This window comes from Aristolochia californica, unplaced genomic scaffold, assembly GCF_029961685.1.
Source record: "Aristolochia californica isolate CCGP_79_NKW_82.1479 unplaced genomic scaffold, dmAriCali1.0.hap1 SCAF_6, whole genome shotgun sequence".
Classification (NCBI taxonomy): domain Eukaryota; kingdom Viridiplantae; phylum Streptophyta; class Magnoliopsida; order Piperales; family Aristolochiaceae; genus Aristolochia; species Aristolochia californica.
This window is the reverse complement of record NW_027182257.1, coordinates 38,665,819-38,805,369: the sequence shown is the minus strand read 5'-3', so window position 1 is coordinate 38,805,369 and position 139,551 is coordinate 38,665,819. Positions and strand designations below refer to the sequence as shown.

The 139,551-nt window shown below is 37.1% G+C and overlaps 13 protein-coding genes across 25 annotated transcripts; 7 read left to right on the top strand and 6 right to left on the bottom strand.

Moving 5' to 3' along the window:
* Nucleotides 1-9,246: 9,246 nt before the first annotated feature.
* On the bottom strand, nt 9,247-12,387 carry LOC137934406 (uncharacterized). Of its 3 annotated transcripts, none has more exons than XM_068778709.1 (6): nt 11,626-12,387; nt 11,403-11,535; nt 11,223-11,316; nt 11,080-11,116; nt 10,760-10,988; nt 9,247-10,667 (listed from the first exon to the last, which is right to left on the bottom strand). In XM_068778709.1, exons 1-6 carry the CDS (start codon nt 11,830-11,832, stop codon nt 10,642-10,644), a joined length of 726 nt encoding a protein of 241 aa, XP_068634810.1. In that variant the 5' UTR covers nt 11,833-12,387; the 3' UTR covers nt 9,247-10,641. The 3 variants fall into 3 exon arrangements, with proteins under 3 accessions (XP_068634810.1, XP_068634809.1, XP_068634807.1); XM_068778708.1 differs by having other exon boundaries at nt 9,248-10,647; nt 11,253-11,316; XM_068778706.1 differs by having other exon boundaries at nt 9,250-10,647.
* Nucleotides 12,388-17,556: 5,169 nt separating this feature from the next.
* Nucleotides 17,557-19,262, bottom strand: LOC137934704 (pentatricopeptide repeat-containing protein At1g05600). Its single transcript, XM_068779205.1, has one exon. It carries the CDS (start codon nt 19,173-19,175, stop codon nt 17,604-17,606), a length of 1,572 nt encoding a protein of 523 aa, XP_068635306.1. The 5' UTR covers nt 19,176-19,262; the 3' UTR covers nt 17,557-17,603.
* Nucleotides 19,263-19,331: 69 nt separating this feature from the next.
* On the top strand, nt 19,332-21,022 carry LOC137934703 (pentatricopeptide repeat-containing protein At3g24000, mitochondrial-like). 2 transcript variants are annotated; one of them, XM_068779204.1, is made up of 2 exons: nt 19,425-19,497; nt 19,592-21,022. In XM_068779204.1, the coding sequence occupies exon 2, from the start codon at nt 19,623-19,625 to the stop codon at nt 20,913-20,915; it is 1,293 nt and encodes a 430-aa protein (XP_068635305.1). In that variant the 5' UTR covers nt 19,425-19,497; nt 19,592-19,622; the 3' UTR covers nt 20,916-21,022. The 2 variants fall into 2 exon arrangements, with proteins under 2 accessions (XP_068635304.1, XP_068635305.1); XM_068779203.1 differs by having other exon boundaries at nt 19,332-21,022.
* A 3,208-nt stretch (nt 21,023-24,230) lies between these two features.
* LOC137935158 (uncharacterized) lies at nt 24,231-31,659 on the top strand. 3 transcript variants are annotated; one of them, XM_068779841.1, is made up of 9 exons: nt 24,231-24,351; nt 24,457-25,441; nt 26,045-26,400; nt 28,003-29,076; nt 29,164-29,322; nt 29,519-29,876; nt 29,999-30,069; nt 30,176-30,298; nt 30,971-31,659. In XM_068779841.1, exons 2-9 carry the CDS (start codon nt 24,637-24,639, stop codon nt 31,331-31,333), a joined length of 3,309 nt encoding a protein of 1,102 aa, XP_068635942.1. In that variant the 5' UTR covers nt 24,231-24,351; nt 24,457-24,636; the 3' UTR covers nt 31,334-31,659. The 3 variants fall into 3 exon arrangements, with proteins under 3 accessions (XP_068635942.1, XP_068635940.1, XP_068635941.1); XM_068779839.1 differs by having other exon boundaries at nt 27,961-29,076; XM_068779840.1 differs by having other exon boundaries at nt 24,351-24,399; nt 24,556-25,441; nt 27,961-29,076.
* A 4,667-nt stretch (nt 31,660-36,326) lies between these two features.
* On the top strand, nt 36,327-45,046 carry LOC137935159 (ubiquitin carboxyl-terminal hydrolase 9-like). Of its 2 annotated transcripts, XR_011109235.1 has the most exons (14): nt 36,327-36,914; nt 39,112-39,366; nt 39,582-39,726; nt 40,010-40,069; nt 40,161-40,256; nt 40,998-41,402; nt 41,497-41,637; nt 41,720-41,890; nt 42,025-42,282; nt 42,380-42,528; nt 42,931-43,521; nt 43,614-43,890; nt 44,001-44,299; nt 44,583-45,046. XR_011109235.1 is itself a non-coding variant. In XM_068779842.1 (13 exons), exons 1-13 carry the CDS (start codon nt 36,763-36,765, stop codon nt 44,166-44,168), a joined length of 2,868 nt encoding a protein of 955 aa, XP_068635943.1. In that variant the 5' UTR covers nt 36,327-36,762; the 3' UTR covers nt 44,169-44,569. The 2 variants fall into 2 exon arrangements, 1 of the variants encoding a protein (XP_068635943.1); XM_068779842.1 differs by lacking the exon at nt 44,583-45,046 and having other exon boundaries at nt 44,001-44,569.
* A 9,690-nt stretch (nt 45,047-54,736) lies between these two features.
* LOC137934868 (glucan endo-1,3-beta-glucosidase 11-like) lies at nt 54,737-56,975 on the bottom strand. The gene is made up of 4 exons (XM_068779424.1): nt 56,636-56,975; nt 55,919-56,541; nt 55,224-55,694; nt 54,737-54,932 (listed from the first exon to the last, which is right to left on the bottom strand). Exons 1-4 carry the CDS (start codon nt 56,679-56,681, stop codon nt 54,858-54,860), a joined length of 1,215 nt encoding a protein of 404 aa, XP_068635525.1. The 5' UTR covers nt 56,682-56,975; the 3' UTR covers nt 54,737-54,857.
* A 6,829-nt stretch (nt 56,976-63,804) lies between these two features.
* On the top strand, nt 63,805-84,478 carry LOC137933947 (calcineurin B-like protein 3). Of its 2 annotated transcripts, none has more exons than XM_068778087.1 (9): nt 63,805-64,051; nt 65,624-65,673; nt 74,930-75,012; nt 75,146-75,205; nt 76,516-76,624; nt 76,953-77,005; nt 77,852-77,932; nt 78,235-78,347; nt 83,433-84,478. In XM_068778087.1, exons 1-9 carry the CDS (start codon nt 64,047-64,049, stop codon nt 83,488-83,490), a joined length of 612 nt encoding a protein of 203 aa, XP_068634188.1. In that variant the 5' UTR covers nt 63,805-64,046; the 3' UTR covers nt 83,491-84,478. The 2 variants fall into 2 exon arrangements, with proteins under 2 accessions (XP_068634188.1, XP_068634187.1); XM_068778086.1 differs by having other exon boundaries at nt 65,519-65,673.
* A 739-nt stretch (nt 84,479-85,217) lies between these two features.
* On the bottom strand, nt 85,218-86,210 carry LOC137935097 (embryo-specific protein ATS3A-like). The gene is made up of 3 exons (XM_068779756.1): nt 85,999-86,210; nt 85,763-85,870; nt 85,218-85,654 (listed from the first exon to the last, which is right to left on the bottom strand). Exons 1-3 carry the CDS (start codon nt 86,119-86,121, stop codon nt 85,376-85,378), a joined length of 510 nt encoding a protein of 169 aa, XP_068635857.1. The 5' UTR covers nt 86,122-86,210; the 3' UTR covers nt 85,218-85,375.
* Nucleotides 86,211-95,450: 9,240 nt separating this feature from the next.
* Nucleotides 95,451-106,780, top strand: LOC137933910 (serine/arginine-rich splicing factor SR34A). Of its 3 annotated transcripts, XM_068778015.1 has the most exons (14): nt 95,451-95,547; nt 96,358-96,626; nt 96,777-96,901; nt 97,768-97,833; nt 97,926-98,000; nt 98,094-98,217; nt 98,322-98,368; nt 98,467-98,524; nt 100,378-100,427; nt 100,506-100,562; nt 102,346-102,419; nt 102,508-102,597; nt 102,719-102,749; nt 106,445-106,780. In XM_068778015.1, the coding sequence occupies exons 2-14, from the start codon at nt 96,554-96,556 to the stop codon at nt 106,463-106,465; spliced, it is 891 nt and encodes a 296-aa protein (XP_068634116.1). In that variant the 5' UTR covers nt 95,451-95,547; nt 96,358-96,553; the 3' UTR covers nt 106,466-106,780. The 3 variants fall into 3 exon arrangements, with proteins under 3 accessions (XP_068634116.1, XP_068634118.1, XP_068634117.1); XM_068778017.1 differs by lacking the exon at nt 96,358-96,626 and having other exon boundaries at nt 95,451-95,514; XM_068778016.1 differs by lacking the exon at nt 96,358-96,626.
* A 3,708-nt stretch (nt 106,781-110,488) lies between these two features.
* Nucleotides 110,489-111,318, top strand: LOC137933911 (large ribosomal subunit protein P1-like). 2 transcript variants are annotated; one of them, XM_068778019.1, is made up of 4 exons: nt 110,489-110,599; nt 110,713-110,836; nt 110,931-111,016; nt 111,112-111,318. In XM_068778019.1, exons 1-4 carry the CDS (start codon nt 110,531-110,533, stop codon nt 111,163-111,165), a joined length of 333 nt encoding a protein of 110 aa, XP_068634120.1. In that variant the 5' UTR covers nt 110,489-110,530; the 3' UTR covers nt 111,166-111,318. The 2 variants fall into 2 exon arrangements, with proteins under 2 accessions (XP_068634120.1, XP_068634119.1); XM_068778018.1 differs by having other exon boundaries at nt 111,106-111,318.
* Nucleotides 111,319-112,281: 963 nt separating this feature from the next.
* LOC137967107 (amine oxidase [copper-containing] gamma 2-like) lies at nt 112,282-120,576 on the bottom strand. 2 transcript variants are annotated; one of them, XM_068813544.1, is made up of 7 exons: nt 120,360-120,576; nt 116,340-116,584; nt 113,904-116,186; nt 113,697-113,810; nt 113,171-113,620; nt 112,953-113,050; nt 112,282-112,860 (listed from the first exon to the last, which is right to left on the bottom strand). In XM_068813544.1, exons 3-7 carry the CDS (start codon nt 115,242-115,244, stop codon nt 112,650-112,652), a joined length of 2,214 nt encoding a protein of 737 aa, XP_068669645.1. In that variant the 5' UTR covers nt 115,245-116,186; nt 116,340-116,584; nt 120,360-120,576; the 3' UTR covers nt 112,282-112,649. The 2 variants fall into 2 exon arrangements, with proteins under 2 accessions (XP_068669645.1, XP_068669644.1); XM_068813543.1 differs by lacking the exon at nt 120,360-120,576 and having other exon boundaries at nt 116,340-117,189.
* Nucleotides 120,577-120,663: 87 nt separating this feature from the next.
* Nucleotides 120,664-125,341, bottom strand: LOC137967108 (uncharacterized). 2 transcript variants are annotated; one of them, XM_068813545.1, is made up of 2 exons: nt 123,413-125,341; nt 120,664-120,892 (listed from the first exon to the last, which is right to left on the bottom strand). In XM_068813545.1, exons 1-2 carry the CDS (start codon nt 125,203-125,205, stop codon nt 120,886-120,888), a joined length of 1,800 nt encoding a protein of 599 aa, XP_068669646.1. In that variant the 5' UTR covers nt 125,206-125,341; the 3' UTR covers nt 120,664-120,885. The 2 variants fall into 2 exon arrangements, with proteins under 2 accessions (XP_068669646.1, XP_068669647.1); XM_068813546.1 differs by lacking the exon at nt 120,664-120,892 and having other exon boundaries at nt 123,409-125,341.
* Nucleotides 125,342-128,381: 3,040 nt separating this feature from the next.
* LOC137934663 (probable thiol methyltransferase 2) lies at nt 128,382-130,010 on the top strand. Its single transcript, XM_068779120.1, has 8 exons — nt 128,382-128,508; nt 128,611-128,741; nt 128,836-128,922; nt 129,003-129,103; nt 129,200-129,299; nt 129,402-129,448; nt 129,561-129,639; nt 129,724-130,010. Exons 1-8 carry the CDS (start codon nt 128,421-128,423, stop codon nt 129,775-129,777), a joined length of 687 nt encoding a protein of 228 aa, XP_068635221.1. The 5' UTR covers nt 128,382-128,420; the 3' UTR covers nt 129,778-130,010.
* The last annotated feature ends 9,541 nt before the right edge of the window (nt 130,011-139,551 follow it).

Genomic DNA, 139,551 nt, shown 5'->3' with positions numbered 1-139,551 from the left:
ACTACCAAACATTATTTGGTATGATTGATCATTGTACAATGGATGATTGATAATGCTTTATGAATTCGTCCTTGCATCATACTATATGATCATCGATCATGCCTATAGTAGATGGCCGATCATGCTTTATAGATTCTGCCAGACTATATTCTAGATAATTGATCATGCATAGACAGTTTGATCGACACACCTACTACCAATGTGCTAATTTGAAATCCAAGAATGATATAGGCTATTTTTAAGGGATTTAACATTTTTAAATAATCTATATGCATCAATATATGGTTTTGAAGAAATTTCATGCCCTAAAGCTTCAATGTTCATATATACCTTAGGATTGGAATTCGGTTGATTGTCCTCTTACAAAGCTAGAGTTCTTAAGATTTTTCTATGTGAATTAACTCTAGGTCTTCAAGTCTTCAAGCTACTATGTATAAGTTCTTCTTCACCACAAGAATCTTGAATGAGTTTTTTCTTTAGGTCTTAACTTGGCAACTTGATTGATCATTCTTTTGTCTTGAGTTTTTGCCATAGACCTCATAATATTTGTGTTGGAAGACATGCGTCTAAAATACATTGATAACACCGTTAGTATCACATTTTTAAACTACCTATTTTTTTGTTATCAAAATAATTAAGACCAACATGATTTTACCATTGGTCTAACAATCTCCTCTACCTTGAAGTTTATACACATTAAAGGCACATGTTGATAATTTTTGGAAATGGTATGATATTACCATAAGATCACGTCTCTATGCAAGTTCTAAAATTCATTACCCATATGAAATGAAGTCCTAAATGTTCTAACATTACAACACAATGACTTAACTTCCCAAATATAAGCTCCCCCTTGATTTATCTCCCCTTTGATTTATGCATGCAGGAATCTTTGTTCTAATGTCTTCATATTTGGTGTATACTAACTCTCCCTTAATGTATGTTACACTTTGCTCCCACTTTTTGTCATCCGTAAGAAAATAATACTCAAGTAAGGCACAAGTAGAGACAAAAGTAGAGAAATTGTTTCATTAATTTGCCATTAGCTTTACAAAAGGAATGTGTATTCGATTCACAATAGAAGCACCATCTATATTATCAATTCATCGAAATCTAATAGGATGTAAAAGCTATCCGAGTAATGTCTATCATAGGCTTTTCTCCTATATTTTTAATTTTTAAATATTTTTAATTATTTTCAAGTTTAAATTTTATTTTTAATGGGGATACCCTTAAACTTCACTAATCATGAGCTATCTAAGGGAGGTTGCTCATGGCTAATTCTCAACCTATCTTAGAGAATCAATCAACTCTTACGGGCTTAATGAAAATGCTTGCTCAATTTTTTTTGGTAGGAATAATTTTAAATTTAATTGGCTTTATTTGAACTAATTCTCAAGTAGTGTTCAATTTCAATGCGTTTGTACCAAGAATGGAGACCTAGGTTCTTACTTCAACCAATGGTATTTGAATTGTCACAATAGATAAGAATTTTGTTTTAGATTCAATCATAGTCTTAGAATTGTTGTTTCGTCCATAAGAGTTGTTCACAATAACTTCCACCATTTATGAACTCAGCCATGGCGATAGAAAGAGTCATAGAATGTTGTTTGTTAGACAGCAAAGAGATTGACATATTTTTTATTATTTGACAACTACCACTAATACTCTTCTATTAAATTTACAAGTAGCAAAATCAACATTAGAGTACCAAATTAAATCTATAATTGAATTTTGAGCACTAAGTACCTAAGTATTAGAAAACAAAATTTTACAACCATTAGGTATGATTCTCTAGGATTGGACTAGAATCTAGCACATAGGCAAAAATTGTAAGCATAATGCACTAGCATGATACCAAGAAAGGTAGAGACCCTAATGCTGGAAGAGCCCACATATCTAAGAGTATTGTAAGAAGGGTCACATAACCAAGGAAGACTCACATATCTAAGAGTATTGTAAAATGGGCCCAAGCACATAAGAAGTAAGACCCACCATGATTACCACGAGCTGGCATCCTTATCACATAAGTTGGAAGATCAAGGAGAACCCACAAAGATAGCTACAAGCTGACATCTTTATCTTATGGTCACGTCCTCAAAAAAGAGTTCTAGTTTGAGTTATGTTTGTTTTCTATTTATATTGAGTTATTTAATTATGTTAGGACTTATCTTTTAAGTGTTAGTATTTGAGTGTAATTGGGCAAAGGTAGTTTTATTGTAATTGGACTCTATTACCTTCTATTATAAATAGAGGTTCATGTACTCTGATTATAATAAGTCAATGAAGTATTTCTCTTTTCTTGAAAATCAACACCTAATATATCTTTTGTATACATTTTGATCATATATGTAAGGCCACTGAGCCACCTTTTGCTTATAAAGTCTCACTTGTAATATCTTTTTGAGTATGACAAAAAGAGGAAGAAATACACAAGGTATTAAAGTACTATTTAAATTTTGATGTGCAAAGATTAAGGGTGAGGTATTTCTATAAATTAACAAATCTACTAAGCTCCTACTAATAAGAATGATTTACTTTTAATTTTTCTAAATTAGGTTTAGTCATCATAAAAAAGGGGGAGATTATTGACGGAGTGTTGACTCCCTTCTTGATTTTGATGATAACAAATATAATTGATCAAACCATGGTAATTCAAGCATTTTAGATGTATTTCCTTCAAGAGACACAAAAGTCAAAGGTCTATGCAATCAACTGAAAAAAGTTTCTTGAAGACCTCAGCTACACAACCGTGTCAAAATGTTCTTGAAGCACCCTTAGAAAGAAGAAGCAATGAATTGAAGACTAGAGTTTAGGATGTTATGAAAATCACAAAACTCAATCTATGTAAGAGAATAACCTCAAACCTTCCAAACTTGAGGTACAATGAAATTTTTTGGAGCTTTAGGACAAATTTGTATTTGTTCATGTTTTTCGATGCACAAACATACTTTAAACATGTTAGACTCACTTAAGATTGTTTTTATTCATGTTTTGAAAATCTACTTAGCGACTTGACATTGGATTAATCGATCAATATCTGCCAATGATTGATCAATCAGGGTCAATTGATTGATCAACCAAAACATGGCCAATTGTGCTATAAAGCATGATCAATCATTCACAATGGACTAATCGATCAATGGTGTCCAGGCAACGTAAAATTATGTTGATTGATCGATCAACCTCATGACATTGATTGATCATATAGAAGATTGTTAGCCATGGACATAAAGCATAATCGATCATACTTGTTATGCACTGCCAATAGGAATTATGGTTGATCGATTATTCCCTGAACATTGATCGATCAACTTAAGTTGTCAAACCCAACGAAAGTATATTGATCATTCATACCATCGATCAATATGTTTTTTTTTCTGAAAACAAATATAGCCATTACACACGATTGATCTATCAATACTTTTCACTAATCGATCAATGTAAAGTCACCTATTTGAAAATGGGCAAAAAATGTTTAGTTTTGCTTGGGGAGCTTATAAATACCCTCACCAAACCTTATATTGATAAGTTAATGAGGTTTTATTGGCATGCCTATTGCACTCAATTCTCAAATACTTAAAATTCCTTTATAAGTCCATTTTTTATAAAGAAAGAGCATACTTTGCAAAACCAAATAATCCTTTCTAAATCCTACTTGTTGAATTTCAGGACTCCTTGGAGAAAAAGAGAAAGATACCCATTGGAAGAAAACCAGGGAAAGAAGAGGTTATGGTCTTGATGTCTTAATCCTCCTGCTGAAGCTCTATTTATAGATTAATGAAACTACTGTATTATAATAATAGCCCTGAACTTAGGGTTTAGGGTTTTAACCCTGAAACTTTAACCTAATTACATCAATGTCATCTCTATGAGATGATCTTTTATTTACCATCCTGTCATCATTGTATGGGCCTGTGTGCCTTCTCCTTGATCTATGTGCCTTGAGCCCATCTTCCACATCTCTTGGATGTGTGAGCCCATCCTCCAACACACTTGAATATGTGGGTCTTCCTGGTTGTGTGGGCTTGGGCCCTATTTTCCAACACACTTGAATATATGGGCCTTCATTGGTCGTGTGGGCTTGGGGCCTATCTTCCGACATTCTCCCTCAAGCTGGGGGTGAGAGAACAATATGAACTCCCAGCTTGCTACAAATAATGTATACAATCTTTTTTGTATAATGTGACACATCTTCCAATACTCTTCCTCACGCTGGTGCTCTCGTTCATGAGGCCCAACTGGCATAAGAAAAGTGAGAGTAAAATCACTTCAAGCCATATGACATTGCTCTTTAACCCAGTCCAATAACTCATGTTGGATGTTCGACTCACTCCTATTTTCTGTAGGTAGTGTCACACCTATTAATGTAGGTAGTGGGTCTATACAATGTTCAGAAGTGTAATAAAAAACTCCACCATCACCGTGTCCCTCCACAGGACAATGACTCTCAAGTGGTAGGAGTAATAAATTTCAATTTATGGGGGTAGTGGGTCCATAGATACTGATGCCACCTCTTCTTCAATAATAATGTATCATCCAAAGAGACATAATAGTAACAGCTGAAATGGGATAACACGAACTAAAATAATCTTTGTAAAAATGACCAATGATAAAAATCCAATGCAAGTATCTCTTCCAAATAATGTGCTGATCAAAGAATAATTTGTTACTACTTTCAAAATAATAATCTAGCCAGAGAAAAAGTATAGAATCGCACCGAGTCAAATAGTAAACCATTATATCCGAGTCGTGGAAGAAATACGTATACCTTGGGTCCTGGACAAGTATAATAACTGGCCCGAGTCAGGTTGACCCGGACCAAGTTGGCCTGGGTTGACTCGGCAAAACATAAGCATCCTTGGTTCGGCAGGTTCGCTGGGTTAACTCACCTAATCCGGGTTGAGGCAGAACAGCCCGGCCCGACGCTGATTAATTCTGGTTTCTTAACTTAGAAAACATATAATTCTTTGCTACTTCTTCCCCGATGCCGATGCCGAAGTACTCAACGGAAATAGTCCAAAAAAAGCAACTCGTGATTGCCGAGCACAAAAGATAATCTTTCGAGCAAATCAATCCAGTCTCTAAATTACGGGAAATCAACAACTTCTTTTTCAAGGATCACGGATAAGCAGCAACAAACGAGTTTTCGCAAAAAATAGATCTCTGTAAATGGCAATGGAGTACCTGTTTCGCCGGAGAAAATCAACGAGAGATCAGAGTAATAACTTGTGGGGATTAATATGGACTGATAAAACACTTATCAGCCAAAGACTTCCGCTTGGTGCCAAAAATATATTTCCAAAGGTCATATTTCGGACGTCAATAGCAACGGGATCGATAGAGATTTTTTTTCCAGAAGATAGTTGCATAGGGAAACGTCTCCTTCTTTCTCACGACACTGAACAACTCAGGAACAACAAGGTAGCCAAGAAATCAGCAGCTTCTGAAACAAATCACTGGCAAGCACGATGACAACAAGACCGATAGAAGAGTCGTCCTCTCGAAGCGGAAACCAAGCAAGATCAATTTTCTAGCTTGACGATAGATTACGGGATGAACGGAAAAAACAACTTTGTGACTTATCGAAAAACAGCAGCAACGATGTTCTGGGATGGATAGCAGCAATAGGATTTTCTCGGAGTTCTGGGATGGAACAGAGGCTGGTGAAGCAGCAGGGGCCGCAAAACTGGTTGGTGACTTACCATTGCACCAAAAGACCGGTCTGTTAGCGAAGGCGCAACATGCATATTAAAGACAAGTCATTCCAATACTCCCCCGCACGGGGAACACCTGTGTACAAATGCAAATGCACAATCCCACCTATGCGGGGACAAAACAAAGACAAAGTCCCACCTATGCGGGGACGAAACAAACGGGGGGAGCAGGACTCGAACTCGAGAACACCTGCTCTGATACCATGTTACTTACCATTGCACCAAAAGACCGGTCTGTTAGCGAAGGCGCAACATGCATATTAAAGACAAGTCATTCCAACAACGGTAACGCACAATACCTCCTTGAGCTTCAGCACTAGCAGATACACCAAAATTTTTTGCAGTGATGTCACCAGGTTTTGATGACTGAGTCAGGCGGACCTAGACTGAGTTGGGTCCATCAACCCCGTAGAACAACAAACAAAATGGTCTATTTCAATGCTTGTAAAAACTATTAAAGACGGTCAATAAGCGTCACATGCAGAGCCCTACATATCACTAAATTTTGCAAGAGAGATTGGATTGGGGCTTGATGCAGTATTGAGGTGAAAACGTAGAGCAACTAAGGGGTGTAGGGACTAAAAAACAAACACGAGCAACAGAATAAAAAAACTATGGGAAAAAAAGAAGGAGAATGAATCCTGAAAATCAATGCTATGATACCATATTGAATTTCAGGACTCCATGAATTTAGCTCACGGAGAAAAAGAGAAAGATACCCATTGGGGAAGAAGAGGTTATGGACTTGATGTCCTAACCCTCCCCCTGAAGTTCTATTTATATATTAATAAAATTATTGTATTACAATAACACCCTGAACTTGGGTTTAGGGTTTTAACCCTAGAACTTTAATCTAATTATATAAATGTCATCTCTATGAGATGACCCTTTAGTTACCATCATGTCATCATTGTATGGGCCTGTGTGTCTTCTTATTGATCTATGGGGTTTGAGCCCATCTTCCACATCTCTTAGATGTGTGGGTCTTCCTTGGTCTTACGGGCTTGGGCCCATCTTCCAATATACTTGAAAATGTGGGTATTCTTTGGTCGTGTGGTAAGTGAGAGTCAAATAAGGACAGTAGGAAAAGGGTTGCCAAATAATAATAGGGTAATGGGAAGAAAAGGAAGATAAGATGTTGGGGCCACCTTGTGCTTTATTTTCCTAAGTAATGCAAATCTCCATCATATGAACCAACGTTGATAACAATCAGCAAATAATGAACACTAAGCTGGCAACCGAGGATTTCTTCTTCAGTAATAATGTCTCATTCAAAGAGACACAATAGCAGCAGTAGAAATGGATCAATGCCCAAATTACATGTACCAAATGTTCAATTATATAGCAATGAAAAACTGGTAAATAATGAAAGTCCTTTAAGAGTAATAAGGACACATAAAATAATCTTGAGCAAGTCCATCCTTGAATAAGAAAGTTGTGCACCAAGTAATAGGTTGTTAATAATCCAAGATAATAAATAAAGCCAAAGTCAAGGATCCAAGTCAGGTTGACTTGAATCCGAGTTGACCTGGTAAGGCACCGAGTCAGCCAGATTAGTACTCGCTGGATAATGAGTCAGAGTTAGGCTGAGTAGAGTCAATAGCACAAGACCATTACCAGACCAGTATGTGTGGCTCGGGATCACGTAATAAATTCTCGGTCAAGACCGTGTCGAATCTGATTTGACTCAGTCCGAGTTGACTCGAGTTAACCCGAGTGGAACCGAAACAGAATGCTCCTCTTCCCTTTAGTCAAGCTCTTGATTCGCTCTTCACCCGCTGAATGAGAGTATCACAAACCAGTTAAAGTTGTAAGCAGATAACTCGGCAATGTCCAAAAAAACAGTGTCTTCGCTGTTGTTAATAGATTCGCCAGCCAAGGAGCTGAGCGAAGGAAAGGCCAGCGAGGAGACGACCAAAAACTTTTGAAAAATAGTAGCGAGATTTGGGTAGAGATGGGACAATGAGCGCCAACTAGCAGTATAGTAATACCCTATATACTGAGGATAAGCAATGTTCAAAATAGATTATATGGGAGCAGAAAGATTTTCCAAACAAAACCACCGAGATAGATACGATGATGATCTTCCAGTCGTAGAAATAATCTTCCACCCGAGTCAGCATGTGCAGGTACCAGGAATAGATACCAGCGAAGAAGATTTTTCGGCAACGCAACGAAGAACAGATGTTGTAGCCGCAACACTGTTGTTCAATTACGATGATAATTGCAGCAAATCTAATGAACAAGATGACAACAACCGAGACAAAAATGCAGCAACGAAGAAGACGAGAGCCAGCTCAGTGAAGGAGACGAAACCAGCAACTTCCCAAACAATCCAGCCAAGTTACGGAAGTTACGAAATTCAAAGCAAATTTACAGAAGAAAATAATAATCAGTAGATTTCATATTTTCTCTGCTGAGATTGACGGGATATCAGGCGAGCTCGCTGGATAATTGACAAGCAGTAATACTCAACGGATAATCAGTAGAAGATTACGTAGGAGATAATCAGTAGTAATGCTCGGAATGCAGCATCAACAACAGAGAAGATTGGTAATGGCAGCAAGCGGAGTAATGTCGGGAAGCAGGAGAACACAAGCAATTCTGGAAGGAAGACGAGCCATCGAAGAAGCAACCCGTCTACCAGGCTGTATACAGAGTAAAAAACAATGTTACGGAAGCAATGAAGAAAAAGAAATCGACCGACGATGCTGTTGTGAAGTTAGAGAGCAATGGCATCAAGCTCTGATTAGAGGCAACAACGGAAGACGAAGCAGAAACTAGTTTCCTGCGAGCGGAGAGCAGTTGCTTATTTGTGCGTTCATTTATATGGTCCGGTAACCATAACCTCCCTGAACAACAACTGCACCCGAAACTTCAATTGGTAAAGCAATCACAATAGACTAGAAGGAAATCAAGCAACGATTGCGAAGCAATAGGCTTCTCATATGATTGATCTAATAAATAAGTCTTCCCAAATAGCAAGACTGGAATTCTACTAGGTGCATGGGTCAGGTTAAGTTCCTGCACTAGACAATAAAGATCACTCACAAGCTGCTAAAAACTTCTGGATGATTAACAGAAACCCGAAGACCATGTTTCTATTATCGAAATCAGAGGTAAAAGACTAGTTAATTGAGAGGCAGAAAGACCGATTAGCCAAAGTAATTTTTCTATTGTAATACTAGTATAAATTAAATATAAATCAGTATCATCAATTGGTGGTGATTAGGATGATTTAATTAAATCTTTCTCATGGTATCACTGACTTCAAAATCATCCTCCTGACCTAGTTTCACTTTCAGTTAAAGGTAACCTTAATTTGGTGCGAGGAGGCACGTCATGACCAGGTTATTCGAGATACGAATGCTACAAAGCGGAGACTCGACGATGCTCGCATGGCGTCGACAGCTGCAGACCCCATGTGAGCTTGCAAAGCATCTTTTCACAGAGAAGATGGAAAGTGATGAGTGATGAGTAGCGGTTGTTGCCCTTGATCAAGCAAGACTCGAGTCTCCCTGCTTTGCCATTTTCTGAAACGTCAACAAACGCATTGAAGAAAGAGAGATCGTGGTTCTGAACCGACAGTGACTGTATATAATATATATTTGGCATCTCTGTGCTCAGTTTTCAACACAGAACTGGGGGATCCAGAGTGCCCATTCAATTCAATCCCGGCAGTCTGCAGCGAAATAATGCGGCACTCAGCCAATAACTGTGTCTTATTTTCGGTTCGATTCTTGAAGTTGAATCTTCATCGCGTTCTTGAATCGAACTCTTCGATTCTCTCCAGTTCAGCTTTTGTTATAGCTTTGCCGAGCACATAAAGTTTAGATTTGATTGTTTGACCGGTATTCAAAAGGCCTGCCTGGTTTTCTCTGCTCGTGGGTTGTCGTGCATCGTGCCCCGCCTTCTGGTTAGGCCTCGGTCTCTCACAGCGAAATAGCCAATAGTAAAAGAGGGGCATCCTCTTCTCGGATTCGATTCTCTTCTTATCAAATCACATCAAACCATCTTCTCGGATACTACTTCCATACTGCGATGCTTAGAATTGCCAGCCAGGAAAAAAGAGCAAAGCCCACGACGAAGAGCTGTCCCTTTGGATTCCAGACATTCTCACCTCATCAAAAAGCAAATTGGAAAAGAAGGGCAAATGAAAGTGATTGTCATGCGGAGAGAGAGAGAGAGAGAGAGAGAGAGAGAGAGAGAGAGATGATAGATGACAAAGTGAAAGGAGACACCATCTTTCCTAACTAATCATATTTAAATTTTAATCATGAATAACACAGTAAACAAACAAAAAAATTTCGGTTGATCAGCAAGGCTATCCGAGCCTTGTAATGAACCTGGGCAAATTGTTTCAGAGGTATTAAAAGCTCTCCAAAACAACAAAATGGGTGTCACCAAAACACCCTTTGGGAAACAATCCAACTGTTCCTAAGGACTAAGACCTTAATTTGATACAAAGAACAAAGGAACGAAAGAAGATTGTGATGCTACAACTAAGAATCATCCTATTTGACTACTCTAAACAATAGAGATTAGTAATATGCAAAAAGGAAAAAACAAAAAAAAAGAGAAGAAGAAGAAGAAGAAGCCAACGTATAATGAGGGCCATGATGATGACTGATGAACACAATTAGCAGCGTTAAAGCACCATATCTTCAACGGACCAAGACGCACATTCCTCCGCGCGGGAGAGAAGAGGAGGAAATCCCAATGTTTCTTTCTTCCCGTCTTCTTCTAATTCAGCCTCTAAATCTCTCTATTCCTTTTTTTTGTTCCTTCTGTCGTGTTAGTCTTTGAACGAAAACGAACTCTGCAATTTTCTTCCCATGTTTGAGCTACGGCGCTGAATTCTTCTGTTCCGTGGTGGTGGGTCCCGCCCCAGTTTGGGAAGAAGAACCAGACCCTGTCACTGCTGTCACACCTGTTGCATTTTGCCGCCAACTGATACGGATTTTAGTGTTCAGAGTGGAACCTGAAAATAAATTTATCTGAATTGTTTCGCAAATTGATATGTTTCCCATTAGAGATCTGACCTGTGGCATTCGACGGGGCCGGCGACGGAAGTGAAAGGATACCGGCGGTGCCGTACTGTTGAGGCACGTAAGGGTATTGTACCAAATATTGCATCCCGAAGCCACTCCCTTGTGCCTGGCTAGTCTGTGGATACTGGGCGTAGTAAGGGTAGAAATTATGAAAAATGCCTGGGCCTGAGGTTGTGTAGAAAGGCGAAAACTGACTCCCGCCGTAAACATTGTAGTAGTTCTGTCCAATTTAGTTCCCAGCTTCAGTAATTCATGGCATTGAAACTTACCGGAATATTCCCAGAAATCAAATCTGAATTTCTAATACTAACCATAGGATACGCGGTTTCCTGTGAATATGCAGAGTACCTGGATGGATCGAAGGAAAGAACTCAAGGGAGTTTAGGTTCTGTAAATTGATATTCCAGAATCAAAACAAATGAAACTGATCTATTTCTATTTCTGTAATCCCTACCACGGGTATTGACCGGGTTGAGGAAAGTACGTGGAGGAGGCAGCCGGGAAAGAAGCAGGAACTGATCCATGTACTGGTCTGAATCGTCCGTTTCCTTTAATAATGTGAATAGGAAGTAAGTTTTGCGGAAGTTGCAGAGATGGCACATAATAAATCAACAGAAATATGGTCAGTAAATACCGTGGTGGGGAGTAGCAGGGCGTGTCCTATTTGCACCGAGAGAAGCAAGATTACAGTTGGCCCTTCTACCATCTATCACAGGCGAGGGATCCTGACAAGCTCTCGTGGCCGCGTCTGTGTCTTTGAACGTCACCTGAGAAAGAAAGAAATTTGTTAGGGGAGAAGTGATTAAAACAATATCTGTAAAGATGATTGATTAGGATGGAGGAATGAAAGGGCATACGAAGCCGTATCCTTTGGATCGTCCGGTGTTCTTATCGGTGATGACCACGGCCTCTTGGATCTCCCCGAACTGCTCGAAGTAACGTTTCATCGTCTCTCGGTGCGTTTCCCAGGCGAGACCTCCGACGAAGATTTTGGTGTAGGTGGTGTCACCAAACTGATGGCCGGCATTGTTTACGCCCATCTGGAATTGTCGTGGCTGAGACATGAAGGACCGGGGAAAAGAAAGGAAATGCAAGAGGAGAGGTAGATGGAAAAGAAACGAAAAAGCTCTAATCGAGAAAAAAAAAAAAAAAAGAACGGTCCTTTTGATTTTATATTTATCCCAATCTCCCTCGATCAAAGTTCAAAGTTTAAACACAAAGCAGCAAAACACAAACAACAGCGATGGCACCTCAATCAGCCCCAAGATCTCATCAGCATATTGACCTCTTCCTCTTCTTCTTTAACTTTTTCGCGGACACTCCTCAGATTCCTCAACAACGATACCCGTAACGAGAAAATCATTACTGGTTCGGGTGGCGAGGGAAGCAAGCACAAAGAGAAAGAAGCGAAAGGACAGAAGACAGAGAAAGGGAAGCAGAATAATAAATAAAAAAAAGTGCAGAAAAGAGAAGGGGAGATTTTTAGAGCGACAGAAGCCACAACAGGTGTGGCTCCCACGACACAGAAACAGTCTCAGAGACGTCCAATGAATCGCAGGGGATTATTTCTTCTTTTTAGCTCAGCACCTTTCCATACTTAAAAACATTTGAGCTGGATGTGTCTGCTTCGCTGTCTTCAACCTTCTGCTCTTCCAGAGCATCATTAATTTATATTTTCACATACATGAGATGTGCATTCAGTTTGTGGGTCCCCGAGCTTGAGGAGGAAGAAGATACGTTGACAGTATCTCTCCGATCTGCTGCAACTGCAGCTCCGAACGGAAAAACTGCAGGCGAGAGAGGCCTGGTCATGTCTCTCTCCGGTTCTCCTCGTCCTTCTCCTTTCTCCCTTTTGTTTGCTTCTTCCTTTCAAGTAGCAGAAAACTGTTCCATGTATGTCCCAGACAAATTCTCTGCTCGATTCTCGATTATACTATTGATTTTCTCAATTGAAGAAGATTTGACTATCTACTTTAGCTCAGAAAGAAACACTTTTCTTTTTTTTTTCTCTCATCTACCTTCCACACACACACTCTGAACGACATCACCGAGGCAACCCGAGATACAATACAAATTTACAAGGACAGTTTTGTTTTGGTTTTGGTTTCGGTTGGTTGTCTTGTTCTCTCTCTAATAATGCCGTGGTAAGCGGCGTCTCTTGTGCTTAATTAAGGATTTTGTGGGAACAAACGAGCTCTACCTCTCGATTATTAAAACCCAGAAACTGAATCATGACTGTCGCTACCACCCAACGGCCTAGACTGTTCAGATCGGTCAAACTCTCTCTCCTCTCTCCTTTCCTCCTTTTTTTATTCTTTTTCCCTCTGTCAGATCTTTACCATGGCCGTCCCTGGGCATCGCATCTATCTGGTTTTCCATGTCCGTGATCTGTTGCCCCCAGATTTGCTCTGCTCCTCCACCCTTTTTTTTATTTTTTTATCCTCGGAGACTGCACAATAATCCTCTGCTTTGGCCTATAAAAAAAAAAAACAGATTTCAACACTGGTTTTGTATGATTCGTCAGAAGACGAAGACGAAGACGACGTCATGCTTCAAAATTACTTGACCGTTAATAACATAGTTTGGCAAATTGAGAAGAACAGATGTTGGTGAATGAGGATTTTAAGCGTTAAACGAATGTTGATTGGCCATGTATGCGACTAGCACATGGAGAGTTGTGCGGTTGGCACATGCAAGAAGAAGGGTGAAGACAAATTTCTGCAAGATAATAATTCGACGCCCCATGTTCTTTAGAAGAAGACGCAGTTGCTACATATGACAAGAGTGTCAGATTTCAAAATACTGAGATAGGATGTTTTTATTGAAACCATGGAAGACATTGAATTCACAATTAGTAGCAGAAATTTCTGTTTGTTCCAAACAATTACTAGTTCCCATCTTCTTCCATTCGTTTAGTGATAGAGTTTTGTTCAAAGTGGATGATGTTTAGACATTTAGCGCAGTTGCTACATATGACAAGAGTGTCAGATTTCAAAATACTGAGATAGGATGTTTTTATTGAACCATGGAAGACATTGAATTCACAATTAGTAGCAGAAATTTCTGTTTGTTCCAAACAATTACTAGTTCCCATCTTCTTCCATTCGTTTAGTGATAGAGTTTTGTTCAAAGTGGATGATGTTTAGTCATTTAGGTTGTGCTTGGAACATAGAATGTCGAGAGAAAAGAAAATAAAAAATAATAATAAATTTTTTTCTCTTGTTTGGATGCCCACAAAAAACAAGAAAGAAAATAAAAAAGAAAAATGATTTCTCTTGTTCAGATACACAAGGAAAATAGAAAAATAAAGAAAAATAATAATTTTTAGAATTTTAAATAATTATCAATTTTTATCATCAACCACATTGCTCAATCTTCAAGATAAAAGCAACTGGTCTAGTGGAGCGCTTAACAAGAAAGTTGTATGCTTTCACCTTGGTATGTTTACCAAGTTCTATAATTTTTATCACTTCATTATATAACTCACGTGTTTGAGAGGTTTTGTTGCAGAAAATGACAACTACAAGTCCATCGAGACTCTCCTTGATTGATTTCAGATTTTCATCTAGGATATCAAAAGCTCGTCATTTTTTACGTTTTACCTTACTAGTTCTAGATGAAGTAGATGTTTTAGGGATGGTTGCATCTTGAGTAGGAGAGTTTGCAGTGTCTTCCACTTCATTAGTACCATCTTCAAGGGAAGAACTATCCGCCAAGTTTGATATGTTAGGCCCCTTATCCAAATTTATTCACTTCTCTTTAGCACTAATGCCAATAGACCCGATTGCATGATCTTTCCCAAAGATAAAATGTAAATTTTATAGTTCAAAACAGACTTATATTGATATTGTTTTGGCATATGGATGGGCCTACACATTTAAAAAATTGTTAAACAAAATTAATATACAAAAGTTAGTTAAAACATAAAAAAACTAAATGTGTATGAGGATACTTGTCCTTCACTTGTAAAACATAAAAAAGCCTTGATCGAAGCTCATCAAGTCACATTTTTAGAGCTATTTTTCCCTCAATCTTTTTGCTTGTCGACACTCTTTAGACAAATTTATAGTTGAGTACACTTGTTCGTCAATCTTTTGCTCTATAAGCTATTGATCAACCTCTTTAATAAACGTTAGGTTTATTGCATCTACTTCATATTTCTATTATCTTTACTATACTTTGTAAGTTGTAAGTGAAAAAAAAATTGTTTTGAAACTACATGCTTGTTTTGCATTCATCGTGCTTTTCATGGTGCAATAGTACATGAATGACCAAATACAATAAAAATATTTAGAACATGCATACCGCCAAGCCTTCTACCTCACCCATCATATTCCTAAGCTTTATTAGTATGATCTGGTTCAAGATGTCATGTAATATTTAAAAGGAAAATCTCTCCATTGTGAATTTCTAGAAAAGATAAATTTATTGCCCGGGTGGCTTCTCAAAAGGGGAAGGGATAAATTGAATTTTTACAAATTAAAAAAATTAACTGTGTAAAAACTCAAATAAATATAAATGCAAGTAAAGTAAGATAAATTCATACACTACAATAAACACCAATTTTTTTGTTATTTATGTTCTCCTATTTGTATTCATTGCCCAAGAACTTGTACTTGGAAATTTCCAATAATAATAGTTGTATTAGCATGAAATTACATAAAAGATATTTCAGTTATCTTTTAAACCACGAGTATGGTAAAATACACAATTACAAGCAATTTTCCTTGAGATTGAGCTAAATTCTATAACTCTAGCAAGCTCTTCAATCTAGATTAAAGGTTCTTGGTGAACCTTTCAAATAAAAACAAAAAAATTACAAGAAAGAAAAAAACTTACATCCTTGATCTTTGGAGAGACAACTTTCTCTTTTGGATTTGACTAAGCCTCCAATTTTGATGCACAATGAGAATGAATTTGGAGGTTGTTTGATTGAATGCAAGGAGTAGGATTAAAAAAAAAGACGAAAGGATTTGCAAATAAGACTTTTTTTCTACCAAATATTTGACTTAAGAAAGGAATTTCAAGATTGATAATGTTAAATGCAGTGGGTATGCCAATACTCATTAACTCTCAAAACAATGTTTGGTGGGGTAATAAGTTCATCAAGCCAACCATTTTTTGCCCATTTGAAAAAAGGTAACTTTACATTGATCGATTAGTGGTTGAACCGGCAAACATTTATTATAAATAAAGCATAATTCTCATACTTGTTTGCTGCCCATTTCTTCTTGAGCAAGCTTGTCGGAAAGTTTGGAGTCAGTGTTGGTCATTGGTTTCTATGGTAGCCCCCTCTTTCGTGGCTAAACCGTAAGTAAGTTGTATGGAACTGGAAGAGCACAAGCTTGCTTCTACGTATTTTGAGGTCAGTTGAGTAGAAACACTATTAGAATTTTTTGTCCAGAAGACATGGCTATTTGAGGGTGAATTGAGGTGACTGAGTTGTAATAGTGTTGAATGTGTTTTAGAGCCTAGAAGACACTAATAGGTTTAATGAGGAGCTTCAAAATTTTGTCTTCAACCTCTAGTTTGATTGTGGAATCTTGGAGAAATCATCTATATTTGTGGTTTACTCAATTTATTTGATATCCACTTGAGAATTTTGATCGTACTAAGGCAAACTAACAAATGATGTCGATTTATTAGGAGAGCAATGCTACTATCTGCTGAAATTAAACAACGCTATGCTCTTCTACTTTGATACCATGTTAAATCCTTTGCAAAATAATTAAATAGTGCACAAAAAGATCTAATTGGTTTCGAAATGTTTCCTTCTCCATCGATGAAGGTCTAGAAAGACAGACTAGGTTTTGGTTTTTATAATCAAGTTTATTAAGAACATAATTAAAAGATTAGCCTTAATCAAGTATGTTAAGAACATAATTAAAAAATTACCCTTAATCGGGTTCATTGAGAACATAATTAAAAGATCCACTTGGTTTGGGAAAGTTTCCTTCTACCTTAGGTATGATGGTGGAGTCTAGGAGAAAATCTTAGATTTCTAATCGTGCTAAAGCAAACTGACAAATTGAGTTGATTTCTTAGGGGATCTGCTACTATATGGTGAAATTGAATGAACATACATTCTTCTTCTTTGATACCATGATAAATCAAGTGCAAAAAAAATTACTTAGTTTAGGAATATTTTCTTTTTCATGATTAGACTAGTTTTAAACTTTTATAATCAGGTCTATTAAGAACATATTTAAAAGATTGCCTTCAATCAATACCTAGTCAGGCGTCAGTATACAACTTGACCAGTCCCACTAAATCATATAGAATTATATTGAAGGGACGAGGGTTGATCCAATACAAAAAACCATTTAGTGTGAAACACTATTCCAGTCGTCTGATCATGATCAACGGCTATCTCAATCATACGATCAACGGCTATTTCAGCCGTCTGATCAACAATTATCTCTACCGTCCTATCGATAGCCGTTTCACATGTTTTGCACTAACTTTTCATATTGGATCAGCCGTGTTGGAGGGAGAATCTTATATATATATATTCTAAAATAATATCTATATGTTAAACTAATGGAGTTTTAAACCAAGTTTGAAATTTGGAATTTGTTTTAGAAAGACAATGATAGAGAGTTGTGCCTGGCCTCTAAGAGAGAGAACTAGACGAGTGAACCTGGATACAAGTAGATTTAAGCAAACCTCTAACCGTAGGAGCCTTTCTCATTGGCTGTTTGGGAATTCTTAGAGGGCTAGGAGATCATCATGTTCATTTATTCAAAGGAGAGAAAATTTTGAGCAATTCTTGTCATGAACTAGAAGTCAATCTCTTCTTACTAACTTACTTAAAACAATGACAGGCAACAGTGAGCTATCTAGTGATGCCAACCGCAGAATTCTTAAACTGATCAGTAATGTGATGGAGAGTTAGCCGTTCTATGGTTTCACGAGAAAGCTCTACAGACTCTGCGTGGGACGACAACCCCGCCAACGAATTCCATACAGAAACATCTGGTGTTTTCCCGAGGCTGATCATCTCCTCTAGCCACAAAACAGCTTCATAAAGCCTACCCATCCCGCATAGACCTTTAATTATACTGCTGAATGTATCATCACACGGCCAATACTTCGAATCCAACATTCTACCGAGAACTCCACTAGCTTCAACAAATTTACCTTCGGTGCACAAGCCATCTACCAAAGCTCCATAAATCTCCTTGTCAGGTAAACAGCCTACCCTCTTTCCCATCTTCTCCAAGTATCCAACTGCCTTTCTTGATTTTCCGTTTTTGCAGAGATTGCCAATCACTATCTTATAAGTCTTAGTTGTTGGTACACAATTCCCTTCCACCATCTCTTTATCTAACACATCTGCTGCTTCATCTATTCTTCCTTGCCCACACAATGCTTTTATCTTCGTCTCATATAGTGTTGTGTTTGCCCTGTATCCTCTTTGACGCATTTCGTCGAGCAAGCTATTGCCTTCTTCGATCTTTCCCTCCGAGTAAAAATCGGTAATCATGGCGCTGTGGCTGGCCAAACTAGGAACTCCACATTTTACTAATGCGTCATTAACCATGCCTTTAATGTCTTCTGAGTTCCTTCCTGCTGCAAATTCGCCAGCTATGTCTAGTTTTGGGTAGTAATTTTTTGGAGCCTTCAGTCCTTTCTTTAAAACCTTATTGAGAATATTGTTTGCCTCTTCGAATTTCTGCTGGTCGCAGAGAGCTTCCAGAAGTATTCGGTAAACTACAATGTCTGCACCGCTGCCCTTACGTGAAATCCTCCAGAACATGGAGTAGAGCAAATGAGTGGCCACTTCTAGTTTTCCTTCCTCGCACAAACCTTTCATCAACATTCTGTATGTGTCTCTATCTGGGAAGCAGCATTGCCGATTCATTTCTTCAAATATTATAAGGGCAAGATCTGAGCGCTTGATCCTACAAAGAGCAGTAATCAGCATATTAAATGATCGTACCTGTGCATTCACTTCCCATCTGTTAGAATTTTCCACATACAGACGATACGCGGTCCCCAAATCCCCTTTTTGTATCACTATCTGCAGTAGCGTGTTGAAAGAATCAGTCCAGTTCACGCAATTAAATTGCGGGATTCGATCGAATAGTTCAACCGCTTCGTCAATCAAACCAGCTGCACAATAGAGCCTAATGATTTTATTGAAGGCAGAATCTTTAAACTGGCAGTAATCTTCCGTCATTTGTTGAATTACATGTTTCATTTCTAGGAAGCGGCGAGAGTTTCCGAGGATATTGATCATTGCAGCATAGGAAGGCCCATCGTGACTGTAGCCAGGGTATCGGGTTTTCGCCTCATTGAAGATTTCGAGCGCGCTCAGCGGGTTTTTCTGTTTTCTGATCATCTGGGATAGATGCGTTGGAGTGAGAAACCTTGGCCATTTAACCAAAGTCTTGGAGAAGCTCATTGATCTGAGTCCTGGACTCTTTCTATCCTAAAGTTGGATATGAATGAGACGGATATATAGTATTCATACAGTCACCCAAGGACCTGGGTAAAGCTTGAAAGATAAAATGTAAAATGTCACCCTTTAACGACATTTATAACAGAGATATAGGCTGTTTAGTCGATGCAGCGGCTACAATCTTCCATGTCTAGACTTGCAGACAATCTCCCCACGTCCATGATTGCCCACTGCAGATCTCAGCTACGAGCAGGCAATATACCTGATGAATTCGCACTGTCAGGTGTTCTAAAGGCATCTGGGCCAAGCAAATCTGTAGTCAATAGTAAGCAAATTCATGCTCTCATTGTTAAGTCGGGGTTTTGCTGCTTCGCTGTCTTGATGACGTCTTTAATGGACCTTAAGCTCAAATGTGGCAGTTTATCGGATGCTCACAAACTGTTCGACGAAATGCCTCATAGAGATGTTGTCTCCTGGACTTCATTGATTGTAGGTTACGCGAAAAATGAACTCTTCGTACAATCTCTAGGATTGCTTCAGAGTATGATGGTAAGTGGTACGGTTCCTAACAAGTTTACTTTTTCTGGGGCTCTTACCGCTTGTTCAGGTCTTCAGGGTTTGAGACAATGTAAACAGATTCACGCTAAGGTGATTGTTTATGCAGGCTTTAGCGAAGATAATGTCCTGCAGAACAGTTTACTCAATACATACTGCCAATGCAGGGTTTTGGACTGTGCTCGGAAGTTATTTAATTTGATGCCAAGGAAGAGCAATATTGCATGGAACGAGTTGATTTGCGGGTATTTACGTGAGGGGCAAGGAGAAGAAGCTCTGACACTTTTCGCTTCTATGGTTTCAGAAGGAGAAAAACCAGATGATTTCTCTTATGCTATCTGTGCAAATGCTTGCGCTGAGTTTGCCTCCATTCGTCAAGGGGTTCAGATCCACGCTTGCGTTGTTAAAAGTGGATTTGAGTCGGATATAGTTACTGCAAATTCCCTCATTGATATGTACGCAAAGGTTGGCTGTGTCGATTCTGCAAAGCTCATTTTTTATATGATTCCTTACAGAGACACAAAGCTTTGCACAGCCATGATTTCCGCTTTAGGCAAATGCGGACTAGCGGAAGATTGCTTTACGGTTTTTAATCAAATGCAGGAGTGGAATGTGAAGCCTGATGAGATTACCTACGTAGCTATTTTGTCTGCTTGTAGTCACAGAGGATTACAGGAGCAAGGTTGGAACTATTTCCGACGAATGATTGTAGAGGACCTGATCCCTGCTAAGCAAGAGCACTACGCATGCATTGTGGATCTTCTTAGCCGAAGTGGCTCCCTTACTCAAGCTCTGGAATTCATCAAAGAGATGCCATTAGAGCCAAATGCAGCTGTTTGGACTGCTTTTCTGAATGCCTGTCACCTATACGGACATATTGAATTCGCCCAAATTGCAGCCAGACATCTTCTTGAATTGACTCCTGAAAATCACGGCAACCATGTCGTCCTCTCAAATATGCATGCTGCAGGGAGCGACTGGGAATGGACAGAGACGATAAGAGAGAAAATGAGGAGCACAAACATAAAGAAACAACCTGGGTGTAGCTGGATTGAGGTCAATAATGGGGTGCGTGTGTTCCTGACAGCAGACAGATCACATCCTGAGATGAGTGAGCTTCTAAGGACACTGAATGGACTCGTAGTTTGTTTCACCCAAGACGAAGAGCCTTTTCATCACTGGTATTAAGACTTTCTGTTCAAGCAAAGACGGTAGAAGCCCTTTATAATAGATACTTGGAACAAAATTACGAATGCTATTGCTATTCTTGCAGTCCGCTGGTTCTCGTGGACAAGAATCACTACACCTCAATCACCTAATTTCAAGTGTGTTTTTTTTTCTTGATTGGTTTTGGTTCATAATAATGGTATCAAAGTTGGATATTTGTTTCAATTTAGGCGAAACGAGCCGGTTTGCAAATTGATTGAACTTGGCTATGGCTTGGTTTAGAAAGATTCATCACAATTGCGGATGGAATTCAAGATTAAGTCACGCTCGTTAAAGTAAACGAGCCAAACTCGAGTGATCAAATTGGCTTGTTTACTTCACCTTAAGCACTTCGACTTCTAGTCTTCGAGTATATCACCTCCTCTTGGGATTCTCTATCCCCTATTTACTATTTTTGGCTAACCATGGCATGATAAAGTAGAATGGAGGCAAAACCCGTCAATGCGTAGCGTAAGTGATGGGGGAAAATGAAATACAGATGAATTTCGCTTCTCCCCGTTTTAGGCATAAAGCGATGATAAGTGAATTCAGAGCTCGACCCCTCTGAATTCACTTACCATCACTCAATTACATCTCGGGCTCGGGCTGTTGGGAAGGAAGCTTTGTCGAACGAGGTTTCGGAGAAAAAAAAAATTCTCTCTCACTCGCTCGCGACCTTCGGCTTCTCTTCTCTCTCGGCCTCCCTCTCCTCTCCCTCTCGATCTCCGTCGCAAAGCACAGGAGGTCGAGCCTTTGCCGCAGAGCCTCTCGGCCTCCCTCTCTTCTCCCTCTCGGCGTATCGTCAAAGCGCCACCTCCGTCGCTATTTCCCGTTGGCCTGTCGTCGTTGCCCACTGGCCCGCTGCCTCCGTCACCGTTGCCCGTTGGCCCACCGCTGAGGAAGACGACGCGCGCCGGGAGGAAGATGATGGTTAAATTTTTCCTAACTTCGGAAAAATTAAACCATCGTCATAAAAATAATAATTTATATTTTTATTTATAAAATAATTATTTTTATTTATTTAATATATTTATTTTATAATTACTATATTAATTTAGTGATTTAATAGTCATAATTAAAATATTTTTAAAATAAATATTTGATAAATTATGTTTTAATGCCACTAAATATTTTTTATATTGTACTTTTGTATGAATAGATATAATTTTTTATATTAAAAAGGTGATTAAGTTATATTTGTATTATTTTTATTTTTATTATCACGATATTTGTGTAGTACGCTATGTAGTATGATATTTGTATAATTATTTCATATTTAGATATTAAAAAATTAAAATTTGATTACAATTTTAATAATATAAAAGTAAGCATTTGTTTAATTATTATATTTAATATATTTTATTTATTAACTAATATTAATTTAATTTTCTAATAGTCAGATATATCAAAATATTTTATTTAATAAAGAATTTATATCCACTTTACACCACACTTTGCATTGTGCACACTAACACAAACAAGTACTTTACACTGCACTTTCCATTACGCACACTAACACAAACAAGTACTTTATACTGCATTTTCGATTGTGCACAATAACACAAACAAGTACTTTACATTCCCTCTCACTTTCCCCAGGGAAAGTACTTTTCATTGTAATCCACTTTCCCTCCGCACTTATATTGTGCATTAACCCCCCTAATGCAACTCTTCATCCTTCTCTTCACTCTAGGCAAGCATCTTCGTATTTTTGGGTAAGTTATTTTTTCGTCCTTACTCCTTACTTTCATTTGGTTATAGAACATGATTTTTTATTTTTTTGTGATGATAGGATTTTCTATTCATTATAGTGTTCTAATTGCAAGTGAATGAGCTTCCTTAACGACCTCTATTAGTTGTTTTATAGTAATAAAATCATGAGTTTTCTTTTCCCCTATAATCCAACTTTTTTATCTAAATTTCTCTTCGAATCAGAGAGTTTTGGTTAGAATTAATCACTTCATGATGTATTCATTCAAGGTATGCAAGAAATTTCTTTTTCGGTGTTGTTTTCAAGTTTTGTGTTTTTGTTACTTGGTTGTGTATCTTACGCATCGTCAACTCCGAAAAATTGTGGTCACCCAAAAAAAAGTTATACTTGGTCAAATTTATTAAGTTCTATTATTATAGTCTATCCTAATTGTTAAAAAAAAAAGACCATATTTTGGATTCGTTTGGAAGTATGAATATTGCATAATTGCCTCCTTTCGATTAAAGTTGTTTTCCTCTAGTATTTCTTCGGTTTATCATCTTGTGTTTTTATCACTTCAGAACAATACCTAAACCCACTACCTAAAAAGTATAGGTATGTTCAACATCCAGCTTGAGTCAAGTCTTTTGTTCTTCACCCAAAAGGTGATTTGTATTTGAGTTACCCTTAAAAAGTAAGTAGTCTCTTTGTTAAGCCTTAAAGTTGGGACATTTTTTCTTCTTTAAAATTGAGTGGAATGTGTTTCAGACTATGACCATTTTGACTGGTGTATGAAGCTTTATCGCATAGCTAAGAGTGATTGTCTTCTCCCACATTGTCTTTTGTCCAAGTTGGGTCTCTATGTCCTTTTTATCTCTAGCTTGAGGTGGGGTAAACAGAAGAAGAAGTACAAGAAAAAAGTATTTTGTTCTAGATGTTGTTGTAATTTTTATGTGACAAACAATATTCAAGAAACGAGGAGAACAAAAAATGAATTTTTTGCATCTATGAAGTTTTTTTTAACAAAAGAAAATTGAAGACCAATTTTTTTTTTTTTCATTGCAACCTGAATTTATTAACTCCAGCTTAAGGGGGAGTGTTGAAGAGCAAACATGGAAGAGTCTTAAATGGCTCTTATAGTAAGAAGTCTCACAGAGCTAGAACTAATACGGTGGAGTCTTACAGGAAGAGTCTCAGTTAAAGATGTTTTACTTATGTCAGTCTGTTCAGTTGTTTACTTGTTTTATGACTTATCTTTTAGTATATAACTTTGGCTGTAACTTTATTCACAACCCCAAAGTTAACGGGTCGTGAGAATAAAATTCGAAGTCAAAATTATCTGACCGCTGCATCCAGTCCAGCCTGGTAATTGGACGATTATTTGTTGGACTCTACAATGGAACTGGGCAGGTCCGTGAAGGCCCACTATTTTGCGGTGACCTCAGCTGCTTCGCCCATGGCCCATGTCACCTGGGCTGCGCCATGTCTCTCATTGAATCGAGTCTAAGCCCTAAAGACGGCCAAACTAAAGCGTCAGACCTCGGACGCCAACCGATCCTTAACTAGAGTTCGCTCCTTCGTGTGCTTGAAGCCGTTTACGTGTGAAAGGGCATACCAGCGCCTATTTTCACTTTTCCCGTTCTTCTCCGACGGGACAGCACAACGGTTCAGAGCGGAGGAAGAGAGGTCACGCGGGGTAACTTCAAGAATTCGCGCCAAAATTCTCAAGTAATTCGTCTTCCAATTGCTATTTCCTCAGGAGAGTATTTTCGAAAGGTACAAGCCTCGGTTGAATTTAATCTTAACTGTGATCTATTTCTCTTCTGATTTTAGGTGAAAGCTTGTATATCCAGGAGGATTCCTCAGGTTCTTCGATGGTAACTTTTTAGGATTATTTAGGTCGTCTTTGTGATGCGATATGCTATGTATCAGGTTTGGGATTGCGTTTCGTGATACGAGAGTATCGTCAGGATTTTTAGGGTTTATTAGATATCTGCGCGTAAAAGGGTAGCCATGAAAGGGCGGTCTCATCGTATACCGACCTCTGAGCCGCCGGACGACTGGGGCGACGGCTCTTGGACGGTTGACTGTATATGCGGAGTAACGTTTGATGACGGAGAAGAGATGGTGAATTGCGACGAGTGCGGCGTCTGGGTCCACACCAGGTGCTCGCGTTTTGTTAAGGGACAGACCTCATTCGCCTGTGACAAGTGCAAGAGCAAGAAGTACCGGAACAATGATAGCGAGGAGAACGAGGTAGCGCAATTGCTAGTTGAACTTCCCACCAAAACCGTGCGAATAGAGCCTCAAAACCCTCCTGCTATCCCACATCGGACACCCTTCAGGCTTTGGACTGATATCCCCATGGAGGAGCGGGTACACGTCCAAGGTGTCCCTGGTGACCCTGCTATCTTTCAAGGCTTGTCTTCAGTGTTTACTTCAGAGCTTTGGAAGTGCACCGGTTATGTGCCTAAAAAGTTCAATTTTCAGTACAGGGAGTTCCCCTGCTGGGAAGAGAGTGAAAATCCGGTGGATAGAGGGGCAGGTGTACTCTTCTCTCTGTCAAAGGAAATTATTTCATACCCAGCTGCGATCTATGAAAGAAAGTTGCCGCCAAAAGAGGGGAAGAAGCAGGAAGGAGGAAACGGTGAAGTCTTTTCTGGTGACATGCAGAATTGCACAAAGAAGGACAGGAACAATCTTCGACTAGGTGGGGCTATTTCAGGAAAAAGAAAGAAGGAAGAAACTAGCAGCCGGAAAGATCGAAGTTCAAGGAAAAAGGTCGCCAACGCTGATACAGAGGCAGAGAAGAAGAGAGGTGACTTACCTGCCAAAGCACTTGTTTATTAGATGTTTCATAACATATTTAACATACATGATTTTTTCTTTCTAGTCAAATGCTGCTCTTATTTTCTACTTCTGGGCTTAGAGAAAACAGGTGTTGCTGTTATCCTTATTACTAGTGTTCTTGCCCTAATACTGTTGTGTGCTGCATTTTTTTTTGCAAAATGTGGTTTAGTCTAGGAAGAAAACAATCTGCATTTTGTCATCAAGCAGATGATACAAAATGGATGTGTAAATTTGATGTTTTGTGTTGGTATAGCTTTCTCCTTTTTGTTGGTTTTTTGTCTTAAAACTTCCTTGCAGTCAACTTTTGGGGTTTAAAATATTTGATATGTTTTTTTTATGAAATATATGATTTTTTTTTCTATGATTTCCTATATTGCTCACAAAAACTGAGTTAACGTTAGGAATTATACAATCTGCATATTGAACCAGTAAGTAGGGGATGATTAAAAAAAAAGGGATCTATGTCAATTTTATTGCGTTGCAAAATAGTTTTTATTTTTATTTTTTTGTGGTATTTGTTTTCCTGTCCTTTGAATATGAAGTGGTTTAGTTCCTTTTCCTTTTCTGCCAGGTGCAACCCTTGCTGTTGATTATGGCAAATCAGAGTTGAAACGGGACAGCATCTTCAAGGATGTAAACATGGATTCTCAGTATGCAAAAAATGAAGAAAAAAAGGAAAGCATACTTCCCAGGTCCTTTGAGCCTAGTGAGAGTGACAAACGCAAGAATAATATGTCTGTCCATCTGTCTGCAGAAGTTGGATCATCCGAGTTCTCTCCACATAACATTGTACCTGAGATTAAAGCAAAGATTCAAAATTCTGGTCTGGAATATTCTGCAAGGGCCAAGGTGTCTCCTGAAACTGATGCTTCTGTAGGTTATCAAGTAGAAATGAGTGATGGCTCCATAGTTGTCAAGAAAGAGGAGGTATTTATTTACTTGTGGGAATTATTTATTTATTTATTTTAAATTTGGCTTATTGCTTAAAAAAATAATGAATTCGTGCATGAGTAATTGGCAACCCTTATACAGCTAAGGAGAACGTGTCCCCCCACACTTTTGGGATTGATTTATCCAATCCACAGTTAGGTTCTTGTACTTGTATTTGCTCATGAACATTGTGTCAAATTCAGCTGTTTGACTTACTATTCAAACATCATGAATCGATGTTGGTGTCCAAAAAAGCATGTATGACTTTTGACCCCTTCAAATTCTTGATGTTGCTGTGAACCACTGATCCTATTATTCAAGTAAAAAAGAAAAGGAAAATTCTGCTCCCTTACAATACAATGATTGTGGCATTGCAGGTGCAAAGCAAAAAGCATAAAGTCTGTTAAGAAAGATAAATTTGTTATTACATTTTCTCAAATACAGCAAGTTTTTATGACTGGTGTGCAACTACATAGTTATGGAATGTAAAGGTGTAGCACGTTCAGTTTGATAAGAAGCATAATGACCATGTTTCATAAGCTTCATATATCTGCAGTGATGCTTTAATCTTTAACTCTTCTACTTTGTTGAAACTTTGTGGGAATGATGTTGCTTTTCAAAAATGGTTGCTCTATTTTTTACTACATGTTGGTTTACTTGTCATTTACTTTCTGCCTTGCAAGAAACTAAATGGAGGATAGTAATTGTCATATATGAGAGCTCTTGTGCCTGACTACATTTGCCAAAATTGAATTGGCAAATTTATTCATTCTGTTCAGTTGTTGCAACTTTGCAACATAGGCATCCCTTTGCTGCCCATTCCCATTACCTTTTTGTTTGGGAAAAAGGTTACCATATTAGTGCCCCTATCAGTGTAGAAAGGCATATTACTTTTACAGAATGGGGCCATAATAAGAGAGATTTGGATGAGAGTCATATCCTGATACTGTTGCATCTTCTATGTAAGATCACACATGCACATACTGTCTACTACTCCCTTCTGTCTCTTGTGTGTGGAGAGTGGTTTGCTGTGTATCTTTGAGTAAGTGATTCACTTTGCATCATGAGACCTAACTTGCTGTTAGATTTACTAACATCTCTTACTGAATATTTAGCTAATTTTGGGGAAGGGATCTCTTGTCGGAAGTATGTGGTGTCCTCCCATTACCAGTTGATGGGCTTGGACCTGAGCTCTAAAGCTACTAAGGCAATCACCTGGGGCATTGTGGGCTCCTTGCAAAGTCGTTCTTTTCTTCTTCTTCTTTTTTAATAAAAAAGAGCCTATTTGATCATTCATTGCCCCTTTTCCTTCCAAATCTGGGAAATCTTCTTGTGCAAACTTGGTGTTTTTTTTTGCTTTCTCTGTCTGTCTCCAAATCTCCTTGAGTAGTCTATGTTGCTCATGGGTGGCTTTGACTGCCAGGAAGCTTTGGCTTATCACTTTTGCGGTGACTGGTAGGATGTTCTGGTAGTTCTGAGATAGGATTATTCAGTTTTTTTATGAGTTCTTTGCTGATAGATTGAACTTTTAGTAACAATTTCTTCTTATTGTATTAGGATGTTAAACCAGTTGTTGATGCTTTGAATCATCTTGATCAGAGCCATAATATGAGGGACTTAAATGGAGGTTCTTCCAGTGTCACAGTGATATCAAGGCCTGCTTGTGGAGATGTAGGAATCAGTACCTTAGGCGTGAGAGACAACTGCATTCCTTCACATGAAAGTGATTCAATCCCCCCAGATTCTCACCAGACTGATATCAAAGTGGAGAAAGAACAGGAGGAGCTCCAGGGTACAGATGTTCCAGAAGCACTATCTTCTCCCAGAGAAAGAAAGTATTCTCCCAAATATTCAGAAAAAGCCTCTATAAGACACCTTTCTGAGAATGTAAGCAGTGGAGACCACAAATCTGCAGAACCTGCAGAAGTAATAGATACGAAGCCAACTGCATCTAGACATGTAGAACTGAATCAGTGTGAACAAGTGTCTGATGACTCAACGAGACAATTAGCTCTTCCAGAAGGTTCTCTCGAGTCTAGGCATGGTGTGAAACGAATTGATGATCCCTCAAAGCTGGGAGGCTCAAATGCAGGTCTTTTGCTTTCTAATTCCCGGAAACTGATTCCTGCTGTCGGTAAATCATCTTCAGCTCCTTGCAATTCTATCTTATCCAAAAGTAATTATAAGCCACATATTCCCCCTAGTTCTGCCGCAGCTATGAAGCTTCTCCAGTCATCTAAACAGCGAGTAAAGGCTGACATGTTGTTAGATCATAGGAAAGAGTATCCACGTGTTGATGGGTCCAGGGATGAGAACACAAAAAGCTCACCCAGTTTCGGATTAAAACAGTCTCGTGCAGGCAGGATACCCCACTCTACTGTTCCGTCTTCAAAGCTTGCATTGTCAGACACAAAGGAGCAGGGGCTTTGTCCATCATCTAGAACTCTTGCAAACCAAGGTGTAGTTCCATTGGGCTCTGTGGAGACCAACAATTTGTCACAAAATCAAAGTGTTTCTTCTGTGGAAAACAAGCCTACAGCTTCTAGCTCATCACAGAAGAGTCAAAAGGTTCATCAATCAAGTACTCACTCAACATCTAAACTGTTTCAAGACACGCAATCGGTTCATTCTACAGCTCCTGCTACTGTATCAGCGACATTAAGTGATGAAGAGGTTAGCTCAAGATTTTGATTTTGTCGGCACTTTATCTGTATGTCAGTTTTTATTCATTGAATTTTTTTTCATGCCATACTTTTGCAGCTGGCTTTATTGTTACATCAAGAACTCAACAGCTCTCCAAGAGTTCCTCGTGTCCCACGTATGCGCCAAGCTGGTGGCATAGCTCAGTTGGCTTCGCCAACAGCTGCCAGCTTGCTTGTGAGGCGTCCTTCTGGTTCTGGGGGGAAAGATCATATCATGGTGAGAAATGCTTGCTTTTGATCTTCAAATATTTACTCTTAGCTCAGAGACCATTATCAGTGTTAGCATATCATAGTATTTAGTAATTATACTAATTTTCTGCCTAAAATCTCTGAAAGAGATCTAGGGGGACTCCTTGTTAAAAAGATTTATGATGATTTTTTTTATTTTTACCATGGGTGCACTTTGTTTACAGTTTTCGAGGAGAAAAAACAAAGAAGACCCGTACAAAGAAGGCTCTCGCAGTTCTCGTGAACCCATTGATGAATCCAAAAAGATGGACAGAACGCTATCTTCCCCTGAACAAAAACAACAGGATCATGAAACAGATGGATCAGTGGACAAGAGGGATACAAGCATTGGATCTTCTGATGCCTTAGCTCCCAGCAGAAGATCCATGCTTGTATCCTCGAACATTTCTAATAGTTGCCCTTCTTCCTCGTTTGAGACTAATGAAAGGAACTTGTCATCCACTCATGTCTCCCCTAGGGAGGCTTCAGATGACGATGTAGCTGCTACTGGAGCTGCAGGTCCTTCCTCTCGCACTTTGCCAGGTATATAACTCACTGGATCTTTCCCATTATGTTCATGTAATGCTTATTCTATGTACATAAATTTGTTGTTGTGTTGATTTGACTTATCTTTCTTTTGGCTCTTCTGCGTTATGCTTTGATAGGATTGATTGATGAGATTATGAGTAAGGGCAAGAGAATGACGTATGAGGAGCTTTGTAATGCTGTCCTTCCTGTATGTGTTTTCTTTCTTTCTTTCAGGAGGCTGTGTGGAGAGCCTCTCTCTCTCTCTCCCTCTGCCTGATTTTCTTTCTTTCTTTAACTTTCTTTTTTTGTTTTAGCACTGGCATAATTTGCGGAAGCATAATGGAGAACGCTATGCATATGCAAGTCACTCACAAGCTGTTCTAGATTGCCTTAGGAATCGGAACGAATGGTCACATCTTATTGATCGTGGACCAAAGGTATGATGAAAGACTGTCAATTGCCTTGTACTAAGTCGTATAAAAAAATATACCTACTGAAAAAGACCAGGAAGCTAAGGTTGTGTTTGGAATACAGAAAGTCAAGAGACAAGAAAAGAAAGAGAAGAGAAAGAGAGAAAAGAAAAGAAAAAAGAAAAGAAAGTGTTTTTTTTTTCTCTTTATTTGGATGCTCATGGAAAATGAGAGAGAAAATGGGAAAGAAATGTAGTTTTTCTTGTTTGGATATTTGTGGAAAATAAAAAAGAAAATAAAATTAGTAATATTTTAAAATTTTCTCTCAAGTTTCTATTTCTTTTCTTTTCTCTCCAAATTCCATCATTTTGTGAGAGAAAATTTATTAACTAAGAGAGAAAGTGATTTCCTTTTTTATTTTCTTTTCTCTCAATGATTATTTGCTGCTAAACAACAAAAAATAGTTTTCTCTCCCCTTTTTCTTTTTTTTCCTATGGGTTCCAAACAAGCCCTTAAATCTCTGCCTGGGGTACTGCCAGAGAGCAGATATTCCTGAAGATGCTAAAATACTGCTCTATGAATGCACATTGTACTTTACGTGAATTTCATGTGTGTAATTGTCTTCTTGTATATCTATTATTCTGATTTTTTTGGTACTTGAGGGGCATGTGACTAGCGTTGAGGTAACTTTTGTTACAGACCAATTCAGGCAGGAAAAGACGTAAGCTTGATGCCGATTCACTCCTCGATTCAGAAGAAGATAACAAGGAGGAATCGTTTAAGGATATTGAAGAGAAGAGTGTGAAATCTCATCAAGAAGACTTCCCCAAGGGGAAGCGTAAGGCAAGGAAACGCAGGCGACTGGCACTGCAAGGGAGAGGAGTCAAGGATATCAGGAAGAGACAAAAGCTAGAAGCAACTGCAGAAGATGAGCTAGAAGAATTTTCCCCTTCGAGTGAGGGCACAGAAAGTTACCTCAGCGAGGATGAGAGCCAGGGAGGAGGTCGAACAGCAGGTGCTGTTGAAAGCGATGCATCTGCCACTAGTTCAGATGAGGCCTGACTGAAGCGCCAAGGTCTCTACTACTTACTGGTTTGTGGTGGAAAGCCATTTTTGTATTCAGCTAGAGTACAAATGGGCGTCCATATCTCATTTCAGGCATGGGATTCAGTTTGTTTTTGAAGGTCCGCCGTCGTATGGGACGTGTCCTTGGGCATGACAAATTTGCAGGACATGTCTATGGAGTCTCGGCTAGCCATCTTGGAGGGGGTTAGGGTTGTAATGTGTTGCACGGGGCGAATTGTACGCAGTGTTACATAACTCTGGGATGGCAAGTGTAATACTAGTGTAAATGAAAATTATATGTTCGATTCTCAATTTTTTGTTTGGAGCGCTATCTATGTTTAAAAAATTAAATAATTAAATAAAGTAGATGTATCTTCCTAGGGTTTTTTATTTTAAGATCAATCAACAATAATAACAAAGGTAAGGGAGATAGAAGAAGAGAGATAAGTTTAAAGATGAGAGTGGAAAGAAAAAGTTTTTTCAAAAGGGAAAAAGAATTTCAAGAAAGAGAGAGAGCAATTTAAAGGTCCTATTTTCATTAGTTTTTTTTACCAGAATTTCACTCACTCTGGAATTGAGGAACATCTGCTTCATGAAAGTGCTGGACCTCCTCTGCCCTTTGAGCATCTAGCTGACAATGTTCATTTCAATCTCTGAATATATCTTTCTATCTCATTTTCATTCGTATTCTATTCCACTATTATGTCATTTTACTTTCAGAATTATGGTAGAAAGATGCAAAAAGAAAGCAAAATAAAAAATAAAAAAATAAGGAAGACTTTTGACTTTTTTCTCATATTGTACACTCAACACATATGGAAGTGCTAAAAAACACCCGTTTCAGAAATTTCTACTGCTCCATGCAGCCTTATTTTATTCTAGCTATGTTGTTGTCTAAAAGGAAAGAGAGGATATTTTTCTTGTGTGGAACAAATCCATGCAAGTATCTATACAATGACAACGGAATGAAAAAAAAAAAAACTATTTGTTTGGTAAAAATAAACCCTCATAATATTTGAAAATGGAAAAGGAAAGTTTACCTTTGAACTGAGATTGATAAAATGTGCGTCAGTTCATTTGCTAATTCAGACCTGTTCAATGTAGACAACATAAAGGCAAGCCTTGCAGGAAGTACATGTTGCCTGAAAATGGTATAGATGGAAGTGTAGAAAAACTCCTTGAAGAAGAGTTGTAAGGATAGATGGATTTTTGTAGTCATTCTATAATGGTCGAAATAAGCAGAGTTCAATTGGGTGACTGACCATTTCATTTCTCAGTCACGAAATGATATATGTTAGGCCTTTGTTGGACAACAAATGACAACGAAATATTAGGTAAATGTTTCATCTATAAAATTATAAAATGTTAGAGAGCATATCTTAGTATTGTGTTTTACTTGGAAGTTATTGAAATCTACCTATAATTGGTTCGTGTTCCATATTTCTATCTTGTAACTTTTTTAGTATTTTTTTGTAAAACTAGTGTTACTTGTTTGCTATCTTTCAAATTATTTGAATTTGATATATCTTTTCAATGTAAGGTGTTTAATACTGTTCATAATTTTATACAAATATCATATCACAATGATGAAGGGAATGAAGGAAAAGAACTAGTTAAAATCATGGGGGATGATGTAAAATTTGAACAAGATCAAGAGGAAGATAAAGATGATTTGGAAGAACTAAATAACCAACCTATAGTCTCAATATCAGGGAGAAGATGGAGAAATGAACAAATTGAATTAGCTAACTATTTTTGTAATAATATAACAACTCAAATGTGGGATAATATGTAAAGCAGAATAGTTGATTTAACATGATTACTTTGTTTTTAGATAAAAAAAATTAATTTCATATTTGATATTTTATTTTATTAAAAAATTAGTGGATAAATATAGTAATGTATGAGATAGATTATTAATTTCTACTTATTTTCTTGGAAAATGCACTAATAGGTCAATTTAACTTTTTTTGGAAAATTTTAATATTTTCCATGTAATTTCCTAGTAAGGCACTAATAGATAAAATCCTATTAGTGCCTCACTAGGAAATTATATGAAAATTTTAAAAAATTTCAAGGAAAATTAAATGGACCAGTTAGTACCTTTTTTCATGGAAATAAATGGAAATTAATAATCAATTTGATACATTACCATACCTATCTGATAAATTTTTAGTAAAATAAAATGTCAAATACAAAATTACCATGAAAATTTGCGTTGAGTTGAAAGTATTACAACATCAATTATCAAATATTTATCTAAAAAAAATTCATATAGTTTTTCGGTCCATCTTCATTGGAAAATCTTACTTGGAATATTATATTGTTTTCCTGGTAGGAATTTCTAGCTAGAAAAATGTTACAAGAAAACATGAAGTACTAATGGTCCATGAAAATGTAAATACCTTTCTAGCGTTTCCTGGAAAAGGCACTAACAAGGCCTAAAGGTTTCTTGGAAATGAATATATCCTTGGAAAAGTGGAAATTAGAGATTTTAACATGGAGCAAAGAGTATAGTGGAGATTATTACTCATGTCATCAATCCTAATCCTAGAGTTGTTACTTTCGTTTAGGATGACCACTACAAACATCTTTTGGATGTGGCCATTTACTCATCAAAGTGAATTTAGGATATTTTATTATGTATATAACATGATTGATACATCAAGAGGAAGAATATTTTATTATGTCTTGAAGGAAACTTCAACGGAGAAGAGACAATGACAAGTAGGTCTTCGACCATTAGAGAAGACAAGTTATGTTGCTTAAGGTGATGAAGCAAGTAAATAGCAGATCCTACTTCATATGCGGTTGCAAGGAGAGGAAAGACCTTCTTCGCTACTTCCATAGGATCTATCAATTAATATGTTTGTTGGCTTAAATGATGTCATCAGAGGACTCAAGGAAGAATTATTGGTATTGAATATATTCTCTATAAGATTTTAGGTCATTTTCAGATTCCGCTTCTAGTAGGGTAAAGAGGATTTTGTTGGATGTTTATGGTTTTAGGTCGACGTTGTCATAACTTTAATTTATTGTCTATATTTTGTCTTATTTACTGTTGTGAAACATTTATCTCAAATTACCTTTTGTCTTTGTCAATGAGAATGACAAAGCTTATGCAAATCATACATTTTTTTCCATACATAACTTAAGGGAAGTAGAAATACATTAATGAGATTATTTACATGAAATACGCATACTTATGTCAAGAGGCAATTTATTTTTCTTCATAGTTAGGCTAAAGTTTTGTTGTCATAAAAAAAGGGAGATTGTTAACCTGAAGTTGACTTAAATTCATGGGTTAGATTCTCCAGAGTTTGAAGATAATAAACACTAGTTCTAAAATAGATTTTGAAGATAATAAAACATTAATCTTGAAGTGCATTTTAAAGAAATATAATTAAGGAAATACGTATTTCCTTCAAAGTAACAAGCTATTTGGCTATCTGGAAAAAGATTTGTCAACTCAAAAGAAACATAACTTAAGCATAGTAGTGAACAAGTCATGATAAAGAACTTATAAGATAAAGATTGAACAATAGATGAGGGTTAGAGTTAAAAGGGCTTGTTATTTTCTAGAACTCAAGAACTCTGGGCTATGAAAAGAAGCTTTTGAACTTTAGTTACAGGTTGTTTTTCATTTCTTTTGAAAAGTTAGAAAAGGTTTTCAACACATATGGTCTATTATATGTCGGTTATAGAATTATAATTGATATCTTCTATTTATAGAAAGTATATTCGATTATCTAAAACATTACATACTGCATGAAGTTGAGAAAATTATGGGTGAAATTACAATCAATTATTCTCAATGGGAATTAAAGATATTGACTGTTTTATAGACCTTTGGAGGACTATATTTGCTTATCCATAGAAGGTATAATGGATTATACCATACCTAGTTGTTTTAAATTAGTTTCAAACAACTCCAAACAATTACTCGAGTTTTTTTGTAAATGATAAATAGGGGTCTTGTGTTCGTCCCAAACTATCCAAACACGTCTCAATTGTGAGCTTCAAAGTTGACAAAGCAAAAAACTTTAGCTCATAGACTCTTTATCCATCATTTTTTTTCTTGTACTCATTATCAATTCATTCGATTTTATACTGCACTCAAGTGGAATTTTAAGTAAAAGGAGTATTGGCTATTCCTCAATCAAGTTTTTAAATTTGTTTTAAATTTATTTTTTACTTGATTTGAGTCTAGGAGTTCATCTAGAATCAAGATTAAAATAGATAGGGGATCCATTTGATATGAAAGTGAGCCCTTGTTGATATAACATCTCATATAATATGTGAGAAAACTCCATAGGTTTCTTACATCCCATATGGTATGTGGGAAACTCTGAAGATTCCATACATATTGCGAACTTATATTATTTATTTTAATGTGTCTGTCTTGTGACATATCGAATTACCTTTAGTTTGAGATCACTGTTGCAAAATCGAGTAGCCAATCAAGGTCAATGTCCATCATATAAAAAACGCACAACCCATATAGATAGGTCGATGAAAATGTAAGAGTTTAAGCTAGGTTTTGGGACATGATGAAGGTAGAAAAAAAACACCATAAATTATGTTTTTTTGAGTAAGATTAGTGAGGAATAGATAGAGTTTATGAACTCATCGCGGAAAGGGTCCCGATTAACCTTTAATTAATTCAACTATTTGGAAAGAGATCAAAGTTTTGCGATGCCACAAAACACGAAGGCATGGGAACTCTTTGTCAAGATTGTGCCAAACTAAAGGGATTCAAATGGAGAATGAGGAAGTATCAATGACTTGAGGATTTACACTTGGCCAAAAAAAAATGAAAATATTAGTTTCATTTCCACTTAAAATCTGAAAATATTATCTACTTTGTATTTATAAAATTACAATTACAATTTTTTTTATAATTAATATGTAGTTTTTTTAAGTTGTGGTTATGGTGCTGTTCTCCTCGAACACGTGACATGAGGCGAAGAGGGAGTTGGTCTGTTGAAAAGACGAAGAACGGAGAAATCGCTTTTGTCTCGGCCTCCTCTTTGTTCCTTCTCCAACTCTCCCGATTTTTCCAAATTTGAACAGTCGCCCTTCGCCCTTTATATTAGCTTCAATCTAGGGTTTCTAGATCTCTTTTTCTACAACCCGAGATCGTTTCTGTCGCTAACGAATGAATTGAGGGCAAAAATTTCCATTTCTGTGTCTTTCATTTTGCGGCCCCTTCGACGGCGCCTTTGTTCAACTAGAGGCATTCTCGCGATTGGATTCCGTTCTTCCTGTGGGAGTTCTTTTTTTTCTTCGAGGTTCCTGGAATCGTATTTTAATTTGATTATAGATTGATTAATTCGCACTCAATTCATTTCGAGTTGCCGTGTTCGGATTTCTTTCCTTCTTGTTTGAGGAAGGCTATCGAGTGATTACCTTTCCTTGGATCGGCAATGACGATTCCTGGTACTAGTTTTTTTATCGACAATGAGGATAGCTGCTTACCATGCATTCCGGAGGAAGAACGACGGATAATTTCAGAACTGAATAAAGCAACTGAATCGCATTTAAAAGAAGGAAACGTCTACTACGTTCTTTCAAACAGGTCTGATGGTATCGAAATTTCTTATTACATTGTATATGTTTTTTCTGCCATTGTTCCGGACACTGTTAAGCATATACTTCAATCAGACAGGATAGAAGCGGCAAATCTGAGTTTTTTGGTTTGATTCCTCTGCGGTAGTTAGATCAAGGGCTCAATTTGATCTTAGGCGAACTTTTGATTAAAAAGAAGGGTTTTCTACTTGAACATCTGTGCCTAGTGGCTTCCATCATGTGTCAGTTTCGATTTCAGATTAACCGACCAGAAGAAAACATAGTATTACTAGAATTGAATGCGATTTATAATTTTTTCAAAAATTAGACGGTTGGACTCAAGACGTGTCTGGAGAGGATTTGGCCCTTCGGCCATAGGTCTTGAACCCAATGCCATTAATTGCTTATTATATAGACTTTGCCTTTGCTTTGTTTGTAGATTTGGAAAGAACAGTGCTGATATTGGTGAATGCTAGTTTGTGCTTGCTTTCTTTCATTATGTTGGAAAGCTTGGGCCTTTTTTGGCTGTGACTTTCTTTTCTGAAAGGTACAGCTAGATTAATTAAGACTCTTTTTGATGTGGCAGAGGATTTTCTTTTTCTAGTTAAGTTCATGCATTTGTGTATTTTTACTCGAAAGCAAGTAATAACTGAGGGCCAGTCCATTCATAGGCATTTATTTAGTTGGTTTGCCCCGTGGCGCATTTGTGTATTTTTACTCTAAAGTAAGTTATAACTGAGGGCCAGTTCATTCATAGGCATTTATTTAGTTGGTTTGCCCCGTGGCGTATTTGAGTATTTTTACTCAAAAGTAAGTTATAACCGAGGGCCAGTCCATTCATAGGCATTTGTTTAGTCGGTTTGCCCCGTGGCGCATTGGTGTATTTTTACTCGAAAGTAAGTTATAACGGAGGGCCAGTCCATTTGTAGGCATTTATTTAGTTGGTTTGCCCCGTGGCGCATTGGTGTATTTTTACTCGAAAGTAAGTTATAACGGAGGGCCAGTCCATTCATAGACATTTATTTAGTTGGTTTGCCCCGTGGCGCATTTGTGTAATTTTACTCGAAAGTAAGTTATAACTGAGGGCCAGTCCATTCATAGGCATTTGTTTAGTTGGTTTGCCCTGTGGCGCATTTGTGTATTTTTACTCGAAAGTAAGTTATAACTGAGGGCCAGTCCATTCCTAGGCATTTATTTAGTTGGTTTGCCCCGTGGCGCATTTGAGTATTTTTACTCAAAAGTAAGTTATAACCGAGAGCCGGCCAGTCCATTCATAGGCATTTGTTTAGTTGGTTTGCCCCATGGCGCATTGGTGTATTTTTACTCGAAAGTAAGTTATAACGGAGGGTCCAGTCCAATTATAGCCATTTATTTAGTTGGTTTGCCCTGTGGCGCATTTGTGTAATTTTACTCGAAAGTAAGGTATAACTGAGGGCCAGTCCATTCATAGGCATTTGTTTAGTTGGTTTGCCCCGTGGCATATTTGTGTATTTTTACTCGAAAGTAAGTTATAACTGAGGGCCAGTCCATTCATAGACATTTATTTAGTTGGTTTGCCCTGTGGTGCATTTGTGTATTTTTACTCAAAAGCAAGTTATAACTGAGGGCTAGTCCATTCATAGGCATTTATTTAGTTGGTTTGCCCGTGGCGCTTATGGCAGTTCTTTACTGGAGCCAGAATAATATTCTTGTCTAGTTTGTTATTTTGTCTGGCTCAACCTCTCTTTCGACTGGCAACGTCTTGCTTTGGCATGTTAGTATGTGGTTGTTCAATGGTTGATATGGTTACATAGTTCACAAATAGCTGGAATGGCAAAAGTTGACTGTAGAGTGGCAGCTTTTCTTTGGGTGTATTGTCTTGCATATGTATAAAAGCTTAAACCTTTTAAAATAATATATTTAAATGATTAAAACCAAATAACGGTGTGGTATGAATTGACTGATAAAAATTTTCCCAAATTTGTTGTATCTTTCAGCTACTTCTGTTTATTTATGAGTAAATAAGATCAGTTACCTATCTGAGTTATTAAAAGACTTTGGACTCCTTGCAGCTTCTTGTATCTATTTTTTATGAATTGTCAAAATGATAGTTTTCAATAGAAGTTCCGTATTTGATTTTTTCCCTTGTACTAACAACCTGAAGCAAGCCTGAGAAGTGTCTCGTTTCAGTCACTGGTCCTAAGTGACTTCAATGGCTGCTTTTGCAGGTGGTGGATCAAGTGGCAAAGATATGTTGGCCAGGATGAGAAAGATTCTTCAATTATTGACCAATTTACTGCTTCTAGTTTCCCTAATGGTCCCCTCTCAAAGATCCCTTCTAGACCTGGACCTATTGATAATTCTGATATCGTACTTAATGGAGCAGATAGTGAAGGTGAGGAGCCAGAGCTTCGCAAACCTCTGCAGGAAGGAGAGGATTATGTTTTGGTTCCTCAAGAAGTGTGGAAGAAACTGTTTGAATGGTAATAGGATTAGAATCATTTCCTTTAATGGCAAAAGTCATTTGACAAGTGATTTTTTTATGATAGGTTTTTGACACTGTTCCTTAGTTATATACTTTGATGTTGCTGCCAGTCTCCTTCTTTTATTTATCCCATTCTTTTTTTTTTCTTTTTCTTCTGTTTTTTTAAGAAAAAAGTTGCTCATCTGCTTCTTGTTACTTGCTCCCCACCCATAGGTATAAAGGAGGTCCGGCATTACCAAGAAAAATGATCTCTCAGGGGTCTTCTCATAAGAACTTCAGTGTGGAGGTTTACCCTCTATGTCTTCATCTAATTGATTCCAGGAAAAATAACCAATCAGTTATCCGTATCAACAAATTGGTACTTTCTCTGTACTTTAAAGTAGCATCATATTGTTGGGATTTATTTGTTTATTCAAGAAAGAAAGTAGTGGTAGGAACTCATTTGTATGTATAGAATTTCAGATGACACTCTGAGGTTATTCTTTTATTATTGTCGAAACCAGTTTGATATGTGGGATTTGGTTCCTGTTGTGAGATGTGATAACTGCTTTTTCCTGGGCTGGGGGTGAGGAATTAAACATTGGTGGCATCTGGTTATATTCTTTCTACTGCTAATAATTTTTACTTGTGCCATTATCCAGGCTTCAGTGCATGAACTTTACAATCACATCTGCAAGCAATACAATCTCGACCAGGAAAAAGTGAGTCTGGTTGTGTGTTTTGCCTTTTTGTTGCTTTTTTTTTTTACATTGGCTTCCATATGACTAGTGTTATATTGCTATTGTTCCATAGGTTCATATCTGGGATTACTTTCAAAAGAAGAAAAATGCTATACTAAACAATTTTGATCAGACGCTCGATGAAGCCCAGTTACAGATGGACCAGGATGTGAGTAAATCAGCCTGATATTCTTTAAAATACTGGTTTTTCTGACTGTAACAACTTTTGGCTTCAAATATTCTGCTAAACAATTGATAATGTGATCCGAAATAGACAGAGTGTTATCATTCCTGCTTGATCCCATGGCTGAATTTCTCATATATTCAGTATTGGATGCAGTCTGGATACTATTGTCATTACTTCTGAGTGTGCACATATTTACTTAAAATGTTGGAAAACAAGTTAAATAGGGCATATGAGAAAGATTATCATCATTTGGTTTCATGCATCCAACTAACCCCATTCAGTTCCTCTTTCTTTCTGCTTCGCCAGTGGGACGTTGCTGTACTTCTTTGAAATCCATTAATCCTCAGATAAATGGCAATCTATCCTTGTCAGGGGTAAATTTGTGTATTCTGGGTTCAAGTCCCACTGGGGTATGGGGTATAGGGTATAGGGAGCATACATAATCAACATACAAAGGAACTTTTCTGTTCTTCTCTTTCTATATAAATACTTTCATCTCCTTACTTTCCTGGTAGGGCTTGCTAAGCATATCCACTTTTAAATTCTATCATTCTGAGATCACTAAATTGTCCTAAAAGGCTGTTGCATATTATTTTTGAAATTTTTTCTGGACTTCAATTGTTGGATGCATGCAAATTGGAATTTTCTTTTATTTATTTTACCAAACTATGAAGACTGGGCTGTCCTCTTTCTCAATGTTAAGGTTGAACTGTGTTTGTGCAGATTCTTCTGGAAGTAGAGAAGGATGGGTTTTGGCCTTCTGGTTTTGGCATGGATTCAACAGGAAACGAATTAGCATTGGTATCAATTGAACCTGTTAGGTCGCCTATTTCGATTGCTGGTGGTCCCAACCTGTCCAATGGTTATAGTTCAACTGGATATGGCCCTAGCTTGGTGCAGGGAAGCATTTTAAGTTCATCCTTAAGAGATTCTGAGGGTCAATATGATCTGCTCAGCAACAGCAGCACCAAAGGAGATGGAGGAGGATTGACTGGATTGGTGAACCTGGGCAACACTTGCTTTATGAACAATGCTCTTCAGTGTTTGGTGCATACACCCCCATTGGTCAAGTATTTCTTGAAGGATTACTCCAGAGAGATCAACCGGGAAAATCCTTTGGGATTGCAGGTACAAAACTTTTATGCTTTGGAAGTGTTTCTCTTTGGGATTTTCCTCTGTTCGTATGCTGAGCATCTTCAAATTACATGTTGTACTTATGCAGGGTGAACTTGCAATAGCATTTGGGGAGTTATTGAGGCAAATGTGGTCTTCAGAGAAGACATCGATAGCACCACGTACATTTAAGATGAAACTTGCTCGATTTGCTTCACAGTTCAGTGGGTATAATCAGCATGATTCTCAGGTTAGTACTTCCTGTCCATCCAAGTCTCACTATGGCATAAACAATTGTTATATATTTCATCTCCCATGTTTATTTTATATAGGAGCTTCTGGCCTTTTTGTTGGATGGGTTGCATGAAGATTTGAATCGTGTAAAAAAGAAGCCCTACATTGAGGCAAAGGATTCAAATGATCTCCCAGACGAGGAATTTGCTGAGGAGTGCTGGGCAAATCACATGGCTCGCAATGATTCTATTATTGTAGATGTCTGCCAAGTAAGTGGGTGATTTTTTCACAGTATGCTAATTTTCTTCATATTTCGGAAACGTAGCTTTTCCCTCTTTCTTTTCACTTCTCTCACCCCTTACCAATGGAAATTTAACTATAGGGAACTGCTTTGACATTTCAGGGTCAATATAAGTCAACATTAGTGTGCCCAGTCTGCAACAAAGTTTCAGTAACTTTTGACCCTTTCATGTATCTGTCTCTACCTTTACCTTCAACAGTAACAAGGACAATGACTATAACTGTGATCTTTAGTGATGGAAGTAGGCTTCCCATGCCCTATACTGTAACTGTTCAAAAACATGGTTTCTGGAAGGATCTGATTCAGGCCTTGAGTGCAGCTTGTTGCTTGGAGAGTGATGAATGCTTGCTGATTGCGGAGGTAAGCTAGATTATCTGTTTCTCTGTTGTTCTGCTCAAATCTGTGACAATTTTTTTGTTTTACAAATGCTAATTCAGCATATTTATGCTTTCATCAGGTTTGTGATCATAAGATATATCGATATGTAGACAATCCTTTTGAACTGCTGTCTGAGGTAAAGGATGACGAACAGTTTGTTGCTTACAGACACCCTCGAATATGGGCAAACTTGCGTAGACTAGAGGTCATGCATAGGAGCAAAGACAGGTGGGATATCCACAATCTCCTGAGCATTTTCTGTTAATGTTGTATAACTGTGTTGATGTGCTTTATAAATACGAGTGGTGATAATTCCTTTTTACCCCTAAGAGACAGCTGCATACATACGTAAATATTGAGATCTTTGCAGCAACTTCACTCTTGATTCTTCATAATATCGTTTACCTTGCATAGTATTTTGCACAGAAAACATACTCCTCGGCCGAGAGCCTTATTAGCCACCTAATCTTTGCATCAAATTGATCAAAATCAGTGGGTTAGAAGTTTTCACCTGTTTTCTATTGAATAAAATTTATTTTGATGGAGTACTTGTCTCTTAACTTTTTACTAATATCTCAGTTTCTACTTAGCTATATGATTATTATTTCACAAATGCTACTTTTTGTTCAGATTGACAACGGAGCTGCAGACTTGTGTAGTACAACCAAAATTTTTGGGAAATCCACTAGTAACTTTCTTACCGGAGGGTCCGCTTACTCCAGCTGTCATTCAAGCTCTAGTAAGAGCTGTTCTAAATCCATTATTTCGGCACAAAGGTTCAGATCATGCACATAATCAAGTCAAATTTGTCAGAGAAAATGGCTCTAGCAGTCAAAGAAGCATTGATGTGGACAAGATGATGAATAATGGAGATGCTTATTCCTGCCTTAACAGTGGTCAGTCTGCATCAAATTCCAACATGGAGTTAGATGCCTCAAGTGACGAGGATTCCTCTTTACAGCTCTCAGTAACTGATGAAAGGATTTTAGACGAAATTCCTCTTGCAGAATCTTCCTTCAATGAATCAGATCAGATTGTTAGGGTTTTGATGGATTGGTCTCAGAGAGAACACCATTTATATGATGTCCAGTTTCTAAAGGACTTCCCTGTCATTTTCAAGCCGGGACATCAAACAAAGAGAACAAGACCAGAAGCAATTTCCTTGTTTTCATGCTTGGAAGCATTCTTGAAGGAGGAACCTCTTGGACCTGATGATATGTGGTTAGTTAATTAATCCGTTCTTTGAAATTCTCGATAGTTTGTAGGTCCACTGTTCATTACCTTGACTTTTCATGCATACACTGCTAATGTAGGTACTGCCCCTCCTGTAAGGAACACAGGCAAGCTAGTAAGAAACTTGACTTGTGGAGGTTGCCTGATATTTTAGTTTTTCACTTGAAGCGGTTTTCTTATAGCCGATATATGAAAAATAAACTTGACACACTTGTCAACTTCCCTATACATAATCTTGACTTAAGCAAATATGTGAAGCACAAGGAAGCTGCTCCTGAGTCCCATGTGTACGAACTGTATGCTGTGAGCAACCACTATGGTGGCTTAGGTGGTGGCCATTACACCGCATATGCCAAGGTGAGGACTATACTCCGGACTAAATGTCATTTTATTAAGCCTTTTTTTTGGAATAACTGCTAGCTGTGTTGGTCATATCAAATTAACTGAAACTTTTGTTTCAATTGCAGCTATTAAAAGAAAACAAATGGTATCATTTTGATGATAGTTATGTTTCTGCTGTAAGTGAGGATTCAGTCAAGACTAGTGCGGCATATGTTTTGTTTTATCAACGGGTTAAAAGTGATAAAGTGGTGGAAATGGGTCAACAATGTTGTGTTGATTCTGCAAGTGGTTGAGATATTTGGAGCATCGGCTATGTGAATGACAGATACATGTTGCTGTGGCGTGTGGTGAACTGAAGTCTGGATAGGGGGCCATTCATATCTCCTCCATTACAAGATTGGATATTTATGGCCCAAGCAGAAAGGTAAGATGTTGGTGAGGAAGGTCGTGACTAGCTTTTTAAATGGAATTCGGAAGGCAAACAGGAGGCAAGGCTAATCGAGATTTTAGCTATTTCTTATCATTCAGTCAATTTTTTTGTGACAGCAGATGGCGGGTTTTGTTTCATAAAATTTGCATTTTGTAGTTAAATAACATTAGTTATCGTAGGCAATGTTCTTATTCTTTTTGACCGTCCCTAAATGAGACATTGTCTTACTCATTAATAGTCATTGACAGCTATGTTTTGGTTGTTTACATGTGAGCAGCTATTCGGCATCTGCACTGAAGCTTCCTTTTGTCTCCTCGTATACGGCATCCAATGCAAGTTGCTTCATAGCTCTACTTTTTAGATAGAATATAACGGACAATTTTTATTTTTTTTTTTCTTCTCCTTTGTTCGCTCTGAACAGTAAACATCTTCCTTTCTTATTATTTTTCAGTTTCTTTTATTTTATTCTATTCAAATTTGTTTTCACCTCTGTAAGAATGCCACAGGAAATTGATCTCAACATTCCTTGGTGGTAATTCCCTTCTATATTTGGCTGTTCGGTTTCTTTTCATGTCTTAAAAAGGTCTTCTTTCTTAGGTGTTTGTTGTTTGTTTTTTTCTAGCTCATAGAACGTGTTACCTTTCTCCTTGTCTGTTCTATTTTCAATAAAGAGGGTTGGGGTGTCAGAGAATTGTTTGTAAGTGGAGGTTCCTTCTTGTTGTGTCATGATGGAGTGGTTATTTTATGGGCATTCAACTGTTCATAGGAGGTGCGGTAACCGAGTATTTATTGGAGAAAAAATTATGAGCTCACTAGCAACGGAGTAGTCTTGGTCTTGTATATTTTAGGTCTGACATTTACCAACACAAAAGAGGTTCTATTTATGGTAGTTGGCTATTAATTTATTTTAATGAAGTCCAATTTTTAAAATAAATTAGTTGCCAATTACTATAAATAGAGCCTAATTTCGAGTGAAGAGAATGAAAGTTTATAGTCAAATTTGTTTAGAAAATTTCAAGAATTCTATCCATGTCAAAGAGTTACCCCAAATCTTCAAAATTGATGTACAACTAAAATCTTTGAAGTTATAGAATATTTTACATTTATAATATGTTTTTGCCAATGCATACCTGACTATCAAACATGTTAGAATCACTTATGACAAACTTTTATCATGTTTTGAAGCTTAGATAAGAAACTTGGCTTTGACATGATCGATTATCTAGAATGTGCATTGGCTGTAAATATTAAACATGAAAAATTAATCAAGATGATTGATCGATCAAGTAGAACTTGACCAAAATGTGCTATAAAACATGATAAATCAATCCCTTTAGACTAATCAATCAATCTTGTTCAAGTATTAAAAAGTTATCAAGTATGATCGATCATAACAATTGTATTGATTGATTATACAAAAGCATGCCTATGAGAGACACAATGCATGATTGATCAAACACAAGTCATTGATTGATCAGTGTAGGTAGACTAATCGATCAACTTAAAATGTTTAATCTACTAGATAGGCATTGATCGGTCATTGGATTGATTAATCGACTTAAAGTCTAACAAAAATATAGTTGTTGTTCACGATTGATCGATCATTATTTTTCATTGATTGATCATTTTGTCAGTTTTTTTAAAAAAATGTCAAAATAATAGCTAGTTAAGCCTCGGCTAGCTATGAATACCCCAGAGTATTTATTTACAAACCTACCTTATTCAAAGCATTCAACACTTGAATTTCATTTCAAAGTCCATTTTGAGAGGAAAAAAAGGCAACTACTTTGTAAAATTCCTATCTCTCAAATTTCTCCTTGCAATTCATTCAATCTAGCTCCAAATTCATTTCTATTCATGCTTTAAAAGTTAGAGATTTGGAGATCCCAAAGGGGAAGACAATCTTTCCATCGAATATAATGGGTTTAAGTTTCTCTTCTTTTGTAATTTTTATATTTATATTCATAGGTTGATCTAGGACCTTAATTCTAGGTAGAAGAGCTTAATAGAGATCAAATCTAGCTAAATCTCATGAAAAATTATTGTAATCGTGTATTTGAGCATACATGTGGCTTAAAAGAGAGTCCAAATATCTTTAGTGTAAATTTCAACTAATAGAGCTAATTAGAAGAAAGTTTTGTGTGCATATTTTATTTTACAATTGCTTTAAATTTCAAATTAGCACACTAGATTTAAAATTATAAAAAATCAATTCACTCCTCTTGAGAAGCCACCTGAGCCAACAATTGGCCTTAGAGTAGGCATTTGCATGTTTGAAATCAACATCTAACTTCATTTCTAAATTTTTGATTTCATGACATCTCAAGTCAAATTACTCTTTCTTGAAGGATAATCGGCCAACTATCCCCCATTGTTCAATGAAGTAAATTAAGAATATTGGAAGGTAAGAATGGAGTTTTTTGTCCAATCCATGAATTGGGATATTTTGCATGTGACCAAGACTAACTCATTTGAGCCACAAAAACTAGAAGATGGTTATCTTGTCACAAAAGAATTTAATGAACCAACTTGGGAAGATCAACAACAACTCAAAGCAAACTCTAAGGCAATTAACCTATTGTTATGTGCCTTAGGTCCAAATAAGTTCAATTGAGTCACAACACACAAAATAACCAAAAAAATTTGGGACAAGTTTGAAGTAACCCATGAAGGGACAACTAGAGTCAAGGACTCTAGAATCGGTTCGTTGATATCCCGTATGATGAATTTAACATGAAAATAGGTGAATCAATTGCTGAAATGAATTTTAGGTTCACTCATATTATGAATGAACTGAATATTTTAGGAGAAGATCTCATTATATTAGCAAAATGACAAGTTTCTCAAGACATTCTAACGTCATAAGATGTGAGGAAGATAGTGAATGGTTAAGAATGCAAATTTTAGAATAATGAGCTTAGAAGAGCCTCGTCTAATAGCAAAAGTATTGCATGCAACATGAATCGATTACAACAACAACATGTAGTGTTGCAAGCTGATAGCATATAAAATAACCCATTTACTTAGTAAGAGAAGAACATGTGATAAAGAAGGCAATCTTATAGGAGAGGGAATTCAATGTTGAAAAAAAAATAGGGAGTCACACAAAAAACCGTTATTAGGAAAAAAATTCTAAGAACTAATAATCAATCGAAGAAGAATAACTTTATTGTCTCAGTGAGTTGATCGAGTCAATTTATAGACCTTGCATAGATACCATGTTAAATTTTTTAAAAAAATAAATAATTCATTGACTTCATTATTAACTGAGTACCATGAGCATATATTTATAATAGAGGAAACAAGTAGAATCATATTAGAATCAAACTACCCATGTCCCTGTTACAGCCAAAGTCTAACTCTTAAAGACTAGTTCTTGTACAATTAAACAACTGAACATAAATAAGACACTAACATAACAAAAACACCTTTTAACTGAGATTTTTTCGTGACTTCCTTCTGTGAGACTCTTGTAAGACTCTATCCTATTAATTATGGCTCTACGAGACTTCTTCCTGTGAGAGTCATATAAGACTCTTCTATACTTTTTCTTCAATAATATCCAAAATTTATAAGGTTCATAGCTCTCAAAACATATCACGAAAGTTTCCTCATTACCTTCCATGCATGTTACTACTTTCATGCAAGTTTGTTCGATCTCTTTTTGCTTGCTATTGTTTGTGATGGTATTCTTTTTAATTTTCTTGCTTGTTGTTGTTGTCCATTCTTAGATTCCCATATTTGGTATTGTCATTTCTTTTGCATAGCATTGTTTGTTAAGTTCTATGTAGTAGGAATGGAGTGTTGATAGGAACCATCTATCATCCTTCAGTTTCCATTAGTTTGCTCCATTTGGAAGTGGTTTCTCTGCAATGCTGCACATTCTTTTGATGGAAGTCATGATCTGCTAGAATCCTTCTTCCCTTTGAATTTTGGTTTAACTTTGAGAGTTATTGTTTGTTGTTGTTGCATTTTTGTTACTGTAAGAAGTCCTAAGTTTGTTGGTTTCTTTGTTGTTGGACATCTCAAAGTGTTTCTTTAATTAGCCCAGTGTTTGTCTCTTCATGTCTATCCTAATTGGAGGAGATCTTACTGTTATGTGTTGGTTTTCAATCTATAGCACTCCTTATCATGTTGTTTCTTGGTTCCAACTTAATTTAGAAGTTTCCAAATGGTTTGGAAACTCTCCTGGTTTAAATTCTAGTTCTCATGAATTCCTTATTATAAGGAGGAAACGTTCTATATTACAACTCAAAAGTCTTGTTTCTTGTTGAAATTTTTGGAGAATAAAATAATTCATTGACTATTTTAAATTACCTACACTGGGTCTCTATTTATAATAGAGAAAATACATAGAATCTGAGTTAAATTTAACTATCCATATCCCAAATTATATCCAAATTATAACTCTTAAATGGTAAATCCTACAATAATTAAACAACTCGATTAAAGTAGGTCTAATAATATTAAAATTCTTCCTTGATTAAACTGAGAGTCATGTAAGACTCTTCCATATTTGTTTTCAACCACAAACTGGAATTTGTAGCTTCAACTTGCAAAGAAAATTAATCTTGGTCTTCAAACTTCTTTAACTAAAAAATTCTTCATCTTGTTAGATAAACTACCAAAATATGTGGAATAAAAGACCTTTTTTCTTGTACTTTCCCCCCTCGAGTTGGGGATAAAAAGAAAATAGACTTAGTTGGGACAAAACAAATATGAGAGAAGAAAAAATACCCCTAGCTGAATGATAAAACTCCATACACAAGTAAAAAAAAGGGATCAAATTTTGAAAAAAATATTATCAATTTCAAAGGCTGAAAAAAGGTCCAAGCTTCAAAGTTCCCAAAAAAAGACTACATAAAATTTAAGGATACCTCAGAAAAAATCACCACTTGGGTGAATAAAAAGACTTGATTCACGTTGGATGTTGCTCACACTCTTGTTCTTTGTAGGTAGTGAGTTTGTAAGTATTGTAAGAGATGAAACATGTTGATTTCTAGGGACAACATATAAACACAGAAGATCTCAAGGGAAAGAGAGAAGAGAGGAACTCTAGCTCTTGGGAGAGAGGAGAGACAAAAGAGCAAAAGAAAAAGAGGTTTATGGACGAATTAGAGCCATGAGGAAGAGGCTTGAATGTTCTCTCACATGCTTTGAGGTTGTATTTATTATTGTGTGAAAGTGTTTATAATGACTACAATGCACTAGGGCTACATGCTTCAAAAGAAAAGGACATAAAAGGACGTACACTAGCTTGTATAATTAAAATTCTATGCCATCTCTATAGAAGTTCTCTTTATTTACTAGCCATACCACCCCTACACACGTGATTGTCTTTTAACACTCCCCCTCAAGCTGGTGTTTGTAACTTCACCTTGTAAATAATTTTGGTTAAGAAACTTGTGTGCTTGAAAGAGAAATTTTGATTGCCTTGATTTGATTCATCTTCTTCTTGTCCCACATCTTGTTTATAGTCTTCATCTTGTTCTCATCTTGTCTCCCCCTTACATGGATATTCTAACCAGATAAAACTTGATTACCAGAACAAATGGAATTCTTTATTGTTGGTTACCTTTTTCTTGTACTTCTCCCCCTCAAGTTAGGGATCTCTTTGTTCTTTACCAAGAGACCCAACTTACACAACATAATGGTGAAAGAAGAAAAATCACTCCAAGTCGTACGACAAAGCTCCATACACCAGTCAAAACAGTCATAGTCTGAAACACACTCTGCTCATATTTTAAAGGTGAAAAAATAGCCCAACTTTAGGGCACAATAAAGTGACTATTCACTTTTTTAAGGGTAGCTCAAACAAATAAACACCTTTTGGGTGAAGAATAAAAAGACCTGACTCAAGCAAGATGTTAGGCACACTCCTATACTTCTTAGGTATTGGGTCTTTAGGCATTGTTTTGAAGTAATTTTAACAAAAACAAATTGAAGAAAGTACTTTGAGGAATTAAGAGTGAATTAAAAGATAGCAACTCTCATACTTCAAAAGGAAGGAGGCACACAATGCAACACTTCATACTTTCAAGTAAGCAGGAGGCGCTTTTAAACCAATAGATGGATGAAAAGTTACCAAATTAGACTCAAGAATGAGATTAAAAAAAATCCTCTATAAACATGATGATTAAGTAAACTTAAAAAAAACTACAATAAGAAAGTTTTGAGATGGAACATAATAATGAAAACTTTCTAAAAGTAAGACTTCTCATATAAGGTAATTATCTTTTAACACACAATGACAAATTTGGAAAGAAATATTCAAGAGATGAATAAGGGAGATTTAGAACACTAAAATATTTAAAATTTAGAATGAGCAACCAAGACTTTCCAATTCAAAATTTTCTAACTTTGTCAAAAAAAGAAAATTAAACTCATATGGGGAAATACTTCTCTTAAGGAAATTAATGTGATGTGAGATCAAAGAAAAAAAAAACTTTTTATGAAGGAAAAATACTCAAGTTGATCAAATTTGGACTAGAATTTGTAAACAAGTAGGAAACTTAACCAACATTAGCAACTCAAAAAGTGAAGCAAAAAATTATGCTTAAATTTAGATTTTCACATCCAATAGAATACCAGTATGACCTTTGATTCTTCCAATATGGTATCTTTCTCTAGAAAGATAAGATTAATAAACAGTTTATTGGGATAGAAAGTAAACTTACATAGCTTTATGTTGAGATATAATTCTCAATATAAATTCTCAGTCATCTTGGTACAAACCATTCATAATTTTGAGGTTTTCTACTGCTACTCGAGCCACCATTCAAAAATTTGAGGTTTTCTTTTGCTTTTGACCCTTTTCTACTACTTGACCTTCTTTGCTTAAGATGTCAATTTTTCTCTCTAGAAAAATCTGATTGCAACGATTCTTTTTGAGTTGGAAACTACACTCAAAGATATTTCCAAAGGTATATAATTTGCTATATGAAACATACTGTAAGAGAGTTAAAAATCCAATAAAAAAAATAGGGATTGGGAAATAAGACTAAAGGAAAAGTGAAAAACTATCTTTTTTCTTTTTCTTTTTCTTATTCTTCATCTTCCTTCCTTTCTTCTCCATATTCTTCTCCTTTTCCATCTCAAATCTTTGCCCGCTTTGATATCATCTCTATTTCCAGGGACAACACATAAACACAGAAGATCTCAAGGGAAAGAGAGAAGAGAAGAACTCTAACACTTAGGAGACAGGAGAAAAGAAAGTAAGGGAGAGAAGGAAGAGGAAAAGAAAGAGAGGTGTATGGACGAATTTGAACCAAGAAGAAGAGGCTTGAATGCTCTACCCTATGCCTTGAGGTTGTATTATAGTTGTGTAAAGGTGTTTACAATTACTACAATACCCTTAGGGCAACATGATTCAAAAGAACATGACATAAGAGGAATACACCAGCTTGTATAATTACAATTATATGTCATTTCTATAGAAGTTTTTTTTACATACTAGTCATGTCACCCCTACACACGTGAGTGTCTTTTAACAACCATATCTGAGACTGTAATTGCAACAATAGTAGTGGAGGAAGCCTTGGGTGTGGATACCATCAAAGTATTTAGCCTTTGAAGCAACTCAAAGTCATCATTAGATACGGTTTTCTTCCTTTTTGTGATTCGGTCTTCTCTTCACTTTTATCACCATTATCGGTTGAGGCTTGATTAGCCATTACACAATCCAGTTTGCCATGGAGTTTCCAACATAAGCCAACCAAACGATTTATACCTCCACAATAAGTGGACACTTGATTATTAGTTCTTGAAGTGCTTGAACCAGGGAAATATATGACGAAAAAACTTGCTTTCTTAAGCTTATGTAATACGCTCTCATATCTCAGGGACTCTCATTGGCTTCTAACCTGCACAGAAAATTGAATTCTACTAAATGAAAGGCACTACATAAAGAGAGAGAGAGAGAGAGAGAGAGAGAGAGGGAGAGGAAGAAAAATAGACTATTAGGAAAGGAAATCTCAATAATTGTCATTAATTATTTACACTGCGTTACGGTAGTCCTATGCCCTGAAGTCAAGTGCAAAGAAAGATTTCAGACTCAATCTCGATATAAAATCCTAGATAAACTAAAATTTAAAAAATGAGTTTAAAAAAGCTTTCAAAACAAAGAAGCTATTGCTATGTTGCTTAGAATTAGCAATTTGGAAAATAGCAATATTATTCTGATAAAGTCATGTTTTTGTTAGTCATTTAACTCACTTGTCAATAGAAATAAACCAACTCTATCAAAAGTAACTTTTACTCTTAATTAAAAGGTATCAACTAATAAAAATTTACAATGCATAAATAAAAAATACATAATAATTGGCACTGAACATTGAAAAATAGAGAAGATCTCACCAACTGCTCTAATCCAACCTATGGTGTCTCAATAGAATTGTCCCCAGTTTCACAACTACAAGACACATGAGGGCACTAGCATAAAAGCCTATTTTGAGGCTTTGTAAATATAGTTGGCCATGGATACCCATTACTTTGTATTTTTCAATGCTCATGCTTATTTTGGAATCTTCGTGTTATGTAACGGAGAACCCTGGGCGGGGGGGCTGTTAGTCAAAGATGAATCAGACATGAATTACTCCCGCATTACTCCATTCATTCAATTAGGTCGTTACTGTTGCATTTGAATCACATCAGGTAATGTTCTCAAGCAAAATGGGAGAATCATGTTTCATACCTATTTTGCAAATCATCCACATTTATTTATTTATTATATTAGCTTCCGTTATTTTTTACTTTTTTATATAATTTATTCTAGTCACACGTAATTATTATATTAATTTATAATAAACTATAATCATTAATTAATATAATATAGTCTTTCATTAATTAGTTTATTAATATATTTTAATACTACACATTAAATCACTTATAAGTGTAGTAACAATGTTTATTTTGTGTAATTATTTGTTTAGGTATATATTCTATTTAAGTATATTATAAAAAGTTACTCATTCTCTTGTTTATATTATATTTTTTATTTTGGGGCACTAACACTGGAATCTGTTTTTCAGTGCACTTAAACTCGTATACACTAACACCGAAGGATGAGTTGAAGTCGAATCAATTCATTTAAGATGAATTGAAATCTTAAACTTCATTTCAAGTTCATTGTGGACTAACCCCCCTCCTACCCCCCTCAAGCAACAATTATTCTAAGAAAACAAAGCAAAAAAAAAAAAAAAAGTTGAATAAGTAGATAAAGCAAAATCTAAATTTAAGCTAGTCAAATCATCTTCTTGTTCTCTAACAGAGCTTCGCAAAAAAAAAAGTGCAAGTTTGATTAAACCTCGTTCATACTTTGCGATGGAATGGCAACTAGATGGTGACGGCGTCATCAGAGATGGTGATGGAGATTTTGGGAGAAGCTTTGGTGGAAGAGCAAAATCAGAATGAAAGATGGAAGAAAGGATTAGGCACTAGGAATGAGTGGTGGCAGTGTGGAAGAGGAAGAAGATGATGGCGAGGCTAGGTGGAAGGGAATGAGTCGAGATGGGGCGAGGTTGCGGGGATATGGCGATGGTGATGGCAATGAAGATGGTGATGGCGAGGCTAGGTGGAAGGGAACGAGTCAAGATGAGGCAAGGTTGCGGGGAGATGGCGATGGTGATGGCAATGGATATGGCGACAACGACGACAATAGCATGAGAATGGGAACAGGGCGAGCGATTAGGCGAGATAAGAAGAGAGGGAAAGAATGAGGAACGGAAAGCGAGCTGGGAGCGTGACCTTTCACCTTCGTCAATGATCAAGATCAGACGACACGAAACCAGGTTTCGTACCCAATCACACCTCTCTCTCTCTATATCTATCTATCTATCTATCTATCTATCTATCTATCTATCTATCTATCTATCTATCTATCTATCTATATATATATATAATTCTAATTTATCAAAGAAAATATAACTTTATTTTATTAGAAGAAACCTTTTTTATTACCTCTATTGCTTTACAATTTTGATATAAATTCATGTCATTACATAGAATACGAGATGTTTGTAAAACCAATGGGTCAAAAAAACCTGACCCACCCTAACCTCATGATAGGTTTTTCTAGTTGAACTCTGTTCCTGCATCACATGATCAAATGATGAGCCTTTCTCCATAGAGACCGGATCGTTTGGGGCCAATTCTCCATTTCAACTTTGCCATTTCCATTGCAACAGGAAACTTCAGGCTTATCGTGCAGTAACGGAAGAGCTCGGCCCAATGCATTTATGGATAATATTTGTTCTTTTATTTGATAGTAATGAAACCATATCAATAACCGTGCTTTTTCTTTCCATTTAATCTGGTTAATGCTTCACACTCTGTGTCAATTAATTAATGATTGAGTCATCCCTAACCTGAATAAAAACAAAGGACTTGCATGTGATGGCCGGAGAATGAAAACAAAACCAGAATAAAGCAGACTTGCTCCAAGTAGCTCAAAGAATTCGTTAATGATCTGGGTGTCAGGTATCCGAAGCTCCAAGCTCTAAATGAATAAAATATGAAATGGAGACAGGAGAGTATGCTCACGGGAAGGATCGCATCAATGCGAGAATAAATTCAAAAATACATATAGGAGGCCCAAGAGAAAAATCCCCATGTCGCGCCGCAGAGAGCCCTGCAAACCGAACAAGGTAAATATGTTTATCAGCAGACTTCTGAGTGAAAATGAAAAAGATGATTGAGTTTTCTGTATGAGACTCTTTCGACGAATCTTTATGTGCTCTCACAGACCCAATTTCTTAACAAAAAAAGGACAGACCTAATCATCGGATCATACTTTATTGCAATAAATCAATTCCTAACTGTACATTAAATTTTCCATGAAAATGAATCGGTAGGAACTGAGAATCATTGCGTGGTCAACATGGAGTGATTACGCAGAAAGCCAGTAGATGTAGAGATTTACCTCGGCTGAGGAGATGTCGAAGAAACCGGAGGTCGAACTGTCTCCCGGCGAAGGTGTAATGGCTATTCCGTCTCCACTTCCGGCCGCGCTGCTACTATTGCCGTTGCTCGCTGCCAGCTGGTACACCGGCGTTCCATCGGGCTTGAACAGTCCGTAGTTCCTCTCCGAAGTTGGACCGGGCTTCAAATTCTCGTTGAACAGAGCAAACACATACACATCTAAATCTAAGTTGGGTCTCATAGGCGTCCCCTTCTTTTGGGAAAGGAGCTTCATCAGATTCCCATTGTATTTCCGGGCGTTGTCCGGCGTCGCGCCGACCTCGTCTGAGTCGCCCTTGGACGGCCACCCCGTCTCTGATATGTGAACCGGCAGCTTTCCGTATCCCAACCTGGCCAACGCTGCGTAGACTGCGTCGATTTGTGCGTGCAACATGTTGTCGTAATGGAGATTTGAGGCGCTGTCCACTATGCCCTGAAGTGAAAAGCAACCCAAGAGAAAAAAAAAAAAAAAAAAGTAAAACGTTTTGATTAATGGAGAGTTTTTTAATGTTCTGCAATAGACATTTCAGGATCGACTGAAGAAGAAATGTTCAATCTTAAGAAGCTTTAAGCTTGATAGCAGAGGAAGGGATATCAAGAACTAATTTATTTGACGAAAATCTCAGACATTTTGGAGGAGGAGTTAGATAAGCGCACCTGGTTTGGTTGAAAGAGGACGAAATCCAGGGACACTTGCTTCGGATTTGCCTTGTATGCAAAAAATGGATAGGCATTGATGAGAAACTGAGAACCAGTCTTGGAGTGAAAGGTCAAGATGGGGGAGACGTACTCCCTCAGATCGGGGCGAAAAGCTCCGGCAGAGGGCGGATACGAGGTCTGAAGAACCGCCAGCGAATGCGTCGTCGTGACGCTGACCTGTTTATCGATTCCCAGCGAAATCAGCGCGGCATGGACGTTCTGCATCGCCGGAAGGAGGTTTTCCATCATGGCCTTATCATTCCCAGTCAAGATCTCGTTCCCGACGATTATTGTGGTGATTTTCGTGGCAGGAAGGTAGGTCTGCACATTCTCTTTAACCCAGGCAACGGCTTTAGACTGATCTTGCATCTTATCCAGGCACTCATTTGCCAAGCCGACGATGAATTCGACGCCGGTGTTGGCGAATGCGCGAAGAACGCGAGCATCGGAGTCGTAAAGCTTCACCTTCTTCACATCGATCGATTGGAGAAGCGGCACTACATTGTCCGGCGAGGGCAGATTGTTCGCTACCTGGCCGTAGTTGATGCCGATTGCGGAAACCAACGTTAGCAGTACAGACCCTGTAAACACATTCGCCAGAAAACAGTTCAAGCAACGGAAAACAAAAGACATCCCCAAATAGAAAGCAAAAAGCGTACGAAACCGAAGCAATACCCCACGAGACAAGCAGAAGAACAATCAGTGAAGAGAAGCTCGCCATTGACGGGTGGAGGAAGAGCGAACCAGTGTTGGAACCAGTAACTACTAACTAGAGCCACACCACTGAGCGACCAACAGCTTTGAAGGTGGGAATTCGTTAACGGCGTGAGGGCCGTCGCGGGGTTTACGCCTAGGATCTCGACGCATGCCCTGACAGCTTGGTTTGCCAAGCTCGCGTGTCCGTCTAAGCCGCTTCGGTTGGACGAACCAGAGATTGACGTCTTTCACTCTGCTTTGGCTCCCTCTTGCCTCCCCCTCGCCGCTTTAAACTTTCCACCCCGAATCGGCTCATTGTTTGTTCCGTTTTAAACAATTAAACTTTAAAGCATGAAATGCTTTTCATTTACGAACGATTATGTCAAGTAGCATAGTAAATTTTTTGGCTGCCAAAAATATATTTTCTTATAATCTTCGATAAAACGTTCCGTGTCATTCTGAACCACTCTTACATCAGTGTTCGTCAGCTTGAGATGACCCAGCTGAAAAACTTGACCAAGCGACAGCAACAACTACGTCTCCATGACCACGTAGAGAAACTGCGATGGAAAGTTTAACAGGCATTCGACCCAATTTACAGAAACTAGAGGTTTATGTTTCTACAACTTAACTGGTAACTTCCATTATCTGTTTCACGGTTGGAGTGATTATTTTAACTGTTTCAAAAGTTTTCCTTCCGTCCGGGAGTATACTTGCTGGTAAAGTAAAAGCTTTTTCACCTTTTCTCGGGACGATAAGGGGAGGCCTTCGTGTTCCCCTCTCCTTCTTAGAACGCCTTCGTCATCTGAAGTATTGAACGCAAATACAAAAGTAACGATTCTCTCCTCTTCGTCATCTGCAGAATGACCTCTTGTGCTTTTTTCTAGGTCCCCCCTTCTTATTTTACGTTATCACTTTCGTGGAGTTTTCCCAGCTCCAGTCCTGCTACGGCTTGGTCCCAATACTGGACAAAAAAGATTTGTCTGCCAAAAACTGCGATGGATTTAGAGAGTAGGTTCCTATTCACTGTCGTCTTTGTCCAGCTACTCTTGCGAATTTCAAGAGCGTCGACCGGAGAAAAGAGGAAGATGAAAAGGGGGAGTTGCAGCTTTAGTGTTTGCTAATTTGCGTAGCTGAGTCTGTCTTTCGGCGGACGGAGCAATGCCCTTGGCCGGTTTCCAGCTCGGCGACCCTGTTGTCTTTTTCGATCCCGTGAGAGGGGCCACATGCTCCTGAGATCAGTAAAACATTTGTCAGCGCACCACTGAAATAAAGGCTGCTTATTCCAAACTTAAAGAATGCAGAGTCTGACGGGTAGTGGGTCCCTGGCAAATTTGGTATGTTAAATGTATTTGGTTTAAAGTTAGTCGGGCAGTGGTGTAAAGCATCACCTTTCCACTCAGCCTGCCTGCTCTCGGATTATGGCTACGAACATGGGCAGGATAGAGCCCCACCATGGACTGCTGTGGGAAGAGTTATAAGTGATAGAGATAAAGGATGATAGAGATAAAGGGTTGAAGAGATCAAATTTGTAGCTACAGCACGTAACTCAAGTCAAATGGGAATTGTAAACTTCATTTGGCCATGCTATAATGCTTTCTATAAAATTATAAATTTTTTCATACTTTATCAATGTGAAAAGTGAAAATTATTTTCTTCTCTCTAAACTTCTATATGGTATCACAGAGGGCACGAGACATCATCGTCTTCTCCCTCTAATCGATCCCTCTGAGCAATTTTTTTATCGTCATTAAAGACCCAGATCTATAGCTACCTCCTACCTGTTGCCGCAATGCCGCTCCTTCATCTCTTGTCAGCTCTCTCATGACGTCTCTCATTCCTCTTATTACTCAATAAAAGACTTCTCATGAAGCCTAGAATACTCTGGCTCGTACTTATGCTCGGTCTTGACACGGTCACATTAAGTAAATCAAGGAATAACTCAAGTATGCCACTAAGGGATCTCAAACAATTTCCGAGTATATGCAATTTATTAAAACACGTAATGATGAACTTGTGGCCCTAAAAAACTATAGATAAAGAGGATCTCACTGAGAAAATTTTAGATGGACTCGATGATGATTACAAACCACTTGTTGATATTATCCATGATCGTGACACACCAATTTCTTTTGATAAAATGCATCAAAAACTCATCTACAAAGAACTCTTGTTACTATCCATTGAGCTCACTCCTCTCCACTTTCAACTTCTGCAACTCTTGCCAATTATTGTTCCAATTCTGGTTAGTCAGGTAATCGTAATCAACGAAAACCTGGGGCATCCTCCTACCTCCCACCGACAACTACTGCTTCAAGTCTCACCAACATCGTCACTCCGGATGGTTGATCTTAACCTAGACCCTACCTCGGTCATTGCTATTGCTGTCGTGAAAAAGGACACATCGTTCTATAATGTCATACCTTTCGTTAGATGCAACAACTTTTGCCTACACCCCAGGCTCCTCGCCAACCTCCTCACCGGCAGCTTCACCCTTTAGCACCATGGCAACCACGAGCACATCTTGCAATCGCTAACTATTCTACTGATTCTCCTTGGCTTCTAGATAGTGGGGCATCGCACCATGTTACCATCGACTTGAGTAATCTCTCAATTCACAATCCTTATGACGACATTGTGATTGGTGATGACACAAGTCTCCCTATTACTCATACCGGTTGCAAATCTCTCTCTACACCCTCCGCACATTTTCCTTAAATAATATTCTTTGTGTTCCTAGAATACAAAAGATTCTTATTTTATATACCAGTTCTATTAATTTAATTATACTTTCATTGAATTTTTACCTACTTCTTTTCTTGTGAGGGATCTTCACACAATGCAACACTTTTGTAGGATCAAACTAAGAATGGTATTTATGAGTGGTCATCATCCTCAGTTTTGTCTTCATCGCTAGTAGCCTTTTCTAGTGTCAGACCACTTCATCTTCGTGGCATCATCACTTAGGTCATTCGTCGTCTCCAATTCTATGATACATTATTTCTACTTTTCAATTAGATATCTCACATCCTCTGAATTTTAGTTTTGATTACAATTTTTGTCAATGCAATAAGAGACAAATTACCATTCTCCCATTTCTCTCTTGTCTCTGCTTCTCCTTGATATTATTTTCTCGAATATATGGACCTCTCTTATTTCTTATATTAATGATTTTAAATATTATGTTAGTTTTGTTGATCACTTTAAAAAAATATTTGTTTTTACCCTCTCAAAAGAAAATCTCACGTGTTTGATATTTTTGTCTAGATTAGATCTCTTGTTGAAAACTTCTTTGGTAAATGGGTAAAAACACTCTATTCTAATAATAGGGGGAATATAAAACAATGTTCTCCTTTCTGGCTACCAATGGCATTTCTCATCTCAAGTCCCCTCCACATACCTTTGAACACAATGGTTCGAACGATGACATCATCATATTGTCAAAACAGGTCCGTCTCTTCTTTCTTATGCATCAATACCTCTATCTTACTAGTCATATGTAGTCTCCACTACTGTCTATCTCATCAATCATATACCCACTCCTTTGTTTAATCTTATTTCTCCATTTGTTAAAGTTTTTGGCACTCTTCTTAACTACTCTAAACTTTGAAGTTTTGGTTATCTTTGTTATCTATGGCTCAAGCCATACTCCTCCCACAAACTCACTCATCATTCATTCCCTTGTGTCTTTCTTGGGCATTCTACCACTCAAAGTGCCTATCTATGTCTTGAACTCACCACCTCTCGTCTTTATACGTTATGTCATGTTAAATTTGTTGAATCTATCTTCCCCTCCACTACACTTCAGTCTCACCTTGACCCTTTTTATCTGACACACTCTCTCAATGGTGTTCCTTTGTGTTCTTCTTGTTATTGACACATCAACCACAACTTCGACCTCTGTGCCCTCTACAAGATCCGTTCAAGACCTCACACCTAATCCCACTCCGCTACCTCACCCCCCTCCAACACCTTCCTCATCGACTGACCCACACCTACCTTCCCCATTTGCTTTCTACTCCTCTCCTTCCTCTCCCCGTGTTATTGTAACAAGATCCACAAACAATATTTACAAACCCATCAACAAATTAAACCTCATAGCTCGGCTCTCTCCATTTGTTGACCGTGAACCAACAACCATGACTCAAGCCCTCACTAATCCCAAGTATCGTCAAACTATGTCTGATGAGTATGATGTTCTTGTTCAGAATGGGATATGTGAACTCGTTTCCTTGGATCCCTCATAGAATCTGGTTGGTTACAAATGGATTTTTCGTACTAAATCTCTATCTGATGGATCTATTGACAGGTACAAGGCTCACTTAGTTGCCAAGGGATTTCATCAACGGTCTTGGATTGATTATCATGACACATTTAGTCCCGTTGTCAAACCTACTACTATTCGCATTGTTCTTAGCCTTGTCGTAAGTCGTGGCTACTCACTTCGGAAACTTAATGTAAATAATGTATTTCTCTAAGGTACCATGTCTGAGGATATTTTTATGGCACAACAATTGGGCTTCGTTGATCGTGATCATCCCACCATGTCTGCAAAATTCGCAAGGCTATTTACGGTCTCAAGCAAGCTCTACGTGCTTGATATCATGAGTTGCGCCAATTTCTTATCACCTTTGGCGTCACCAACTCTTATGCAAACTCCTCTCTATTTATCTCTCACAAAGGTATTGGTGTGTTGTATATTATAGTCTATGTGGAAGACATTATTATTACATGAGACATTGATAATCGATGACAACGTTTATCCACCTTCTTGCTCAACGATTTTTACTCAAGGAACTTGACTCCTTGACTTTCTCAAAATTGAAGTTGTTCCTCATTCTCAAATATTACTTATATCTCAATGCGGGTATATTTCCGATCTACTTGCTCGCACACACATGATAAATGCAAAAACCTGTAACTACGTCTCTTGCCACGACATCTACACTCACAATTCATTTTGGCATGACACTCTCTCATCTATCTGAATATTGAACTGTTTTTGGTAGTCTCCAATACTTGTCTCTTACACGACTTGACATTGCTTATGCGGTAAATAAGTTGTCTTAGTTTATGCATTGCCATACTACTGACCACTAGGATGTTGTCAAGTGATTGTTGCGCTATCTTTGTGGGACTGTGGATCATGGTATTGTCCTACATTGGTAATCTTCTTTGTCTCCCCTTGCGTTCTTTGATGTTGATTGGATGATTTCATTTCCGCAAGTACCTATCTTGTTTACCTAGGTCGCAATCTTATCTCTTGGAGTTTTAAGAAGCAACACAATGTGACTCACTCATCCACTGAGGCGGAATATTGCTCTGTTGCAACCAGTGCAGTTGAGATCCATTGGATCTACTCTCTTCTTACTGAACTTAGTGTTTTTCTTTCATAACAATCGGTATTTTATTGTAACAATGTCGGTGCTATAAATTTGTTCTCCAATCCAATATTTCACTCTCGCATAAAACATGTTGTTTTGGATCACCACTTCATCCGTGAACAAATTCAAAGTGGCGTTCTTCGGGTTACTCATATCTCCTTTGTTGATCAGTTAGCTAATGCTCTCACCAAACTGCTTAAGTAAACACGCTTCCTCTTTTTGAAAACCAAGATTGGACTCTCCTTTCAAAGTTCCATCTTGTAGGGGCATGTTAGAGATAAAGGATAATCTCAAATTGTACTGAGTATCCAATTAAAGTCAAATAAGAATTATAAACTTCGTCCCATTAGGGTGCTTTTTGCTTTTTGTAAAATTATTTTCTTATTCTCTCATCACTTCTATAATGAGATCATGAACCTGGAATTTGGAAAAAGGGTATCCGCCTAGAGATTGTTGGAGAGGATTGGAATCAAATTGATGTCCGGATGCTCTTACGGTTGAATAGAACACCTGGCAAACATTACACCTCATCTGACATAAAAGGGGAGGCTTAATGGATGAAGCTAGTTTGAGTGATTGGAACGCTCTGATCGTGCTCTGCATCTCCTATTGTTGGGTATTTTGAGTGCAATTTCTCTTTAGAGAACTCCTGGCGATGTTGTTATAATCATTACTTAGTTTTTCGAGTTGATTGTCACTATTGGTGATTAATTATTGCGTTGGACGGTCACAATCTCCAAGGTAACTTATAGAACTATATCTTTTGATCAAGTGAAGAAGAAGAAGAACATGGCCAGACAGACACAGAAGAACAGTTGGAAGTTAGAGAACTCCATGACTGAAGACGAATCCAATTAAAATGGTGGAATTCGAAGAAACGACAGGGACGCCGATGGTTACTCGAGGTAGGGACCAAGCTTTTTTATGGGCATTAACAGCGCCATAATGTGTCAGAGGGATGCTTGAAATGCACAGCCAGGTGTTCCCTGACGACATTAAATGGACTGAGAGACGCTAGTAGTACTGGATTGATGCAATGCTGACAGTGGCAGACAAATCATAGCAGCAGAGCCAAGTGAGGGGATTAGTTGACCGGGAGATAGATCGTCGGGGTGGAAATCTACGACCGGAGATGGAGTCGGAGAGGGAGAAAAAGTCATAGAAGGACGCAGAGTCCTCATTGGCGATAGAGAGCAAAGATGGGGACGAGAGACGAGTCGAGTCCGGGGTTCCGGGAGTGGTGCTGCATAGAATTTGCTAATTGCTCTATTAGCTTAAATTATATATAAAAGATATTTTGGCTCTATGTTAAACCACGTATATGCTCAAATATATGATTAAAAATCTCTTTTTGAGCTTACACAATTAAATTCTAGCTCTAACAAGCTTCCCCGTCTAGATTTTTTGGCTTTAGATTAGCCTTGAAAATAAATAATAAAAATACATAAATAAAAGAAAAATTTACACCCTTGAAATTTGGAGAGACAACATTCTCCTTGAGATTTCCAAGTCTACGGCCTTTGATGCACTAGAGTTGAGTATCTGGTGCTTGATTTTCTAGTATGCATAGAGAATTTGAGAGAGGGGAAATTTTTATATTAATTATATCACAGAGTTAACATTTACAAGATTAATTATATAATAAAATAATTTTTTAATTATGTGGTGAGGTTTATTGATCTAAAATTAGTCGATGGACTGTTTGATGTAACAGTTTTATTGAGGATGGTGTTTTGGATATTTAAAAAACACCCTAGCGTTCTCGATCCCTGGAAGTAGTTTTTATCCTTTTGGAAGCAGTAGTGCTTTCTCCTCTGTCCAAACGAAGTGTTTGAGGTTCCACTGCGAAAGGTGGAGAAGCAGGTTTTAGGAGCATTCTTGCTGAGGTCGAGTTTTTCACTTTCGTAGATAATTTGATTCAGAAATTGTCCATGTCTTGGACCGGGACTGACAATGGAGATTGGTACTGATCAGTTCAACTTAGAAGAGAAGAGATCTATGCGATTATGAGGTGCGCTGTTCGGTCAACTCCTTACCCCAAAATTAATGTTTTAATAGCGGGCTTGGAATCGTTTTGATGGGGGATGGTCATGCTTCATTTTCTTAATTTTCTGCTAGGATATACTTTCGTATCTAGTATATGTATAATCTCCTTTTTCTTTTCGATTTCTTTTATCTAATTACATTTGAAAGCTTATCACTGAACCTGATGACATAGTTAAAAAATAATGTAGACCACTACAGGGTAATCTATTCAATTAGGATGATGATGCTGTGGACGGTAGGTTTCAGATTATAATAGATCAAAGGTAATTTTTCTTTTGCATTATTGTTTTTGGTAACCTTAATAGACGCGGAAAGGAAGAATTGTGTAGTGAACAGACTGGAACTGGGATTCATTGGGAGAGCGACTGTAATTGTATATTTTATGAAGAAAAACTTTCTGGAGGATTTCTGTGGTCGTTCGTGAACAAAGTAGTCTGTTCATCCCTGAAAAAAGAGAAAAGAAAAAAGAAAACTTTGAAAAAATTGATACGTTTGGCTAAGGCTTTGAGAGGTTTAAGGAAGTAGCTGAACCTGGGTGGTAGGCCTCTCCAATTAACTGGAGAGACAATACTTTTGGGTAGTCTAAAGGGATTCGGTAATGTTGGGAAATCTAATCATCTTCCTCCTTATTACCTTGTACTGCTGATTTTGAACTGTTTCTGTGGACATCAGGCACACCATTCATTTTCTGGAAGGGCTTCTTTGGCTGTTAGATTGGTGGGATATTCATTATAATCTCCTTGAGGATTGGGCCTCTGGTTGAGCGCCATATCCAATTTTCTAATATGAGGTCTTAGGTTCCAAGTCTAACCATGGTGTATGGGGTTCAGACACATACACATACACACACACATGCAAAAACAGAAGTTCATAATATCCTTGGAGCAATTTCTGAAGAAACTATGGAACTAGGATACTGAATGGACAGGACTGGAATAAAATAGTATGGCCATTTCTAATGCTTCCAGATTTTATGCATTTGTGTTCTCGAGGTGTTTGATGTGGTGACAAGTTTAGATGGAGTACCTAAAACATTGTATAACTTACAGACATTCATATTTGTTTCAAAGCCACACCTGAGTGGAGATTTTTGTCTCTTGCACTTCATGTATATTGTTCTTCTGTGGAGCTTCTCAAGAAACTCTCTTTGCTACATAAAAATTGGTTTGCTTACTTTTCCCTGGAGTTTTGAAATTCTTGAACAATGACTGGGTTTTTCTTGTCAGTTTGTAACCTCAGTTGTAATGAGACATCTCCTTTAATGTCAACATGGATAATCTACTAAGCTCGTTTTGGACAACCCCTTGCATCTGGGCTTTGGTCACCAGAAGCATTGAATAGCCAAATGTGGTTTCTGTCATTTATACATTAATGTATGTACATGTATCTCTTCTAAAAATTGGTCTATGTTGTGTTGCCACTTTGATTGCAGGTATGGATTATTTTGACACAAGACAAATATAATGTTGCAGTGCCTCGAGGGATTCAAGCATCTGTTTACTGTCCTGATTGGGTGTTGTGATCTCAAATTATACAGGCAGCCAAAAGGCCTTGAGGATCCTGAATTTTTAGCCAGGGAAACAGTTTGTATGTTTAATGGGTTTCTCTTCCTATCTCTATATCAAGATACCCATCAGTTTCGGATGTTTTGATTGGTTAGGCTGGCTCCTAGGTGTTCTTCAGGCTTCACAATCTTAATATCCTCTGTTAATTTATATGCTTGTTACATGAGCCCTTCTTTTCTTCATGCTACTTCAAGTTGTGGAGAAACAAATGGAATTCTTATTGTATTTGTTTGCCTACATGGAAACTGCATTGGAAATTCTGGAATTTCACATTTTGAACAAAAATAAAAGATTCTCTAAGCACATTGCTACTGTTTTCTATTCATTACCATCATTGTCTTTCTTGTTAAGTGTTAACCATGATGCACTGGCCTCCTGACTTATATTCTTGTGAAATTTCTTCTCTTTGGAAAATAGTTTGCTCTCTTAAAGGTTAAATTTTTTACTGGCACTCAATTTTGTGTTGGAAGGGATCCAATATGAGATCTTGCAAGGGTTGCTGGGTCAGAAGCTCTCCTGTGCCCCTCTCTTTACTCGATCTTTTTTGAGTGGTGAGGGATCCCAACATATGCATTGAATTAGTTCCCAGAAGTTTTACTTCTGATAAAATTAGCTGAAACTTAAACATTAGAAGGGAGATTTCTCTTATTTGCTTCTGGTTATATTTATATTAAGAATAGGAATGAGGACAAGCTCATCTAGTTGTGGGATCCTCATGGTTAATTTTTGGTGGCCTCATCTTTTCTAATGATGCTTGAGTTGGCTTCTTAGCCTCTTCACACGTTTTAAGCTCCCCCTAAAGTTATTATCTTCAATTGGTATGTCTCCGAAGCAAAAGTTCTTACAATTGACCAGCTCAAGAGGCATGGTTTTGGATTAATAATTGTCTATGCAAGCTTTTTGGAGATGAACGTGGGACAGTTGATCACCAGTTTACCTCCGCTTCTTTCATTGCCCTTTCTCTTTTTTAGGTTTGGGGATCTTATTTCAGTAGACTTGATGTTCTTTTATGCCTCGTAGCAAGCCACAAAGATTTACTTGAGCAATGTATATCTTAGCCACTACATGAATTGGGTAAAATTCTTTGGCAACCTTGGCTACTCGTCCTCGGTGCTTTTGGAGATAAATAAATTGAAGAACATTCTCCTGCAAATACTCCATTTTTATTGTCATTGTGTTAGTAGCCATACCCAAGGGTAATTTAGTAATGAATATATTCGGGTAGAACGGGTAATTCGGGTGTAAATGGGTAAAGGAATGTTAAAGAGTAAGTTCAAAGGTAGTTTAGTTCAAGAGAGAATAAGTGCAAGGTTATGGTAGAATTGGCACTGGATTAGAAGTAGGGTAAGTTGCTTATTTGAGTAGGATGCTAGAGATGATATTCCTTAATTGAGTAGGATTTTAAGGGCTGTAATCTCTATAAAATAGAATGAATTGGAGGTGTAAAGGGAACTTAGAAAACCCCAAACATGTGCTTATCTCTTTGTCTATTAGCATAATCCAAAACTCATGTCCTTTCTATCTTTCTCACTCAAGTTGGGAGGACGTAACATGTTGTTGAAGAAGCCATATCAAGGAGTCTAAGATGAGTCTCATGAAAAGCATATCTCACAAGCTTCATGGAGTCTAAGGCGAATCTCATGCATGACAAGTCTCACAAGAGAAGCAAGCTCAAAGAAAAAAGCTGGAATAACATATGAAGATTTCCTCTCATTCTCTTAATTTTAGTTTCCTTATTACAACTTATTGTGATTAGAATTAGTCAAATATTCTTGGGTGTAACTAATGACTTTGAGAAAGTTTATTAGTAAGATTCAAGTTGTATTCTATTATAAAGGACATGATGTACGAGAGGAAGACACAATCTCTCTTATTCTTGTCTTAATCAATACTGAAGTGGCTCTCCTTGTGCTCTCCTTTATCTTTCAAGTTTCTTCTCTTCTCTTCTTTTTTATGTTCCATGCTTCCTCATTGAAAATCAACATGGTATTAGAGCATACACGACCTTGACATGGAAAAAGAGAAGCAAAAGAAGATGGAGAAGGAGGGGAAGAAGAAGAAGAAAAAAAAGATGAAGAAAACGAGAAAAGAGAAGTTTTCTTTTTTCTTTTCCTTTTCTTTTTCTTCTTACTTAGTGCCCTTTTTTTTCTTTGGAGTTTGCATTATCATAACCCAATTTTCATATTTCAAATTATATATTGTTGGAAAAATCTTTGAGTCTAGTTTCCAACTCAAAAAAATTTTGTTAATTAGATTTTTCTACAAAGAGAAATTGTCATATGAAGCAGCAAAGGTCAAGCGGTAGGAAGGATTTGAGGAGCAGCAAAAATTTTCGGTTTTTGTGAAGTTTGAGAAGTTTTATGTCATCAAGAAGGATAATTTCTATAGAGAACTATATATCTCATAAGAAAGATCTGTGAGTCTATTTTCTAACACAACAAACCTTTTCTCAATGCGATGTTTCTAGAGTGATTAACACTAGAAGAACCAAATGTTATACTGGTAGCTTGTTGCATGCAAAAATACGAATTTTAATTCGATTTTTTCTTTCTCTTTTTGAGTTGCTATTATTGGTTTGACCAAGTTTCGTATTTTTTTTCAAACTCTAGTCAAGTGTTACCAACGTGAGTATCTTTCCTTCCTTAAGAATTTTTTTTTATTTGATCTCACATTACATGTGTTTCCATAAAATAAGTATTTTCCTACTTGAGTTCAGTTTCTTTTTTTTGACTTAGTTTGAAATTTATAGGTTAGAAAGTCTTATTCCATCATTCTAAATTCCAAATATATTTGTCCTAAATCTCCCTTATTCCAAAATTTATTTCTTGAATAATTTCTTTCCAAATTTGTCAAATTGTGTTAAAAAAACAATTGCCTTACATGAGAATTTTGGTTTTGGAAAGTTTTTATTATTATGTTCCATCTCAAAATTTTCCTTATTGGAGTTTTTTGAAGTTTCCTCAATCATACATGTTTATAGAGGAATTATTTTTTATCTCCTTTTTGAGTCAAACCTGATCATTTTTCATCCATCTATTGGTTTACAAGCATCTTCTTCCTTATTTGGAAGTATAAAGAGTTACATTGTGCGCCTCTTTTTGTTAAATATGAGAGTTGCTATCTTTTTGTTTACAACCTAAATTTCTCAAAGTAGTTTCTTTAATATTTTTTTAAAAATCACTTCAAAACAATGCCTGTAGACCCACTACTTGTAAAGAGCAGGAGTGTGCCTAACATCCAGCTTAATTCAATTTTTTTTCTTACTTGAGTGGTATTTTTGAGCTACCCTTACAAAGCATAAAAAGTGAATAGTCTCTTTTCATTGCCCTAAAATGGGCCAGACCTGCCTTTAAATTTGAGCGGCCATTTCAGACTGGAGTTGGAGTTTTGTCATTGGACTGGGGGTGGTTTTTCTTTTCTCACCTTTAATTTGTGCAAACTAAGGTCTCTTGGCAAAGAACAAAGAGATCTCCGACTTGAGAGGGAGAAGTGGAAGAAGTACAAGAAAGAGGTAACCGATAATGAAGAATTCCACGTGTCGTGATAATAAAATTTAATCAAATTTTAAGTGATCAAAATATTCAAGTAAAGGAGATAATAAGATGAACATTACAAGCAAGATGTGAACAAGAACAAGATGAATTGAGGCAATCAAATTTAACTAGAATTTCGTTTTCAAGTCACAAAGATTAGAATTTTTTTTTTCAGCCACACAATTTCCATGTCCAAGATTTTGCAAATTGAAGTTACAAGTGTTGAAGAAGCCATATCAAAGAGCCTAAGATGACTTTCATAAAAAGCATTTCACACAAGTTTCATGGAGTCTAAGGTGAATCTCATGCAAGACAAGTCTCACAAGGAAAGCAAGCTCAAAGAAAAAAGCTAGAATAAAAGAGGAAAATTTTCTCTTGTTCTCTTAATTTTAGTTTTCTTGTTTCAACTTATTGTGATTGAATTTATTGATTAGGTGTAATTGGGACTTTGGGAAAGTTTATTTTTAGTTGAATTCAAGTTGTATGCCATTATAAAAAGATGATATAAGAGAGCAAGACACGATCTCTCTCATTATTCTCTTAGTCAATACCAAAATGCCTCTCATTGTCTTCTCTTTTTCTCTCTCAAGTTACTTCTCCTCTCTTTTCTTCTATTTTTCATGCTTCCTCTGTGAAAATCAACACAAGTGGTATCAAAGATGACTGTTCTCTGATCTCTTACCATTCATATACTATCTTCGTATTACAAGTTATACTCATAACTGAGTAGGGCCTCTTTAGGACCAAATTCCAGCTTCCCCCATCCTCTAGATTATACATCTGTTGAACTATTTTGAAAGGATCAGTGCCAATCTGAATAGGTACTGAAACTCCAAGGAGGGGCTGATTTCCCAACTAGTGTCAACCCAAAATTTTGTTTGGGACCCACATCTAATCCTATATCTTATGTATTCTTTTAAAATTTTAGTAGTAGCCGCAACTTGATGGTAGGATGTATAACAAGAGCCAATGACCAGGACAAGCGTATCTGAATAGTTGACCATTCTAATATGTACTCAATTGCTTCTTGCTATAAGCAGCTTGTTTCCTACCCAGAGGTCATGTCAATTAAGCCAGATGTGGCATGGAGTTTATTGTCCCTCCAAAGGTAAATATTTTTCTGCAGTGCCTGCTGAAAAGAAGAATTCTTATATTACCTGTGACCAGCTGCAAACAACAAGTACACGACCTTCTCACTTGTGTAAGTCTTGTGGTATCAAAACAGAATCTATTGATGACACTCCTTGAGGGTATGTCCCTTTGCATTTGAGGTCTAGACTTCTTTCTTAAGGAGGTTTGGATTTCACCTGTGTACACCAACAACTCTTCCTGAATTTATTACCAACAATTCCCATCTTAATCTTCCCATGTTGGGGATCCTGTTCTGGAGAATGACTCTAGCAGCAGTGCCTTGGTGCCTTTGTCGAGAGAGAAATGAGCGCACCTTTGCTGAGAATCAAAACTCTAATTGGGGTGCTGTGGGGGGTTGGGAGGATTGTTCATCATATCCTTCAATAGTCAAAACTGGTGAGATTTTTATGAGTTGCCTATGACCACTATTAGTGAGAAATAGAGAAATATAGCTTCTTTCTCTCCTTAAGCCCGTGGTTATTTCTGCTTGGGACACTCTCCCTAATGGATATTGAAAATAAACTTTGATGGTAACTCATTCAGTAACTTGAGGCCGTCGGACTTCAGGGAGTTATAATGACCTTTTGAATGGGTTGAAGCTATATCATAACCATTTTGCATTGAACGGGTTGAAGGTGTTTCATACCCATTTTGCAAAGCCAGTGATAGTTGAAGGTGACTCCAAAGTAATCTCTTAGGCTAAAGGGGACAATACTTATGCGTGGAGATCCAATTAGCAGTTTGCTCAAATGGAGGACCTTTGTCAAAGCCTTTAGATTGATTGGTCTTATGTCTTGTGAGAAGCAAACCCTGAGGCTGATCGCTTGCAAAGATGGTCATTCGCAACAAGAACTAAAAATCTCATTAGGGCAATTTGTTTGCATTTTTTCAATGTTCTTTTGTGTTTTGGGCTTCTTGGTGCTTTAATTGCCTGTTTATTGTTTTTGGTCAGGATTGTTGCCCATTGTGCTCTTTTTGTTCTTCAATCAAGTTTCCTCCTCCTCCTTTATCCCTGTGGCGCCATTGGGACATCTTCCTGGAGATTTTAGATATTACCTCACACTTTTCTTGTATTTGGTTTCACATTCCAAGACCTGCAAATTCGGCAGCTGATGTGCTTACCAAGCAGGGAGTAACCCTCCAATCCCTTGTTGTTAGGGGTTTGCTCTCTTGATTTTGTATTTTTGTTTTTCTTTGTTTATTTATACATCATACATCATTTTCAAAAAAATAAAAAAATAAAGTTTTCTCTATTAAAAAAACAAAACAAGTTATACCTTTTTGAAACGCCCTTTGATTTTACTCTTCAATGCAATAAACATCTCATCAATCTGGTTTTTCTGCAAGGTGAAATTGGCATTGGGAACAACAAATGTTGGGTAGAAAGACAGTTGTAAGTTGTAGAACGAAGCTTCAGTCAACCAACCATTTTGTCATCAAGAACAAAACTTTAAATTGCAAATTAAGTCACATATAAAAACACTTCAACTCTATTTTCAATTTTTTTTTTGTTAAACTGATCTTCCTACAGGGAGAAATCATCACAGAGTCAACAAAGGTTACTTTTTTTTTTTTTTTTTTTTTTTGAATAAAGACTCTCTTGTACATAGGTCTGCTTGCATGAAAAACACAATTTCTTGCCTTGGAAATATCAAAGGCCAGACTTTTATATTGCAATATAGACCTCAAAAGAAAGGTATTTGATTCTAGTTTTTGGAACACCAATCTGTTTATGAATCTGATTTTTCTTCAAAGAGATGCTGGAGTTTGAAGAAATGAAGGTTAGTTTTGAAGAGAAATTGCCAATGCGAGAAAAAGGTCTAGGTGATCTTTTCTAGTTTCATATCGGTAATAGGTGTGTCTCTAGAGTTTTGCAAGTTTTTTTTTCTTTCTTTTTGAATCTTTCGTGTGTCTTTCTTGAACTACACCAAGCTTCGATGATGTAAAAGTTGATTATTTATTTATTTACTTTTCTGCGTTAACAATCTGTTATACCTTCCATCCATTGTTTCCCTCACCCTCATCAGCCCTCATGCCAGCCCCAGCAGTAGTCACCCACTCCACTCTTCTTTGATGGAGTGAAAGTTAAATTTTTTTAAAAAAAAATATGTTATTCCCCCATCCATTGTTTCCCTGACCCCCATTAGCCCCCTTGCCCAGCCCCATCAGCAGCCTCGACGCCAGCCTCATTAGCAACCTTGACACCAGCCTCATCAGCACCCTCAATATTGCCACCACTATTAGTTCCACTGCAGCCAGCACTTGCCTTGATAGTGCACCACCCCATTGCACCCATAATACCTCCTAATATTGCACTGCTCAGAGTTCACGTCTTATTGGTTTTGTTAGACCATGTTGATTAAACAGCATTTTTGCAACTTGGAGCTTGGTTACTCCAAACCATGATCTGCTTTGAGCAATCGATGAAGCTTGAGATTTCAAGCAAGATCACTGCCGAATTGATTGCAATAGACATTTTCCCACTTTCTCAACCAAAAGGTTAGATCCACCATGTTCGTGACCATGACTTCCCTTCAACCTCATGAATCACCTGCTAGCAAATCCAATGGATGCATCCTGCTAAAGAACACTTGTCTTGGTCTAACTGCATGTCAATGTAGCAAGCAACAAGTAGCTTTGTAGTTGGAAAAGGCTGAGCTCCACCCACCGCCAACATGCATAATTGGTTCTTGAATTTTTTTTCCTTCCACAAAAGGCAACACTGGAGTACTTTTGCGAGCCCCCATGGATTTTTGACATTTCTTTTTGGTCAACATAGCACCATCGCTGCAAATGCTAATGACTTTTGGTGGCTTATGACTTGAGTACCATCCAGTTCTCCTTTGGATGCAAATGTCTTCAACAATGCAAACCCATGGGACAACAAATGACAACAACAACACTAGTTGTGTCCGAATCTTGAGGTCAAGGTTCCTCAAGGAAGAGTGGTGTTAAATATCAAGTAAGTGCATTTTGGTCATTTTACATGATCTGTATTAGTCTATAGTGGGGTCAATGAGATTAGGTATTTGTTAGAAGTCTATGGTCCAAATTACATGTCAATTTGATGTGTAGTTAGAGAATTATGTGTTTTTGAGTTATGAGGTGTAATTATGTGATGTGGACTACTAGTCACTTGAGTCATAAATAAAAGAGAAAGGGGGGTCAACTTATTCCTCTAATCTCGACTTTTCTCAATTTATTTTCTCCTTTTCTATCTCTTCTTCTCTCTTCTCTCTTTATCTTCTGTCTTCTTCATTTTTTCATTTTTTTCATGTTATCACATCAGTAAGGTCCTGCTGCTCTCTGGTTGATCGATAATGCATTGTTTGCATTGATCAATAATCCTTGTTATTTAGAAGTTTGTCATCCACCACTATTGCCTGAATCATGGTTGAAGAAGTTCTAGCCAGCATGTTTGAAAAATCTGATCGTTTGAAACTTATTACCATTCCTCTCTAAGGTTTGTCAAACTATCTATCTTGGTCACAGTTTGTCAAGCGATTCCTAATTACCAGGGATCTGATTGAGCACTTAACTAAACCAGCACCAACGGTGGACATTTATGATGCTGCTTACAAAAAGATGCTCAAGGAAGACACTATGGTCGTTTTACTCGATCTTTTTTGCATGAAGAAGTAGCAGTAGAAGGCAAAACAGAAATTTAGAATATGATTCCACCAAACCGATAAAACTTTTAGACTTTCCAATTCATGAGAAAAATATGAATTGAGAGGTAAAATGTGGGTTCAAAAAGAATAAACTGAACTCTTTAGACTAGAAGACGAGTAATGAAGCCAAGGAAACTTATTTGGGTTGTGTAGCAACGAAAAAAACAGTTTTGAGAGCAATTTGTAGCAACAGATTACAACACCGAGCTGTAACTCATGAGCCCTAGAATCTTTACTCTCTGATACCATGTCAAATTCTACGATTCAGTACATTTTAATCAATACTTCTTAAACCTTGAGACAGAGCTTTTCCTTAGATATTTGTTAGGAGAAGAAAGAAGAAGACTTGGAGAGGGAGAGAGAATTCACGTGAGAGAAGCGAGGGAGGAAGAGTGAAGACGTGTGAGAATTGTTGAGTGGATTAGGGCTTGAATGCCCACTCCCTCTAACATGGTTTATTTATAATCTTTGAGCAACGAATAGAAGTACAAATATACTCTTCATAAGCAGGGTAAAAAGGGAAATAATGGAAACATTACATTATACTTCCAACACTAGCCATCTGATCTAATATATATGGATATTGGTGTAACAGATAAATTATACCCTATAAGAAATAATTACAAATTATATGGATATTGGTTTCCAATTTCTAATTTGTTTACTTATTCTATCAGGGAACTTTCTCTCTCTCTCTCTTGAACATGACATTTGGAAAACTGTTGAAAAAGCATAACATTCATATATGGTTAGTTGGCATGACATTTCTAGTACAATTGTTAAGCATATTTAGTGGCATCAGGAGTATAAAATGAACCATTTATTGCTCATCAAATCTGATCACAAATTTTTGTCATACACGTGTTAGTTTTTTGTTTCTCTGTTTTATAAAGTTAAATACTGACCCAACTCGTGTTTATAACTCTGCTTTATCTGTTTGCAGTCAGTGTTAGTGAAATTGAAGCACTATATGAACTTTTTAAGAAGATTAGCAGTGCTGTGATTGATGATGGGCTGATCAACAAGGTCAGTTGGCTCTTGGCTCTTTTGATTGTTCAGTGGAGAATGAAAACAAATTGGTATATATATATATATATATGCAACCCTCTACTTATTCTCTACTTCCATTTATACTGACATAAGTTCTATGTAATTTCAGGAAAAGTTCCAATTGGCACTGTTCAAAACAAACAAAAAAGAGAGCTTATTTGCTGATCGGGTATACTCTTTGTTATTGAACATTATCACTTTCTATTTGAATTTTGCATATAGTTTCTAGGCATTTGGCTCATCTCTTTACAATTGTGCTAAAAAAAGGTCTTGCATGTAGACCTATATCATCTTTGACATTCTTTTTTAAGTTAACCATCTTGTGATAATTTGTGTTCATTTTGGAGATGCCTGTAGCTACAGAGTGTTCAAGTGGGCTCTTCACATGCAACATAGTTTTTCTCTTAGAATGAATACACCTTTTAGAAGCAACATTGTGCTGAAACTTGCAAAATCATATATCTATAGTTGTTAACAATCATATTGGCTTGAGGATGCTATCCAGTGCTATCAGTAAGCCCTTGAATAATGGATGGGCAATCAGCTAAACTTTCAAAATTGGACACTGGAGATGGCATGTCATGATTAGGAGAGGACATTTGAAGACATTGGAACGTATTTCTTTTTGTTTACTTAATTAGTCTTGATGCCTGCAAAATTTTCGTTGGCATTGACTGAAAAGTAATGGTACTCAGAGAGTTGGGGGAACTTATAAAGAAGAATTAATTTGATGAAGAGCAATATTTATTTCTTCATGTCTCTCAATTATATTTTTCCGATCTTTTGATCTTTGTAAATCACTTGGTATGGCTGAACCACTAATAAGCAATGATACAAAAAACTTCTTTCTGATTCTCTGCATGCTGCTGTAGTTTCAAGTTGTATAAGGTAATCCTTTTCCTTTTGATAATATATTATTTGGGTTATCCTGTGAGTGATGTAAGGAAGCTATCCTCTAGAGAAGTAACCTTGGAGGTCCCACTATATTAAATTTTACATAACTATTTGATAGACAAAATGGACTTGTTTTGGGGGGAAAAAGGTGAAAGCATGTTTACAAGGTTCTGTAAGTGATCCTAATTTTTCTTTATAATCTCCAACATTATTTATCAGTAAATTGTACAGCTTAGTGAGTCACACATAAAACGTGCTTCAAGATGGCTATTTGAGTGGGCTTTTGCTTGTTAGTTGTCTCCACTTTTTGTTTTTGTTTTTAAGAAATATCCTGCCACATGATTAACTGGAACAAGAGTAATTTAGTTTCCACTTAAAATTTTGTTTGAGTATCCAGTGGTTTTTGATAAAGGAATGTTTATTTTTTTTAATTATCTAATCTTTTGTGCTGCTGCTGCTTCTTTTTTTTCCTTAAAATTTTCTGTATGTCTATTAAAAAAGAAAAGGGAAACATTCCCATAACTTCGCATTTTACAAAGCGTACAATAATATCTCTTTGGTTTTGCTGCACTTCAATTTTTACAGGTCTTTGACTTGTTTGATACTAAGCACAATGGAATATTAGGCTTTGAGGAGTTTGCACGTGCCCTGTCTGTCTTCCATCCCAATGCTCCTATTGATGATAAGATTGAATGTAAGTTGTTGTGCATCTTTGCTTGCTTCTGGTGTGATAAGGTTCTGTGCATCCATTGCCTGGGATCTTCAATAACTTTATAACAGCCTGACCTCAATGGGGCATGTCATCTACATTTGTGAAAAAACTGTTTTGGTGGAATCTACTGGCTAATCACTGTTCTCACACTTGAACAATGTACTTGAAATAAAACTCGTTAGAGTTTAAAGTAATATAAGAATGGAAGACCATACTTTTACTTGGTAATTGTTGTTAGTTTGTCTTTTTTCTTGTCATCAACTACTCAATTGTTCCGTTGGTTTTTTAGTTGATTTTTATGGACTTGCAGTTTCTTTTCAACTATATGATCTCAAGCAACAAGGGTTCATTGAGAGACAAGAGGTAAGATGTTGCTACCTTACATAATGTGATGATTTATTTTAGGATATGTATTAAAGTTTATTGTTAGCTTACTGCTAAAATGCTCATGAAGAGACAGGTTTATGGTCTCTCTCTCTCTCTTTATCTCATGCGTGCATGTGCATACGCCTTTGAGGATTCCTTTGAGGATTCTTAGTTTGAGTAAAAATTGTTACCAATGTGCTAAATTCGAAGCATCTGTTAGTCACATTATATGAGGTATCTCTTTTGCATGTCTGATTCTCTTAACCTATAAAACAACCCTTGCCAAGCTTTTGTTTATTTAGATGGTTCCTTCAGATAGGAGGATTATAGTTCTGCCAAATTACATGTAACCTGTTTTGACATTGTTATATTTTGAATGTGCTGTTCCATTCTTGTCATTTTTTACTTCTTAATGAAGGTTTATTCCAAAAAGCTCTTAGATCCCTTCTTGTATAGTAATCTAAATGAAGCTTTTGGCCCAAAAACAAAAGGTTGTGATTGTTTTTTTTTATTTTATAACTGCTTAAAATTTTAAATCTTGCATTTGATTTATAATTATGATGTTTATTTTGTGTTTGCCTTGAAAATTTTCTTCTATTTGTTTAAACATTTCCATGATTCATATTTGGCATGTATGCTACATTGAATTTTCTTCTTTTATGGGTAATGTTAATAATATCGTAGTCCTGAAAGCAGTACATCCCCAAAGCCAGCGCTTGCTATCAGTACTGGAGATTATGACAAGAGCAATGATGTCATTTATTGCTGGCTTATTACTATCATCTTGGTCTTGTTAAAGCATTTAGGTAGGGACTAGCTAATAGTTTGGTATCTGATCTTTAGGTGAAGCAAATGGTCGTAGCCACTCTTGCGGAATCTGGAATGAACCTTACTAATGATGTCATAGAAAGTATCATAGATAAGGTGCTGTATCACATACTTTTGTTTTTTTTTTTTTTTGTTTTTTTTTTTTTTTGTTTTTTGTTTTGTTTCTTATTGTGTTAGAATCTGTGCATTATGATGATTATTTTCAAACTTTAGTTATCAAACTTTTTCATGTTTTATCCAAAAGAAGTTTATTTCATGCTTAATGTCATGATTCTTGGTAGTGCATCCCATAGTGTGTATTATGGCTATTTGCCCTTTTAATCCTTGTGAATACCAATAAGTTTCATTTGATTGCTTATTTTAAAATCTTATTGTTTGATTTGAGTATTCCTTTTCAGACATTTGAGGAGGCTGATACCAAACATGATGGGAAGATTGATAAGGAAGAATGGCGAAGCCTCGTGTTACAACACCCCTCTCTTTTGAAGAATATGACCCTCCAATATCTCAAGTAAGTTTCATGGCCTTTTGCTTGTTGATTTTCTATCCAACATGCAAATGTAGGACAATTTCTTGTCCTGTGTTTTGAGGTGTGCAAATTGTTCGTGGGATAATCCTGCATGGATCAATATCTAGAAAAGTCATGTGGTTATTAGTTGGCAAATTCGCTTTAATTTTGGCTAATCATTTTTGAATGGACTTCAAATCAACTTTAACTTGGTATATTGGGAATAATCCCATAGGGATTAATATTTGGAAAAGTCACGTGGCTATTTGTTGGGAAAATGTCTCATAACTTTGGCTAGTCATTTTGGGAGGATGAACTTAGACCCAACTTTTATATAGTATCAGAGCAAGTTGTTTCCTTCTAGACCCAGTTTGTACCCATTTAGTTTGTGCCCCCTTATTTTATGTCTTCGCATCTGTGAAGGGGAGTGTTAGTGAGAGTAATTCCACATGGGGCAATATCAAGAAAAGTCATGTGGTTATCAGCTAGTCATTTTAAAATACACGTGGACTTGATTTTAACATTGGATTAGAGCAGGAATTTGCCTTGTTTTTTTTTGAAATGTGTGTATATTGATAAACAGAAGAAAGGAATACAACCTAGCTTTGGGGGCCGGACTCCACAACAAAGTGTTGGAGAGACACACCCGCTTTAGCCTGAGAGTCTGCTAAGTGATTAGCAAAGCGTGGAATTTGTTTCCATATACAATTTAACCCTGAAAGTAAATTATAGATTTCTTTAAACATATCCCAATGTCGCCAAGGAGGTTGACCATGGTTTGCACACCAATTGATGACTACTGTTGAATCGCCTTCAATACAGAGGGGGCCTGAGAGATGGCTGGTGAAGACCTTGAGCCCGTGCAGAAGGCCAGAAAGTTCTGCAGTAGTCGCGTTTGTGTTGCCAAGGGGACCAGCATAAGAGAAGAGGAGTTCGCTATTTTCATTATGGATAACACCATCGAAACCTGTAGGACCAAGGCAGCCTAACGCACTGCCATCAAAATTGATCTTTATGCATCCAGGTGGAGGGGGGGTCCATGTGGCCATAGTAGGGGGGCCGAGAGGGTAGGGACATCTCAGCAATAGATTGCCAGTTTCCTCTGAAGTTTTGTGCCACTGAATTTTTTGAATTCTTTTCTGTTTAAGAGCCAAACAGAGACTTAACTAGATATTTGCACAGTCAAAACCTCAATAGGACAAGATTTGAATTTGAATTTCCTTTTGTTACGTTCTTTCCAGAGAGCCCAGATAATATGTCCAATGCAGCAAGATAAAATCATTTTCCCATGCTTTGGAAGTTGCAAATTGACAAGTGAGAGGATGGTGTCAGCAAGGTTTCTCGATGCACATAATTGGAGGCCAATTTTGTTTAAAAGGGATGTCTAAACTTCGTAGGCATACTGACAAGAAAGAAGGACGTGAGTTGCTATTTCTGGGTATTTGTGCAGAAGGGCCAGTGATGGTCTAAGATAGAAGTGCCCCTACGAATTAAAACATTAGAGGTTAGGATTTTGTTTCTGAAGGCAGACCAAATGAAAAACTTAGCACGAGGAGGGGGGCAAACAGATCCTAGGCATGGGCCGCAGTGTGCTTTGGGTGATCTAATAGGTTGTTTTAGAATGCATAGGCAGAAGATGTGGAGAAAGATCCCTTTGGACACGGAGTCTTGTACCCTTTTAGTTTATATCTCATTTGTGTTGTTCGCATCTTGGGCCCATTATTTGTTTGATTAGGCTAGGGCTTCAAGTGGGATCCCCTAAAGGGCTTCAAAACGTAGTAATCATCATCCAAATGACAGTAGGAGCCATCAACCAATTGGTCATGGCAGGAAGAAAAAAGATAAAAAATGAATTTCTTACCCTACCAGTCCAAAAGTGTTCAAAGAACCTTCAATAGGGTTGTTGAATGAAGAAGAAGAGGTCACAAACTAGAGAAAGATCTGCCCAAGACTGCCTTCACTACTCAGATACCATATAAAGAAGAAGATTTGAGAGAGAAAGAGGGAAAAAAGTCTGAGAACAGAGAGGGAGAAGAAGTAACAAGGGCTGCATTGGAGTTTGTGCCAGAAAAGGATGCTCCCCCTTCTATTTATCACTTAAAGTTATAATTACAGGAAAGGACAAAAATGCCCTTGGTTACAAAAACACTTATAACTTATACAATACAATTCTGATTTGAGTGACACTTGAAACATAAGAGCTTAATGAAATTATTTATCTAAAAGAACCATGCTAAGACAATCAGTATATGTGAAATAACTAAAATACCCTCAGACTGATATTTTAACAACATTCATTTTTTATGCCTTAGTTTTACTCTCTGATATTGTTATTGATGAGATTGCAAGCTTATTTATCTCTCAGATACTAGTGCAGATGTCTTCTTCTGAAGAATCACCTTTATTTATCTAAAAACTTAGCCCTCACAATTTCATACTCTAGCCCAAGAGAACGAAGAAATTGAGCTACGTGCAACTCTTCCTATTGTCTAGTTGTCTTGTGTACATTCTCAATCCCACTGTTTAGTTGTCTCATGTACATCCCTAATCCCACTGTCTAGTTGTCTCATGTACATCCCCAATCCCATTGTCTAGTTGTCTCGTGTACATTCCCAGTCTCACTGTCCAGTTGTCTCATGTACATCCCCAATCCCACTGTCTGGCTGTCTCATGTACATCCCCAATCCGACTATCTAGTTTCTCATGTACATCCCCAATCCCTCTGTCTAGGTGTCTCATGTACATCCCCAGGGATGGCAAATCCTAGTTTCATGCTTTAAAGCATTCATTTGACCCATAAATTCAGCAATAGACTTGTTTCCTCTTGCATAGAGAAGAATTTGGTGTACAATTCGAACAACCTAGATAGATTTCATTTTTTGGAAAATCTCTTCTTCAGTGCATCTAAAATTTCCTTATTTGTTTCATAGTACAACACTAGACTAATCACAGAAGGCTTCATACTATTTAGCAACTAGGTCATAATTGATGAGTGGAAAAAAGTACCACATTGAGAAATAAAAAAAAAAAAAAAGATTGAGCAATAGGCTTCCTAAATGTGTAGTTTTCTCGGGATTGAACTGGGCTCAATATAACATTGTTATCAGAGTAGGATGTTTGCATGGGCTGAGACCCAGTTTGTGCTCTCTAGGTTATGTGTTGGGGGCTCCATGTGGTAGGAATCTGTGTTGTGAGCTCCATGAGGTAGGAATCTGTGTTGTGAGCTCCATGAGGTGGGAAGTTGTGCCCATGTCTTAAGCCTGTAAGCTTGGACACGAGGGGAAGTGTTGAGTGGGAGAAAGTCCCATATTGAGAAATTGGAAGAAAATGAGTTATAAAATAGAGCAATAAGTTTCCTAGTGGCTAGTCATTTTAGTTTGAAACCGGGTTCAATTCAATAATAATCAGTGCATTCTCCTTGACCCATTGTGCAGTAGCAAGAGACAAAGGAGAATCTCTAATGCAGATCTCCTTTTCATGAACTCGAAAGAAAATTTTTACAACTCTAGCCCATAGAAGGTAGTTGGTGGTTTCCAATTTAATGGTAGTAAGCTAAATATTAGCATTAATTTTCTCATCAGAATATGGCTTCTCTTCACTAGGCTCAGAAGTCAACACCTTCCGTCAATCAAATTCGAAATACTGGCAGATTTATACTCTTGAGATACCACAGACCAAACAATCTCAACTGCAGAATTCAATTTCAGCCACAAGAAATCAACACAAAGATCACAAAACTTCTGACCCTCTAAAACTTTGGGCAGACACGATCAACAACACATCTCAAGTATGAATAGCCAAAATAAAACACAGAAATGGAGAATATTAAGGCATAAACACGACAGACCCAATCCAGAAGAAAAAACGACTCTTTGGCACTAAGAAATCACTTCCATAAAAGAGTCCAGACAGAAACAGCACTTTCCAGGTCTGTGCACATCAAGAATACAAGGCTGGAAGCTTTAAACACAGAGAGAACTGTCAGGGGCACTCAAGCAGGTCTACCCACTAACACCAGCAACCAATTGGTTGAGGTGTACAAAAGACAGAACAGAAATCCCTTGGGCCTCTCAGCATGTTACATCTGATTTTCCCTAAAAAGTGCTCCCATATAAGAGAGTATTGAGGAAGGAAGTTCTAAAGATCCTACCAGGGCCTTGTAGTCTGCTTAATACCATGTCAAGTAGTGGCTAGAGTTTAGAAGAAATTTTAAGGGAGAAAAGCAAGAGCTGATGCTGCCACAGAAAGATGTGGTAGACGTCAGGGCAAAACTTGGCCCCTGTTACCTGCTTTTATGCACTTAATTTATTTTTATATAAAAGGACTAATATACCAGTACCACTCTCTCTTATTTACTTTGTATATGTCATGGTTAAGCAGCATAACATAAAGCCTGGAAATGTAAGCCTAACACTTATAAGAGAGGGAACTCAATGACCTAACTACCCACAAGCAAAGTGACCAAAACACCCTTGATTTACTACTCCAAACATTTTTCATATTTCTGGCTTGGTATTTGTTTCTAAGGCCTAGATTGAGAGGGGAGGAAATAACCACATACAGGTTATTGTCAGGAAATACACTAATTAATCGGAAAAAAAAAAAAACCTCATAACTACTGTTCATTTTGAGATAGACCTGGATGCAACTTTAACAAGCATTATTCTGGCTACCAAGCAACTTGAAAGATGTTTTAACCTGTTCTAAGACAATGTGAGTGATTTGCTCACAATGATAGCTAGTGAAAAGAAATCCACTTTGCCCATAGATTTCTTGTGGTCCATTTATGATCGAGGTGATCTAAGTTTGAGCTATAGATTTTTCCCTTATGTAGCTAGCTTGATCTGCATTTGGTAGGAGATGTCAGGCATGCCCCAACAACTCTGAGAAATGTTGACAAAGCCTTAATTATCCGGCTTTATCACGAATGCCTTCTGTCACTTTTAACCATTTGGAAAATAGCTGTGCCGTTTTTACTCTTCTGGTGCTTCCTTGAGGAAAATGTGGTTTTCTCGGTAACTTTCCAATGTTCAGTCAATTTGTTATATAATGTGTGTTTTATGTTGACCTGGCTTTATCTTTGCGCAGGGATATCACTACAACATTTCCGAGCTTTGTTTTTCACTCTCAAGTAGATGACACCTGAGGTTTTGATCTCAATCTAGCAGGCGGTTGGGTTTTATTGGTGGTTTTTATTATGTGGATTCTGTCAATCTCTGGAGCTCTGAAGAAGGTTGCTTCATGAGGTTTGAGATTATGATAGCAAAAGAATACATTTGGGGGTTCCTAGATTCCATTGTATGGAACCTTGAGACTCTATTGAGAGATTCTGTTTTGGGGTGTTTGTTATTATTGTATATTGGATTACCAAATCACATGTGAATCAATTGCATCCAATAACACACGAAAAATAAACACTAGCAGCATACTTTTACAATTTATAAGCGGAGCCACCTATTGATGGTTCTCCCCCTCATTTCGGATCGGTCGGCCTCCCACTCATTGTCGATGCTTGCCGTCTGCCCACTTGTCCTTCTCGGCGACGGAAATTTCCGCATCGCAGGAAAAGAGGCGGGGGGCGCAGACGATTGAACAGCCGGAGATGCCATTTTTTTCACATCCGTCCTGGCACGCGTAGAAGCAATCCTTGAAAGGCCTAAAGGCATCCGTCTCCTTGACGGGGCTCGCCAGCAACACCACGCACAGCATTGCCACTATCAGGCTCCTCCCCTCCATTTTCGTAAGTCTCTCTTTGCTTCGAATTTTCTTCTTCGATTTTGTAATTTGAATCTTCTTTGTCCTAGCAAGCGGGTCTATATCTGTCTCACTCTTCCCTCTTTCTCGATATCCTGAGAGGGAGAGCACTCACTTCTGTTCTTCGCGATCGTAGAGAGGGAGGACTTAAATCTTAATAGGCGGTGAGCTGGTCCTGGAAGTTAGTCACAGAACAGTCTTTCTCTTGAATTTGATTGTGTGTGGAGGAGAAGAAAGAGGGGAAAAGTAGCTATTTTTAGGCTTTCAGATAATTAGGTTTCCTCTAAAATCTTCTCTTCCGTTAGTTCTGAACGGTGTAACTGACAATTTGATTTGCTGAGCAATAATGCACAGAGAAACAGCTCTTTTCTGTTTCATTATCAATAGTGTCCCATCCAAATCCAACTTATTCCAAGCTTAACACCTAATCTCATTATCAATATTTGGAAGAGGGAAAGGATGCTCCATTGAAATCCAACCAACCTTGTCCAAACTCAACTTATTCTTCTATAGAAAAGTTAGATGATTTATAAAAATGTTATTTACTTACAATAATGTCACATTTATATTTCGTCATAAATTTGATAAGAATAAGGAAAATTTCAAATGAACATCAATCATGAATGCATGAGATAAGAAATAAATGTAAAATATTGACCAAATAATGTAATCAGTGTCCAATTGAACCCAAGTCGATTGAGTGCAACCATATGTTGACCCTTGATATGTTAAGGGAGTTATTTATATTTCTAAAAGATGCAAGGAATTATTTATAAAAAATTTTTCAAATTAAGGCAAATGAAATAGGTAGAGCTATAAATTGTGTTGGTTAGACATTCTTTTGCCCAACTACTCTACTTGCAGAGCTAGGATCAAGTGTTCCTCTTGAAAGAACACTTATCATTGATCGATCATACATAATTTTGTATTTACTATGTAAAAAATGCATTGATTGATTAACTAATTGATCAATTAGCCTACAAAAATGTAGTAGTTGGCTTGAGAAAGTTATAAATACCCCACGAAATATACCTTAACATAATTACTGAACATTTATTTGCAAACCTACCACATTCAATGCTATTGTTACTGGAAATTTATTTTAAAATTATATTTGACAAAAAAAAAGAGTTAGAAATCTTGCAAAATCCAACAACTCTCAAATTTCTCCTTACATCATTTTACAATCAAACTCCAAATAAATCTTCATTTGTGCTTCAAAGTAAAAGAAAAGAAGAAATACAAGTTCATGAGATTCTCTTATTCTTCTAACATGACTATATATTGGTATTATTATCATTGGTCGAGAAAATCCTGCCGCAGAGATTAACCGCATACCAAACTCCACTAGGAAGGAACAAGTTATAGTAAAATGTGACAGGCCTTCCAGTGGGCGAGTAGATCTTCACTGTTTCCGGTCTCCAACCATCCCACCCTCTCCTCATCAGATAAACGTAGCAAATCTGATAGCAACATGGCCCACTTATAACAAATGTATCGGTAGAGCACCGCTCGAACGTCCGAGACCATGGATCCTCCAGCTTCGGCGCGTACACCTAATCCATATCCATTAATATGAAATAATTCTCCACCAAAAGCATGTTTGATCTGCCCTTCAACCTAGCCATTAATATCCGAGAGCTAAGAGAGGCGGAGAGGAATACCTGATTGCCGTAGGCGTCGCCGAACGCGATGCTGATTGCATCTCTAGTGTATATCGGGGAAGAACAGCTGGTTCTTATGATTACTGTGTAAGAACAGCCGTATGGATACTGGAGCAATTGAGAAACGATATGATCAATAGATACAAAGAAGAGCATATCTCCTCTAAATATTCAGAATTTGTGGATTTTTTCTAAGGTGTAATTGTTGGAGAAAGAGAAGGAACATCCAAGTCTACCTGGATTTTCTTGATCTCAAGGGATGGAAGCGCTCGAGGTTGTGGATCGGAACGATCTGCTTGCGAGAAGATGAGAAAGCTAAGAAGCGTACCATAGAGCAACAGAAGAACGCTTTGCGCCATTTTACCACCGACCAGAGGAAAACTGATCGACTCTCTCTTACCGTCACTTGCTCTTCGTCCCCGAGTGTGGACGAACGTCTGTGACGATGATCAGGAGCAGCGCTCATCGCTCCACACTGCCAAGCGGCTTTTGCTTTAATTATGGGTAAACGTGGCGGATTTCTCGTTCACATGACTAGCCAACACGGCAGTCCGAGGGTTGCCTAGTTCTAAACCAACTCTGAAAACCTTTCTAGAATTTGGTACCTTATGGTTACTGGCCTAAATTGGTTTATTTCTTTCCTCTGGACCCATAGGGATCTAGAAAGTGTCTCGCACCGTTTTGTTGAATGGTTTAGCAGTTAGGGGTGGCATCGAGCCGAGCCGAGTCGAGCCTGCTTATGTTCGAGTCGAGTTTGATTTAAATATTTCGAGCCGAGCTTCGAGCCGAGCCTCGTCTCGAGCCTAAAATTGTTATCGAGCTTGAGCCCAACAAGTTCGAGCCGAGCTCGAGCCTCAACATACATTTAAAACTTTTCAAAAAATATATATCAAATAAAATATATATAAAATTATGCATACATTTTACACAAAATTGGGCATAACTTATATATATAATATGTGTATAAGATTGGGCATAACCTCTACTTAAAATTGAGCATAATCTATATATATAATACTTGTATAAAAATCGGCATGACCTCTACTTAAAATTGGGCATAATCAATATACATAATACCTGCATAAATACTCCATAAACACTCCATAAAATTGTCTATACATTCCATAAACACTTCATGAAATTATTTATACACTCCATAAAATAATCTAAATACTTCATACACTGCATAACATTATAAATAAACTCCATACAATAATCAAACACAACAAAATTAAATAAAATATTACTATCAATTTACAATCACCCAAATAAAAACTATAAATCCTTTAAATAAAATCCTATTACTATTACAGACTTACTAGAAAATTACAAGAAATATTTTAAATTTTTCTTAGGAAAGTTAAATGGACCTCTTATTGCCTTTTCTAAGGAAATAAATAAAAATTAATAATTAATCTAATATATTATTATACTTATCGATAGATTTTTAATCACATAAAATGTCAAACACAAAATTGCTATGAAAATTGCCTCATACTCAAAGTATTATATCATCAACTGTTAAATAATTATTCAAAATTTTTCTATATGGTTTTCTAACCCATCTTGGCAAGAAAATCTTACTTGGAAAATTATATGATTTTTTAAAAAGAATTTATAATTAGAAAAATATTTTGAAAAAATATGAGGCACTAATGGTCCTATATTTGTATTAAAAATGTATTTTCAACATTTATTGAAAAAACCACTAATAGTCTCTAGAAACGTATTTCTACTAAAATATCTTTTCAATTTATTTAAGAGCCATGAGGAAGGGACAAAGAGTTTTTTTTTTCCTTGTTTATGATATCGCACGTAGGGGTGGTTTTGAATAAATTATATATAAAATTATGCATACATTTTTAAAAAATATAAGGATAGGGGAGGTTCAGGATTGAATTTCAATAATGGATTAAAATACACCAATATTAATATTTTGTACTCCAATTGTTGTCTAGCTTGTTTTGTAATTTTTGAATCTGGCCATAATTTATTATGGCCTCATTAGTGCCCCTAGATAAAAATTTATATTCTAGGAAAAACTAAAAATATTTTTCCTATGATATATATTCCCAAAAAAATCCTTTAAATAAAATCTTATTACTATTAGTGACTTATTAGAAATTTACAGGAAATATTTTAAAATTTTCTTAGGAAAGTTAAATGGACCTTTTATTGTCTCTTATAGGGAAATAAATAAAAATTAATAATCAATCTAATATATTATTATACTTATCGATAAAATTTTAATTAAATAAAATATTAAACACAAAATTGCAATGAAAATTGCTTCATGCTAAAAGTATTACAACATCAACTGTTAAATACTTATTCAAAAATTTTTTATACAGTTTTCTACCCCATCTTGGTACGAAAAATCTTACTTAGAAAATTATATGATTTTTAATAAAAAATTTCAATTAGAAAAATATTTAAAAAAACATGAGACACTAATAGTTTATAGAAAATTATTTCTATAAAATTTATTTTTAATTTTTTCCAAAGGAAATTTTTTTTTTTTATTTTTTTATTTTATGATTTCGCACGTGCGAGATCATCTTCTCGCGATGAAAGGGGAGATTATTTCTCCCCTGCTCTGGTTTTCCACCGACGACGTGGAGGGAAGGGGGTTACGGCACCGGGGAGGACCTATCGTCGGGGATGACGGCTACGACGGAGTCGACGGCGACGGAAACAGAGGCGACGGCGACGGCAAGGAGAGGAAGAAATCGAACTGACGGCCACAGAGGCAGCCGACAAACAGCTACGACAGCGGTAGAGGCGGCGACAATAACCGATGGGAGGGGTCGGCGGTGACGAGGGGGGAGGAAAAAATTTTCCCCCCCTTGCTCTCGCTCCCGCTCCCTCGCTCGCTCGCGATCCCCTTACCGATTCATACCGATCCGACTCAGTTCGAGCCGGCTCGCGAGCCGACGACCCAAACCTAGCTTTTGTCGAGCTCGGCTCGTTAAGGTAAACGAGCCGATTTCGGTGCTTGAGCTCGATAAATGACGAATCGAACCGAGCCGATACCGAGTCGGCTCGTGAACCGGCTCGGTTCGAAGCCACCCCTATTAGCAGCGATCTTAAGTATTAAATAGTTGCTAGTGCCCATGGTTAGAAATTTATATTCAGGAAAAAGTTCGAAATGATTTTCCTAGGAAACACATTTTCAAGAAACCTTTAGATAAAATTCTACAGTGCCTTACTAAGAGATCACATGGAAATTTTAAAAAAATTGTAAGGAAATTAAATGGATATATTAGTGGTTTTTTCAGGGAAATAAATAAAATTTAATAATCAATCTCATACATTACCATATTTATCTGATAATTTTTTAGTAAAATAAAATGTTAAATATAAAATTATTATGAAAATTTTCCTTGTATTATAGCATCAATTGTCAAATACTTGTTAAAAAAAATTCATATGGTTTTCATGCCCATCTTGGTAGGAAAATCTTACTTGAAAAATTATAAGATATTCCTAGTAAGAATTTTTTAGCTAGAAAAGTATTTCTATGAAACATGAGGCACTAATGGTCTCCGAAAACCTATTTCTACTAGAAATGTTTTTCCAACGTTTTCTTAGATAAATGCACTAATAGGGCCAAAAATTTCTTTTGGCATAAAAATGTAAAATTTAATCAAATAATTATTTATAGTGTTCAAAGTGTGTTTAGCGATCTTTCTCTCCGAAAGAGTTTAAAGAGTAAAACGCTACTCTTAGTAAAGGTAAAAAATGAAGTTTGAGGAAGAAAATTTACAATAACTATGATGCCCTTAGGCCTACAAGCTCTCAAAAGGAAAAGACATAAGTAGACATACATAATCTTTTTTAATTACACCCTTGTGTCATCCTTATGAGAAGACCATTAAATTACATCCTTTGCCACCTCCTTAACGTGGGAAAGATATTTACCTTAATACCACCTTGAGATGTCTTCTAACATCATTAACCAAAAGAGGGGTGTCCAAATGAATAGCTCTTCATGCTTGTTGTGTTGAGGTCTCTTGCTGTGTCGAGTGATCCTAATAGATCATTTGGACGACATGTTTTTTAGCATGAACTCATTTCTCACCTTTTTATATGTGTTGCCAGTCAAACCTTGGTTGATTGAACATGTTGCTTGAAATCTTCTTTGGAGCTTTCTAAGCTACAAAACATTCTAAATGTAAAACATTAGTAACATGAGCTATTTTGTTAATATCAAAATTATCTCAACGGGGATCTTGAGGCAAACAGTAATGGTGAATGCATTTGCTATTAGGATGCTCTAGTATTCAACTACTACTAAACAAGGAGTAAATTATTGTCATAAGGACATTGAGTAAAGTATGATGCACTTGACTACTTGATTAGCAGTTGACAACAAAATAAAAAAACACAACACTGCATTCAAATTGAATGTAGTCAGCTACCTAACAAACAGTTGACTACTGACCTCAAGCTATAAAATCCCAAGGCGAATAGCAATTTGTTTTCAACTTCTCACCTTTTCACCTAGTTTTTAGTAGCCAAAAGAGTTCATATAGACGTTCTCCTAGGAAAGAGTCCACTCAAGCCTTCAAAATTTGGTCTCTCAAGCTTCTTATCAATGGAAGAGGAATGACAAAGAAGACAACATAAGGCTTCCAAAGAGAAAGTCATCTTAATGTCATAAAAGCCCTAAACCTAATTGGGTGAAGTCACCAAGCGTAAATTCTGGTTCTGACCCAGCCAAGTGACATTTTTTAGGTAAGGACTCTTGTCACCCTATATTTGCTAACAATTATTTTGCTAATGTGTATAAAGATGAGAAGGAGAAAGAGTTGCTCTCCTTGGCTCGTCTATAGAACCTTGTTTATTGAAGTGTGGCTCTAAGCTTAAATAAATTTTACACATATGAAAATGCTCTCATCTATATGCATTGAAAGGGTATCTTTTTTTGGAAGACCTAGTTAAAACATTCTATGCAAATATGTGGATCAAAAAATGCTCAAGACCTTGTTTTGAGAACCCTATAATCATCTATTCTAGATTCAGAGGTAACACTGAAGGCTCCCATCCTAAACAACTCTATGGGAATGCATGAAGAAAGAAATTGGTTTATATTTTCTTCTTTTTCCTAGCAATCTTCTAACAATGACTTTGGATGAGATTAGAAATGAGCTATGTGGTGGCACTAGTTTTGACTTCATCCAATTAGGTTGGATATCAAACTTTCTAGGTTTGATTGAGATATCCACCATTGATGGTAGCAATGAAAGTGTTCTCACTATGTACAATAAGGTGTTGGTGTACAAATTGAAGAGGAAAGAAAAGGTAAATCTTAGGTTATATTTTAGTGGATGCTATACAGTATATCGTAGATTAAGGAAATATAATCAATTGGTTCATGGATGGGTTTTAACACACTTCTTGATGAAACATGGTGTTGAGATGTATTAGTTCATAATGAGGAAAGTCTACCTCCGAAGAAGAAAAGGAAGATGGACCCCTGAAATTGAAAAGACTGACATTATTAGGGAACTTACAAACATGATAGACAATTGATTCCAACACGAGAAGATGTGCGAGTTAAAGCAAAAAAATGGATGAAAAGGTGGCGTACAATGAGACTAAGATGTGGTGTCTTCATAATACAATGGTGTATAATTTAAATCAACACCAACGAGTAACAATGGGAGTGATGGAGTCAAAAGAGTAGAAGAAGACAACTCTGAGGATGATTCCTCTAGCATTGCTAGAAATATGCCTTTCATAGCTCCAAATAAAGTAAGATCTCTTGTGCTTATTGATCTTGAGGATAATGAAAAATTAGGACTTGCAAATGTGTGAGGAAAGCTGACAGCAGGGAGTACGAAAGCTAGAAATCATTTTTATTGCTTGGCCTATGTTTATTTCAATTCTTTATTTTCTTTTTTGTAATGATTGAACCTTGAAATGATATAGTTTTCTATTTAGCTTTTTATGTTGTTAAACTGATTGGATGTTTAATTTCATGGGAAGGGGATCTTAATTTTCTATCACTATTTTGGTAGTTAATTTTTATGTTCATATATATGAATTATATTTTTTGAATGTTTGTTGTGTGATTTAGGGGTCTTCACGCTTTGCTTGGGTGAGAATTGGGTCGAACCGAGCAAACATCACGTTTGGCAAAACTGAGCTACTCACTGATAGGTTCGTGCTGCTCCTTAACACTTTACACACGAATGTTATAAAACACTACGGGGTCACCAGCTTGGGGAGTTGAGTAGGTCCATTGGAACCTAGGTAAATTGAGTTTGACCATTGGTTGATTGTCTGTTGATCTTATTAGACATCGTTTTAGTTATTTCAGTTTTCTATTTATGTTTAGTTATTTGATTATGCTAGGACTTATCTTAAGTATTAGACTTTGGGTGTAACTTGGACAATGGTAGTTTAATTGTAATTGGATTTTATTTATTTTCTCTATTATAAAAATAGGTTTATTGTACTCAAATTACTATTAGTAAGTGAAATATTTTTATTTTCTAAAAATTCAACGTGGTATTAGAGTGGATTATGTGAGTTGACTCAGTCAACCTATGGAGATAATGTGATCCTTTTCTGATTTATCATATCTAGCAATTTATGATTGTATTCTACCTTTTTCTTCTATCCATGTCCTTGTATTCATTATTCCCTTTGTATTCGTACCTCCATGGTGAACTTTTCATATTAAAAATTACATATTTATGGAAAGACTTTTGAGTCTACTTTCCAATGCAAAAAAATTTTGGTAATTGATTTTTTTTATAAAGAAAAATTAATTTTTGAAGAAGGCTTCAAGTAGCAGCAAAAAACTTCACTTTTTAAGGCTTTTTTATACTATAAAAAATGAGAATCTATATGGATAATTATATGTTAAAAGAAATATATGTAAGTCTATTTTCTAACCTATCAAACCAATTAGCACTATAATTTTTTAGAGAAAAATATCAATGTCGAAAGAGACAATAATCATGTTGGCCAAAGATGAAAAAGTATTTGGTTCAACTAGATTGTGAAGTTCAAAATCTATCAAATTCTTTCTCTCAAAAGTATCAAAGTCTAGTTTAAGAAGGACAACTTTTATGTCAATAGGATCTATATGTTAGGAGTTATTCTCATTATAATTGACAAGGGTCATACTACTGAATGAAACAAATAAGCGGTCATAACATATTCAAGAGAAAAGATTTTTATATCAAATATTGTATCAAATTAAAGTTCTTTGAGTCTTGTTTATTGAACAATAAATTTTTTGTGATATTGAGTTATATTTTGGGAGATATTGATATCAAAAGTACCAAAGGTTTTTTTTGTCAAAAAATTCTCCTTTTCCTATTTTTTCTCCTTTTATCTCTCCATGCATTGACATGAGTTGAATTTCTTTTCTTCTTGAGTCCTAGGTTTTTTACGGAAATCTCTTTTCTAATTAGAGAGTTTTGGTTAGATTAATCACTTCATGGTGTGCTCATTCAAGGTATGCAATATCTTGTTTGGTTGTTGTTTTGAATTTTTTGCGTTTTTGTTACTTAGTTGTATATCTTCAGCATTGTCATCTAAAAAAATCATGCTCGCCCCCCAAAATTTTCTTTGAGGTTATACTTGGTCAAAATGGTTTGTTGAGTTATTTTTACAATTCTATCTTCACAATTTTTCATATTTTTTTCTCAAAACAAGAAGGTCTCATTTTATATTCGTTTGGAAGTATGAGTGTTGCATAGTTGTCTCCTTCCGATTAAAGTTGTTTTTCTCTAGTACTTCTTTAATTTTGTCATCTTTAGTTTTCATCACCTTAGAGTAATAACTAGATCCATTACCTAAAAAATATAGGACCCCGCCTAACATCCAGTAATGACCCAAGTCTTTTATTCTTCGCCCAAAAGACGATTTGTGTTTGAGCTACCCTTAAAAGGTGAATAGTCTCTTTGTTGTACTCTAAAATTAGGTCATTTTTTTGCCTTTGAAATTGAGCGGAGTGTTTCAAACTATGACTGCTTTTAACTGGTTTATGAAGCTTTATCTTATAAGAGTGATTTTCTCATCCTATATTGTGTTTTGTCCAAGTTGGGTCTCTATGTCATTATTATCCCTAACTTGAGAGGGAGAATCAGAAAAAGAAGTACAAGAAAGATGTATTTTATTTCACATATTGTGGTAATTTTTTGTGATAAAAAATATTCAAGAAAGGGGGAGAATAAAAGATGAAGATTTTTTAGCTCAAGAAGATTGATAACCAATTTTTTTTTCCATCTCTAGCAGGTGTGGGAGTTATCGCAGATATAAATTTCACAAAATAATAATTAATTGGAATATTATAGGAGCCTCATGGGAGGATTTGTTATAGAAGTATTTCAATTAAAAGGTGTTTTAGTTATTTTAGTCTTTTATTTATGCTCAATTGTTTAACTATGCTAGGACTTATTTTGAAGTGTTAGACTTTGGGTGTAACTGGGATAATGGTAATTTAATTGTAATTGGGTTCTACTTGTTTCCTCTATTATAAATAGAAACTCATTTTATTCAAATTACAACAAGTGAAGTATTTCTCTTTTTTAGAAATTTAACACATACGAAGAAATGGGAGCTAGACCCCTCCTACACTAGTATTGAGAGAGGGGGGAGAGGTTGTTTGTTATGTCGGGAAAGCTTCCCCACGTGACCTATGTGCTTGACTAACTTAGACAAGTAAGTTAGTTCAATCAAGAAATGGCAAACCTGGTTAGCCAACCAAGTTTTGACCAGTTTTGGGTTCTTATACTTTTGTACCTAGCTGAAGGACCAAGTCTGACTAATCCATTTAGCCGAGTGGTCCAATTTGAGTTTGATAACTCCACCTTAGTGAAAGTGCAGTGGAAAATGAAAATAAAAGTGAATTACTTTTTTTCTATGTTAGTGTGTTTAATGGAAAGTACAATGTACAATACTTTATTATGGTAGTGTGCACAATAAAAAGTTATAGAAAGTGGAAAATGAGTTTATTAATAAAATACTCTGATAGATTTAACTTTATTAAGATAATTTTATTTAAAATTTTAATTCATAAAATAAGATAAATAATTAAATTTTTTAAATAAATAATTAAATTAATTAAATATAAAAAATAATATACCTAAGCAAACATGGTTACTTTTATAATGTCTAGATACTTAATCAAATTCTTATTTTTATAATTTCTAAATTATCACTCTTAAATTATTAATATAATATACTATTAAAAGTCATGAATATAATAAATTAATAAATTGGTATTTTATTAATAAAATAAGATAGAATTTTGTTTATTTAAATTAATAAAATAATTAAAAATAAAAAATATTAATATAATTAAATAAAAAAATAGAATAATTTTTTTTTAATTTTACGATATCTTATTATCACTCTTAAATTAGTAATTTAATATAATATTAGAAGTCATGAATATAAAAAAATAAAAAATAAAATTGTATGAGTATTTCCATTAAAATCCAACTGAATTAGTGAAAGTAAATTCACTTTTACTCGTTTTTTCACTTAAATGAGTAAAAATGAATTATTATCTGTGTAATTTACTTTTACTCCGATTGTTTATCCATATTTTATTCGTAGTACGTGCGGCATGCGGGAGATTGATCTCCCAGAGTAGTACAAGCGTGTGCACCTATTATTTATTATTTGGACTAAAGGCAATGAATTTCATCCTCGGATGAGTCGATCTGGTGCCTGTCTTGTTCCTAGGGCAATACTGTGTTCTTCAAAACACAGCCTACCAAGAACTCGTAAATTTGCGCACCTCTAAGTCATAGGTTTCGGTAATCTTATCTTCTCTGTTCTAGGGTTTTTTCTTTCTTCGGTTGGGTTTCGGTTTTCTTCGCATGAAGTTTTTTGTCTTTGTAGTGAATCTGTGGGTTGGTTATGGAATTTGGATCTATTTTGTTCTGTTCTATAAGTTTTTACGAAATTTAGTTTCTGCTATCAAGTAATGGCCTTTAACGTTATGTTTTCGTTGTGAAGTTGGAAAGCAACTCAAAAAGTGGAAATCATCCTATAGGATAAAGGATAAGTTTTACGGAAAACTTTTCAGTTCTTTGGGCCTGGAGTGGAGTGTTATAGGTAACTTGTACTGGTGAACTTTTTAGTGATCAGCAAACTGTTTGCTTGGCTCCCTATGTTCCGAACCATGAGCGAGCATTAATTGGTGGCACTTTTAAGTTAATTTTTTTACTAAAAGATGGTCCAAATGTGCGTTCCCCTACTTGAGAATGTTTTCAGTGAACAGATGCCACAATCTCAATGATTGATTCTAGAAAATAAGCATAATTTACAGGTAACCTGTAGCTGGCTGAAGGCTTAAAATAGAAGCCAAGTAGTGATATTAGGTATATAAACATGTGAGGGACAAAATACAGCAAATGAGCATGCCTTTTTTCCTTCTATTTGGTGACTCAACACATGATGACCCTTCTCTTCATCAGTATATAGCAAACAGGGGAAGGTTTTCACTGCATATTTTCTGGGTCTATTTCCTTCGGTTCAGTTTTGAAGAAAGCTGATTAAGGTACATTAATAGATATTTTCCACATTATTCACAACCCATAACTCAGAGACTTTCTTTATGATAGATGAAAGGCGCTGGGACAAATAGGAGCTTGGCAGCTGTACATAGGGATGTAGAGAGGGAGGGAGAATCTGGGTGGAGTTTTTGTGGGTATTTTGGGAAAACAAGATTCATGCATATGCTCAGAAGATCTTCTACACCTCTCAAAAATCAGAAAAAAGAGGATCAGTTGGTCAAATTATATTTCAAATATGTTATAGATGTGGAGTCTCTTGGAGGATATGGGCAAATGGAGCTCGTGGAGCACAACTTGGAGCAAGGGTTGCCCTCCTGGTTTGCTTCATAGTTTTTTGGTTTAAATGCATTCGTTGTCAAACTAAGCACCTTGTGCAGAGATACAAATCACCATAGACTTTGATCCTTCATTTGATATCGTAAAACATGATCTTGATGCAGTTGGGCATCTTTTTTTTATCTTTGCAGTGGAATTTGCTATCTTATCCGCATCTTTGATAGTGGAAATGAGTGGTCGAGCTTCTCGCACAATATATGTTGGGAACCTACCATCGGATATCCGAGAATGGGAAATTCAAGACTTGTTTCACAAGGTTTGATTGCTTTTCATGTGTGTTCGGTGTGAGCATTTCTATAAATGTGCAAATAATTCATTGAAAATTATTCTAGTTAAGAAACCATTGAAAATTGAGAAGAGGTATTTCATTGTTGTCTATTTATTTGTGTTAGAAGTTACCTTTGGTTTGAGAATCAACATTGCTATTGTCTCAACTCTTGAACCAGTATGTATACTCATAAATTCTTGTTGAATTCAGCAAACATTAAGGGAAATTCTTGCTTTAGAAGGTCCAGATAGTCAGAGAAGTTGCTTAATAAAATGTGCTTTTCATGTACTAAGTCCTTTATATAAGGGAGCTGCTGTAGTCAAACAAAAAAATGTGTATTGAAGATAACATTCTTTTTGTAAAAGAGTTTCCAGTAGTCAAATTGAGAAAAGGATTTAAACTAAAACAGATTTTAGCATTAGCAAATGAGAACCTGACAAAGTCACAAATTCATTTACTGTTTGTTTCAAATCAGCAGTCAGCTTGGTTGCAATCTCCATCCAGCAAGAAAATTACAGGACAGTTTTTTTTTTTGACAGTTTTTTTTTTTTTTGACATATAAAATTACATGACAGTTGAAAACAAACAGCTTGAATTTTTCTCTTTCCACTGCATGGAGTTTTAGTCTGGACTTCATAGTGTTTTAGTTCATTGTTTTAAAATTTTCTTTGCCATTGTACATACCTCTCAAATTTTATGAATTGAAACTGAACTTGTTTGAGCAATACCAAGAGTGGTGCCGTTTGATTTCAATTATACAGTTTGATCATATAAGACATTAACAATTTTGTTTACTTTATGTGGTCTTATAAGGAACTATTCTTTTTTTATATGCTCAATCTCTTTCTGTACAGTATGGCCATGTTGTGGACGTCGAATTGAAGATCCCGCCTCGCCCTCCAGGCTACTGTTTTGTGGAGGTACATGGTTTTTGGTTCTCCTTCGCCAGATGTGCCCATAAGTGGTTCTGTTTCTTAATGCTTGTGCGCTGTTGCACTTGTTCTTGCTGCAGTTTGATGATGCACGAGATGCTGAAGATGCTATAAGGGGACGCGATGGCTACAACTTCGATGGACATCGTTTGAGGGTAGGAGTTTGCTCTCTTCTAGACACCAAATGAATTCATACTTGTTGTTGACCATGACTATTACTGTTTATTTTTTATCTTTTCAACTTATAGGTTGAGCTTGCCCATGGAGGTAGAGGCCATTCATCGTCATCTGATCGTCGATCTGGACATGGAGGTGGAGGTGGAGGTGGAAGTGGGGGGCGATATGGAGCCTCACGGCGGTCAGAGTTTCGAGGTCCATTCAATGTGTTTTTTTTTTTTTTTTTTTTTTTTTTTATGATTCTTAAAATTACACTGACTTGGAATTCTTTCTGTTTGTTACTTTACCGCACTTTATAGTGGTTGTCCGTGGGCTTCCTTCATCTGCCTCTTGGCAAGATTTGAAGGTGAAACGGTGGTTACTAATATAAATTTGTACGATTTTGTTTAGTTAATGTGCAAACTCTAACCTGCGACACAAACTCACAAGAAGTAAAAATTTCAGGATCACATGAGGAAGGCTGGAGATGTCTGTTTTGCTCAAGTATTCCGGGATGGTGATGGTAAGTTTATGATATATTTATGGTGCCTCTTAATTAACCACTTTTATATTCAGAAGTCACAAACATAACAATTGAGCCAAAATCTCAATCCTTATCGTATTCCTTTAATTGTGTGTCAACTTTTGATCTCTGCATACAATTTTTTTGCTTTTCTTTGCCAGATTTCTGCTGGCAACTGCATTGAGTTATTAATTTTTGAATTAGTTGTTGGTAGTGTTGCAGTTGGACACGCCTAGTTCCTCTAAATTTTATTGAGTGATGACTTATTTTCTGTACTGAAGTGAAATGGACTGCATCTGCTTTATAATTCTGTCTTGGATCTTCAGTTATTGCATTGTGGTAAGTCTTTAAGCTTGTAATAAAGGGTTCATTCTGTGAGTTCAGTTAACCTTTTTTACATGTGTTTTGATTTGCATTAGCAAGTAGTTGAGAAATGCAGAGGGATGGAGGGAGCCCCAATTAGGCTGTCGGTTGAGACATCTCTTTGGCTAGTTGATTTGAGATACAATTTGCTGAACAACGAACATTTTTTACTCAATGCGCTATATTCTTTCTTTCTTTCTTTCTTTCTTTCTTCCTTCTTCTTCTTCTTCTTCTTCTTCTTCTTCTTTCAAAAGTTACAACTAATTTTCCTTGTGAGGCGGAAACCCTCAACCTCACACTAGAAACACAGACCCCTAGAGAGAAGAAAAATCAAGAGATAATATGTTTGGTATGATTATCCTGAATAATAGCAGCATCGTTTTAAGACTAAGTTGGTCTTCTCCTGCACTGTAATCATTGATGTGCTTGTGTCATATACTTCTAAATAGGGCTTCATGGAAACTTATCACTTGATTTAGTTTGAGATGTACTAGTCCTGCCTGTTGAGCTTGAGGAAGAACCAGTTGTATTAAACATTGGAGCCTCACCCCAAAACTGTTTATGCATGATTGTATTAAGTCTGTCCTTTTTCTCCTTTGATCATTCCTGTGGAGAAGTATCCTTCTTATTTATTAACTTTGAATCAAATTATAGTATCAATGATGAACCCAGCTGTTACATGACTAAACCATGATTTAGGAAGTGGGCATTGCACAGAATGACACATTTATTTTAGGGGAATTAAGTAGCTCTTAACGTTTGTATCTTTGTAATGAAATGAAAATTAAGTTGTTGTAAGTTGTAGTAGGTTTTCTTTTGCATTTTTTCCGAAAATATTTTTTCTTTCTAAGATTGTTGCATGTTCAGAAAGAAAAAGAGAAACTTTTCCAGACACCCTATTGTATCTTTTGTACCCAATAATGCATTGTTGCAACTTCTTATTTCTCTTTTGTGCATTTTGATCAATAAAGATTTATATATATATATATATATATATATATATATATATATACACATATATTTCTTTACTTTGAATATATTGATATGTACAGATTCACAATTAAATTGATCATTGGAGTCTAGGTATCTTTTCGACAGCAAGCAGATTCTACTAAATGAATTTGGATAATGATTATCTTTCTGATATTAAGTTTCCACGTGGCTGTTAGAAAAAATGTTTCCATCTGATTTTTAGCAGAAAGGAACTGGAGTGTCTCTATGCTTGGTGCTAATAAACACTACTATCAAATAACCAATACTGGTGGTTTCTTTTTTGTTTTTTTTTAATGAAAGATGCTTTCTGAATATTGGATTATAAACTCTAAAATTTTAGTAGCAAGGAATGGTTTTATGCAATTGACCTTTATCTATTGCACTTTTTTAATTGCTGTACACTTTCAGATTAAGGAGAGGTTTGAGCTATTTGTCATTTCAATGATTCATCATTGTTGCACAATGTTGTGCTGAAGTGGTTGTACATGGTTTTGCAGGAACCATGGGTGTTGTGGACTATACAAATTATGAAGATATGAAATATGCTGTAAGTGTCAGCCTCTGCATTTTTTTTCATGTGCCGTATATATTTATGTTTGCTAACTGTATCATTTTTCTGGCTTAGATTCGCAAACTTGATGACTCAGAATTTAGAAATCCTTTTTCCAGAGCTTATATTCGGGTAAGTGATTTTCCTTTTTTAAAGCAACAGATGGTATCAGTTGGAGTCAAATACCCCACTTTTTTTATGGAGGAGGGGGGAGGGTGTCGGAGTCCTTCAAAAGTCTAGAGCCCAAACTTTTTCAGATCAAGACACTTTAATTTTATTGCCTTAACCAACTTCAATTGAAAACATATGAAAGAGAAGTTTGGGTATGACTTTGGCCCACTAGAATCTAAAGCTGGCAATTGCTTATGTTTGTGACAGTTTGAAACTGTCTTAATTGGGAAAATCACAGAAAAAATCGAAAGGTCACAAGAGTTACAACAGTGTCAGAAAAGGATGAAATTTTTTCTCTATGTTCCTGTTTTATTGTTATATATTACATGTGATCCTGTTCAGGCCTTAATTTTATTGTACATATCTGTTAATTTATAAAAAGAGATAAATCACATGAAAATTTTCTTACGTAAAAATGTAAGAAAAATCAGGAGCTTTTAAATTTAGAGATGTTATTTTTATATGGTTCATCAAAATCATAAATATATTACTTTATATAGTATTTATTTAATCTCTCCTTTTTGAGTTATATTGAGATTGTTAGTAATTACCAACTACTTAAATATGTTTCCAAAGTAAAATGTGTTGTCCTTGGTCTTTGGTTACAGTGCTTATGGTGTCAGTGGAACAATTGGGACAATAAAGCTGTATTCTGGAAAATTTACACAGCTTGCAATCATTTCGAGGGAGGTTCGGTCAACTTTATTTGTTGGAAGGCCAAACCCCCCCTCCTCCCACACACACACACACACACACATATTTGATGAGAACCATCTCCAAAATCAGGCAGGTTAAATGTAATTATGTAATCATGTAATCATGTTCTCACATTTGCTAACAGCGTTCCAGCCTATGTAATCTTGGAAATGTTTTTCGCCTATGTATGATTATATACTATGACTTGATTGTGAAAGTTTTTCATCAATAAAAAACAATAGCTATTTGAAAAAAGAAAAAAGAAGAATTGGTTTTATCATAAAGGTGGAGGAATGTTAAGAATACTCCCACATGAAGCCAGTATTATAAAGATCATGGTCTTATTACATGGCAAGAGATCTCTTAACTTTGGTTAGTCATTTTCGGATGGACATGAATCCAACTTTAATATGTACTAGAGTAGGTACCTATCCGTGGGCCTTCACCCAAAATTGTCAAAATATAAGAGCCATAAAGAGGGGCCACATTGTGAGGGGGATTGTTAAGAATAGTACCATGCTGATTCAGGGTTAGAAAGATTCTGTGTCTATTACATGGGAAGAGACATCATAACTTATGCTAGTCATTTTGGGATGGACTTAAATCCAACTTTGACAAGGTGATTGAAACCTGATTCAGTTATTATTCATGTTCCATTACCTGAATCAAACCCATCCTGTTGGTCTGATTCAGTTGGGTCCATTTGAGATGCCCTTATCCTCATCTTCCTTTAGTTCATGACTTTCGAGGAGGAGATGCTTTAGTTGACTCCAAATATATAATTTGAGATTTCTTTGGAGACTCATTCTGGATGTGACACTGATCCACCCTTTACACATCATGTTTTTCACTTCTTTATGGTCTATTTTGGTTCATATATGGCAGGGTAGGACCCCAATCTCTTTTCAGGCCATGAAAGTGTTCCTATTTGCACAAGCATTTCCCTTAATTTGATTTTGTTAGTTTTCTGAGAGGACTAAGTTTCAGAACAAGAAATTATTTATAAACCTGTTGGTAGTCAATTACAATCTGTATCTTACTGTTGTAGGTTAAGGCTGATGAAGGGAGCCCATCAAGGAGCCGAAGTAGGAGTCGGAGTCGAAGTCCAAAACGTGCCCGGAGGTATTACCTGTAAATGATAGACTATTTCTTCGTCAAGTTTTTGTTGTTCATTGGAGATTCAGATGAATCATTTATTCTTTCACCACAGCAAGTCACGATCTGTATCGCCAAAGTCTAGATCTGTTTCAAAATCTGTTTCGCCAAGGTCAAGATCTGTTACACCTGCCAGAATGTCCAGGTATTGATCAGAATTGCTTCATTTAAGCTATTCAGTGAAAGTGCTTGTTACAAAGCTTTTTGCATACTAAAAAGTAAAAAAGAAAATGATCTCTACTTTCTACTTATTTTGGGATCTGCAGATCAAGATCAAGGTCAGAGTCTCCCGACCAGGTAACTCTGTTCTCATAGCTATCAAATATATACTCTCTTTTATAATGATAGACGTGACAGATGCTGTTTTTTTTTTTTATTCCTATATGTTTTTTAGATTCATGGGTACTCTGCCCTTTTTAAGTAGAAAATTAGCACTGGTGGAATCCTGCAGCATATTATTTTATTGAAAAATGAAGAGTTTTATGTAATTTACTCATTTTTTATATAACAAATGGATTAAAGTATACAAAGGAGGGAGGAGATGAAAATCCTTCACATCTCAGTAAACAAGGGCGAACAACTGGGTCAGGTGTAATGGTTGGGAGCTCAAAAAACTAGAGTGGCTCAAGAAACAAGAGGGGCTCAAGTGTAATACTGAGTTGCTATTGAGTGAAATCATACTCAGATGTTGAGCTACAATGTATGTTGAATTTTTGGAAAAGAGAAATATTTCAATACCTTGTTCTTTGATTGAATACAATAGGCCTCTATTTATAATAGAGGAAACTAGTAGAATCTAATTACAATCAAATTGCCCTTGTGGTGGGGACACCAATATGCCCATCAGGCCCTGGTGGACCCACCAATTACTGTTCAAATTATTTTTATAATTTTTTTATTTTGAGTTTTTATTTTTTTATGTTACTTTATTCGCTTAGATAGTGGTCTTATTGTTTTTATATTTAGTTTATCTTTCCTAATTTTATTGGATTTGATCAGATAGTGATCTTATCTATTTTGAATTTTAAATTTCAATTTTAGTTCTTTATAGGCTGTAACAGAATGTTGAATACAGCTTTGAAGATAAATTAATGAAATCTCCCTATTTCTGGTCTCTCCCTTTCTCCCTCCCATTTTTTCTTCTTCTTCTAAATTATTTTTCTCAATTCTCCTATTTTTCATCCTAAATTCTCCTTTCTTTGTCTTTCTTTCTAATTCCAGCAATTAATCGACATTTAGATACAACAATTAAAATTGTGCCTCATCCCGCATCACCTCGTCCCAAGTTACACCCAAAGTTAAACACTAAAAGATAAGTCCTAGAACAATTGAATAACTAATCATAAATAGAAGACTAACATAACTAAAACACCTTCAAATAAACTCTTATGTGAGACTTCCTCCTGTGAGGTTTCTCTTGGACTCTACCATATTAATTTTGACTCTGTGAGACTTTTTGCTATAAAAGTCATGGAAGACTCTTCCATAAATGTTCTTTAAAACCCCCTCAAGTGAGAGTTTATAACTTCAGTTTGTAATAAAAAATTATTGATCTTCAATTTTTTCTGTTGAAAAAATTCTTCATAGATGCAAAAACTTCATCATTTGTTTTTCCCCTTTCTTGAATATTTTGGTCACATAAAAATTACCACAATATGTGAAATAACATACCTCTTTCTTTGAACTTTTTCTTCTACTTCTCCCCCTTAAGTTGGGGATAAAAAAAAACATAGGGACCTAGCTTGGACAAAATACAATATGGGAGAAGAAAATCATGCCTAGTCATACGACAAAACTCCATACACCACTTAGTTTAAAACATACTCCGCTCAATTTAAAAGGCGGAAAACCGAACTTTAGGGCACAAGAAAGAGACTACTCACTTTTTAAAGGGCAGCTTAATCACAATTCACCTATTGGGTGAAGAATAAAAGACTTGACTCAAGCTGGATATTGTATACACTCTTATACTCTTTAGGTAGTGAGTCTAGGCATTACTTTGAAGTGATGAAAACACAAGAAGATGAACTAAAGAAATACTAGAGGAGAACAACTTTAACTAGAAGAAGAAAGCGATTTTGCAACACTTATACTTCTAAATGAATTTAGAGTGTGTCTTTTTTTTTAAAGAACTTGAGGAGACTATAATGGTATAACTTAATAAATTTGACTAAGTATAACTTTTTTTAGGTGACCAAAATTTTTTAGAGTTGTCAATGTGGAGGATATACAACCAAGTAACAAAAGCACAAAACTTGAAATAACATTGAAGTAGGATATTGCATACCTTCAACAAGCACATCATGGAGTGATTAAATCTAACCAAAAGTCTCTGATTAGAAGAGATATTTGGCTAAAAAACTAAGATTTTAGGAGAAAGGAAACTCAATTCGCATAAATGCGTGGAGAGATTTTCAGCAAAACTGACTTAGAATCACAAACGGTTTGTTGCTAAAAAAATTGAACTCAAAAGTGTTTTAATTTGATTTCCAATTTGACATAAAACTTCGTTCTTGAATCTATTATGACCATTTGATTTGCTTCAATCTATAGCATGACCCTTGCCAACTCCAATGCGAATATCTCATCAGATCGACGTGAAAGTTGCTCCTTCTGAAACTAGTCTTCGATATCTTTTATTCAAGTATAATATTCTTTTATGAAATATACTTCTTTTGAGAGATAATTTGATAGATTTCAAACTCTACAATTTTACTAAAATGAGTACTTTTTCTTCTTTGACCAATATGACCATTGATTCTCCCAATATTGATATCTTACTCTAGAAAACTCAAATTGAGAATTGGTTTGATAGGTTAAAAAATAAATTTTAAAATTTTTCTTTTAACATATAAAGTCCCGTTCTTAATAGCATAAAATGCGAAGTTTTCTGCTGCCATTCAAACCTCTCTTGCAGCCTGAACTCTGATTGCCAATTTTATTTTTTTTATTTTTTGTGTTGAAAAGTAGACTCAAAGATCTTTTCGTCAATATATAATTTGTAATATGAAAAGTTCAGTATGAAGGTACTAACACCAAGAAAACAATGGGTATTGGGACAAAAAATAAATAAAAAAGTTGAATACGAACCTAAACTATTAGAGATGTTGAACCAGAAAAGGATCACATTTGTGGGTTGACCATAGAACCCGCTCTAATATTATGTTGAATTTCTGAAAAAGAGAAATACTTACAATAACTTGTTCATAACTGAGTACAATGAGTCTCTATTTATAAAAAGGAAACTAGTAAAATCTAATTACTACCAAACTACTATTGTCTTGGGTACACCCAAAGTTAAACACTAAAAGATAAGTCTTATGACAATTGCATAATTGATTATAAATAGAGACTAATATAACTAAAACACCTTCAAATAAACTCTTTTGTGAGACTCTTAGACTCCACCATATCTGCTCTTCAACAATGTTATAGGAAAGAATTCTTTAAACAAATGTAGTAAACATGAATGTTTTGGTAAGATCTTTGTTTTGTTAGTGTGTTGCTTTGAAGAGGCTTGAGGGAGTAGCAGGCACTATTAAAGATTCTGCATGAAACACCAAATTTGGCTTTGCTAGGCTTTTTATGTCGCATCCATTTATTGAGAACGTGTTAAAGTGATCTTATATGTTGCTTAGTGTGTTGCTGCATTTATTTTCATTTTTTTCTTGAAAGGTCATTATGGATTTTCGTCAGAGCGTTAGAAGAGATTTAGTCTTCAAGTCCCTGAAGAGACTCATTTTCTCCCTTATTTTTCTGCTGAAATTGGTTCCAGTATTATTACTCTGGTAGGAAGGATTACCCTACTTGAGCACTGTTTTACGAACATTCCCTATTGATTTATCTGTCAATCAATTGCTCTCAACGACTCTAGTCTGAGTAAAACTTAAGACTTGATACAGTTTTAGTCCATTGAAGCCCAGTAACTGTTTCTGGATTGAAACTAAGCAGAGCTTGGAAGTGTAGGCTGATGTTGATATTTGTTTTTTCAGGCACGATCAGGCAGTCGCTGAACCATGTGTTTTTGAAATCATGTGGGCAGGACTTCTATAGCCGTCTTTATGTTTTAAGTATTTAAAAAGACTATTATCAAGATCTTGTCAGCAGGTTAATGATCTTTTAATTGTGATCTCAAGAGACCAAAGACTAGTGGTGTCGTACTATGTTAATGGTGGTTTGGGCATGCGCTTGTTTTGGTCTTTTTTGTTTGGCAAACTGTAAATTCATTTTTATGATTAGAACTCTGTAGTTGCCATTATATTCCTTCTTCGCTTGCTTTTCCTTTGTGATTCAGTGATCCTTTCCAATCGGAAACAAAGTTCCGTCGAACTTAGTAACATATTTTATATCGGTGGAGCATAATTAGAGCCATGAAATTGAAGGGTTGGGTTAGAGGTTAGATGGGTTCCTCTCAGGCTCTTATTCTTGTTCTGGGTTTTATTGGATCATTTTGTTCATCATTGACAGTCTAATGGTCTGTAGCATAACAGAGTTTCCTATCTAAGAGACCTTGATTTGGGTAGCAAAGTCACATGATGGCAATGGATACATTGAAATCAGTTGAGAATCTAACAAAGAAAACATTTCCAATACAAGAAAAAGCAGTTAAAGTCTATCATAGTGCAATACTTCAATATTAATTGTTCAAAGAGTGTTTTTTTTCTTTTTGTTTTAATGGAAATTACTTGTACTCTAATTCAAAATTAGCAAATGATGCCATTCAAGAAATTCTTAATTTTCTTAATAATATAGCAGCTCAAATATGGGACAATTATATAAAGTATAATAGTTGATTTAACATGACCAATCTGTTTATAGATAATTTTTTTAAAATTTTTTATTTGACATTTTATTTTACTAAACAAATTATCGGATAAGTATTGTAATGTATGATATTGATTATTAATTTCTAGTTATTCCCTAGAAAAGGCACTAATAGGTTCATTTAATTTTCCTTGGAAATTCTAAAAATTTTCTATGTAATTTCCTAGTAAGGCTTTGATAGTATTTTATGCAAAGGTTTCTTAGAATTGTGTATCTAGGAATATTATTTTTAGCTTTTTTTTGGGATATAAATTTCAAACTAGGGAACTAACGGAGGCCTAATAATCAATTTCATACATTAACATACTTATTCGATAAATTTGTAGTCAAATAAAATATTAAATACAAAATTACCTCGTGCTGAAAGTATTACAACATTAATTATTAAATACTTATTCAAAAAATTTTCACTACAGTTTTTTCGCCTTTCTTGACACGAAAATCTTACATAGAAAATTATATGATTTTTTTTTATAAAATTTTTTAGCTAGAAAAGTGTTTTTAGGAAACACATATCTTGTATCTTTCCAGTGTTTACCGGAAAAAGACAATAACACGGCCTAAGAATTTTAAAGTATTTGACTTATTTTTTAATGAGAATTACCTCCTGTTTTGTCCCCAGAAAAAAAAATTAAAAAGTGGAGTGCTGGGGAACCCGGTCGGTGCTGTTTTTGTGATTGTTAGGGTAGGGATGGCTTCGAACTGAGCTGGTTCGCGAGCCGGCTCTGTTCGGCTCGGTTCGATTCATCATGTATCAAGCTCGAGCACCGAAATCGGCTCGTTTACCTTAACGAGTCGAGCTCGACTGAAGCTAGGTTCGGTTCGTCGGCTCGCGAGCCGGCTCGAAATGTGTCGGATTGGTATGAATCGGCAAGATCACGAGCGAGCGAGAGGGGGAGCGGGAGCGGGAGCGAGAGCGAGGGGGGGAAAAATTTTTCCTCCCCCCTCGTCACCGCCGACCCCTCCCATCGGTTGTTGTCGCCGCCTATACCGCCGTTGTAGTTGTTCGTCGGCGTCTATACCACCGTCGCAGCTGCTCGTCGGCCGCCTCTGTGGCCGTCTGTTCGATTTCTTCCTCTCCTCGCCGTCGCCTTTGTTTCCATCGTCGCCACTTCCGTCACCGCCGACTCCGTCGTGGCCGTCATCCCCGATGATAGGTCCTCCCCAGAGCCGTAACCCCCTTCCCTCCGCGTCGTCTCGGCGGAAAACCAGAACAGGGGAGAAATAATCTCCCCCTTCCTCGCGAGAAGATGATCTCTAAAAAAAAAAAAAAAAAAAATTTCCTCTGGAAAAAATTAAAAATAAATTTTATAGAAATAATTTTCTATAAACTATTAGTGTCTCATGTTTTTTTAAACATTTTTTAATTGAAATTTTTTATTAAAAATCATATAATTTTCTAAGTAAGATTTTTCGTACCAAGATGGGGTAGAAAACTGTATAGAAAATTTTTGAATAAGTATTTAACAGTTGATTTGTAATACTTTTAGCATGAAACAATTTTAATTGCAATTTTGTGTTTGATATTTTATTTAATTAAAAATTTATTGATAAGTATAATAATATATTAGATTGATTATTAATTTTTATTTATTTCCCTAGAAGAGACAATAAAAGGTCCATTTAACTTTCCTAAGAAAATTTTAAAATATTTCCTGTAATTTTCTAATAAGTCACTAATAGTAATAAGATTTTATTTAAAGGTTTTTTTGGGAATATGTATCACAAGAAAAATATTTTTAGTTTTTCCTAGAATATAAATTTTTATCTAGGGGCACTAAGGAGGCCATAATAAATTATGGCCAGATTCAAAAATTACAAAACAAGCTAGACAACAATTGGAGTAAAAAATATTAATATTGGTGCATTTTAATCCATTATTGAAATTCAATCCTGAACCTCCCCTATCATTATATTTTTTAAAAATGTATGCATAATTTTATATATAATTTATTCAAAGCCACCCCTACATGCGAGATCATAAACAAGGAAAAAAAAAAAACTTTGTCCCTTCCTCATGGCTCTTAAATAAATTGAAAAGATATTTTAGTAGAAATACGTTTCTAGATACTATTAGTGGTTTTTTCAATAAATGTTGAAAAGACATTTTTAATAGAAACATAGGGACCATTAGTGCCTCATATTTTTTCAAAATATTTTTCTAATTATAAATTCTTTTTAAAAAATCATATAATTTTCCAAGTAAGATTTTCTTGCCAAGATGGGTTAGAAAACCATATAGAAAAATTTTGAATAAGTATTTGACAGTTGATGATATAATACTTTGAGCATGAGGCAATTTTCATAGCAATTTTGTGTTTGACATTTTATGTGATTAAAAATTTATCGATAAGTATAATAATATATTAGATTAATTATTAATTTTTATTTTTTTCCTTAGAAAAGGCAATAAGAGGTCCATTTAACTTTCCTAAGAAAAATTTAAAATATTTCTTGTAATTTTCTAATAAGTATGTAATAGTAATAGGATTTTATTTAAAGGATTTATAGTTTTTATTTGGGTGATTGTAAATTGATAGTGATATTTTATTTAATTTTGTTGTGTTTGATTATTGTATGGAGTTTATTTATAATGTTATGCAGTGTAAGGAGTGTTTAGATTATTTTATGGAGTGTATAAACAATTTCATGAAGTGTTTATGGAATGTATAAACAATTTTATGGAGTGTTTATATAGGTATTATGTATATTGATTATGCCCAATTTTAAGTAGAGGTCGTGCCAAATTTTATACAAGTATTATATATATAGATTATGCTAAATTTTAAGTAGAGGTTATGCCCAATCTTATACACATGTTATATATATAAGTTATGCCCAATTTTATGTAGAGGTCATACCCAATTTTATGTAAAATGTATGCATAATTTTATATACATTTTATTCGAATATATTTTTTGAAAAGTTTTAAATATATATTGAGGCTCGAACTCGTTGGGCTCGAGCTCAATAACGATTTTAGGCTCGAGATGAGGCTCGGCTCGAAATATTTAAATCAAGCTCGACTCGAACATAAGCAGGTTTGGGCTCGGCTTGGCTCGATGTCAAACCCTTGGTTAGGGAAATAAGAAACGGGCCTACGAACCCGACTTGGCCGGTATGAATGAAGCCCACTACAACTTCCGGACCAGAAAACCCTATACTTGTGGCCTTTATAAACCTTTCAAACCCTAAATACCTGGCCTCGTTATTTTCCTCCCTCCATAGTTCCAAAGCAAAGTATCCCTGCAACGATGTCGGTCAGCGAAGCAGCTTGTGCCTACGCTCTTTTGATCCTCCACGACGATGGGATCGCCGTCACGGTATGGTCCTCTTCCGTCTCTTTTGCTCATTAGTTTCTCGAACAAGAATCGAGAGATATGTTGTTTGCATTTTCTTTCGAAGCTGAATATTTTGTGTTTATAATCTTTTATAGGCCGACAAGATTTCCCTCCTCTGTGAGGCGGCGAATGTTGTTGTTGAGGCTTACTGGTTCGGGCTCTTCGCGAAACTTGCGCAGAAGAGGGGTGTTGGGGAGCTAATCCTCAATGTCGGATCTGGTTCGTATTAGTTCTGTCGATGTGGGTTGTGTTTTTTGATTTCCCATGTAACTCGTACCATTTCCAGTCCAATGTTCTAATGGGGTGTCCATAGGTGGGGGAGCCACTCCTGTTGCTGGTACTGCTCCTGCGGCTGGGGTAGCCGCGGCACCCGCCGCTCCTGCTGCAGAAGAGAAGAAGGTGGGTTGATTTGAGATTTTCTCTTCACTGCTTTTTGCTTTTCTATATTGCCTAGGTTGTAGTTTGGAGATTTTCTTATTTGTTCTCAGTTGCAGGAGGAACCGAAAGAAGAGAGTGACGACGATATGGGTTTCAGTTTGTTCGATTAGAGGTCTTCCTTCATTCGCATTCTAATTGAATTAGGTTTCACCACACCAGTTTTCAGCAATTTTTTTGGGTGGTGTGCCAGTTAATGTTTCTCTGTTTTTTTTATACTTTGAAGGAATAGAAAGTAGTAATTTTGTTTAGATTGTGATTCGGCATATTTGTATTTCAATGGCCAAAAATTTTCGGTAATGTTAAAGCCCTGTTCTTCTTATCCTTCTTGTTCCTTGTATATATATATAACGGACTAGAGCCAAGCCAATTCAGTCTACTATAGTGAGTACATACCCGATTATCAGTCCACTAGAGCCAAAGCCAGTTCGACAACAACATTACGGAGCTTAATTAATTGAACCAGATTTTGCAAGTCAAATATAAAAATGTCATGAAAGAGATACCAATCATCATCATTTGCTCAGCTCTCTAAGATCAAAACCTCAATACCAATAGCGTTGGAGAGAAAAAAATATTAACAAGGATGAAAAACTTATCTTGGCACAACTTAATCTTTGCTTTTTCAAAAGTGCACTACACAAAACTTGATAATCTTAATCACCATCTTAGTGTGGGGATCCTATACTGTTTTGATATCATATTAGATTTTAGGGTCCCATGACAAAGTCTTTGACCAAGGTGGTAAGAGAGGAGAGGAAGAAGAAGAAGAAAAGAAAAGAAAAGATAGAGACGGCTAGAGAGAGATGGAGAGAGAGAGTTTAAGAGAAAAGCTAGAGAACAATTTGATAGAAGAGAGGAGACTTAACGATCGACCCATGCTTTAAGCTTCTATTTATAGTTTTGGAAGGAGAATTATAATGACTAAAATGTTCTTAAGGCTACAAGTTTTGTAAAAGAAAAATCATAAATAGACATATATCATCTTCTTTAATTACACATTTGTGTCATTCTTATGAGAAGACTTTTTAGTCACCTTAATTGCTATCTTCTTGACGTGGGGGGAGGTATTTACTTTGATGCCACTTCGAGATATCTTGTAACAACTACTCATATTCATATATTCTTCAACCGTCAACTAATGATTATCCAATCCTTATATGCACAATATCAACCAAAAGGGGAGGACAAATTAACAACCTCGCAAGAAGGGAAGGGAATATATTCACAAAGCCGGTTACATCAAAGATTTTAACAACTATATGCACCAAGTTGAAGAAAAGTGTTTTGATAATGTGAATAACCTTGAGTGGTATGTAAAAATTTATATATTTTCTACCTATCAAGGTGAGGAATATGCATGTAGTTTACTACTTTTGATCTCTATAAATAAGTGTATGGGTGAGGATAGGGTATCAGCTCATAACCCTAATCCCCTCTTTCTCTCATGCTCTCTCTCTCTCTCTCGTTCTCCCTTTTGCTTTAGTATTCCTCCAAAACATTATTGGAAGGGTCAAATTATAGCTCAATGTAACTACTCTGGTTCTTGTCTATTTGTACATAATGAGCCCTACAATAAGCAATTCGTTGGCGTCGCTCAGGCGGAAGCCGCTGGTCGGCAGACTGGGAGATCTTCCTGAAGGTTGGGCGACATTCGAAGAATGGGATTGATGTCGAAGAAATTCGCAGGCTTGAGGTCGAAGCTGGAAGACACAGTGGGCATGATGGGGAAGTCTTCTTGGCAAGGTATGTGGTGGAATCCAAGGGTGTACCACACCACTATGTCCTTGTTCTCGATTGGCCGATTCCTTCAGTGGATAATTAGAAGAAGACGGACGGATTAGCTGAAAGTGATCAGAAAACTTGCTTCACGATGATCAATCGGGAGTGGGTATTTTACCTGTCGGACCAAACAGCTAGAGTGTCTTCTCCTTTGCTTTGATACACGAAAAGGCCACCAGCCCACTCTTCGCTCCTGTTATATGCCGTCACCCAGATCTGTGGAGACATTGTGAAATTTTTTTCCCGATTTAGATATTTATTGCCTTCTGAAAAGGAAAAAGAAACTCCCCGATTCTTCCCCATGTTTCTAATGCGACCAGCTCAAGTTCAGATTACCTGATTGTTTGTGAATGCTCCACGAAATTGGGGAGGATCCTGTGCATCGAGTATGCTAGCAGCAGTACCTGCCGGAACGATTTTATAGCCGACCGGATTCCCAACTCGGCTCTTTCTTGACGGATTAACAACGTGAAACTCAGCCGGGTCGTAGAGCTTGAACTTGATCTGTGCCTCCTTCTCCGTCTTTGCTACCTGCCTCTTGGCTTTCAAGACGCTTCTCCTGGGTGACTCTTCCGGTGACGTCTTCTCCTTGACGAGATTGACCTTGATGAAGGAGTTATCTGTGCCGTCGATATCCATGTCCAGGTAGAAGGTGATGTAGTGGTCATGGATGACGCCGACGACGTTCTCAGAGAGAAGGGTTCCATACATTTCCTCTTCTGGTGGCACCTGGTTCATGTTGTCGTGTGGTGTCCCCTTCACCATGAGTATCCCACTGAGCCCAACCTGAAATCACCCAAAACAATTTTATCATTTCCTTCAATCTCAAGGCAAACTTAAAAATCTGTCGGGTTTTTTTTACCTTGACACGGATTAATCCGTCGGTTTGAAACTCCCAATCAACGATGTAATCGTAGTTCGCGACGGATGCAGCCATCCGAACCACCAACGTCACCTTTGGCCGCACCTCCCGAATCTGCCAAAAATCTCGCCACAATCAGACAAAAGCAAAAGGATAAGATATCAGAGCTTGGCCGCTGGTTTCGGGTTTTCTTTTTCTGCTTCTTACCCCCATCCCGGTAATGGGACTCTCGGCGTGGCGCCATCCTATGTCGCCCGCGTACCGCTCGAAGACGCATATCATGTTTTCCCGGACGTACGGCTTGCCGTCGACTGCCGCAAAGACGCCGTCCATGTAGTGGGCGTATCTGGGGCAATCGTTTAACGGGTCCAGCGGCATCGCCTGCAGTCCGAAGCCGTATTCTCCGGCGTCCATGTATGTCTTGAAGTACCAAGCGTCCGTTGGGTCCATGTACGGCACGAACAGCTCCGAAGTGAACCCTTTGTACATCACGTTTCGGACCTCGCCGGATTGCGGGTCCGTTGCCGTTGCTCGAGACACGATGACTCCGGCTCGGGGATCCGGCTTCAGGTGGAACTCCCAGTTGGCCCACTTCACTCTGTGACCGTCCTCGATCCTGAAGCTCGGCCCCCTGGGCTGCTCTATAGAGATGGGATTCAAGGGGATGGTTGCGTACGACGGTGAGTTCGCTTTCTGAGCCACCTGAGAAAAGCGGTAATCGGTGTTCGTCGCCGCCGGGATGGGAATTTCTCGGTTGCGGTCGGAGATCTCAACCACTTCTCTGGTGTCCATATCGAGCAAGACAGTAAGACCCTCGATGGGTCTCATATAGAAGTTGACCGTCCCCTGCATGGAGTAGCACTGGACTTTAATCAATCTCCTATCCTCTTCCTTCTTACCATACCAACCCAAAGAAATAGGTAGGCAGGCGAGGTCCGATAACGCCACCCCGCGGCTCAGTATCGAACGATTGAAGGCAGCGTCTAAGAGAGGAGCCCAGGTTGAAGTCGTCATGTCCTCGATCGACATGGTAGGGTAGCCGGAAGCGGTAGAAACATCGTGGCGAGTGACCTGACGGGAACCCAGATCGACAGTCAGGATATGGGACTGACCGTTGAGGAGGGCGATGATGGAGGCCTGGCGGGGGGGAAGCGGGTCTCCTTTCTTCCATTTCAGGACCAAGGACTTATCTGGTTCTTCCAAAACGAAGGAGTGGATAGTGAAAGAAGAAGAGGCGAAAGGCTCGGATGAAAAGAGGACAGAACGAACTAGATTAATCTCCGATATGGTGAGAGGATCGAGAGGATGGTGAGGAACACGGTTGTGGTGGTCATGTAAATGGCTTGTTCCGGCTCTTGACAGGAGATCATTCGATTTGGCCTGTATTCTGTTCTTGGAGGTACACCATGAAGAGTAAGTAGAGCAGGCGAGAAGCTCGTCTTTGTCGGAGGTAGTATAAGGGAGGGGAAGCCATGTGCGAGTGAAGAGCAGAAGAAGAAAAACACAGACAAGAAGAAAGAGGAACCGAAGAAAACTGCGGCCTTCCATATTTCCCGATCACTTCTCTCTACTATACTCTGCTCTGGCCTTTTATGGTCTGCCCGGGGTGGGATTTTTTTCTGTTTTGTCTTGCTAATCCTTTCTGGTGATCGTCAGTCCATCAAAGCTCAGGAGTCACTCCTTGGCGAAAACATCAATGCCCTATTGGAGTGAATGGCAGAGTTTTTGTCCTTCCAAAGATTCCAACGGGTGGGCAATCGGCCAAATGCACAAAATGAATCTTTCTTCTTTTCGTGAATTCGAGCGCTTGAGATGGTGGGCCCCTAATTTGATGCATGTGGCCTGAATCGCTGGCTGGCTGTCCTTTTTAGGGTTTTACCAGCCTTTGGCGAGAAAGTTTGGTATTGATGGAACCGATAAGTCTTGGCGCATATGAACCTAACGGTTACAAGTGTGCGAGTCCAATTATATTGCATCAAGTGGCAATTTAGTTATTTTGTTAAGCAACGGAAATTGAAGACTCTTTAGTATTAATGTCTTTAATGTTGAGGTGATCAAAGGAGATTAGGGAAAGGGTGACGTCCAAAGAAGGAAAGAGACAATAGAGGATGAGTATGGGGAGGGGAAGAAAAGAAGAGGATGTAATAGCAATGATCTCAGCCAGAAACAAATAAAATAAGAACTGAAACAAGTTCTGAAAGGCAAGAGGAGCAACAACTTTCCAAGGACTTTTTATGCAGAGAATCAAAATAAGAAACCTTCCACTACTAGCATAACAGGTAAACACACTTCTGTAGTAACGATCCAACGTTTTGTTGTCGTTGAAGACAAGAAAGTGCCCAGCTTGTTGAAGACAACTTAGCAGTTGCTGAATAATAGACTTCCATAGATTACAATTAAGTCTATGTTGGGTGCTTCAAAAAAATTGCACATGTGCTGCTGATGGTAATTCAAACAACAACAGTTGCTTCTTGTTGACCACCAAGAGACCTAAGAAGCCAAAAGGATGCTTATAAGCATAAAAGGAAGATCTTAGAGCTTGAAGGGTTAAATCTATGAAGTCCTTACAAATTTTGACCCAACCAGATAACCCAATTTAAATCCGACACATTTATTTGACGCAAACCAAAGATGACAGCATACCTTGGTCAGACATCATCCCCATGCCTTGCAGCATCCGAGGGTACTCCCATGGACCTTAGCAATTCTTCTCTCCCCCTGCTCCTTTCTAGCCCCCTTTTTCATGCTTCATATGATAACCTTATTAGTGCTTTTCTTGAGTATCAAGTCAATCCTCCTTGGTTTCTCAAGTGACACTAACACCGGGCTTGAATATTCCCAAGGTTTGCTACAAAGGAGCAGATAATTGCAGTAACAATCCCCACAGCCTACACAGTCAACAATTAGAAAAAACAACCTTGTTTAGTTGGCATTCGGTGTTCTCAACAAGACTGAAATCACAACAGGAAGCCATCTATCACTCCCCTGCCACTCCTATTCTTGTCATTTTCTGATCCCATGACCTCTGTACTACTCTGATTTTGGTACTTCATTTTAACTCCCACTCCCAACTTCACCACTACTTCTCGTCTATGCTTGAGAAGCTCTCGCAACAAAGTTATTGACGCTTCCTAATGTGGCATCAGTAGAGAAGAAAAAGAACGGAAGACACAGAGAGGAGGAAAAAGAAGAAGAAGAGAGGGAGAATAAGGGGGAGGCGAGAGCAATTAGGGAAGGAATTTTTTTCTCAAAATCACTGTTATAGTCCCTTTCAAACATTACAAGCTTAAATAGAAATCAAAACCCTAATTCACATTTCAAAATAAAAAAAATACCCCTAAATAAATGAAATCATTACTCCTAAGGACAATACAAATAAGTAATAAATTACAAAATAACATCTAATCAATCCTAAATGCCTCGCTACCTAACGATAACATGGTGATAACATGGTGGGTCTCGCCACAGTCCGAGGTCTTCTGGTATAGACTCATGTAATCAGCGGTACACGAGTGGTGTCCTCACCACTTCCTCTTTGAACCCCATTACTAAGTTGTTTCAATGACTTTAACATTTAATAGTTCACTCACAAAATGACTATAACACTCACACCCACCCTCAACCTCATTTAAAGTTTGTAAGGTTGTCTTATGTTTCTAATAGGTTTGGAACCTGAGAATGAGAGGCCAAGTTGGTTCTATTAACAGGGGCCACCACATTAACAAATTCCTCTCCACTCCCAACTCTAGTGACACCATCAATTGACACCCTTTTTTAAATCTCCCCCTCAATCATACCAGTCCTAACCACATTCTGCCCTAAATTTCCATTTTCACCTCACCCCTCCATGATTTGTTTCGAAGGGTCTTCCCACTATGATTATCTTTCCCTTTTTTAAAAATCTGTGTGCACCAAGACTAAACTCATCATCTCTGCCCCCTATCTGAACCTTCATATCTTCAAATGGGTCCAGTAATATACTCACTTGCATATTTTTCTCTTCTTTTTTTCATAATCTGATCTTTCCTTTACCGTCTTAGCTACTCCAAAATTTTAGACACTGTTGATACTTGTTAAGTTGGGTCCAAGGATTCCTTAACAATACTAATGCTTCCTCCTTTTTCTCAGTCTACTACCCCATTCCTATTGCAAATATGATCTACAGTATTATATTTGAATTCATAGCAGTTCATCTTTGAATGTGACACACCCTCCTAGACATAAGGGCTTCAAAAGGTTCAATTCTACAAGTATTTTTACTTACATAAGCTTTCTTTGTGTAGTACTAGTGCAGCTCTCACTTAAAAAATCTACTGGTCCAACTGCCAAGGCAGAATCAATGCCTAAGAGGTGAATAATTTTTCTCTGTTGATTGAAAAAGTAGTTCCATGAGAAGTATATCTTCTATCAATTTTCCTGGCCCCTACTCCAATGTTTTGTCCAATTCCTCATTTGAAAGAGTCAAGAAAGTATCACCTGGGATGTCTTCCACTACAATGTCACCTCTTGGCTTCCTACTCCTCTTGAGCTTCATAAGTCTTCAACCATGCAACCAACTGTAAAAGTGAATGTTTGTTTTCCTTCTCTTGCGACCTCCTCTTGTATGCGAATCAATTTTTAGGTTCAATCCTTCCACTTGCTTAATATGTTTTCCTTTTTGTTTATTGTGGATGGTGAGGATCCCACATTCTAATCTTTTAGAGATTGATTGACCACCAAGAAGGTCACTTGGGCAATCATTCCCTTGTTTACTTTCTCCCTTAGCTCTTGTTACTTTTTTTTGGTTTCTTTATTTCTTCAGATTTCAGTGAACCAATCCTTGAACAACACCCATTTTGTATTACATGTCCGACTTAGTGTTACTGAGCATGTGTTGGAACGCTTAAACTTTCATGTGTACTTGACTCCCTCTTCATATTTATACTGTGATGATAGAATACCACAGAATTTATAGGGATTCCACCAGCATTAAGAGGAAACTCTAGTTTTGATGAATGTTTTCCTCTCGGCATCAATGGATGGTATCATTATCTTAAGCTATAACTATTAGTACTTAGTGCATATGTCCAGTAAAACCCATGTCCATGCCTTTACTTTCATGCTGAAACTCTAACCCTGAAGTTTACTGTTACTGTATCCATGGATAATGTCATTGTCTTACATTATTAATCTTTAGTGCATATGTCCATCCTTTACTTTCACGCTGACACTCTAACCCTGAAGTTCACTATTCCTGTATCTCCCTTGCCTTTATGCTGAAACTCTAATCCTAAAGTTTTCTTCCGGTATGTCCCTTGCCTTCATGCTGAAACTCTAACCCTAAAGTTTACTATTCCTTTATCTCCTTCGTCATCATGCTCCTAAAGTTCGCTATTACTATCCGCCTTCATTTTCATTTTGTGGCTGCATGTTTCCCCACTCATAACAATTTTCTAGTGTTTATTACTCCTAACTCCCTAAAAAAAATACCAAATTACAGTCACTTTCTGGTTTAAAATTTGTTTTCTCTCACCTCCTTTCTTCATCATTATGCAAAACAGATAATAATAGCCTAAAATTTTAAAAGTATAATTAACTTTTGATTATGGCACAAACAAATTTTAAACCAGGGAGGAAGTAACTTTGAGCATTTCTAGGGGGTTATGAATGATAAACCTTTTTCTATAATAGTTGCTCAATTGTCCATTGCTAACACATGCACCTCAAGTTTTTATGGTGTTGAACATGGGTTGAGACAAGAAGTGAGGCAGATCAATGGAGGAAAGAGAGAGGTGGTAGAAAGAGAAAAAAAACATTATATTATTGCAGCACCCATTATTGCACTCTCTATCTCAATGTATTAAAACCTGGTTGACTGGGCCAAATTTGACAATTCGAGGGATGAACCAGCAGACTCCGGTCATTGTCGCACAGGGGAGTTTCCCCTATGTGACATAGAAAGAGGGGAGAGGTGCACCTCACCACTTCCAATCACATTTTTCCACATATGAAGTCTCAGTATCTAATTAGGTAAAACGCAGATGGAAGCACAGTAAATATGGGTTCAGAGAGAGAGAGAGAGAGAGAGAGAGCTTGCCCAACGGCCACTCATGTAGATGAAGCAAATGCCTTATTTAGATAATGGTGAAACAGCTTGCAAGAGAAGGATACCAAAACAGAGACGAATGAAAGAAGAAAACCAGTAAAAATATGGTATCATTATCTTGCATAAGAAATTTTACTTTTCATGAAGTTATACTTTTCTCAAAACTATAATCCGCAGTGGGTTCCTAGCCAAGTAATTCAGCATCATGATGAATATGCAAGGTGCAGTTTCCATGGTACAGATGCATCTCCTTCAGTTCTTTTAGACCTTCCATGTACTTCTAAGCTAGGACTATCACTGAACAAGTAAATCTCGCAGCATAAATGGAGATATTTGTTATCATGCACACTATATATTGTATGAGTAGATTAATCACTCTTTAAGATAAAAATAAATGAGTATAACACCAGAAAGGTAACATGTGCATATGAATATGAAGCAATAGTAGGTGACTCGGCAGGCCACTTAGTAAATTGGTCTTGGCAGGTTAGAATGGTAACATAAAATTTCAGACTGACCAACTCCCTACAATTAAATAGAGAACTGAAATTTCAGGATAAATAGTCTGTAGCACCAACCTAGGACCATTTTTAGAAAATAACCCACATAAACTCCATCCTTTTATCAGATTAGATGTTCTGCCCTGGAGCTCAGCTGGTGCTAAGACAGTGTTCCTGCAGCACATGCCCCACAAAACTAGTTTCCAAGCAAATTTAGCATAAAGAAAATGCATGTTAGCAGATATTACTAACAGAGCTAAGACAGTAATCATGAGAACTGAGAAACATGCAGTGAAGGTAGCGAACTCTAATCCATTTTCAAAAAAAGGGGTAGTAACCTTTAATAATACAGCAAGAAAGAAAATAAAAAATATGCCGTGAATGTGGTCACCTCTTTCCAATACTTGCTCAAAAATGTTGAAAAAATGACATTAAAGGAGGAACAAACAAGCTTCAGTCACAAACCTCAGACCACTATAATTTTTTTGAAATGAGTCAGACTACTATAATTATAACCTAAAAGTATATAGTCAGGTACGAGCAAGTCTTTAAACAGGGAAAGTCCTGGATGAAGCCCTTCCAAAGCATACGTCCATCAAAGCAATTAATCCCTGCATGTCACAGGCCAAAAATAAATTCATTTGTCTATTAAAAATAAAAAATAAAACCAATGTTTGGTCAAAAGAATTTTTGTACAACATTACGTTAAAAGAAACAATCTGCAGAAAAAGCATTGATATGATATTATTATGCACAGCCACAGATATACATCCACAGCTACTCACACACCCCACTCCACTACAAGCATGTAGATGATCACAAGAAAGATTTGGTTTCTAACACAGTGTCAGAATCTATCAAAGAAAGAAAAATAAAATAACAAACTTCTACATTTAGGAGTAACAGAAGAAAACAATTTCAAAAAAAAAAAAAAAAGAAGAAGAAGAAGAAGAATACAGAGTACCCTGAGAGTAGGACACTAAAAGTCATGGGTTAAACTACAGACAACAAGAACAACTACTAATGCTCAATAAGATTGTAGTCACACAAAATGTGAAAATTGAAGAAAGTCCTCTTGAGGGCATTCTGCAGGAATATATGTTTCTCAGGGGCCCATCAAAACTTTGGAACCACATTTTTGCAATAACTCACAAATTCTGTTAAATGATCGACCAAAAAGGTTAACTCAATGCTTGCACTCTCTTCCAACAGCAGAAATTTTATTTATATTCATGTGTAGAGTATTTAAAAAAAAAATAACATGGCTCGAGCTAACGAGATTTATATATGCCAATTGTTTGCATCAAAATAGATAAATTTGCAAAAAATGGTGAAAGTAGCTGCAAGGAACCCAGAACCATTTTTAATAAGATAGCTAGTTAGACCACTGATTCTAGAAGAAAAGTTCCAACGTCCCAACACCTCCTTTTCATGCTTGTCATTAACAGTTAGAAGCTTTTCATTGTTGTATTAGTCATTAACACATCTGCTTGTGCACAACTATATCTGGAAAAGATCAAGAGCACAAAACTGCTGCAGATTTGTCTGCCTTGATCCTTGACCAAAGATGATTAGAAAAGTGCATCTTCAGAAAGGAACAAAAAACTTAAAGTCATTGTCATTATGTTAATGCAATAAATCAGCGACAGGTTTTTAATCTTCCACTGGATCATCGACCATCATATTTAAGCGTTATGTCTACTACACTTACATAACATTCACGTATGTCTACTACACTTGCATAACATTCACGTCCAAACAATAGCAGACTTAATTTCTGTCCATCCTCATATGATCATACCCTTTGTTCACATATTGCTTTAACTTATTTCATCAAATTTAAGGACACACTTCCAGTTTGTAGCACACATGGAATGGCGTCCTGTGTTCAGGAAAGTTATCAGACTGAAGAAACTACATATGAAGCCTAATAAACAAATCCCTCAATGTCAACTGATTTGCCAATGTACTCAATGCTCCAAATAATGGCAGGCACAAAGCATGCTACAGGTATTATCTTGTATAAGATCCTTGAAGGAATTTCCTCAACATTCATATTGAATTCTCTGAAAACCACTTGATTTTTCTCAGAATCTTCACCCGTTGCCTCCATTTGAGCCACGCATTGGTCCTTTCATATAAGGGTAAGCAGGTAATTTAGTTCACCAGAATCATTGGTCTCTTAGTGGACCTGAATTCAGAATTTTTTTTAAGCTCCAACATTTCCAAACTACTGCATTAACTAGATAAATAATTCTGCAAAGACTGTTTTTTAAACAAATTCCATACTTAGTCTCTAAATTTCCAAACAATAAAAAATGTCTCCATGCCATTTTCTTCTGCTTTCCCATTGTTCAGTCTCCTAATTTCCAATTTTAAAAAGTTTATCTATGGCATTCTTCTTCGACTTTCACATTTTTCAACCTTAAATGCCCCTGAAATCTAACACTCAATATCAACTAAAAGTTTGTTAAGTAAAAGTGAAATATAGGCAACACTTCTACAAAATTTTCTATGTATACTAGATAGAAAACAAGAATATGCTCTCTTAAATGTTAAACAAATATATGTTTGAGATTTACTATTCAAAATTTCTTCATTCTAAACCCAGTTAACCGGCATTTTTTACATAGAAAATAAAAGATAAAGAAGTAATTGACAATGGCAGAGTCAACTCAACTTTTAATTGAATTGACCAAATGAGAGAAGTGTTTGAGTAGCAGATGTAACCAATTTCATTATCCATGTTAAGACCTCAATCAAAGATTCCTCCAAGTCTTGGACATGTATATAGAGCCTAAAACAATAGATGTTGTAACCAAAAATCCATCCAGCAGGCATGTTGCCTCTCGATGCAACTCACATGCCTCAATGAAGCCAACAACCACAGTCTTCCGTTGGCCATCAAGGAGCACACTTTTTAAATAAATTCCAAGAAAACTTCAAACCCTATGACCCTAAAAAAATATAGACTATATCACCATCTAAAAATCAGGGAAAATGTACTCAGATTTTTCATACACCACTTACTTAGAAATATTTTTATAACAAACTATAGGTCCAACAAAGATATGAATGAAAGTCAATTTCAGCTATAATAAAGATTAAGCAAATTAAATACAGAAACTCACCAGTATTTGATCATACCATCCCAGCCACAGGTTGCAACTTTACTCTGTTCCAAAGGATGCCATTCACACCCTATACACACTCCCTCATGACACTTCACTGTTCTGAATACTTTACAGCTCTTCCAGTCCCAAAACCAGCACCTTCCCTCTCCATCTCCTGACATGACAAACCTCCCATCTGGAGAAAAATTCACTTGACAAGCATATCCTGCAGCAATGTGCCCTGCAAACCTCTTCTTTTTATTGAGCTGAAACCTCTCCCTTGTGCTATAGATAAGAATCTGATTATCCAAACTCTGAGCAGCTAACCAATTTGAATTGGGGTGAAGAGAAATTGAAGGCATGGAATGCATATGAGGCTCACTTATATACTTAATTACAACTGGGATACCGAATTCCCACACACGAAGAGACTTATCATCACTGGATGTAACAAATCTCCGGTTATTATCAACAAATGTGATAGTATTGACTGCACCCAAATGTTGATCATACTCTTGGGTAATATCACCAGTATTCATGTCCCACTGAACAATTTTCTTGTCACTCATTCCAGCAAGAAGAATGTTTTGCTTATCTTCATCGGGATTAAATTTAACCACATAAGGAATCTTGCCAGTAGAGAAGGTGGAGATTACCTTGCCCGTTTCAGTATCCCATAACTTGATGTTTTTATCGTAGCCTGCACTCAAAAACTTAGTTCCATCATTAGAGAAAGAAATATCTCTAACTGCCTTCGAGTGACCCATGTAAGTCCGCATACACTTGCCAGAATTAAAGACATCCCAGATTTTGACCTTCGTATCCATCCCAGCTGACAGGAGTAAATGCCCATAGTTTGGAAAGAACCGAATTGCCGATACCCCTTTGGTATGCCCAGTCCAAGTGTGCACCCACCTCTTCGGTATGTAGCAATGGTCGTTTGCAGCTTTGGCATCCTTTGGTGGCGCAATCCAAGATCTGCCCTGGTAGTCCCTCTCGTCTTTTCCATGGAAAGTGCTCTTATCAGTGAATTCAACCTTCTCTCCACTGTTCCGGTCCTTTTCTGCTTTCTTTTGGCTATATTCCTCTGCGTATTTCTTCTGCTCTGCAGTTAATTCTGTCTGCAGTCCTTCCTTCTTTCCTGCCCAAGGGCTCTTGCGGTTCTTCTGTAACCAATCCTCTGAGGCAGGGTTATGGACGTCGGACCCAGCAGGTTCATTTTCATCCTCGTCCTCTTTATTTTTAACTTCAATCTTCCGCTTTTTCTGATCACGCTGGGGGATATTGTAAACGGAGACTGCGTTGTTTTTCTCAAGAGCATCGAGATCGCCAACGTAGTTATTCCCGACGGGGGCAGAGGGGTCAGCAGCGTAGCCATATTTGTGAAAGGTATTATACTGCTCGTCAAATTGAAAGGGCTCAATGGCGGTATCTTCGACGAAGCCGAGCTTGTGGTTACGCATACCCTGGGCGACGCCATCCTTCGCATACGGGTGGGCGGGGCCGCAGAGAGGAGCCCAGAGCTGGTCGTAGGAGGGATTGAAGGCGACAACGTGCTGAGCCAGGTCGATGGGTTTCCATAGCTTGAGATTAGCGTCGGCGACAGTGAGAGCGAGCGATGTGTCGTCGACTTTTGGAGCGGCAGTTTTGGAGGGGAGAGAAATTCGGAGAGGCGAAGAGTCAGGGGAAGTTGCAACTGTAGTGCTGCCATCGCAAGCGGAAGATTGAGATTCAAGGGGTTGGGGCTTCTCGACTTCATGTTCGTTATAGTAGTCATCGCTTCGCTCGCAATAGCTTCGGAGGAGATCCATGGCTTCGGCGGCTAGCTATTATTGTCTGGATTTTGAAGAAGAAACCTTCACCGATTTTGACTCGACAAGGGGAAAATAATCACTCTATGAGGAGATCCATGGCTTCGGGGACTTGCTATTGTTGTCTGGATTTTGAAGAAGAATCCTTCGCCGATCCTGACAATTGGTACCCTTCCAAAAACTTAGATATTCCGGGGGGCGCGGGGAAAAATTAAATGATCTCTTCCTAGAATATAAGTTTCTAAAAAAATTTATAATTTCTAAAACTTATTTTTGATTTTTTTTTTGTAAAATAAAATCTATTTTACACTTATGAGTGCTTTATTTTGTTTTTAATTTCATCAATCATACACTTATAAATCTATATAAATACTAATATTTATTTAATATTATAAAAATAATCTAATTTATAATATTCTTAAAATTAAAAAAAAAAGAGAAAATCTTGGTAATCTTTCTTAATATGTTCTTGGGTTTGGATTTGCATTACATTGATTTTAGTGAAAAAAATCATTAAATGAGACTAGTTTTTAGACTATTTGATCATTACTATTTAAGTGTCTTAGTGTTCTAGATTGTGAAAAAACCTATGAAAGTGAAAAATAAAACTCTCTTTAGGTTGGCAGAGTATTAACTCCGAGGTGAAACGTCCCTAAGAATAAATTAGTAATTTGAGATAGGTTTATGAACCATTATAAAAATATTGGTGTAGTACTTATTGATTGAATTATAGAGTATGTTTGCATATTAAGTTTTCTTTAAGTGAGTCGAAATATTGAATTGGCCTTTAAAACACTTCCGTCTTAGAACTCTTATTGATGCAATTTACCAAACTCGTGTACAAGAAGAGAAATTGTCCCTCTTACGGTTCCGACCTAAGGGACCTCTCCCTCTATCGATCCAAACCACAATTCCTCATGCTCTTCTTTTGAGGATGGTCAAACTCGAAGGCCATTCAAGAGGTTCTCCTTGAAGTAATGGATAAAAAGAGAAGCAAAGATTTATGTTTCAATTATGACAAAAAAAAAAAATCATTTTGGGTCATAGATGCAAAAGATTTCAGTTGTACTTACTTAAGGATGAAAAAGACAACTCAAGTTCTCTGTTTGAGATCATAGAAGAAGAGATATCAAATTCCAAAGTATCCTTCCATGCCCTCTCCGGGTTCTATAACCTCGAATTATACAACTTGACAAACGGATCAAAGGCCATAAGATACACATCTTGGTGGATGGTGGAATCACTCATAATTTTATGTGTGAAAATTTTTGAAAATGCCTTGGACTTCTTCTATATCAAATTTAGGTTTTTTTTTTTTGTTATGGTGGGAGAAGTGACTAAAATCCAATGTTAATCTAAAGTGATAAATGTATCAAGTGAAGTCCAATGATCTGCCATTCATAAGGATTTCTTTGTCCCTCCGATAAAAGGAGCCGATTTGGTGCTAGGAATGCAATGGATGCATACTTTAGGGAAAGTTATTTGGGATTTCAAACGCATGACCATGGAATTCTCAATCAAAGATGCTCAAATTAAGTGGAGAGGCATAACCAAAGGTGAGCATGACTTGGTCTAGCTATGGAGGGGCATAACAAAAGGTGAGCATGACTTGGTCTAGCTTAAGAGGGGCATAACAAAAGGTGAGCATGACTTGGTCTAGTTATGGAGGGGGCATAGCAAAAGGTGAGCATGACTTGGTCTAGCTATAATCCCTATAAAAAGTGGCATTTTCCCAAGTTCAGGTCACCCTATTCCAAATGGTTGAACCAACAATATCGCAAGGTGAATTTGAACTTCCTCCTACATTACAATATATGCTTACTACCTTTCAAGATGTTTTATGTGAACCAAAAAGTTTACCACTATGGTGGCTCCATGATCACTAGGTTTCGATTCAACCTAGTGCACCTCCTATGAGCACATGACCCTACTCATACCCACATATTCATATAAGTGAAATCGAAAGGTTGATTAAGGAAATGCTTCAAGAAGGCATCATCAAACCAAGAAATAGTCCTTACTTCTCCCCCATGTTGTTGGTGAAAAAAGAAAGGTGGGTCATGGAGTTCTGTGTGGATTACCGTGCTGTTAAAAACATCACCATAAAAGATAAGTACTAGATTCTTGTCATTGATGAGTTGCTTGATGAATAAATTAGTGCACAAATTTTTCTTAATTTGATATTTGCTCGAGTTATCATCAAATCTGAGTAGTTGATAGTGACATCAAGAAAACCACCTTTTAGACCCACGATGGACACTGAGTTCATGGTAATGCTCTTTGGCCTAACCAATGCATTTGTTCCCTTTCAAAGCTTGATGAATTATGTGTTCCATCCTTTTTTGCAAAAATTAGTTTTTGATAATATATTAGTTTATGGCAAGACTTTTGAGGAACACATGCACCATCTACCTAAGGTCTTGAACACACTTCAACACCTCCATGTCAAAATATCCAAGTGCACTTTTGCTTCATCAAAAGTTCATTATCTTGGATATGTGGTCTCTCAAGAATGTGTGTTGACCGAACAAGATAAGGTCTAAGCTACGTTAGACTGGTCCTTACCAAAAACATTGAAATAACTATTAGGGATCTTAGGTCTAACTGGATATTATCGTAGGTTTATCAAGGGTTATGCCGCAATTGCTCGACCTTTGACTACCCAACTGAAAAAAGAAAAAAAAAATGAATCTTAGGTCTAACTGAGATGGTGTTAGATTAACGAAGTTCAAATCAAGTTTGTGTATGGAGTTGAATAAGAGGTTAAACTTTACGTTTCTTGAAATCTTGTAATTTTCAACAGTCACACCGTCTCACGGACTGGACCGGATCCCTTTGTATGACGATAGGGTTCGATTCCTTTTTTTATTTTAAAATTTATTTTAACTTGAGTATGCTTTCTTTTTTCTCTTTCTTCATGCTAGTGGGTTTGAACCCATGTATAGAATTGAGTCCTTTTAAAAAAATGTCCAGAGTCCCTTTCTTTACTATAAAAATTTTTACTCATAAATCAAAATTAAATCCGGGTGTGGTCCTTGGAGAATCGCGACAGTGGATTGAACCCAAGTTGCTGGATTTGGTACGTTATGTGGCTCTCATGAATTTTTATTATTTTTATTTTTGATCGGTAATAAAAAGAGGCCCTGCTCCATGCCCATCGCATCAGCTGCAGCATCTTCTTCGGTTCCCCTACTCATCTGAGCAACCAGGCGATAATGGCTGAAGTTAAAAAACGCTCTTACAATCCAAGTTTGAATCCCAGAATTACTGAATTCCACGACAGCTTACAAGAAAACCCAGAAGGTAACACAACCATTCTGAAAATCTTTCTTTGATTTTGTGACTTTTCATCTTTCTATGAGCCCGTGATTGATGCGATGAACGTATTCTGCGTCTCTGTTACAGACGGATGGAACAAATGCTGGGAGAAGGGAATGACTCCATGGGATTTGGGACGGCCTTTACCGGTCATTCTGCATCTTCTTGAGACCGGAACCCTTCCCAAGGGAAGGGCACTGATTCCCGGTTGTGGGAGTGTGAGTTTCATGATCGGTGATTTTAGCAAATCCATGCCTTGATTGATCCAATAATAGGATGATCATACAAGCTAAGTGAAGTTTATCTTCTCAGGGCTACGATGTGCCTGCGATTGCTGCGCCTGATCGGTTTGTTGTCTGCCTGGACATATCAGACCACGCCATTAACAGAGCAAAAGAGGTAAATCTTCCCTTTAAATATTAATTGTGCTTTTCATGCCTAACCACATCTGTCCTTCTCTGCTTAAAATGTCAATCCAGTTGTCTTCATCTCTTCCGAACGCAAACTGCTTCACCTTTCAGCAGGCGGACTTCTTCACCTGGACACCCACTGAGCAGTTCGATCTTATATTCGACTATACGTAAGTCTTCACTTACCCCTGGAAGTTCACATTAGCGTAATTTTACCAGGAAAGTTTCCGGGCCCTTTTTTTCTCATCATGATGAGAAAGTTGCAGGTTCTTTGCGGCCATTGATCCAAATATAAGGCCAGCATGGGGAAATAAAGTCCGAGACTTTCTCAAACCAGATGGAGAGCTTATAACATTGATTTCTCCGGTGAGCATTTCCACCACCTTCTCTCTCTAGTCTCAAAGTCAATCGAGTCTGTTAAGTAGAGCTTCTTCATCCTTGATTTAACTCTGTTCTTCTATGAGATAGATTAGTGACCACGTCGGAGGACCTCCATACGGTGTTTCTGTGGCTGAGTAAGTCTGTCCTGTTCATTAATAAAAAAATTACGTTCCACCTGTATGATTATATCAGGCTAGAAAAGAAAGAGAGATGTGAACTTGAGTTCATCGATTCATTCCATGGCAGCTACGAGAAGGTGCTGCATCCCTTGGGCTTTGAGTCTGTCTCAATAGTAGACAATGACTACGCGGTTGAGTCACGCAAGGTAATTTTATTTTTGGAAGGCGCCTCTTTTATGTAAACTTGGAAGTGAAGGATCCAAACCAACTCCATTGCGCTTCTTTTGCAGGGATTAGAAAAGCTTGGACGGTGGAAGAAGACTGGGGAGTCGTCTCTACCATGAATTCCGTCATCAATGCCTGGGTGTTATCTCAATAAATGACAGGCTTTGCTGCCTGGCTGTCTCAGCGTGCTTATGTGGCTTGTTGAATGTATCGTCTGCGATGTGCAGTCGTCTCCTAAATAAATCGTTATGCATCTTGTTGATTGAATCTGTACTCAGTAAGAGTAGTTTCTCTCGTTGAATGTATTGTCTGCGATGTGCAGTCGTCTCCTAAATAAATCGTGATTCCTCAAAGCGTCTATCTCTCTGCTCTTAAAACACAACTGAATTACAAGAATATAGTAAGTGTTAGGTATACGACTAAGATTCTATATTGTAGGGAAGATATTAAATATATAAGTGTGGACACTCTCTCCATTAGTATGAGAATTTTTAGGGGTAAAACCCAAAGAACAAATCTATGAGGACAGAGAAGATCTTAGATACATAAGTGTGAATACTATCTCCATTGATATGAGAATTTTTAGGGGTAAAACCCAAAAGCAAATCCATCAGGGTAATTTAGTGTTAATGGTTGTTGTCATTTATTATAATTTATTATTATATAAATTGTTATTGTTAATTTATTAATTTGATTTAGTTAAATTGAATATAATATTATGTATCTTATTAAAATATGGTAATGACTATTTCATTAATGAATAAGTTAAAAGCCAGGTATCAACCCATTAATGAGTTATTAATTAATTGCATAAACATCTAACAATTAATAATTAACCCATCAATCTTCAAATGTCAACAAGCAAGTTCGAGATTGTCACCCGAAACTCCTCCTCCTGGTCAGCCTTGAGAACGCCGACACGTAAATCAGATAAAACTCGCCACATCAAGAAAGAACAAATGGTAATGCACAAACGAAACGATCCCGTCCAATTTTCATAGCTGATACCGGACATTCCATTAACATAAACTCACATGAACAACAGACAAGTTCGCAAGAATTCAATCAGAAAACGATACAAATTCAGTTTTTCTTCTTCTTTTTTTGTTTTTTTTATGGAATTGAAGATGAATAAAACGATGTAAGAGATTGGGGAAAACGTTCTAAAGCAACCAACTACACTAACAAAACCTTGGTAGCCTCCAGAAGAAATAATAAGAAGAGATCAAATGCCCAAATAACATCCAATCTAACAGAGATCCGGATGGCGGCGACAAGGGCGATCTCCCAACGATAGACCGCAGAATAGCAGCGAAGACGCCGTGAATTTTGATCACCACCCTTTATTCATAAGATCATTCCCCGTTATCTATGCGCCGTTACCAACGTTTCGATAAATCTCAAGCCGTCGAACCTCGGCGCAAAATTCTCCTTTTCAAAGCCTCTTCCGGAACTAGATCCCGTCGGATTCGCCTTAGCTGAGTCCTGAACAAGGAAAAGAAATGTCATAAAAAATGTTTTTTTTTTTTTTTTCGCAAACACCACAATCTGCATATAGGAAGACTTCAGGACAAGAAAACAGGGGGAAAATAAAAATTCCAAAATCAGAAACCCATTGTGCGAAGAACCATCATAAAATAGAAGCCCGGAAAACGAGATCAAAGAATCGGGAAACTTACAATCATCTTGGACGGCGGATCTGAAGACTGGCGATCGCACAAGGAGGAGTAGGCAAAAGAGGAGGCGGCCAAGACGGAGGCAACGATGGGACCAGATACCTTCATGTCTGCTGAAATCGTCGGTTGAATCTCTCACAGAGTATAAGCGATGGCAAAGTGAGAAGCGGGGGAACGGAAGAAAAACCGACGAAGTCGGCGTCGACCGGATCTCGGCCACCCACCTGCGACTGTTTCGTCGCCTCAGGCTTCAAGCGCCTAATGCCTAGTCGAGCGACTGTCCTTAATTTAAATCAATTTAACTTTTCTTTTAATTCCGAAATCGAGGGGAGGCATAGCAAGCAATCACGAACCAAAAACAAGACACGTGATTCACGTAATCGAGACAGTGGCGGACGTGGCAGGCGAATCCGTGGAAGCGTTCGGCGTCGGGGCGTCGCCGGATTAGATTCCTTTCTCTTCCATCCGTAATCTGGAATTCTTTTGGGTGTGGCTAATGTCCTCCGCAATTTATTTAGCGTGGGCCCTCTCGTGGAAAACGTTGAACGCGTGTGTGTACGTCGTTGGTTTTGTCATTTAAATCACGAAACTGCCCCTGGGATGGAATCTTAATTCTTAAGCGAGGAAGGGTGGGGTCTAACGATTCGTAGCGTGAAAGGCCTTGTGCGTGGTCAGATATTTGCGAGTAGGAACACATTTGAAAAATCTGTTGCCAGCCGAAGCTTCCCTCTTCCAAGCATTGTGGAAGGCTGGAAGCTCGTCAACGAAACTACCTTCTGGAGAACGTGGCAGCTGCATCAGCCCTCGTCCATTGCAGCACGTCTTCTTCGATAATACGAAAAGGAAATCCAAACACGCTTTTCATCTTATTCTCTCCGAAACTTTCCACTTGTCTAGAATCTTCATCGACGTATATAAATTCCAAGAACCCTGCAATCCATCATTCAAGAACGTCTGCTAGAATTGGATCCTGCAGCTCAATTGCCGGAAGTTATCAGAAGAATCAGACATGCCCATCTCTGCTTCCGTTTCCGCTAGTTTTTCAAGCGATGAGGTGAGTTCCTGGATTCCTAGTTCTGCTACTCGAATTTCTCTCCCCCTTATTGTTTTATCTTTTTCTCCAGCTTTGTCTAAATGATTTTTGGGTTTAGCGGGGCTGGTTAGGTATCTTCAAGAAGCGGGGCAATATAACAGAGAGCAACCTCAAGAGGGTAAAGACAGAGAACGATGAGAAGACGTCAGCTCCACAGAAGATTGATACGGTTGAAGAAAAGGTGCCGCGTTTTGCACCTGAGCTGGACGGTCTTCACTGTTTCGAAACGATGATCTCTTTTTGACTGTTATTAAGCTTGAAGGAGCATGAGAGCGCTGCGTAAATCGATTAAATCTGTCCCATGACTCCACTTTCTTTTTAGTTTTTCAGTGGAGCGGACGATTATAGTTGTTGTAACATGTATATTTGAATCCTATTTCTGATTAATTCATTTTCCTTTCCTCTCTACATTGGTCTCAGACCTGTTAGAGTGTCGTTTTATGGACGACTACACGCTTGAATCCAAGCTTGAACTCTATTTTGTTGCATCTTCATCTTCCAGGCTCTGGACGTTTTGACCTCATTACTTTGGAGATAAAGACGATTCAGAGTTCAAATTCAGTAGTAAAAAATTGAAATCTGCCAACAACCGGCACTGAAAGATAAAACTTGACTGTAGCAAAACAGGAACATCCCATCTGCAATTCTGCGAGTTGCCAAACAGGCGAACCTTCCATGTGATTGGCCGGCCGTGCTTGGTTTTAATTCAAAGCACCGAAAGATAGAATAGACGCTTCAAAGCCTTATCCACTATCCAGTCCAGTTCGATTCCACTCGTCGCCGACGCGTTAGCCGACTGCTCTTTTATTTCCTCTGTACTAGAAACTTCCGACCGACAGAGCCGTGTGGATGAGGATGATTGACTCTGAATCTTGATCGAAAAAGGGTAAATTCGTGGAACGCCGGATGAAAAAGGTTCCCAGTTGTTTCGTCCTGGAGTGGAAAAAGAAAAGATTCGGTTTCCAGAAAATTACGGTAAATCCAGTCAGACCACACGCTTCACTGAATTGCGTCATAGCTTCCCTTCCCTTCCCTTCCCTTCCATTCAAAATTCCTTGCTTCTTCTCTACTCAAAATTCGATACCTTTCCTAGCTTCTTCTTTTTAGTTATCTTTCACGAGCACTTCCTTTTATAACTGCTATCAGAGTCGAAGAGCCCAGCTTTGATCTGTTCCTACTCTTTGTATAATTTAGCCATGGCCGTGGGTACACTTACTTTCACTGCTCCGGCGGTTGCTGCTGCTGTCGGGATCTATTTCTTCAGCAATCACCGGGCGGTCCAGGCTCAGACCAGGGTAAGCTTCTTAGTTTGCTTCGTCTTTGAAATTTTCTTCCACGGTAGAATTTCTGCCATTGAAGCATTTATTCAACCAGTTTCATTAATTTTCCTACTTGTGTGGATTCTGCAGCACGCCGGTGTCGTCCGTGCATCTGAGGCTCAGACAGATAAGCCGAAGAGAGAAGGTGATAAGACACAGAAGAAGAAGGTTGAGTCACCGCGATTTGCCGTGGAATTAGACGGATTGCATTGCTTCGAAACGTTGGTTGCTCATTGATCAGTTTCTTATATGTGATTCCGTCTGTGAATAATGTTATTATTAAGATTGGTTTTACGACATGGCAGTGGTTCAGAAGCTCAAGATATTGAATTATTGATTTATCGATCCATTTATCTTTGACACGCCGAAGAATTCCTTCGATATGCGACCGGAGATGCTGCTTCCATCTTCTCCTCAAATTTATTAACAGCAAAATTAGCTGTAATAAAATCAGTGTAGAAGCGAACTCTTGCTCAATCTAGCGGTGTGACAACTGGTATAAGAGCATAAGCTATTCACACATGGATTCCTTAGAACTGATTTGGGAAATTCTTCCAAAAATACATAAGAAGAAAATCTTTGAAACAAAATCTCGTTTAACTTACTTTGAATCAAAGCTAGAGAAGGTGGAGTTCCTATACTCAAGGTGGGAAGAAAATATTCACGAGCTGGTTGATGTATGCTAACATAGTTTGAGGCGATTCAAGGGCTAGAAGACTATTCAATTTCTAAAAAAGTGAGAAACTTATTTAACTTGATGTAATTTGAGTACAATGAACCTCTATTTATAATAGAAGAAACAAGTAGAATCCAATTACAATTAAACTACCTGTTAGATGTTAAACTGAAAAAAATGTAGAAGAGCATCGGCATAGTAGTAGCTAGGGCAGACGAAATCGCATCATCTTGAGGAAGAGTAGCGACACTGGTAGAGGTTGGGGGGGACGGAATCACATCGTCCAGTGAAGAAATTTGGACAAGCAGCAACACTTGCAATGACTGGAGCGAACATAATTGTATCATCTGGTGGAAGAGCAACAACAATGGTAATGATTGGGGTGGACAAAATCGCATCATCTAGATAAGTGATGTGGAAGAGCAGTGGCACTAGTAACGGCTGGAGAGAACAAAATCACATCGTTTGGATTTAGGTCGCCAGGCGTGGTTCTACCGAGCTGACGCAAGGGGAGCCTGGTGCGGCGCCAGCGAGGGTGGTTGCAGGTAGAGCGGACGACGGCAACTGCAGTGGTAGTGGTGAAGGTTGACGACGGTCGATGATGACAGATTGGAGAGTGAAGTTGGTGGCGACATCAGGATGGAGAGATTTTAGTGGGAGAAGAGCGAAGGTTGGATTGTGGAGGAGGAGATGGTGGCGGCTGATTTTGAACAGAGAGTCGCACGTGTGGTGTTGGCAAGCTACAAGGTGGAATTGTTAGAGGTGTGGCAGGTGGAGGTCGGGCCCAGTGCGATGGAGGGAGAGGGAGACGACAATGGCTGGTCAGTGGTGAGCGAGGTGTCATCGATGGGAAGTCTAAAGGACAATGGAAAGAAAAATGGTTGAGGGTGTCAGGGAGTGGTGTTAGGAATTACACTCCCTAATTCCAAACTAACAAGAGGAATAATAATAAACAAGGAAAAAGGAAAAAGAAAATATGATAACAAAGATAACAAGTTTTATACAGGTTCACCTCAAGGTGAGACTACATCCTATCTTCCGCCGTTGTAGTAATCCACTATAAAGATGAAATAGTTTACAAGAAAAATCGCACATACTTACAGGTGTTTTTCTCTAACCTCTCTTGGGTCTTAACAAATAATGCTCCTAGAATAATAAAACCCTAACAACGGCGCCAATAAATATAAAGAGAAAATTAGGGCAACCGAATTACAAGTTGCTACCCGCGTACCAATTTGCTGTAAGGCATTGATTAGGCTCCACAACTTAAAAATCTCCTACTTGGAGACCAATCCATCATCAATATTTCCTCTACAGTGGCAACAAATTTTCAATCATCAGAGAGAAATCCAACTGAAGTTGCACACAACTTCAGTTGCTCAATCGTAACAGTCTTTATCAACATATTAGTCTGATTCTGACTCCCTTGAATCTTCTCAAGTGCTAATACTCTAACTTCAAGAGCCAATATAATGAAATGATAATGCACTTGTATGTGCTTTGTTTTGGCATGATAAACATGGTTCTTTGTTAAATGAATAACACTCTGACTGTCACAATACAACATATTATTCCCATGTTTGAAACCCAATTCTTCCCAGAAAGACTGCAACCATACCATCTTTTTGTTGGTTCAGACACAGTAACATATTCTACTTTAGTATTGGAAAGAACAACTATCTTTTACAACTTAGAGACCCAACAAATTGTTTTACTTCCCAATGTGTATATATATCCAATTGTATTCTTCTTACCATCAATGTCTCTAGCCATGAAAGCATCTACATAACTTTGTAATCCCAAGTTTGACTTTTTGAAACATAAGACTTAATCTGTTGTGCCTCTCAAATACCTGAGAATCCACTTCATTGCCTCCCAATATTGTTTACCCGGATTACTCATATATCTACTCACAAGTCCCATTGCATGAGTTATGTCTGGTCTAGTGCACACCATCTCATATTTGAGACTACCAATAGTAAAAGCATAAGACACATTGGCCATGTAGGCTCACTCCTGCTCTGTAGAAGGTGACTCCTCCTTAGATAGCCTAAAGTGACTAGCCAAATGAATACTCATTAGTTTTGCATCATTCATGTTGAATCTGCTCAACACCTTCTTCACATATTCTTCTTGTGATAGTTTCAATACATCAATGTCTCTAGTAATCCTCATCCCAAGCAAATCCTTCATTGCAAACTTCTTGGATAACCCTTTTTAACTTATTTATTTCCTGTTTGCAAGCATCTGCTATCAACATGTCATCAACATATAACAGTAGAATGATGTAGGAGTCATTAAGCTTCTTCACCTGCTATCGACATATCATCAACATATAGCAGTAGAATGATGTAGGAGTCAGCAAACTTCTTCACATAACAACAATTATCCGCATAGCACCTCAAGAAACCATTATTACTCATAAAGGTGTCAAACTTCTTATATCATTGTCTTAGAGCCTGTTTAAAACCATACAAACTCTTTTGAAGTTTGCACACCATTTTCTCATTTCTCTGTGCTTTGAAACTCTATGGTTGTATCATGTAAACTTCTTCTTCCAAATCACTATGAAAAAAAACTATTTTTACATCCAACTGCTTTGAGTACAAGTCTTCATTTGCCACTAGCCCAAGCATTGTTCTAATAATAATTAACTTTACTATTGGAGAGAAAATCTTAGTGTAGTCAATGCCTTATTTTTGTTGAAATCCCTTTACCACCGGTCTTGCCTTGTACTGCTTCCTGCCATCATGTTCGTCTTTGATTCGATAAACCCATTTATTCTACAAGGCCTTATTCCGTTTTGGTAGCTTGATTAAGTGTCATGTTTGATTGGATAATAGTGAATCTGTCTCATCCTTCATGACCAACTCCCACTTGGTGATTCATCAACTTGCATAGCTTCCTCATAACTCTCTGGTTCACCTTTATCAATCAACAAAATATAATTCAGTGCAAGGGAGTACCTCTATGGTGGCCTACTAGTTCTGGTAGATCTCTTTAGTTTAGTAATAGGAATGTTCTTATTTACTTTTGAGGGTATATTTTCCTGGTTTTCCTAAGCAATATTCTCCATCTCAATAACTGGAAGATCTCTCAACTGAATCACTTTAGATTCTTGGCTTCATCACTTGTGCTTTCATACTCTATTCTCAACCTATCTTTATACAAGACACCTTCATTGAAGATCATGTCTTTGCTCTTGATAACCTTACGACGTAGGTCATTCCAAAAGCAAAAACTAAACTCGGTACCACCATAGCCAATAAAGAAACATATCTTAGATTTGGCATCAAGTTTACTTCTAACAACAGAATCAATATGAACATAAGAACCACAACCAAAATTTTTCAAAAATGAAAGGTTTACCTCTTTGCTGTTCCAGACCTCTTCTGGTATTTTGCAATCCAATGGTTTTGAAGGACCTCTGTTGATAAAAAAGGCAGTGGTGCTAATAGCCTTTGACCAGAACATCTTTGGCAATTCTGCATGTAGTCTCATGCTCCTAACACACTCATTCAAAATTTTGTTCATCCTCTCAGGCACACTATTCTATTGAGGTTTTTCAGGAATGGTCTTTTTCATCTTGATTCCATTATCCTAATAGTATCGCTTAAAATCATCATCTATGTATTCTCCCCCCATTATCTGACTACAAGCACTTTACCTTCAAATCTATTTCATGCTCAACCATTGCTCTCCATCTCTTGAATGTATCAAAGACATTAGATTTCTTTTTTAGGAAATAAACTCATACCTTTCTGCTTGCATCATCAATAAATGTCACATGGTAGTTAGAACTACCAAGGGAGGTAACAATTGAAGGCCCCCACACATCAATGTGAACCAACTCCAATTTTGTTGTCTTTAGCTCCTTTCTAGCCTTAGAAAAGCTAACCCTTTTCTGTTTGCTGAAAATACAACCTTCACACAAATTTGTTGTTTACAATTGTCAACCCTGGTAGTTTCCCTTTGGACTGAAGCACTTTCATTCATTTCTCACTCATGTGACCAAACCTGTAATGCCACAAATCAGAATCAGTAACAACATCAGCAACTGCAACCGTGTCTCTGCAACTAGAAGTGATGTAAAGAGTTCTAGTTTTAACTCCTCGTGCAACAACCATGACTCCCTTAGTGACTTTCCAGGCAACACCATTAAAATCACATTATGACCTTCATCATCAAGCTGCCTTACTGAGATCAGATTACGCATCAGTTTTGGTACATGTCTCACCTTGTGAATTTTCCACACTAACCCGTTTGACTTCCTCAAACTGACATAACCAATAGTGACAATATCCAAAGGTTTTCCATAAGCAAGATACACCTTTCCGTGATCTCTAGCAACACAATTCTTCATGATCTCACGGTGCGGAGTGGTGTAAAAAGAAACTCCTGAATCTAACAACCAAGAGTCAATAGGGCTATCAACCGACAAGAGTAAAACATTATGTACTTCTTTAGTCTCCACATTTGTAGCATTGTTTTTCTTTTCATCCTTCTTCGGTACTCTGCAGTTCTTCTTTATGTGACTAGATTTGCCACAATTCCAACATTCTACATTCCTTCCGAATTTGGACTTGCTTCTACCATTCTTTGACTTCCCTCTATTGTTGCCCTTGTTGGAATTCCTCTCAAAGTTCTTGCCCCTAGTATCGACATTTGAGACAGAATTAGATGTCAACAATTCTCCAGTCCTTTCTACGAACTTCCTCTACTAGAATTGTATCCCGAATATCATTAAAGATCAATTTTTTGTTGCCTATAAAATTGTTGACCGCAACCCTCATAGACTCCCAACAATTAGGCGCCAAAAGAATTAAAGCACGAACATCTTCATCAAATTTAATTTGAAGAGAGTTTAATTGATTGACAATCATGTTAAACTCATTAAAATGCTCTGCCACTGATGTATTTTCTGTCATCTTTAAAATGAAGAGTTTTTTCATAAGATTTACCTTATTATTTGCAAAATACTTCTCATACATATCTGATAGAATCTTCATCATCCCCGCTATGGTTTTCTCCGATACCACGTTATGAGCGGCGTTCTTTGACAGTGTCAATCGGACTACTCCCACCACCTGTCTATCAAGGAGATTCCACTCATTATCTTTCATACCTTC

Coding starts and splice junctions, on each gene's coding strand:
- LOC137934406 (XM_068778706.1), bottom strand. CDS start 11,832: ATGTCTCAGCCACGACAATTCCAGATGGGCGTAAACAATGCCGGCCAT. Junction 11,536..11,625: donor GATCCAAAGGATACGGCTTC/GTATGCCCTTTC, acceptor TTTCTTTCTCAG/GTGACGTTCAAAGACACAGA. Junction 11,317..11,402: donor CCCTGCTACTCCCCACCACG/GTATTTACTGAC, acceptor ACATTATTAAAG/GAAACGGACGATTCAGACCA.
- LOC137934704 (XM_068779205.1), bottom strand. CDS start 19,175: ATGAGCTTCTCCAAGACTTTGGTTAAATGGCCAAGGTTTCTCACTCCA.
- LOC137934703 (XM_068779203.1), top strand. CDS start 19,338: ATGCAGCGGCTACAATCTTCCATGTCTAGACTTGCAGACAATCTCCCC.
- LOC137935158 (XM_068779839.1), top strand. CDS start 24,637: ATGAAAGGGCGGTCTCATCGTATACCGACCTCTGAGCCGCCGGACGAC. Junction 29,323..29,518: donor GGGGGAAAGATCATATCATG/GTGAGAAATGCT, acceptor CTTTGTTTACAG/TTTTCGAGGAGAAAAAACAA. Junction 30,070..30,175: donor TTTGTAATGCTGTCCTTCCT/GTATGTGTTTTC, acceptor TTTTTGTTTTAG/CACTGGCATAATTTGCGGAA.
- LOC137935159 (XM_068779842.1), top strand. CDS start 36,763: ATGACGATTCCTGGTACTAGTTTTTTTATCGACAATGAGGATAGCTGC. Junction 40,070..40,160: donor ACAATCTCGACCAGGAAAAA/GTGAGTCTGGTT, acceptor ATTGTTCCATAG/GTTCATATCTGGGATTACTT. Junction 42,529..42,930: donor ATGCATAGGAGCAAAGACAG/GTGGGATATCCA, acceptor CTTTTTGTTCAG/ATTGACAACGGAGCTGCAGA.
- LOC137934868 (XM_068779424.1), bottom strand. CDS start 56,681: ATGGCGAGCTTCTCTTCACTGATTGTTCTTCTGCTTGTCTCGTGGG. Junction 56,542..56,635: donor TCTTCTGCTTGTCTCGTGGG/GTATTGCTTCGG, acceptor ATGTGTTTACAG/GGTCTGTACTGCTAACGTTG. Junction 55,695..55,918: donor TCCTCTTTCAACCAAACCAG/GTGCGCTTATCT, acceptor TTTTCACTTCAG/GGCATAGTGGACAGCGCCTC.
- LOC137933947 (XM_068778086.1), top strand. CDS start 65,550: ATGTTGCAGTGCCTCGAGGGATTCAAGCATCTGTTTACTGTCCTGATT. Junction 77,006..77,851: donor GGTTCATTGAGAGACAAGAG/GTAAGATGTTGC, acceptor TCTGATCTTTAG/GTGAAGCAAATGGTCGTAGC. Junction 77,933..78,234: donor TAGAAAGTATCATAGATAAG/GTGCTGTATCAC, acceptor ATTCCTTTTCAG/ACATTTGAGGAGGCTGATAC.
- LOC137935097 (XM_068779756.1), bottom strand. CDS start 86,121: ATGGCGCAAAGCGTTCTTCTGTTGCTCTATGGTACGCTTCTTAGCTTT. Junction 85,871..85,998: donor TTGAGATCAAGAAAATCCAG/GTAGACTTGGAT, acceptor CAATTGCTCCAG/TATCCATACGGCTGTTCTTA. Junction 85,655..85,762: donor GCGACGCCTACGGCAATCAG/GTATTCCTCTCC, acceptor GATATGGATTAG/GTGTACGCGCCGAAGCTGGA.
- LOC137933910 (XM_068778015.1), top strand. CDS start 96,554: ATGTGGAGTCTCTTGGAGGATATGGGCAAATGGAGCTCGTGGAGCACA. Junction 98,001..98,093: donor TCGATGGACATCGTTTGAGG/GTAGGAGTTTGC, acceptor TTCAACTTATAG/GTTGAGCTTGCCCATGGAGG. Junction 98,218..98,321: donor ACGGCGGTCAGAGTTTCGAG/GTCCATTCAATG, acceptor CGCACTTTATAG/TGGTTGTCCGTGGGCTTCCT.
- LOC137933911 (XM_068778018.1), top strand. CDS start 110,531: ATGTCGGTCAGCGAAGCAGCTTGTGCCTACGCTCTTTTGATCCTCCAC. Junction 110,837..110,930: donor AATCCTCAATGTCGGATCTG/GTTCGTATTAGT, acceptor GGGTGTCCATAG/GTGGGGGAGCCACTCCTGTT. Junction 111,017..111,105: donor CTGCTGCAGAAGAGAAGAAG/GTGGGTTGATTT, acceptor ATTTGTTCTCAG/TTGCAGGAGGAACCGAAAGA.
- LOC137967107 (XM_068813544.1), bottom strand. CDS start 115,244: ATGGAAGGCCGCAGTTTTCTTCGGTTCCTCTTTCTTCTTGTCTGTGTT. Junction 113,811..113,903: donor GTCCCATTACCGGGATGGGG/GTAAGAAGCAGA, acceptor GATTTTTGGCAG/ATTCGGGAGGTGCGGCCAAA. Junction 112,861..112,952: donor CTAGCTGTTTGGTCCGACAG/GTAAAATACCCA, acceptor TATCCACTGAAG/GAATCGGCCAATCGAGAACA.
- LOC137967108 (XM_068813545.1), bottom strand. CDS start 125,205: ATGGATCTCCTCCGAAGCTATTGCGAGCGAAGCGATGACTACTATAAC.
- LOC137934663 (XM_068779120.1), top strand. CDS start 128,421: ATGGCTGAAGTTAAAAAACGCTCTTACAATCCAAGTTTGAATCCCAGA. Junction 129,104..129,199: donor GATCTTATATTCGACTATAC/GTAAGTCTTCAC, acceptor AGAAAGTTGCAG/GTTCTTTGCGGCCATTGATC. Junction 129,300..129,401: donor TTATAACATTGATTTCTCCG/GTGAGCATTTCC, acceptor TCTATGAGATAG/ATTAGTGACCACGTCGGAGG.